At 39.1% G+C, this 144,179-nt stretch overlaps 1 pseudogene; it reads right to left on the bottom strand.

The window, feature by feature from the left end:
* Nucleotides 1-33,920: 33,920 nt before the first annotated feature.
* LOC149198278 (TMV resistance protein N-like) lies at nt 33,921-104,163 on the bottom strand (annotated as a pseudogene).
* Between the last annotated feature and the right edge of the window lie 40,016 nt (nt 104,164-144,179).

Below are 144,179 nucleotides of genomic sequence, written 5' to 3'. Positions count from 1 at the left end.
TTTGATGGCTGGCTGAGCAAATTCGCGGCAGCTGTTGGCAACGGATAGTTTCTCTCTTTTGCATGAAAATGACCGAAAACGGCTTATTTAGCCATTTAAAACGTTAATTTTGGTAAAAGTGTGCATTTGGCGCTTTTCCGCCGATGACGTCAGCATGACGTCATGGCGGGACCCAGGTACGGAGGTGACGTGGCAGCGGAGGTGTCTGCCAGGGTGGCAGGACATGGTGGCAGGCGGATGCGGTGGCAGGTGCGCGTGGAGGGCCACGGGACGCTGGGGAGGGCACGGTGAAGTGACGTCAGGGTGACGTGCCAATGACGCAGGAGGGAGGGCGGTAACAGGGGTGGCGGTAAGCGGGTTCCCCGCACCGCCTTTGGGCAAAGGCGGTAACGGGGAGGGGGGCTCCGAACAACCCCACTGCCTGCCACGCGTCCCCTGTACGGGACGGCCAAAACCACTTTCCCCGGACGCTAAAGGTCGGCAGGTCGGGGAGTGAAAATGACTGCCCACCGTTAGATCTGGGCGGCGGAGATCTGACGGCTGGCGGGTCCTCCGACAGATCGAGCAGGTTGGGGGGGGGCCCGCTGGCACAATATAATATTCAATTTAATATTTGGGGCGGAGGACCATAGGAAAATGGGTTTTGCGTAGTATTTTGGGTTTTCTGGGTTTTTTGCAAGGGTTTGTACAAGAAAAAGGGCTTTTGTGTTTTTTAGCAGAGGGATGGTGAGGGTTGAGGGGAAAGATTTCTGCTCATAACCAGAGGTTAGAGTACATCCAAGACAAGGTTGACCACAGTCCCAGATGGACTGGAGTCCCCTTAGACCTTTATTTGGCTATAATGCCAAAAGGTGAATATGTAGATAATGCTGGGATTTATACACCATGGTGTTAATATTAGTAGGGGAAAAGGTGATAGGGGAGTTATATAGTAGAATTAGATGTTAATATGGATGAGGAAGGGAAAATGAAGGGGATATCACCAAGTTTGTTTGAAACTCACTTGGTTTAGAGAGTAGATCAAAATGAAAAGAAGTTTACATAGGAAATGTGGCTTTCACAGTCATAAGACCACCATGAAATCATGAATTTTTCTGAGGATCCCAACTGGTGAGGGGATGTTAGTAAATGACATGAAAGGGAAAAGGGAAGTTAGACATGCTCCCTTGCTTGCTGCAACTTGATGCAGAAGAACACCTTGTCCATTGATTGCCTTTGCTTTGGTAAACACAGTTAATACATCTGCAATGGTAAAGATACCCTTTCTGCAACCCCAACTACTTACCCAGCTATTTTGCCTAGCATTTTTTTTTTTTTTCTTCTTGGAGGGTGCGCTTGGACTTGCAGACCCTCACTTGCCTTTTCTTTTCTTTGGCTTTTCTTTTGCTTTTGCTATCTACTTCTACCCTTATTTCTTCCAAGGTCCCAGATTAAGCTGTTGGGAGCCTTTTCTTCTCTACCTGAACTACTTATCTGCCAAGATTAAACAGTTTGGACAGACTTTCTTCTCTAATCTACAACTGCAAAATTTAAACCATGGAATGATCCAGATTAGACTGTTGGACCATCCATCAAAATTGGGATGCATTAATCTATTTACACACCTTGTACTTCCTTGGAAATATGTGATCTTTGTATGATCAAAGCAGAACATATTTGGACCTTCCCTAGCCAATCATGAAATATGAAACCTATTGGTATAGGTAGCTAACAATGACTACTTACAGTTAGTATGGCTCAAATCAATAGTCATGCTACCCTCTTAGGCAAGTCTTATGCCTCTGCTATCCATCTCAAACTCAAAGAAGAGAGAAAGTCTTGTAAAAAATATGTTTATCTCTGGGGTCGCAGGTTCTCTCTAGCCTTACCTGCGGGGACGCTCACCATGTTCACAAAAGCTGCGTCCATGGACGCTCTGTATGTTAAGGGACAGGTGCGTCCTTCTGTAAAAGGCAAAATGCGCGAGTTTCATCTAAAAAAAAGTTACTTGTGGTTACTTCTAGAACCTTCTAGAGGTCGGTTTGGTGAAATGGATGCACCTCCAGTTGGTTCATGTATCTCTATTAAGGGGGAACTTATCCCATCAATAAGGGAGCTATCCCACCCAAAAAGGGGGATTATCCCATTGATGGTGGACTCGAATAACCTCTTTACAGAACTATAAATAAAGACATTGAGCCAGAGGGAGGAGAGGTTAGAGCTATACATTTTCTTTGGGTAAACGCTGCAGGAATTAGGAATCCCATTTAGAACCTTGTGAGGAGAGATTGTCTTTGCTTGATTCTACTTGGAAGTGGGTGAGCTTTGTCAAAGTAGAGGAAAACCCTTGATGGACCCTGGGAGGAACTTGCACAACACCAAGGCCAGGTTGTAAGAGTTTCTTTGTTTCGTTATTAATACAAACTGGTTTATTTTTCTCAATAGCTTGTGTTAATGAGTTATTTCATGTGTTCCTTGGTCTGCATGTTGAATATATGTTCTATTATATGAAATGCAAGTGCTTGGTAATTGTTTGATTGTTTGTGGTTGCAGGAATTGACATGAAGGAGGAGCTCATCCGGATCGGCAAGGACGGACTACAACAACAGCGTTTTGGAATAAGGTAAGCCTAAACACTCGTAGTTTTCATGTTTTAAAAGGTATATTTAGAGAAAGATCATTCCATTTTGTCTTGTTTGTCGCTAGAGAGTCTAGACTCCTAGGGAGGTCAGTTGTGCCCGCACAAACAACTTTTTCCGCCACGACAAATTGGCAACTCTGCTGGGGAATCCATTAATGAGAGAGTCTTTTCCTTTGTGTGAAATTTGCTCTGAGAAAATCATTTTTATTTTCTGGTTTTGGACTGTGAGAATTAGTACTTGGGTGGCTTAGCTTTAGATTTAGTTAGATTTGGTTTTTCTTAATTTTTCCAGAAGGACGCACCCTCTGAGTACTGCACAGTGCGTCTTTGGACGCGCTGTTGCCGTTTGCACAGAGCGGGCCCGCACCTGTTATAATGGGTTGCCTGTGTCTTCCTGTAAAATTTAGGAAAATTCCATTTTTTTGTTTAATTGCTTTTAGATTTTGATTTTTCTTAGTGTTTTCTGCCCAGATCCTTTAGTACCCTGTCAAAAATTTTCACCTGAACTTGTTTTGTGAGCTTTGAGTGTTTTAGTGGATTTCAACGAAGTTTAGACCTAGGGTTTGATTTTTGCATAGGTCCTGTAGTGACTTTGACGCTAGAAAGTTGTCCAACCTTAGATCTCTCTGGTTAGTCAGCCTTCTTAGGAGTCGGGCCTGTCATAAAGTCTCCTTGTGTGAGCAGCTTGCCATTTAAGTTGTTTTGGGTCAAATTTCGAATTACTTGTTTATAAAGTGTTGATTTCCATTTTACAAAAGAACAAAAAGATTAGAGTTTTGTTTTGGCTAGTTTTTGGTTCTGCAATAAGCTAGTCCTTGATTTGATTGTGATCAAGTAAAACACCTTAGAATAATCATTGTTAGTTTTGGCCTCGTTAAGATTGCTTAGAGTAAATTTACCTTTTAGTTTGCTTATGAGTGAATTTTCGTAGATTTTAATAGTTGTTAAGATTGATTTTTGGTTATATTAGATTTATTTGCTTTATTAAAAGAAAAATACAAAAACATCTTCTTTAAAAGTCTTGTTTCAAGTAGCTTTTTGTTTTTGAAAGAGGAAAAGAGTTTTTTCGTGCATGTAAAGAGCGGTCGTGTTTTTATGCTTGGAAAAGACAAACGAATTGTTTCTCTGATTGTCTTCAATTAAGAAGTTGCTTTTATAAAGATTGCATTCTCTCAACTTTTTAGTTAAAGCAATTCATCGAAAAAGTAAAGTAGTGGGTAAATCATCCTAAGTGCATTTTGTAGTGGTTTCGAGTCGAGTCAACACACCACTGGTTTCACTTCCATCACCTTTTGACTTAAGAAACAACCTTAAAAGTAACGCTTAAATTAAAATCAATCTAGTAATTTTTAGTTTCTAGGGCTCTAAAGCACCAACATAGCTTAGGCTAGTGTCTTGGAATAGGTGAGTACTTAAACTCTCCAAGGCAGTAAAACAAACAAGTAGTCGATCTTGTGATAGAATCAAATCCAATTGTTACATTTACACTCTGGGAAAGCTCCTCTTAAAGGAGAAGCACGAGCTCGTGTCCAAACCAGTGAGGGGATCATTCCTCCCTCGTTGGGAACGACGCCAGACAGTACGTATTACAAATGGTAAACCTCGGATTAACCATTGTTGAGGAGCCAGGGGTCACTTATCGGTAAACCTTGGATTACTATCAAGGAGCCGGTAAGGGGATTGAGCTTGTTACTCTGCCCTTGCGTGCTGTCGGAGTTTAGACTGTTCCCCCAGGTGTACTTGTGGCCGTTGGTAACCTTAGTGACCATAATCTCTAGGATTCTACCCAAGGTGACGGTGGAGGGAAGGTCCCACTGTACCTGGAGCAGACGTCGGCTATACTCACTTGGATTTTCTGGGGGGTTCGCTTCACTTCGAGACGGTTTAAGTGGAGGAACTTGGTCCAGTCTATTCATTAAGCAGGTTGTCGGCGTAACTGTTCCACCCGCCATTTCTGTACTGAATCCTGCGAGGTTGGACCTAATCACCAACTAGCGCTTTTGGTCCGGAAGATACTGTTTGTGTTTGGTTTGACGCTCTAGATTCTTTAGGCGTGTGCTTCAAATTTGTTTGCTTCTTTAGAAGACTTTAGGTGGTTTGATTTGAAATTTTTACTTTGTTTTCGTGTGTTGTAGTTAAAAATCATTAATTGTGGCGGAATTACCGAGACAGTCCCGTCGACTTCGGGGCAAGTCTCCTGAGATTGTTACCGGAATAGATTTGTTAAGAAAACTCCGTAAATCGCGGGGTGAATCTCCTGAAGACATTCCGGGTCGGTACGAAGGGTTAAAGGTCCTTGTAACTCCTCCTAGTGACAGTAGAGTAGGTTCACCTGAAGAAGGAGAATCTTCCTTAGTAGTCCATCCAGATTACCAAAGTTTAGAAACAGGTTACAATCCCGAAACTGTTACAGTTTCCGAGCTTGCTGGTAATTTTTCATCTGCCAGTGAAACAGGCGAAGAACCTGAAATTTCCGAACCTGTTACTCCAACTCCTAGTGTTCCTGATTCACCAAGAATAGAAAGAATTATCACCGAAAATCTTCCTGTTGGTTTAATTGCTATAGAAGAACTTGTTCCAGAGGAAGAAATAGGCGTCTTTGATCCTGAAGATCAAATTACCCTTGATCTAAGGGAGCGTGAATCCATCTTTTATAGCCCTCCTAGAAGTACTTCTTGGTACCTTGCGTTAACCAATTTTTTAGACAACTCAGTAGGTTTTTCCACACCTCGAACTCCTTTTCCACCTAGAGGAATTCATACTCCTGTAAATATGTCTGGTCAGTCATCTGTGTTTACGCAAAGTCCTAAATCTTTTTTACATGGCGGTCCTTCTGTTCCTACTGGGTATCAATCTCTTTCTGGTACCTTTGCGGGAGCATCTCCTCAACCCATTGATCATGGGCTATTAGCTGGAAACAGTGGTAATGTACCATTGAGTATAGGTGACATTTACATGATGTCAGGTTCAATCCCCGTTACCCAACCTCAAGGTGGCCAATTACCGCCTGGGGGGCAACCTTCGTTAATGCCTGGGGGGAAACCTCAAGGTACTTCATTCGTGTCTGGGGGGAAACCTCAAGGTCAGTACGCTCCTATGGGGCAATACATACCTCAAGGTCAACCCCAGCCTCAATATGTACCCCAAATTCAACCTCAGTATCAATGGCAACCTCAAGGATGGCAACCTCAAGGATGGCAACCCCAAGGGTATCAACCCCAAGGGTATCAACCTCAAGGATACCAACCTCAAGGTCAAGGTCAACCCCAGTACCTGTATTTACCTCAAGGCTATCAACCTACGGGTCAATACTCTGGTCAAAGTTATCAACCACCTCAAGGGCAATCATATGGGACTGCACCTTACAATTATCAACCTTGTCCTCAATCCGGCTATGGATCTCAGTATGCTCAACCTGTTACGGGTCAATATCCTGGAATGTTAGTGTGGGATCCGTCACAGGGTCAACAGATGTCGCAACCAAGTATACAGTCGGTACCTCAAGCAGGACAACATGTAGTTTCTGGTCCACCCCAGCAACCGCAACCTGTCCAGTCAAGTGTTCAGACCCCTGTAACTTCGGTAGTTACTCAGCCGCAAGTTGCACCTGGTACTCCACCTCACACGGCTGCAGCAACTACCGCCACATCTACCATACTTACTTCTGGAGTATCGGCAGCTCCGGTTTCTACTGTCCCTGTAACCACTCCTTAGACATCTGTACCGTTGTCTGGATCTACGATTCAAACCACAGTCCAGATGCCTGTAGGCCAACCTGGTACAAGTACGGTTGTTACTACTCAACCTCAATTTGTTCAACCTCCGTACCAGGGACAGTATCAACCTGGGCAAGCTGCCCAACAACCGGTTTACCAGTATCAACCGTATCCTGGGTACACTTATCAACAACCTCAGCAACCCCAGTACGGTCCGGTTAATCCTGGTTTTCCAGGAGGATATAATATCCCAAATACGACTCCTGTTCCTAGTTATCCTGGATATCCTCCTCCTAGGGCTGGTATTGTGACCCAGAGTTTTAGAGATCCTAACCGGCAGTTACCGTTTATCGCAACTTTGGATTTACCAGACTTGACGCGCCTAACGAACGATCCAATTCAATATCTTCCGTTCTGGCCTTCAATGCCAAATAAGTTGCCCAGCGATATACCCAAGTTCGAAGGTAAGTCTGGAGAGGATCCGTCCAATCACGTGATGACTTACCACCTCTGGTGTGCTTCAAATTCCATCTCGGATGATTCGATCCGTTTACGTCTTTTTCAGCGTACGCTCATTGGTCTCGCGGCCAAGTGGTACATTGAGTTACCACGGGCCTCTTTTTACGATTTTAGCCAGTTAGCTACCTCGTTCTTAACTCATTTTCAGTTACCAGTCAGATACGATAACGGTACAGAGTTATTAACTTCACTAAAAAAATCGACCTCCACGTATATTTCAGATCACATCCATGAGTGGAGACGTCGAAGAAGACTAGTGAAAGTTTTTATCCCGGACCAAATCTTAGCTGAATGGTTTGTTAAATCACTATTACCAAGAATTACTGAAGATGTAGCTAAGGCCGGAGTAGTCACTGAGGAGCAAGTCATTGCTCAGGCACAATACCTTGACTTAGTTTACACGCAGTCGGGTACATTACACGAGAAGATTACGGATCTTCCAAAGTCGAACCAAATCGCTGCTGCTCCTTCGGGATCTCATGCCGCTGATGGTATGATTGGTATCGTGACTACAAAGAGCAAGAAGAAATCTTCCAAGGCTTCAACTACTCCTATTATCACTTTGCCTGATTCCCCGACAGGAGAGTCTTCTCCTAAACTTACCGCCGATATTCATGTTGTAGAATCATCTATGGCCAAGTCAAAAAACGGTGGGAAGAAGAAAGGAAAGAAGAAGGCTAAAGCAGACAAGGCTCCGAAGGAGAAAACTGAAAAGTCGGAAACCAATGACGAAAAACGCAAACCTCGATATCCTTGTCTTATTTGTGAAGAGGATAATTTTACGAGAGATTGCCCTCATCGGGCCGAGGTTGTAAAAATAGTCAAAGGTTCTCCCACTCCTGCTGTGTTAAAGAATCCATTTCCGGAGCAGGAAAATAAGATGATAGGTTCTTCCTCGAATGCCAGTGAAGAACCCATTTTGATGATGTCTCATGTGAGGATTGCGACTCGATCGCAAGATTATGGTAGTAAGGCTCCTGTTGATGGCAAGGAAGCAGAATCTTCTCACTCTAACCCATCAACCTCAGCTCCTGGTTCCGATCCACCACAGATCGAAAAACCTAACCCAGACTTAGTGATTAAGCCGCCCGCCAAGGGTGTACTTCGAAGGTCTGCTTTCAATCCACATGCGAGAGCAGCCCAGAACTACAACATTGTTGAGGACTTAGCTGTTTCACCTTCAGCAATGTCGGCACTCGAAGTGCTGCAATCATGCCCAGCACAACGGAAATTGCTTTTGTCGGCTATCGGAGCTGTCGATGTTCAAGACCCGAACCTAATGATCTTTGATCTAGAAAATAGTACGCCACGTCTCCCCCATCAAATGGCTTTCCAAATTCTAGTGAGAGTCAAAAACAGGCCTATTCATCGGACTGTGATTGATGAGGGAGCTTCTACGTGTATTATGTCGATTCAATGTTGGAGATCGCTTGGCTCTCCTTCGTTGAACCAATCCCCCACCATCCTTAAGGCCTTTGATGGCCGTGGGTTCCGTCCGTTTGGTATTCTACAAGAATTACCTATAGGGGTCGAAGGTAAAACCGTTAGTCTGGATGTGGAAGTGGTTGATGCCCCTCTAGACTACAACCTTCTTTTGGGTCGAAGTTGGTCATATGCTATGACAGCGGTCGTTTCATCGGTCTTCAGAGTAATTAAGTTTCCACATAACGGTAAGATCGTGACTATTGATCAGCTGACATACTTTTCATCCGACCCAGCCTCTTCAGAGAGTATCCAACATGTTGGTAAGACGACAATCCCTTATAAGGACGTTGGTGTAGGTTTAGTTAAGGATTCCGGTTTACTGGGAACTTTTCCTCTCCCTCCGCTCAGCGTAGAACCTTCGTTTGCAACAATTCATATGATCACGTCAGAAAACATTATTTATGATGATCCTTGGTATGTTCCATCTGACTCTGAGATAGACTCATTCGGTGATGTTATGCCGTTGAGTCCGTATGAAATTGCTTATGAAGCTATTATGTCTTTTACCGACTTTCATTCAACCGAAGTCGACCAAATGAATGTGGTCAGTGAAGAATCCCTTTTCACCTCACCCTTAGAACGGATAGCGTTTCCCGAAGTCGCGTCATCTGACGAACAGCTTCGCGAAATCCTAAGTGTAGACAATCTACCATGGGAGGATCTCCATCACAGATCTTTGTTTTTACCTAAGGATGATGCATTTGAAAATGATTTTTCATCTAGCTTTACCGCTGAATATGTCAAAGACGCTCAGGATCCAACGAAACATTCTGATTCGGAGTTGAATTTAGGGAATATTTCTCATACTATTCCCATTGATATTTCAGTGAGGCCCGGAATCGAGGAGAACATTCATATAGGTGCCGCATGTACTGAAGAAGAAATCAAAACTTACAAGGCCCTATTCCAAGAATTCCGCGACGTGTTTGCCTGGTCTTACGAGGAAATGCCAGGAATCGATCCTGCCATTGTTGTTCATGAAATAAAAACCTACCCGGATGCTAAACCCATTCGGCAACGGTTGCGTCAGATTCACCCTCGAAAAGCGGCTGCGATTAAAGCAGAAGTCGAAAAGCTGTTGAAAGCAGGTTTCATTTATCCGATCCCGTTAACGGATTGGGTATCGAATATTGTTCCCGTCAATAAAAAACAAGGAACAATAAGAATCGGTATCGACTATAGGGATGTCAATCGAGCTTGTCCAAAAGGCAACTATCCTACGCCTTATATCGATCAAATTATTGATGATTGTGCCGGAAGTGAAATGTTTTCCTTCATGGATGGTTTCTCGGGCTATAATCAAATCAATATTCTACCTGCCGACCAACCAAAAACGGCATTCATTTGTCCATGGGGGACATTTTCTTATTGCAAATTACCTTTTGGGCTTAAGAATGCCGGCGCTACTTTTCAACGGGCGATGTCTTATGCATTTCATGACATCAAGCACATTGTGCAACCCTATCTCGATGATTTGCCTGCTCATTCTTTACATCGAGCTGATCACCTTGTCCACCTACGAGCAATCTTTATGAGGTGTAGGCATTATCGAATTCGGTTGAATCCCCACAAGTGTGTTTTCTGTATAGAAACAGGTCGATTTCTGGGATTTGTTGTTTCAAAAGCCGGCATTCACGTCGATCCCTCGAAAGTCGAGGCTATCATCAAATTGCCTCCTCCTTCGAGTTTGCGCCAACTCCAAAGTTTGCAAGGGAAAGCAAACTTTTTACGCCGATTCATCCCAAACTACGCCGAGGTCACTAAAGGTTTTACACGGTTGTTGAAACAGAATGCACAATTCTTTTGGGACGAGATTGCCCAACAATCTTTTGATGCACTTAAACACGCGTTGACCCATGCACCGTTATTGCATCCTCCCAACTACAACCAAGACTACTTCTTATACCTCGCAGCTTCGCATTCTACCACTGGAATGGTGTTAGTTCAAGAAGATGAATTCAGAGCGGAGCATGTGATATATTATCTTAGTCGAACCTTGAATCCCACTGAGCTAAAATATTCGCATGTGGAGAAATTGGCCCTGGCAGCCGTTCAAGCTGTCCAGCGTTTCCGTCACTACATTCTTCTCCGTAAGACTACAGTTATTTCGGATTGCAACCCTATGATTTATATTTTGACAAAACAACTGCTAGGGGGCAAGTACTCTAAATGGATTGTCATCCTGCAAGAGTTCGACTTGGAGTTTGAGAAGTCCAAGTCTAAGAAATCCTTAGTCTTTGCGGAATTGATGTGTGATTTCCCGAGTGCTGACACAGAGACTGTGGCAGAAGAGTCCATTGCGGATGAATCTTTGTTTCTCATCAGTACTGTAGATCCGTGGTACGGGGATATAATCATTTATCTGCAAACCCAAACCTTTCGGCCTGAAGCTTCCAAAGCAGAACGTCGAAAAATTCGGTTTCAATCCCAGCCATACAAAATTATTGGAGATACACTTTATCGCCGGGGGGCAGACTTAGTTTTTCGACGTTGTTTAACTCATGAAGAGGCTGAGAGGGTTTTGAATGATTGTCACTCTGGAGCATGTGGCGGTCATATGTCTGGGTATGCCACAGCTCAGAAGGTGTTGCGCGCTGGCTATTTCTGGCCGTCTATGTTTAAGGATTGTATCATTGCAGTCAGGAAGTGCCACAACTGTCAAGTGTTTGATCGCAAGATGCGCGCTCCACCTGCTCCTCTCCACCCTATAATTGCCGTTGGTCCATTCGCCAAATGGGGTATCGACTTTATTACTTGTAACCCTCACTCGGCCGGGGGGCATGCGTATATCATCCTTGCGGTTGATTATTTTACTAAGTGGGCCGAGGCGATGCCTACATTCGACGCAAGCGGCAAAACAGCTGCAGTTTTCGTATTCAATCATATCATAACTAGGTTTGGTGTCCCACAAGCAATCATTACTGACCATGGGAGCCATTTTTGAAACGTCATGATGACTGAGCTTACAAGCCAGCTTGGTTTGCGCCACGATAGCTCTACTCCTTATTATCCGCAAGCCAATGGTTTGGTTAAGTCTATCAACAAAGTTCTAGTTATCATGATCCGACGAACTATTGGTGTTCATCGGTCCAATTGGCACAACATGTTATTTTCAGCGCTATGGGCATACCGAACCTCAGTGAAAAATTCAACAGGGTTCACTCCTTTCCAGCTAGTTTATGGCTTAGAAGCTGTGTTACCCATTGAATGCGAAATCCCATCACTTCAAATGGCTGTCGAATTACTTCCAGCTACTTCCGAAGAGGAGAAACGTTTATTATACTTGGCTAAATTAGATGAGACTCGACGTGACGCTACATTGGCAATCGAGACTCACGCGAAACGAATGAAAGCTCAGTATGATAGAAATGTAACCCCTCGAAGTTTTTCGGAAGGAGACCTAGTACTATTATATGATCAAGCTAACGATAAGCTAGGTGCCGGAAAGTTCGTTCCCATGTGGCATGGGCCCTACATTGTAAAGCGAAAGCTAGCAAAAGGGGCTTATGAGCTAGTTGATTTTGATGGGGACTATTTGGGTAAACCCAGAAATGGACTTTACCTAAAGAGGTATTATGCTTAAAATGATGGGTATGGAGAAATTTTTTAGATAGGTTAGATTTTCTTTCTAGCTAGCAAGTGTGTTAGTTTAGTCAGTGTGCTTAGCTTAGAGAGTGTGTTTTTTCGTCGTTATTCTGGCTTATCTTGGTTTTACTCTTGATATTGTAGATGTCGACGCCTCTCCAAACATACATTGGATTTGCTGATGGTGCTTGTCGTAGTACACGGAATATCTCTTCCGCAGCTTGGGTTATCTATTCGCCCTCTGACGAGTTAGTTTCTATGCATGGGGTAAGCCTCGGTCAAACAACGAATAACATTGCAGAATACAGTGCAGTGGTTGAATTATTATCCGAATCTATTTCATTTGGAATTCGACGTTTGATAGTGAGGTTAGATTCTGAACTTGTTGTATTACAGCTTAATAGAGTTTATGCCATTAGAAATCCTGTGTTATTAAGGTTGTTTTTGAGAGTGCGTCTCTTGGAACGTGAATTTGATTACATTGAATATCAACATATTCCAAGGTCCTTAAATACATTAGCAGATGCAATTGCTTCTCGAGTGTTGGACAGACATTTACAATAATCATGCAAGTAAATTTAAAAACATTTCATCATACATGTTAAACAGGATAAGCTGGTAATAATGATATATATAGATAGAAGTGTGTCAAAAATATATACATCGTCTTCGATCATAGGTTGAAAACACCTTATGATCGGCAAAATGATAGTACAAAAAGTCAAAAATGTCACATGTGACTACAAAAGTGACTAGTCAATCACTGGTGGTGCTCTCTGTATGACACCACTGTGCGGGCTACCTTACGCAAAAATCTCCTAAACGGTCCAGGGACCGCGACTACGAAACGCTCAAGCCTGATAGGAATGTCGTCCATAGTAGTCTCAGGTATATCTGCTGTGAGACGCTCTAGATCATGCTCCAACTTAGCTAGTACTTCTGCTGCCGCGTCCTGTGGGGCCGGTACCGGTGCAGCTGGATGTAGTCTATCAAAAGGCCGGAGGTTGGCTGGACGTTGTGGACCAACATCTGCATTTTAAAAGTTTTACTGTTAGTTTTGAGACGATATATATGAAAAATAAAAAAATACATAATTAGAAAACTTGTGAAAATAAAAGTACCTCTGTCGTCCCATTGTTCTCCCTGTGGAAGAACCATGTCCGGATCACCTCTAAAATCCATTCCGGCATATGGAAAGTCCTGTATCGAAAAAACCTGGTCCTCTAACCAGTGAAAGTAACTATCTGAGAATCGAACCACTGCCGCACCCTCGTCAGGATGCCGGGCCATCACCGCAACCCATCGTATCAGCTTTGGCTCCCGAGGACCCAAGATATCAACAGTGAGTTGCTGAGGGATCAGCATTGGAACTCTCTCCAAGGCAAAGCTCACGACTATAGGCCCATATCCAAAAGTCTTTAGTCGTCCGTTCTTTGCCTTGGTCAGTTGGTTCTTCATATGAGCCGACACAGCTTCACACCAGTTGAAAATGGTGCCTTGGTAACAGTCAATTGCCATCCGCATTTGGGATCCGGAAGCAATGTGTAAAGCGGCCGCGCCGCAAATTCTGGTAACCGTGAACGCTATGACTTTGAGTTCAGGCAGAGTGATGTGTTTTATCTCTATGTCTTTTGAATGGTGAGCCCCACGTGTGCACCAATCCTCGCGGAGACTATCAAGGGGTTGGCCACCCGGCCTAGTCCCCGCAAGATTGAGTTGCTCGCCTCTATTTGGCAAGCCAGTGAGAAAGTATACATCCGAGGGCTCTATCTCGAGCTAGTGCCCTCCTATGTAAAAGCATTGTTCTTGAACGTTCCATCGCTCAACCAGCCATTCCAAGAATCTTACCTGGCCCCTCATGCCCGGTATGGTCCAATATTTGTATAATCCGCATGCTCTTAGGGAAGGTTGATGATTTATTGCAGCTTCATCTTCCTCTACATGCTCTCTTTCTCTCCAGTCTAACATGATTAATGCCCTGCACATCAAAAATAGCAATTAGAAATTGATTTAGGAATTTTTGGTAGTTTTTTGAGGGAGTTGGGGTTTTGAAATGCGCACTTCTCGGAAGACGCACCCCGGCTTTGTAGCACAGGGCGCCCCGACGCGGCTGGCCTGAAGGCGGGCCGCGTCTTCCGACCATTTTCCCGTATGAGAAAAAGTCGGGGGACGCAGGTCACCCGAAGGGCACCTGCGTCCGCCGAGAGGCGCATTCCAAAACCAAAACCCCCCCAAAAAATGAAACTAAGACCTAAAAATTAATTCTAAACGGATAGAAATGCAGAGTAGGATGTGTAAAATACCTGGATGAGACGGCGTTCGATTCCGACGGTCAGATTTTCCGCAGCGACCACGGGAAGTTTCTTGTCAAAAGCTCCTTTTTCAACCTCCAAAGTCAAACGGTAAAAATGACATGGTAAAAGGTCTTTTTATAGGTTTTTTGGATGAATTAGTTCATTTTTTACCATGAAAAGATGTTTTTCGATGTATTTTTGCCTATTTTAAACAGGTATGACTAATGTGTTGCTTTTGTACAGGACAAAGGGATTTCGAGGGAAATTGTCATTTTTCACAAATAAAAATATCAGAGTCATCTTTTAAGCCCTTTTCTGACTCCTAAAACATGAAAAGATCGCCGAGCGTTTCTTTTACACTCGTTAAAACGGAATTAAAAGACGGTCCCCTTTTAGCTCTTTTCTGACCGTAAAATCAGGAAAAGATTGCCGGGTTTTTGTCGTTTCAAACTCGATAAGGAAATAAAACGACGTGTCCTTGATCACTTTTTACTTTTCAGGTCGACAACACTATTATGAAAGTACTCCTTGGTCACAAGATCAAGCGGTTCCCCCAGGTATTATTTTATACTTTTTCGGGCTTGAGGGACACAAATTTACGAAAAAGTTCAACGTGGAGTTTCCTTAAGTTTTTCAGACTCTCTAAAATTGAAAAACGCCGAGTTTCTCCTATACTGGGCTCGTTAAACTTTTACAGTAAAGGACCTGTTCAATTACAAACAGGAACGAACCACTCCTTCCTAGGGTTCGAATTTAAACTAGGTTGGACTCGTCCGAAGGATGAGCTTATAATCAAGCATATGTTATCCTCCTCAAGCTTGTTAAAAATAAAGAGGTACTTGCCAGAAATGGTGGGGGAAAAGAGAGAAGAATGGGCCTATTTGTTACCTTTTATCTCAAAAGAAACTTTATTACCGTTCTTGAACACGACACTTTTCGTTCACCTGGGTTGGGAAATCTTTTTACCTCACAATTGACCAAACCACTTTCAAAGTCTTTAACCGGGTTCCGGGGATTAACTTTGAGTTATTCGTCACCAAGCCATCTGTCGTGTCGTTATGTGTTCAAGAGGTCTGCAAGCAAAACTTTCATCTGCAAAATACTTGTCATCCATTTGACCATCCCTGAGTCAGTCCTTACAGCAACATTTCTTCAACTTGAACAATGATTTCGTGTTGCAGGCTTGCCTGCAACGGGTCGCTTTCTATCGACATCGACACATTATCTAGAAAGATGACTTAGGAATCGACAGTACCTTGAAGTCTGCATGCATTAATGGCAGGTTTCTCGCCTTTGACGTCAGTTTACATCATTGACTTTCGATCAAAGGATTCCGTGAAGTGTTCGACATCAAAACATCTATTCACATTTCACGGGTTGTGCTTGGTACTTTGAGAACCATTAACATTACTGGTGGTCTCTCTCACGCTTGTTAACAGTTTACATCATCGACTGGTAATCAAGTGGTTTCTAACATGTTCGACATCAAATCATTTAATCACATGGTTAGAATCGTACCAATTCGGGAAGCAGAAGTGAAGACCCTGGATCTAGTTTCTACCATCCAGGCTGCGAGGAGTTTTGTATTCATTATCTATGTAGACTAATCATAAACAGATGGCTGCGTCCATACTGTGTCTACGAAAGTCTATAAAAAATGATGTACTACAAGATCATTCCTATATCAGAATAGTTAGTCCATTAGTTAAAGTTTTGAATCTGAGTATGGGAATGCCTACCTCAGTGATGATATAATCTTATACATGTATTTTGTGTTGAAAATTGTAGGTTCCAACCAGGTCATCCACAAGACAATCCTTGAAATGATAAAGCGCTTCACCCTTCCTAGAATTACAAAACCCTAATCTATTCAAGGCTTCGCACTTTAGGGGGCAATCTGTTACACTAAAAAATGTCACCATGACTACTTACAGTTAGTATGGCTCAAATCAACAGTCATGCTACCCTCTTAGGCAAGTCTTATGCCTCTGCTATCCATCTCAAACTCAAAGAAGAGAGAAAGTCTTGTAAAAAATATGTTTATCTCTGGGGTCGCAGGTTCTCTCTAGCCTTACCTGCGGGGACGCTCACCATGTTCACAAAAGCTGCGTCCATGGACGCTCTGTATGTTAAGGGACAGGTGCGTCCTTCTGTAAAAGGCAAAATGCGCGAGTTTCATCTTAAAAAAGTTACTTGTGGTTACTTCTAGAACCTTCTAGAGGTCGGTTTGGTGAAATGGATGCGCCTCCAGTTGGTTCATGTATCTCTATTAAGGGGGAACTTATCCCATCAATAAGGGAGCTATCCCACCCAAAAAGGGGGATTATCCCATTGATGGTGGACTTGAATAACCTCTTTACAGCACTATAAATAAGGACATTGAGCCAGAGGGAGGAGAGGTTAGAGCTATACATTTTCTTTGGGTAAACGCTGCAGGAATTAGGACTCCCATTTAGAACCTTGTGAGGAGAGATTGTCTTTGCTTGATTCTACTTGGAAGTGGGTGAGCTTTGTCAAAGTAGAGGAAAACCCTTGATGGACCCTGGGAGGAACTTGCACAACACCAAGGCCAGGTTGTAAGAGTTTCTTTGTTTCGTTATTAATACAAACTGGTTTATTTTTCTCAATAGCTTGTGTTAATGAGTTATTTCATGTGTTCCTTGGTCTGCATATTGAATATATGTTTTATTATATGAAAATCAAGTGCTTGGTAATTGTTTGATTGTTTGTGGTTGCAGGAATTGACATGAAGGAGGAGCTCATCCGGATCGGCAAGGACGGACTACAACAACAGCGTTTTGGAATAAGGTAAGCCTAAACACTCGTAGTTTTCATGTTTTAAAAGGTATATTTAGAGAAAGATCATTCCATTTTGTCTTGTTTGTCGCTAGAGAGTCTAGACTCCTAGGTAGGTCAGTTGTGCCCGCACAAACGAATTTTTCTGCCGCGACAGCACGTAGTTTATTACTTGCACCAAGGCTTGGTAGGTCCTCAAATTCGCTATTCTCTTGTTGAGAAGTTAGCCTTGGCAGTTGTCCATGCTTTCCAGCAGCTCCACCATTATATCTTGCTACGCAAAACATTTGTCTTAGTGGCAGTCAATTTGTTCCAATTTTTCCTCAGTAGGCGAGTGATTGGGGGCAAATACAATCGATGGATTGTCATTTTACAAGAATTCGCTCTCGAGTTCTTGTTTGCCAAGTCTAAGAAATCTTTGGTTTTTGCAAAGTTAATTTCCGAGCTGCCTTGTGGGGAGGATACTATTTATGAGTAAAGTTTTCCCAACGAACATCTATTCCTCATCTCTTCACAAGACCCCTGGTATGGAGATATCATTGTCTATCTCTAGACTTCGAAGTTTCCCTCTACTTTTTCTAAGGATGAACGTCGAAAATTACGTCACCTGGCTAAGAACTATGTCATCATTGGTGATACTGTTACAGGGAAAAGTGTCTACATAGAACTGCTTATCCCACTAAGGTTCGTTAGCTACCTTAGAAACAAACAAAGTAAAGCTACTTTTGTTTTTCCTTTATGAAATATAGATGAGAGAAGAACAAAGGAGACCAACCTCTGTCTTGCGTTTATCTCCAAGTTCGATTCCTCTCTCTCCTGATAGTCCTTTGCTACTTGCTTCCTTGTACGCCCAGCTTCACAGAGTACCTGTAGGATCAAAGTAGCATAACACTATACAAGAACATGGATCTATAATCATAAACAACCTAGGATCAAATGTAAATTGACCATACAAATGCATAAAACATAAATGACACAAGAGTATGGAGGAAAACTTGAATAGCTTTTATTGATAGTCAAGAAAGAGCCAAGGGAGTTACAACCAGTTGTTCTGACCCAGCATCATCCTCTCAGCAAGTAAGCCCTTCTTCACTCATACAAAGCTTAGATCACTCAACACTATGATGTTGTCTCCAGAAACCAACAGCAATTCATTACAAGATGAAAAATTCCAGCCTCTGGATCTCTGGGATGAGGGATCCATATATAGATATCTATAAGGGAGATGAGTCAGCTTGTGATTTGATTAGTGTCTTCCCTCTGATAGTTCTTGCTTCCACTTGGAGATTGATGATCTCCTATTCATCCTTGGTCGAATTCAGAGAGGCAAGTGTCACAGGAGAAGTTTCTGGAAGATTCCATGCCTCTCCACCTCGCGGATTGACATTGCCATTTGTCACTTCTCGCCCATTGCACCCCATAGAAGGGCTTTTTGAAATGTAATGCACCCACAGAGTGTACTTAGGTGAGATGCAACGCACTTTGCCTATGGAGCAGCTGAAATGATCCTGTTTTGACCAGTTCTGAGCAGTTTTTCATGGAGAACTTCTGGGAGAAGCTGTAATCAGTTGACCTTGTTCCTTTAGGGGTTAGAACAACACTTTTAGGGACTTAGGAGTCCTTGGTTTATGGACATTTTATGCTTGGGGTTGTAGTGCCCAAAAATTTCTATAACAGTTGCCCCCTAAAGCATGAGGTCGTTAATCTTTTGATGTCGGGTGAAATGCTTTATTATGAGGATCTGAAGTTCTTTCAAGCTGGGAGGAGACCTGTAATAAGATACAATACAATACATTATCTTCATAATATTTTCATGATCTAGCTGAGGCGGGCATTCTCATGCTCAGCTTTATAAATTCATTTTCATGTACACAGGATAGACAATCGTCTGAGTGTAGACTGTTGATTCTGGTAGAGTCATCATCCCTTTGATCGGATGATTCTCTGTGCAGAAATGATGTACATTTGATGTCTTTATTTCCCTGAATATATATCGCAACCCGGATGGATGAAACTAGATCCCGGGTCTTCAATCTCTTTCGATCTTCACTCGAAGTACAAGTCTATCCATGTGAGATATGTTCTGGAGTCGAACATGGAAAGACATTGCCTAATTACCATCCAATGATGTAAGCTGTTAACAGGTGCGAGAGGAATCATCGATAATGATAATGACCCTCAAGGTACTGCAGTACAATTCACGTGGTGTGAATAAAGGACTTGGCGTCGAACACCACGCAAAATCTTTCGGTCGAAGGCCATTGATGTAAACCTGTCGCCGAAAGTGAGAAACTTGCCATTGAGGCATGCAAGCTTCAAAGTACTGAACGGGGTGTTCCTAGATTGACTTCTTGGATAATGAGCTGATGTCGACAAGAAGCGATCCGTCATAGGAGGGCCTTAATGAATCCCACATCAATGACACGGAATGGAGCAAATGATTTTAATGGAGGTGAAAATGATCTGGTGATATAAGGTTCAAGGTGGCGGTCATGAAAGAATGGAGTGTAAATGTATTGCAGCGGGTGAGACACAGGTGAATTCTCTAGATGACTTCTCTTGAACATATCGGCGACACTGACATGATGGATTGGTAGCATTAACCCCAAATGTGGATGGTGTGATGGGACCATGGTGATGTGATCGATGAATGAAACAACCCAACCTGACTTGGATGCGAAGTGAAAGTGTCATGTTCAAGAGCGACTTGCTACCAACAAAGTTTCTTCAAGTTTTCTTCCCAATTTTTCCCCAGTCGTTGCTGACCAGTACCTCTTTATTTTTGTCAAGCTTGAGGAGGATAACATATTCTTGTTCTATAATTTTCCCTTTGGGCAAACCCATCGCTATGTTTTAATGAGCCTAGCAATAGTGAAACTCGTTCTTGTCTGCTAAGGACAAGTTTGTCGCTATTAAGTTTTAATGAGTTTAACGACAAAGATAACTCGGTCCTTTTCAATTTTAGAGAGTCTGAAAAGGGACGTAAAGGAAACTCCAAAATTCCTTTTTCGTCATCTAATCCCTTAAGTTCGAAAAAGTATAAAATAATACAGAAGGGATGAATTTTCGATACTTTTAACGAGCCGAACAAAACAAGTGCTCGATCTTTTTGTGTAATAATCCCTCAGGTCCAAAAAGATTAAAATCTAAAGGAGGGATAGCACTTTCGGTCCCTTTAACGAGCTGGAGAGGCCAATGGCTCGGCAACCTTTTCATATTTTATGAGTCAGTTGAAAAGAGCTTAAAGAAGACTCGTTTTTTGAGGAACGAGTGATAAAATTGGGTAGCAGCTGATTCCAGGTAAGGTTTGGAATTTTCCAATCATGGTAGTGTTACAAGGATGGCTAGTGGGATCACTCTTCGCAGCTGTTCCTCAAAAGGGGTAAACAATCAAATGGAGGTGAATGATCGGCCAATACATAGTGGAGGTGATGATGAGAACACGACCAAGGCTTTAAAGGCTGAAGTACTACATTCACGATGATTATTTACCAGGAAATAGTTCATTTTTTAATGAGCTTAAATGCGGGGAGAAACATTTGCTCATGACTTATGTTTATTTTTTAACGAGCTTGAACTATGTGCTAAAAACTGCTCGATTAATCCAGTCGTAAAATACGAATGTCTCATATATGAAAACGGCAATTTTTTGAGTTTTGCTCCACATCCTTTCTTTATGCAAGTTAGGAAACGACCAATCCTACGAGTTTAAAGGGTTAGAGGACCTACAAATTTAAAAAATAAATGGTCGCTCTTCGCTTGCACACCAAAAGGTTTGCATGCCCCCAGGTATAAAATAAAGCTTCAAGGTCACCTTTCATTCTACCAACAAAACATTTGTTTTATTAGGAAAGGTCTACCTCTTTCAGGTTACCAAAGATTGTTCTATTCACACCGCAAACAAAACACTTCTTCGGCGATGTCTACCAAAATAGACAAAGGTGAGACAATCCACTCACATAACTTTGACGAGGGAATCTTATTCCAGTCTAACCCCATTTTCCAATCACGAACAGGAGTACAGACTAGTCATATGTCTCTCGCGGAAACCTACACTATACCTGAAGTTTTCCTGCCGAAGCAGACCAGGGTGCATGCCCCCTAGGTTTCAGTCATGTCCCCCGAATCACTCGCGCTCATCAGGTGGACGGACTGGAGATTGATGAGACATTCCTTGTGTGAAAATACCATTTAGGGATGGTATATGACTATTTGTTATGCGTGATCCGAGAAATGAAAGCTAGTCTACGAGCTTGACCACTCTTCCTTCGTGCGGAAAACACATTACTCTAAAGAGTGATGAGACAATAGCTCCCATGCAATAAATATAGTCTCGTCCAAGGAGTAGATTATAATCCAGGGGTCCTTGGACTACCATTACGTTCATATGAACGGTTTTCCCTCTCAATGTTATGGGCACATTGGGAAGGATCCCTAACGGTCGACTGGTTCCTTTGTCAAAGCCTGTTAGATTTCTCGTCTCAGGCAAAAGCGATGGCGAACCAAGCGCTTTCCAAGCAGTCGAGGAAAGGATACTCACTGAAGCCCCTTCATCTATGATGGTACCAGCCATAACCATTCTATATATTTGAGCAATAATTCGGAATGGTACACTAGCCGATAAACGAGGTCTGCCTAGTTGATTCCAGTCAAAGGAAACAACTAGGTTGCTTGGAGGTGGGACCGAATAGACGGCCGGGTACGACTCTGATGAACTTCCTTCCTACGGTAAGGGAATGGGTAAATTGCCCCCATGTTCATCGGAGTCTGTGCTTACGAAAAGAATTTGGACGGTGTCATCCTTATTCTCTTCTGTGACTGTATCATCTGAAGATGGAACCTCTGAAGGCAAGACCGGGTCAACTGCCACCTCGACCTTTTGAATTTCTTCTAGTATGGGTTCAGATGGTTTGTCTTCAATGATAGACGCTTCGGCTGACCACCTGGGCGGGTCAACCGGATTTTCAACTAGTGACGGACTCGGCAAGAGTTTTTTATATCCAGGAGGAAGTCGTAATGGTGAAACCAGACGATCGTCCAAAACTCTTTTAGCCTCGTCTAAGAAGGGACAACAGTGGACGGCATGATCACCTTCGCACAGTTTAAAAGGAAATCTATATTTTCCTTTTTGTCCTGGGGCTTCACTTTCATAGTCGACGGTGTGTTTTCAACATGATTACCAGAGGTTGACGACACCGGGTTGTGCAAACGAGGAGACCAGTCCCTTAAGATCCGAGGGATGCAGGGACAATCTCGATGATAGTGGTCTCCTTTGCAAATGACACATGGCGACTTAGGCCTGGTCGGTGCAGTGTGTGGATTTTCGCTAGACGACGCTTGGTTGCCCCCTTTCGCTTTTGGCTCCTTCTTCTTCTTCTCTTTCTTCTTCTTTTCCTTCTTCTTCTCAGGTACTTGATTTTTTTCTTTACCAGCCCCATCAAGCAAAGAGGAAGGAGGAGAGGAAGAATGGAGGAAGTAGAAGGTTGGTGGGTAACTCTGGATTCGTCTAGTTGCTGACTCGATTATTCAGGAATTGCGGTGTTCTGAACGATAGAGGTTGAGAAGAGCCATACGGGCAAGCCGATTATCAATCCTGGAAGCGACAATGTGGCCATATGGGGTGCACCAACATCTCCCCAAGAGGAGAAGGGACTAGGATTTCCTCCAAGGGGAATTCCTTGGTTGGTGGATTCCATTTTCTCAACCTAAGATCAACGTAGGAAAGGGTGATGATTATTCCATTTAAAATAAATTTTAGACACTTTGACATAACTTGTTTTTTCAATTTTAAAGAGTCGAGAAAAAACAAAAGATGACTCTAGTTGCCTTCGATTTTTAATGAGCTTGAAGTGACAAGTGCTCAGATGGACCTTTTCCGTTAAGGAGTTTGAAAAGGAACGAAAGGGACTGCTCTGGAAATCTAGGCAGAGGGATTACCAAACCAATTGCAAAACTGAAGAATACTTTTTATGGTACGGCAGTCAATCTTCCCAAATGTTGTGTTCAGTGCATTGCAATCGATAGGGCAGTAGACATGGCTTTCTATGGATAAAGGATCAAGCCTATTGTGGTCTCCCAAATATACTCGACGGTACGTGGGAGCACAAGTCCGTACTGGCACTTATCGTCTCAAAGTGGAGGAATCACCCAACCATCAGTGAGAACAACAATTACTAGGCTTTACGACGCCGGAATACGTCTCTAGCCTAGACTTCTAGATGTTGTGCGTTAGGTTCCAAAGCATTGTTAGATTCATTAAATTTATTTTATAGTTGATCTTGCTTAAGAAATTCGCCTTTCAGGTTTCACCGCGAGATGTAGATGTACACTTCCTAAAATGCAATCTAAGATGATAAATAGTCTTTTATCTTCTTTGTGCAATGAAAATCCTAGCTACTAAGGAAAGAGAGACAGTATTCTTTCACAAAGAGAAAAGAGCACACACTAAATGCAGTGTCCTAAATCAAACAAATCAAACAGTCTAAATTCAAATGCACATGCATGTATTTGTTTTCGGCTTTCTTAGTATGTGAATGATAAAAAGAAAGCTAATGCGCAAATCTGAATTACTTTTCAAGCAACAATTACTAACAAGTTTCTTTTCAAAATCAAAAATGAAGACAATCACAACACTTTACGATTCGGAAATGAATACTCACTTTCAACACTAGAAAAACTACAAATTCAGATGAAATACAATAGTAACCGGGTAATCGACTATCAAGAGCAACCAAACTCTCTCCTATGACTGAAAACGACACTTGCGACACTTTCAAATCAAGAAACGACAGTACAATTACGTTACTTTTTTCAAAGGAGAACTGAAAATGACTCAACAAATACACAAAAACATTTACAGCTATTTTGCACAATGGAGGCGGAATATCAGCAAGGAAAGGGGTTTCAAATAGAGATATACTGATTACAAACAACAAAACTCATGAATAGAACTGAAAAGAATGAACACAGAAACCAAAACTAAGGAACAATGCCTAGTCTAATCAGCGCACCTGTAACACAGTGAACTTGAAATGCAGCGCACCAACTACACTCAGGAAGTGCGTTGAATTTCAGATTCACAGAACAGAGCCTGCGCTGGGCCAGAGACGAGACTTTGCTTGGGTTCCGGGTCACAGTTTGCAGTTCAGTTCAGGGGTTTTGGCCGAGCAAATGGTAATCAGTAAATCAACAACAAGGGTAGATCTAAGGAGGTTCCAAGAGCTACCACGAGGGCAATTAGAAATTTTGTAAATCAGTTGTTTAATTCATAAACAAATCCCAGAGATTGACTGAAGCGGAATTTATCTACTTTGCATTTGCATAGCAAATGCAGTTCGAAAGCTACCTGGCTCGACTTCAGGCTCCATCTGTAAGTTTATAAAATAAACAACAAGGAAGATAAACAAACAACCTAGTCGCTCCCCAGTGGAGTCGCCATTTTGTTACAGGGAAAAGTGTCTACACAGAACTGCTTATCCCACTAAGGTGTGGTAGCTACCTTAGAAACAAACAAAGTAAAGCTGCTTTCGTTTTTCCTTTATGAAATATAGATGAGAGAAGAGCAAAGGAGACCAACCGCTGTCTTGTGTTTATCTCCAAATTCGATTCCTCTCTCTCCTGATAGTCCTTCGCTACTTGCTTCCTTGTACGCCCAGCTTCACAGAGTACCTGTAGGATCAAAGTAGCATAACACTATACAAGAACATGGATCTATAATCATAAACAATCTAGGATCAGATGTAAATTGACCATACAAATGCATAAAACATAAATGACACAAGAGTATGGAGGAAAACTTGAATAGCTTTTATTGATAATCAAGAAAGAGCTAAGGGAGTTACAACCAGTTGTTCTGACCCAACATCATCCTCTCAGCTCAGCAAGTAAGCCCTTCTTCACCTCATACAAAGCTTAGATCACTCAACATTATGATGTTGTCTCAAGAAACCAACAGCAATTCCTTACAAGATGCAAAATTACAGCCTCTGGATCTCTGGGATGAGGGATCCATATATAGATATCTATAAGGGAGATGAGTCAGCTTGTGATTTGATTAGTGTCTTCCCTCTGATAGTTCTTGCTTTCACTTGGAGATTGATGATCTCTTATTCATCCTTGGTCGAATTCAGAGAGGCAAGTGTCACAGGAGAAGTTTCTGGAAGATTCCATGCTTCTCCACCTCGCGGATTGACACTGCCATTTGTCACTTCTCGCCCATCGCACCCCATAGAAGGGCTTTTTGAAATGCAACACACCCACAGAGTGTACTTAGGTGAGATGCAATGCACTTTGCCTATGGAGCAGCTGAAGTGATCCTGTTTTGACTAGTTCTGAGCAGTTTTTCATGGAGAACTTCTGGGAGAAGTTGTAATCAGTTGACCTTGCTCCTTTAGGGGTTAGAACAACACTTTTAGGGACTTAGGAGCCCTTGGTTTATCGAAATTTTATGCTTGGGGTTGCAGTGCCCAAAAATGTCTATAACAGATACCCTATATTGTCGATGGGTTGATTCGATCCTTAGGCGTTGTTTAACCTTAGAGGAAGCAGAGTCTATGCTCAATGATTGCCATAGTGGAGCTTGTGGTGGTCATCTTTCAGGGCTTGCTACAGCCCAGCGTATCCTGTGTGCTGGCTACTTTTGGCCTTCTCTCTTCAAGGATTGTGTTGAAGCGGTCAAACTTTGCCACCCGTGTCAATTTTATACCTGCAAGATGTGCTCACATCCAGCTCCTCTCTTCCCTGTCATCACTGTAGGTCCTTTTACTAAGTGGGATATTGATTTTACTACTTGCAATCCGCCTTCAACAGTGAATCACAAGTACATTATAGTGGTCGTAGACTACTTCACGAAGTGGGCTGAGGCCATGCCCGCTTATAAAAATGATAGTGAAACAGCAACATTGTTCCTTTTCAATCAGATTATCTCAAGGTTCAGTATCCCGAGAGAGAGTGCCCCTGACCATGGCAGTCATTTCCAGAACCAACTAATGTCTGAATTAGATCTTAAATTGGGTTTCCGGCAGGAGAATTCATCTCTGTATTATCCTCAGGCCAATGGACAGGTTGAGGCTATGAACAAAACCCTTAAGACAATCCTGTAAAGGACGATCGACAAAAATCAATCCAATTGGAATCTTATGTTGTATCTGGCTCTTTGGGCATATCGGACCTCAGTAAAGGCTGCCACAGGTTTTACACCCTTTCAGTTAGTTTACGAATTGGAATCTATATTTCCCATTGAATGTGAAATTCCATCCCTTAAACTGGCTGTCGAGCTCCTCCCCGAGACTTCGAGTCTCGAAGAGTGCCTCCTTCATTTGGAACATCTCGATGAGCAGTGTCAAGATGCCGCCATAATTAATGAGGCTCATAAGAAAAGGGTTAAAACTCAATACGATAAAGTTTTCCATCCTCGAGTCTTTTCTGAAGGTGACCTTGTCTTGGTCTATGACCAAGATAAAGACACCTTGGGGGCAGGCAAGTTCAAGCCTATGTGGTACTGTCCCTTTATAGTTAAACGAGTCTTAGAAAAAGGGGCTTATGAGTTAGTCGATTTCGAAGGGAACAAGTTGGCAGAGCCCCAAAATGGGCTCTACCTTAAGAAGTACTTTGCTTAGGTAGCAGCTAGGCAATGGCTTCTTTGTATATTTTGTATTTTTGTACATATCTCATCGAGAGTTCTTTATATCAACACTTTTTGATCTGCTGTGGCGGGTGTTGATGGATGATTTGGTCTATTTTGGATTCATCGATGGTGCTAGTCGGCACACTCGGAACCTCGCTTCTGTAGCTTGCGTGATCTACTATCCAACTGGTCAGTTGATGGTGTCAAGGGGAGTATGCATTGGTCCTGCATCAAATAATATGGCTGAGTATACTGTTGTTATTAATCTACTATCCGAAGCTATTTCTTATGGAATTGATTCATTAGTAGTGTATCTTGATTCACAACTGATAGTGTCTAAATTAAATAACATTATCAGGTTAGGGATCCGTGTGTATATCGCCAATATTTAAGAGTGAGGTTGTTGCAAACATCATTTGTTTATATTACTTATTTGCACATTCCGAGATCTCATAATTTGTTAGCAGATTCTATTGCTAATCAAGCTTTAGATTGGCATATCATTAATTCATCAACACAAAATCAAACATCAAAAAGTTGAAACTGTATATATATATATATCATAAAACATCTCGAATGTAAATAAGTGTGTCCAAAATGATATACAAAAATTGGGACTAAAATGCCCATAATCATGTCCAGTATATCTAATGACCCAGCTCAGGATGAGCGGCTAAGTAGGTGACCACTGCTTTGGCCACATGCCGAAAAAGGCGAACCCAATCTCGTGGCACTCCAACCATGCGGCGCTACATATCCTTAGGGAGATCCTCTATTGCCACCATCGGTACTCGGTGAGTCAATCTCACCAAGTTCCGCTAAACTGCATATAGGACCTGCTCTGTATCAGCAGCCTCCTCTTTAGCACCTCGGCCGTGATGTCCATGTCGTGGGAATCCATCTGGTTGTACTGGCCCAATATCTGGAATATGATCATTACATTAGTCATTTGAATCCCATCAAAAATATTTTTAAGTTCATTTTCATAATTGAAAAAAATCATAAAAATCATAAATCATAAAATCAAAAATATTTGTTACCTATATCTCCCCATGTCGCGCCTAGTGGTAATGCCAAATCAGGATCTCCCCGGAAGTCCAAGCCAGCATAGGGGTAATCATCGACTTCGATGATTTGTTGTTCCCACTAGGAGAAGAAATCATCGTCAAAAACTGTCCGCAGTACATCCCCACCTCCAAGTCTTTTCATCAGATCGGCCCACCTGCCCATCCATGGATCTTGCGGGCTACTGATCGGAACTGGTACTCTAGGGCATAGCACCAGGAACCTTCTCAAAAAAGAAGGAGCACAAAATAGTCCCATACCCAAAGTTTTTGGTCTGGCCCTTTTTGATAGATGATAGCTGGCTCTTCAAGTTGGTGAGAAGAGGTGTACACCAATCAAATACTATGGTGAGACAGTCTACAGCCAAGCTCATTACGATTCATGAAGCATCGTGTAAGTAGGTTGATCCATTCACTCTGGCTATAGTGAACAAGATGATCCTCAATGAAAAACTCTCTACGTGCTTGATTGGAATTTGGCTTCCAATCTTTTATGGATGGCACGGGCAGTATATATGCACATAGTCCTCGATAGAAAGGCTACCTCATGAACGGCCCGTAGAATGTACTACCTCTCCCTTCCGAGAAAGGCCTGTGATGAAATAGATATCCTCAATCTCTATCCTCAGTGACATTTGATCAACCATGAATGAGTCATTCTCGGCGCTCCAGTAGTAAATGAGCATTTCGAGCAAGCGAGTATTTGCCTTCATATTTGGCATTTTGAAAAATTTTAGCAAACCGCATCCTTTTAAGGTATCCAATGCCTATTGATCATTCATAACCTCATCATCAACAGTGGCATGCTCCTTTTCCCTCTAGATGATTGTCATCCTGAGAAAAAAACAAGTTTGGACCATTAGTTTTTTGTTTTGAAATCAAAACGGTGTATACGTGGGTTTGTTTTATACACAGTCACGTCTAGGGCCTGTGTATACGTAGGTTGCATATAGGCAACCCGCGTATACGCTGCGACAAAATTTTTTGACATAAATTCAACGGTGAAACTTTAATTAAAATTATTAAGAACAATCACAAATTGATGCAAGTTAAATTTGGGGGTTACCTGGTGGTTTTGAGAAGATTTGAACGGTCGGATTTGGCAAAAGGAAAGCCTACTTCGTTTTCTCCACTCTTTGTGCTCTCAACTCAAATGGTAACAATGGTGAGTCAAAAAGTCATTTTATAGACTTTGAAAATGTCAAAATATTTTCAAAATTTGATTTTTTCCCTCTCATGTATCTTTTAACTTGGGAGCTCAGATTGTCGAGGATAGGTTATTTTTCAGGACTTTTTGATGCTTATTCGAAGATTTCAAGTCAATTCCATTATTGTTGACCCGTCATGGCAGGTATCATTTATTTACTGGCATATAGGTTAGGGAAGCCATTCTTCCATTGCATTTTGCATAACTAGCCTTCATCTACCGATGTACTTGCCATAGAGTCAATCCCATCGTGTCATTGTTAGTAAACCAACTTCATTCACTGATTTTTAAACTTTGACATGATGGTAGAGCCATCCTTTTCATGGGCATCGTAGTTAGCACCTCACTGACATTCGTTTCCCATGCTACTTCATTTGAGTAGGTTCGGGAGTCCTCTTTTGTCCCGCCATGACTTATGCACTGAAGACTCATTCCTCTTTGCATCTTTGCTTCATTCTGGCCGTATATCCTAGAGCCTCCTTCGTTTTGAGTTGTACTACTACATTGCATATTGGCTATTTGCACCTTTTGGCCTTTAGACGGCTTCACTTGTTCTCGTGTTTAAGCTAAATTTTTACCATGACGTCTGCAAAATCAAACTTGCATCCCCTTGACTTCTGCAACTTGACACACCTTGACCCGTGGAAGGAACACACCATTGAGTGTCTTTGACCAGTTTTCGCCTCCCTGCATTGAGCATAGGATTGTTCCAATCCCAGGAACTAGATCATCTGCTTCACTGACACTCGTTCTTTCCACTGTATTATAACATTCTTTTATTCTTTTTCAAGCTTAATGAAAAAGACAAAAAATTATATATTCCAAAAGAAGAGCGGGAACGGAACAATATTTTCATTTATTGTTGGCAACTAGAGTCGTGTCTCCCTTGAACAAAGCACTCAAACAAAGTCTCCTTCATTTGGGTGGGATTTAGTTTGGCTTAGGTATGCCTTAACCTTGTTATTGAGTCAATCCTCCTTTGATTGTTTATCTCTTCTAATCATATGGAGAGTTCGTTCATGCCTCCTACGTGGAGAACTTATAAAAAGTTATCATATGCTGCCACAAAGTCATCATCTGAGTCGTGCTTTTGTTCAAGGGAAGTAAGCCTGATTCAGCCTCTCTGCGGTGTCTCTTGACTCATTTTTCAGTCGGCCATCCCTGGTTGTCAGTGTCTTGTCTATCATCACATCAGTTATATTGGTCCTTTACATATGCCAGTTTGAGAAGGTCTCCGTTGACTTCTTGCTGGCAGGTCTTGTCCTTATCAACGATGACATCTTGCTCTGAGGACAGGCCTAGAGCCGCACCCTGGCTCCATTTTCATTATTGATAGGTCACCTTGTGCTCAGCATCGACCAGTATCATGGGTCTTTGACTGCGTGGTTTCCCTTGTGTTCGACGTCAGCTTACATTATCACACATTGGGATTCATGCAGTACCTTGGTTTCCATTTGACCCTATTGGTGGATTCCTCGCCTCTGTGTTAGCTTTCATTATTGGTTGGTGCAGAGGGTTTATTTCGTGCGCTAGATACATCTTGTGTATGCTGGAAATGTGCTTTGGTTGGGTTACTACATCTTTTTCATCTGATTCCTTCCACATTATTAGCTTGCGGGTTACACTCATGCTAGACTGATGAAGGATGCCTTAATGCCTTCCTTCTAGCGGATCTTTCCCTATCAACTACAACTCATTGCTCTGGGGCAAAGGTCTAGAGTCCATTTGACAGTACCTTGGGGTTTGCAGTCATTAGTGGTAGATCCTTCGCTATCGATAGTGGGAAACCATCATTGTCTCTTGATCGATAAATTCTTCTAGGTGTTTGACTTCAGATCATTTGTTCGCACTTGTTAGATTGTACTAGGGTACCTTGACTCTCATTATCATTATCGATGAGTAGTCTCACGTTTGTTAACAGTATACATCAATGACTGGTAATCAAACGATTTCTCACATGGTCGACTTCAACTCATTCATTCCCATTGTGTAGAAATGTACCACGGTGGTCGGTGAAGACCTCGGGTTGCATCAGCATTCATTGGTTCACTTGATAGTTTCTCCTATTACTGCTAGTTGATACCATTCCACCTTATATGTTGCAGTCATTCATGACGACATTCTATATGTTGGCACCCAAGTTTGTAGTGCAGTACCATCTTATTCCATCATGTTCACTTGGTACTATTGGGATCAGTTTTTGACATCAGTGATCAACTTCATTGATCTTCTTATCGTGATCAGATGATCCATTATGTATTTCCAGTCTTCTATACTTGTATACTTAGTGGATCTACTTGTACTTGATATGCGGACATGCTTTACTTTCTTTGAGCATGGGTATGCCCACCTTAGACATTGTTTCTTTCTGATCTCCTTTTATGGCTTGGCAGGCTGAAAGTACCCCTTCCTTTCCATGTACTTAATACATTTCGGCCATCATGTACCCCTTCTAACCTCATATATTAGGGGGCATCTGTTATAGCTCCAAATCTCACTCTTGATATTTTTTATGCTGCATTTATGGCCTAGGGAAACCCCTCCTTCCAAACTTGGTCCAAATACTTAAAAAACAATGTTTTATTCCCTATACGTGACATTTGCCTGAGATAAACGCATGTGTACGTGGGTCAATGTATACACAACCTGCGTATATGTCTTAAAACACTTAAAAAAAATAAATCTCCTTAATTTCGAGTGGAGATCACGGGTTTTACCTGTTGATTACCTATTAGTGCCCGTGGCCCCTGTTGTTCCCAATGAATTCCCAACTGAAAAAACTACTTTAGGAGAAGTATAAAAAGGCTTCAATGGGAAGGCCTTAAGGAGGAGAGAAGAGAGAGAGAATTACTCTGTTGAGATTATCCCTGATCAAGTCTGAAGATCCCTATGCTTCTAGCACTTCCTCCACTACAGGAAACCCTTGTTTCCTTGAGTTATGATGTCATTTCACTAGTTGAGATATTCTTGTGTGAGTCATGGAAGGAGCCTTTTGAAGACTTGGGATTGGACGGACCTGGAGGACGGTTCCGCTTGAAGCCAGCAAGAGGAAGATTCAGGTGATATCCTTCCTTGCTTTGTATTAGTTATCTGCAATAAAGAAACATTTTTCTTGTTCCCGAAATCAATCTTCTTTATGCATATGATGTTATTGTTATGGTTTACATATGAATAATTGTTTCAATGTATAACTAACCATCTTTCAATAAGTTATGAAGTTGATTTCTGTATGATACTTTGTCCATATATTGCTATGCTTCTTTGAATTGGCTGTTTTGCAGGTTCAAGGATCAAGAGGAACTCCAAGAGGGTTTGGACCCTGGCTGGATCTACCCGAATAAAGGACCACCGGGTACACATATCTTTGCATAGTTTGCTCGTTTAAGTATCATGTCTGTGTGGAATGCTTGTCTTTTATTGTAGATAACCCCTCGCTCTGCTAGGGTGTTGACCCAAAGCCCTAGGGGATTTAGTCCCTCAACAGCAAGCATGGTATTATGCATTCGATTATTCCTTTGATCGGGTATTACTTTGTTTTTTATCCAAAAAAATTGGAGCTCCTCCATAGTTTAACATTGTAAGTTGAGTTTGTCAATGCCAAGCTAATAGTGGTCAAGCAAACAAATTAATAGAGCCTTGCCTTGCCAAGGAGTAATAATAAAAAAAATGAAATCTTATTAACCATTAATTAATTAAAATGTAACTTAATTATTTTATAATATTTAAATTAATTTATAATAAATATTATTAATTAACAAGTTCAAAATTAATAAACATGGTTAGTTAGCAGGTTTAAAATTTTATTAGTCAAATTAAATAACTTTATTCATAAACAAATACAATGGGATAAACTCATTAATAATTAAGTGAAAATTGATTCAAACCATAAATTTTTATTTAATATATATTAAAAATAGTTAAACACTTTAAAAAATTAATATGTATTTATTTAATTATTATATAATTATTTTAAAAATAAAAACCACTTATTTATATTATCAAATATTTATTGGTTATTACAAAATTTGGTTTAAGCTCATGAAAATGAAATGAATTTTAACAAATTAATTAAATTATAGTAACAAACTGATATATATATTTTTAGTATGAATAAGAAATCATTAAAAAAATATTAATAATAAATTAAAATTGTTATCGAATTTAAACAACAAATAACTAAGTAAATAAAACAACTCCATTTCTAATATTTATATTTTTTTACGGAATATATTCAACCTATTTTTTTTTTATAGATATATCTACCCTTTCAAATATATTTATCTACACTTTACAGAGAAAATGTAAAACATTATAGATAACCTTCTCAACAAAAGCATTGTCATTATAATAGGACATTATTGTTGTCGTTGCTTAGGATTAGATTCTCGATAGACACAATACATAATTATAATTAAGAAAATGCCTCAATTTACCAATCAAACAGTAAAACCTAAATTACTAAATTATAAACCTTAATAATCACTTGAATTCATTGTTTTTAGCTTAATTTCAGTATATTGAAACTATGTTTTTAGTTTAATCTCACTATATTGAAACGATGTCCTTGAGTAATGTTTGTGACTCCAAACGTCCACTAATTTTCTGAATCAACACTAGTACTGTTTGTGACTCCAAACTTCCACTAATTTTCTAAATCAACACTCTTCAAACCCTAACCACAGAAATCTCCAAGCAACAATGTTTTGTAGTATTAATAATAATTTAAAATAAAGTTCTAATTTATTTAGTTTTTAAGATTTTTTAAATTTAACCAGTGAGATGTACCATATAGTAAATGTAAGTATTATAAATTAATGTCTATCAATTTTTCCAATCATTTAAATTATTCTAATTGTAAAAATATTTAAACATTTAAATCTACAAGTATTACATAAATAATATATATTATTTTTTATATTGCAAACACGGTCAATTTCAAATCAGGCAGGTTTTCAAATTCCGAGAGCTTAACTTCCTTACCCTGACATGGTGTCAATTACATTCATATCTCACAAGAAAGTGAGAAAAGGTGCAGGAAATAGTTCAAACTTGTTGAAATTAATGACACCTGAGCATTTAAACGTGCACATATTTTCAAAGCATTTGCAGGAGATTATCAAATAGTCAAACTTCTTCAAGTTGTATTAAGTTTCCAAACGAATGTGGAAGCACTTGCAGACTAAAGCAATCGCGCATGTCGATGGCTTGGAGATTCCTCAAGTTACCAAATGAATTTGGAAACATCTTTAGACTCCAACACCCTCTAAGGTTAATAGTTTGGAGATTTGTCAAGTTCCCAAACGAATTTGGAAGCACCTGCAAACTAGAGCAGTAGGAGACTTTAATAGTTTGGAGATTCATCAAGTTCCTAAACGAATCTGAAAGCACTCACAGAAGACAGCACCTGAACAGGTCAATAGTTTTGAGATTCGTCCAAGTTCCCAAACGAATTTGGAAGCACTTGGAGACTCCAGCACCAAGACAGATTAATAGATTAGAATTTGGAAGCACGTAGAGACTCTAGAACCAAGATAAGTTAATAGATTGGAGATTCGTCAAGTTCCCAAATGAATCTGGAAGCACCTGCAGATTCAAGTAGTGGTACATTGTAATAGTTTGGAGATTTTTCAAGTTCCCAAACGAATCTGGAAGCACCGGCAGACTAGAGCACCCAAACAGGTCAATAGTTTGGAGATTCGTCAAGTTCCCAAATGAATATGGAAGCATGCGTAGACTAGAGCACCCAACTAGGTCAATAGTTTGGAGATTCCTCGAGTTCCCAAACAAATCTAGAAGCACTTGCAAACTATTGCAGCAGGATAGGTGAATAGTTTGGAGATTCATAAAGTTGCCAAGTGAATCTGGAAGCACCTCGAGACTAGCACACTTGAACATGTGAATAGTTTGGAGATTCGTTAAGTTCCCAAACGAATCTGGAAGAACCTGCAAACTAAAACACTTGGACAAGTGAATAGTTTTGAGATTCATCAAGTTCCCAAACGAACCTGGAAGCACTTGCAGACTAGAGCACTTGGACGGATGAATAGTTTGGATATTCATCAAGTTCCCAAACGAATCTGGAAGCACCTTCAAACTAGAGCAGTAGGACAAGTTAATAGTTTGGAGATTCGTCAAGTTCCCAAATGAATCTGGAAGCACCTAAAAACTAGAGCACCCAAACATATCAATAGTTTGGAGATTCTTTAAGTTCCCAAACAAATCTGGAAGCATCTCTAGACTTGACCAGCTACAGAATGAAAGGTTTTCCAAGCTTATTAAGTTTCCAAACGAATCTACGAGCATGTTCAAACTGGAGCACCCCTCGAATTCAAACTACCCATAGGAATCTGCACGGTAAGATATTGGAAGTTCGTTAAGCTCCCAAAGGAATCTGGCAGGGACTCCATTTCAAAACAGGTCCTTAAGTTCGCAAAAAATATTGGTAGGCAGTCCATTTTTAGATAGGAATATAAAACAAGGAAATTGTACCTCCATAGGCCCATAATTCTAAGTGTTTCAATGACTGTAGATGGCAGAGTTCGTCTGGTAAAGTTACATGCCCAGAAAAAGAGACCACAATTTTCTCGAGATGCCTCAACTTCCCAGGAACCTCCACATATATAGCCTTGATATACAATTCCCTCAACTGCTCCGGTGCCTGCAATCTTTATATTTTCAAAATTGGGTTGACCCCTAGTATGCTAACAATACTAAAGATCAAAGCAATTTCTGAGATAAAAACATCTTATGTCAAGAACTTCAAATCACTACCTACGATTCATCCAACGACAGTGTTTCAAGTTCGCTCCCCTCTATTCGTAGAACTCTTAAATTCTTGAGTGGAATACAAGAAGGTAGTCTGGAGTACGAAAAGTTAATCCAGCAAAGCCATATGAGTGATATGGCACTACAGAATATGCTTTCAATTAATTGGATATCCGCAAAAGCACCTTCAGTCCTAATCAGCTGCAACCCCCTCACATAATTTGTGAAACGACTGCCTATGAACCACGCAAGATCTCTAAACACTAGCTAAGCCCTTCCACAACCATCTGAGTGAGCGGTGCTAATTCCACGCACTTAAATTGTTTTCTCAAAGATGTTAGAATCAAGAGCATGAAGCAAGGGTTAAGAATTCAAAACATAATGGATACAATTTTGAGAAAAGTACTAATTTAAATGTCGTTCTAAAGCTTAAAAATACATACGACATATTTGTCGTACAGATGAGCCTTAAGGTCGTGGATGGGGCACGAAAGGTGGAGCATCCATTCTGGAGGTTCAGTCTCTACAATATGTCTGCCCAAGTCTCTCATGTGGTTGTGCATTCTAATACAGTTTTCATCGTCTACTTCCACCAGAGACCTGCTCTCTAGGCTCCGAAGATGAAGCCATCCTCCCCACTCCATTCCATCCCAGATTCTTATAGCGGTATCTTTGTTTTCTCCTAAAAAGAAGCACACAATGTCTAAGAAAATATGCTTCTCTATTTTATCGAGACTGTCATAGCCTATTTTTAATGTACCGAGTATATCGTCAGGAAGAATTTTGGATATATCATGCAATTGGGCTTTTCCATACTCCAAGTCTTTTCCACAAAGAAGAGATCCAAGCACTTTAATGGATAATGGAAATCCAGCGCAAGCATCCACAAATGCACGAGCCACTTGTTCAAATTTTGTAGGAGAATATCGTTGGTTGAACGCATGCCAACAGAATAGCACTTGGGAATGATCTTGGTCGAGTCTTTTCAGTTTGAAAATGGAAGACTCTGCATGATAAAAATGCAATGTTGTATATTAAATGAAATGAAACCCACTGGTAAGTTCTACGAAAGAGAGTCTGAACCAGGAGAGTCTGGCTCTGCAAAATGCTCTACATTGCTCATGTACATTGCACAATTTATAGTAATCACAGATTTAGGGAAGTTAGAACCATAAACTAAAAAATAGAAACTAATCCCTATCCTGAGGTCTTGTGAACCAACTCACTATTCTAAGATATTCTCCATTATCTCTAACACTCCCCCTTAATGGAGAAGGGGTTCACAAATTCGCCTAACATCTCCCTAAACATTTCAAACTTGATTTTTCCAAGAGGCTTGGTGAAAATGTCTACAACATTATCACATGTATTACAATATACCAAATGGATTTCTTTTGATTGCACTTTCTCCCTGACAAAGTGGAACTGTGTATCAATGTGTTTAGTGTTTTTATGAAACACCGGATTATTGGCAAGTTTGGTTGAACTCTAATTGTCACACTTGATCATTTTTGCCTCTTTCTGTTCTTCCACAACATCTTGGAGAAGTCTCCACAACCAAACTGCCTCACATTTTGCTGCACACATATCTTGATACTCTACTTCCGTTGAGGACAAGGAAACTATGTTTTGTTTCTTGTTGCTCCATGTAATCACCCCGGATCCAATGTTGAATGCATATCCTATTATGGATATGCGATCGTTTACATTTCCAGCCCAGTCTGAATCTGTAAATCCTGTCAATCTAAAATCAGAGGAACCAGTACCAATAATACCATAATCTACAGTACCTTGTAGATACCTCAAAACATTTTTCGCTGCATTCCAATGACTTTCAAGTGGCTTGGACATATATTGACTTAGCACACTGACTGCATAAGCCAAATCTTGTCTAGTAGTGGTCAGGTAGATTAAGCTCCCAACTAGTTATCTGTAAAGTGTCGCATCTGCCTCTTTAGATCCATCCTCACTCTGTAGTTTGATGTTCTGTTGTAATGGTACTATTGTAGGCTTACATTGATCCATCCTAAATCTTTCTAATAGTCCTTTGACATACTTTCCCTAGGACAAAAATGTTTTTCCTGAATCTCTCCAGATTTCAAGACCCAAACAGTGTCTTAATTCACCAAGGTGTGTCATTTCGAATACCTGTGACATCTGTTGCTTGATTTCTTTGATCAAATATGTAGCATCACCTGTAATGATCAAATCGTCTACATACAAAGAAATAATCACTATGCGCCCTTGTTCATCTTGCATGGTGTAAAGATTAGGGTCATTTTTGCTTATGTTGTAGCCAAATTGTAGAAAACATCAATCAATCTTTTCATACCAAGACCTAGGTTCTTCATTTAGTCCATAAAGTGCTTTATTTAACCTACAGACTAAATGTTCTTTCCCTCTCTAGAAAAACCCTTCAGGTTGCTCTAAATAAACCTCTTCTTTCAATTCTCCTTTTAAAAATGCAGATTTTACATCTAGTTGGTGAATCATCCAATGTTTCTTGGTAGCTAAAGCAATCAACATTCTGATGGTATTAAGTTTAGCTACAGGGGCAAAGGTTTCTTCATAGTCAATGTCTTCTTTTTGTGAATACCCCTTTGTTACCAATCTAGCTTTTAATTTATCTGTAGTTCCCTCTGCATTAATCTTTGGTTTATACAGCCATTTACAAACTATGGTTTGTTTCCCTCTAGGAAGTTCAACCAATTCCCAAGTGTTGTTTCTGATTATAGATTCATATTCATGTTCCATAGTTGTTTTCCATTCGCTAAATTCATTTTATTCCTTATAACTAGAAGGTTCAACAATATTCGTCATACTAGTTATAAAATCATTTTCCCTATATCTTGCAAGCAATTGAGGTTTCCTACCTGATCTCCTAAGTGGTGGGGTAGCCTCAAACCTTATTTGATCATCATTCTCTTTTTCTTCCTGTTGTTGTTGCTGTTGTTGTTGATGTTGTTGTATCTGCTACTGTTGTTGCTGTTGTTCATCGTCTACCTTTGTCTGTTGTTGATCCTGATTGTTTCCTGTTTCTTCACTTTCTTCTTCCACCATGTACGAAATATTCCATTCCTCATTGTGCTTATTAGATTCTTCATGATCCTATTCATGGAATATGACATCTCTACTTACAAAAAATTTGTGAGTAGAGGGATTAAATAATCTATAGGCTTTATATTGTGAACAATACCCTATAAAGGTACATATGATGGCTTTTGAATCTAGTTTTCTTCTGTCTTCTTTTGGAATATGGGCAAATGCTTTAGACCCAAATACTCTTAAATGTTTTACTGCATGCTTAAATCCATATAGTGCTTCATAAGGAGTTTTAAACTCAAGACTCTTTGTAGGACTCCTATTTTTGAAGTAAATTGGAGTATTCAATGCTTCAACCCAAAAACCATTTGACAAATTCTTACCTTTTAACATGCTTCTAGCACATCCCACCGGCATTCTGTTCTTTCTTTATGTTACTCCATTCTGCTGAGGAGTATGGGGTACTGTAAATTATTGTAATATTCCATGATATTTACAATACTTGATAAGCTCATCCTTCCTGTATTCTCCCCCTTGATCGGAGCGGAGAATTTTTTTTGCTTCCCTATTTGCTTTTCAATCATATTCCTGAACTCCTTAAAGTATTCAAATGTGTGACTTTTCTTACTCAAGAAATATACCCAAGAAAACTTTGTGCAATCATCAATAAACTGTGAAAAATATAGTGCACCTCCTAATGACTTTGTTTGCATGGGTCCACAAAGATTTGTGTGCACTAATTCAAGTATATCTCTATGTTTCTTCTCTATTCAAACAATGAATTCTTCTCTATGCATCTTTCCTAATGTACAATCATCACAATCATTATGCACTTGTTTTAACATAGGAAGATCTCTTACCATTTCTTTTTTCTAAAGTAACAACAAATCATTGTAGTTGATATGACCAAATCTTTGATGCCACAGCTCTTCTGTAGTCAAACCCGCTACTATTAGAGCTCGAACTGGTGCTGGTCTTACATCCAATTTGTACAGACCTCCTGTTCGAATTCCTGTAGCAATTGTCTTCATGCCATCTAACAGATCTTTAATATAGTAGTTAGATTTTAAAAATTCAACTTTAAGATCTTGATCTGTAATCATGGATACATAAATCAAGTTCTTTGTTATACCGGGCACATACATAACATTATAAATTTTTCTTATATTACCATTAGGTAAAATGACAGAAATTTTCCCACATCCTTTGATCTGATGACTTCTATCATCACCTAGGTAGATTTGTGCTTTGTCGTTGATTTCTTTAAAATATTCAAACCATTGCTTGTTCCCTGTCATATGTGTTGATGCTCCCGAATCTACATACCAGATGTCTGCATCAACATTCTCATCACGATCTGCCATGAACAATCTGAAAATTTTCTCATGATTATCATTCGTGAGATGACCTGCATGTCTTTTATGCTTCTGTTTTTCTTCATGATATTTCTTCTTCCTGCACTCTCTAGCTATATGACCCAGTTTTCTGCAATAAAAACACTTAATTATAGAGTTGTTTCTATTCGGATTCATACCTTGGGTCAGATTTAGTATCTTCTATGAGCTTCCTCCATTTTGCTGTTGTGGATTTCCTCTTCCTTTGTACAAGTTCTTTTTGGCCATCAATGCAAGATCGGCACTCTGGAGCTTTAGATTCAATCTTCTTTCCTATTCTTGCATCAGTATTCCTGTTAGTTTTTCAAACTTTGGGATTTTCTCTCTCACATTTATCCCAGTGATGAACATTTGGTAGTCATCGGTCACACCATTCATGGTAATTGTTACAAGATCTGTATCATCAACTGTATGACCAATGTCTGCCAATTTGTTCTTTAGATCTTTGATCCTTGCTATGAAGGCAACAACTGTTTCATTCTCCTCCATCTTCGGGGATAAGGTCTTGCTCTTCAGAAACAGAAGACGATTTGTATTCCTAATCTCATATAGATCCTTCAAAATTCCCCAAATTTCGCTTGCTGATTTACATTCTCTGATATGTGGTATGATGCAGTCTTTCAGTGACAGATTTAGCAACATCCTTGCTTTACCCTCACGCTTCTCCCAATCTGGGACTATTGCAGATCCAGCTCCTGGCTTCTGTTCATCCCCATTTGCAATCGTCCAAGAACTCTACACTTCTAGCAGAGCCTGCATCTTGAATTTCCAATTTGCATCATTGTAGTCGTTGAGCTTGTTATGATCATTCAAGCATGCTTCAAACATCTGATTATTCATCTTGGCAATTAAAACAAATTTGACAAGTAAAAAAAAATGTTGGATTTACCCCAAATCTGTGTCAAAGATAGAGATCGTTAATCTCCAATGTTGTTTTCAACGGCCTCCTTCTAGTCTTCTTCTCGGTAGACCTTGGCCTCCACGCAACCTTCTCTTTTTGTTGTGATGTTGTTTGTTGTTTCTCGACCTCACAGCCTTCTCTCGGCTTCTCTCACCACGGTCATCGCGCTTCTCCACCACGAAGTTGCGACGATCGTCACAGATGTACACATGATATCTGTGACGATCCACAAAATGAAAATACGTAGAAGTTTCACAATGTGATTGTCACAGGTTTTCCTCAAAGACTTGCGACGATTTCGCATTAGGTGCAACTTGCAAGTTTCTTACTCGGTGAACAGGTTTTCTCAGCCCTATCGCTCTAATACCATGATAAAAATGCAATGTCATATATTAAATGAAATGAACCCCACTAGTCAGCTCTACGAAAGGGAGTCTGAACCAGGAGAGTCTGGCTTTGCAGAACGCTCTACATTGTTCATGTACATTACACAATATATAGTAATCACAATTTTAGGGAAGTTAGAACCATAACCTAAAAAATAGAAAATAATTCCTATCTTGAGGTCTTGTGAACCAACTCACTATTCTAAGATATTCTCCATTATCTCTAACACTGCAATCCCTGAGCTTGTAAGTACATCCTTATTTCGAGATGTGACTAGAATTAAGCTACTTTGTTGAACCACATCTTTCACCAGTAAAAGCAATGCTTCCACCTGCTGAAGATGGTCCACATCATCTAAAATTAGGAAAGCATGAGAAGATTTGAGATACCTATGGAGCTTCCCTATACCATCATCAGTGTTGTCTATTTGCACATTCACTTGAGCCAAGCCACTAAGAATCATACTTTGCAAATGTTTTAAAGAGTTTCTCGCTACGTTTTCTCTGACATCAAATTGAAAGTAAGTTTGCTTGTAATTTGATCTCCGATGGTTAAAGATCTCTTTTGCTATGGTGGTTTTGCCAGCACCACCAAGCCCGACAATTCCTATTAACTCTACTCTATTTGATGTTGTGAGGCTCCATCCAAGGGTCCTCTACATAACTAAAATTCTCAATTTTGAAATGCAATAAAAGGGAAATAATTTATTTTTTGACAAGACATTTAAACGATGATAATTTACCATTTAAAATCTAATTCCTACAATTTAAATAGTGAACATTTCATTTCAATCACTTACATGAGTAATCTATGCATAGAGAAATACCTCTACTGATAGCCCGATGGAGATGCCCTTGAGCTGATGCTCCTGCTGGAACGCTCATTCCATTTCAATCACTTACATGAGTAATCTATGCATAGAGAAATACTTGTACCGATAGCCCGGTGGAGATGCCCTTGAGTTGATGCTCCTGCTGGAACGCTCCTCTTGACTACCGACTGGATTTACCTCCTAGCCAACTAGGAAGTAATTCCTAGCCCAAGATACCTCCACAGGTTCCCTAGCCCTTCGAGCCCAAATCCAACCAGATGCAGTGTGTCCAAGATGAATAATACTCCCCTCCTCTCTCTCAAACAATTCCTCCAAAACCATCCAAACCAAAACCAAAAGAAAGACCAAGCATCCCCTTCCTCCCCTCATCCTTCCCCTTTTATGCCCCCTTCTCTTCTCTTCCTCAACCACCTCTCATTAATGTCATAACTTCTCCCTCATCTGTACATTTGACTTCTCTTCTCCCAAGTAAACATGAGAGGACATTTGGGAATGTGATATGAATATAAAATTGGGTAATTAATTGGAGAGGACCATGTATTCTCCCAAGTAAATATTTTGGGGATGAGAGATGAATATATAAATTAGTAATTAATTGGAGAGGACCATGCCTTCTCCCAAGTAAATGTGAGAGGACATTTTGGGAATGTGATATCAATATAAAATTGGGTAATTAATTGGAGAGGACCATGTCTTCTCCCAAGTAATTGTGAGAGGACATTATGGGGATGAGAGATGAATATATAAATTGGTAATTAATTGGAGAGCACCATATCTTCTCCCAAGCAAATCTGAGAGGACATTTTGGGAATGAGGTATGAATATATATATAATTTGGTAATGAATTTTAGAGGACTATGTCTTCTCAAAATTTAAAAATTTGGGGAGGTAAATAACAAAATTTATATCAGTACCAAATTTACAGTTTCACCAATGTAGGTATGTACCAATATTTATTGATAATTATAAGTCGATATTTTAAAGAAAGTTAAAAACTTAGTAAAATTTGCAAGATAAGATTAAATAGGGCATTACATGCACTCCTCCTTCAGAAAACTTTGTCTCGAAGTTAGAGTGTAAAAGATACAAGAGTTCAGAGAAGTTTGGCAATAAGGCATAACAAATGGAGAGAGAGTTATAGTAGTAAAATTTGATAAGTCAGACAATGACATTCCTTCCCATCAAGAGTTTCCAACTGATCTATATCCTCCTGTCTCTCCTTACCTACTTCTGTTCCCACCCTATATATCCTCTGCTGCTATATACAGTGGCATCCGCTATACCAATATAACCACTGGCAAAACCAACATGGTGGAAGCGCTGACTATATCGACCTAACTTCCCCAGCAGGAAATTGGCAATCGTCATCACAAGTCTAGGGGAGCGTGTCCACCACTGCCCTCCCACGATTCCAGTTTTGGAGGTTACACGCTGGGAAATTTCTCCACCCCTCCTCACAACTAGGGTCAACACCCTAATATGGACCACACTATAGCACTGGTTGGATACTTGTCATCGAATAATCCAGTCAGGTAGCCTTGTCACCTGTCATTCATATTTTACCCATGTCATAAGAGTGCATATCCAGTAGATACATAATGTAATAGAACAATATACATTATACCTTTCCTCATGAGATGTCTCGACCTTCCCCCAATGGAAGAGTAGATCTTGGCTATCATATAGTTCTTTCCAATCTGCGGGTTAGCTCTTATTCATGCATTTATATAACAACAATATATATATATATATATATATATATATATATATATATATATATATATATATATATATATATATATATATATATATATATAAGTGATCTTAAACATCATGTTATTAATTCTAGTACCCACGTGTTAATCTTGCAGTTCATACTGGAAATAAATCATAATTTCACTAAGTCATTCATTAAATAAATCATATCCACTTGAGCCATACATGAAACAACAATAATTCTGATAAGTCATGCACTAGATAATTCATCACCAAGTAAGTCATACATTAGGTCATACATCAAACATTTCCATCATCAATATCAAATCCATCTAATGATTTATGTAAGTAGTTTCACATATCCAACTAAATGAATCAAAATTACATAGTGTTCATAAATAAATAACATGGAACTGCAAATAGATCCTTAGCATAGGTAGCTATCTAAGTCAAGATGGACATCATAAATTGTCAAAAGTGAGTGGTAATTGTGATATATAGTATTTGCATCTTCCCAGGTAGCAGATATTGGTATAGACTTGTCCCATTGTATCTTAACTTGGTCCACCAAGTGATGCTTGAGCTCTCAAGCCCTGTGGTATAATATTCATATAGGTTTGATCATTATGGTTCCCACGTTTGAGACCTATAATTCCCTCCAATTGATTTTGTGGGATTCATCAGAAACATAATGTTATAGGACAGATACATAAAAACATCATGAGTTTTATGCAAGTGGGGTGGTAGTACAAGACAATAGGACACTGGTCTAATTTTCTCCTTGATTCTAAAAGGTCCTATAAATCAAGGTGGTAACTTCATACCTTTCTCAAACTGAATAGTTTTAAGAATAACTAAAAAAATAAAAACTCGATCCCCCAATTTAAAACTTCGATCAGTACTATGTGCATCAACATAACCCTTTTTCCCATCCTGTTTCTGTTAAACTTCGTTGAATCTATCTTACCTATTCCTCCATTTTGAAAGACTCCTATCATGACTATACTGTGTCTTCCATCCTTTCATCGACTCAATGGTATCCTACATGGCCTCCCATCTAGAGCTTGATAAGGAGGCATCTTAATTGAATTGTGGTAATTGTTGTTATATGAAAATTTTACCAATGGTAAGTACCTTTCCCACTGACTATAATTATCCATGACATACATTATAGGCATATATTCTATAACCTGATTTACTCTTTCAGTCTTTCCATCTATTTATAGATGATATGCAGTGCTAAAGTTTAACTAAGTCACTAACACTAACTACAAACTTGTCCAAATGTATATGTAAAGTGAGAGTCCCTATCAAAATGATCTTCGTGGGTAACCCATGTAGCTAGATAACTTCACCTATAAATACTCAAGTCAAAATGGGAGCAGTCTCTTAGACAAGGTAGTTAGCCACCATGAGATACCAAATGCATGGCAAAAATAGAATATGTTAAGGTTGTTTCTCCAAGAAGAGAGAAACTCATCCTTCAAGAGTAATCCAAAAAAAATATTTGCAAATAATGGTCATGACCACCTTTGCAATTGGAGTGAATTCAAAGAATATGCCAAGGTAATTAGAGTCTTGTAGACAAACAACATAACTCCTCCAAATGGAAATACTATAAATATGTTAGGGAATTATCTCCCAGGATCAACCAAATTGGCCATAAATAGTAATCCCATAGAAACATGTGCCACAATTGTCCATAAAGTTGTTATAACCTCCTCAAAGAAGTGGGACGTCCTCAATCTATGTGCCAAAGTGGTTAAATGCACATGTATCAACACCTCTCCCCAAGGAATATGATAAATAGTTCACCCTAAGAGATTGTGTAATGAGGCTAGGACACTCTCCAATATAGTAATAAAGGATCTTCCCAAACCAAGAGAAACTTTATGATATAATGTGAAAATAACATACCAAGTGACCAAAACCATGGGTGTCAATGTAGAAGACCACCCAAGCAAGGTCTGAATGCCTCCAAATGCATGAGAAGATGCCAAATAAGGGGAGTGATTTCCTCTAAAAAAAAATAACTCACAACATGCCACATCATAGCCAACCTATAAGTATCCATTGGCATTCTTCTAACAAACCCCAACCACTTTTCTATGTCATCAAGACATCCACCAAAATGGACATCAATTATGCAACAAAGGGTGGGTGTACTACTTCAAGGTTCACCAATCAAAATCATGAAACAATAATCCAAGTAAAACCCTATTAACACATGCAAACATGCTGAACCACTGATTCAAAGAGCAATAATTAACCAACAATATTTAAGGAAACTCTTAGTTGATGGATATCCCTCATCATAAATGTGCTAATGGTAATTCAAATGTTTGAGCAATGTTATGCAAGTCCCTCAATCACATTTCAAACACCATATGTGCTAGATGCAAGCCTCCAAAATGACTTGTAGAAAAGTAGTCTAAATCTTAAACCACTAAGTCTAATGTCATGTAGAAAACTAGGGAATTATAGAAGTGATTAACTATGAACTCCATGCACGAGAGGTGGTGTCAAAAGCCATCATTACAAGACCTACCAGTTGACATTTAACAATCTCCAAAATTAACTAACCCAAAATTTGCTTGGAAGAACGGCATACTCCAATTCAAGGGAAGTGTATATTCACTCAACCCTTATAGATTCAAAATCCAAGTCTTTTAAATAGTATTATATGCCTTGAATGAAAGCAGTTTTCTTGAGGGCCTGTCAAATCCTGTTCTGATGGGGATTGGTTGAAGCCACTGTAAAATCCATTAAAGGCTTAAAGAATTTTTTTTTTTTTTAAACCGAAAAAAAAAAAAATAATAAATAACTATATATATAAAATAAATAAATAAATAGAAATAAAAAAAAAAAAATCTAATCTCTGCAGTCCTACAATGGATAATAGCTCCTTGATCATGACGTTCAAAGAAGCAACTAAATCTAGATGGTCTCTGCAATCCAATGTCCATCCAATGTCCAGGTGCTAAAATGGCTGGAGGATTTTATGGAGGGGTTGCAAAAGAGGGCAAATAGCGTTACTAAGGAAATGCATAAACTGTTAGAGCAGACTGAAGCTGTTGAACAAGATCTGTATAATACATTCAATACATTCAATTCTTTCAAAGGGCTCTCAAATACTCATTTCATTGAAAATTGTGTATGTGAAGGTGATGAGATGATTGCCCAAAATTCAGATTCCAGCATCCAGCTTTCAGAAGTTTGTGTACCCACTCAAAGATATGAAGAGGATATAGTTCCAAGATACAAAGAAGCATTATTGAGTGGCTTGAATGGCTACAATCAATACATTCAGAGAAGTTATAGAAATACTTCCGAAGCGATTCCTCACAAAGTTGGGTGGAGCAATGGACAACTTCCTCGTATTATTGGCATAGAAGAATTTATGCGAGATAACAATTGTGGGCTAACAAAGGATATGATTTTTTGTATGGTTCCTCTGGAATTAGATGCTGAGGTGGAGGGGTAAGGGATACGTTTGGCTTCAGAAATGGTTGGGACCAAAAGTATTTTAGAGTCTGATTAGTTTGGAACAGAATCAGATAAAGACGACCAGGTTGGAATGGGGCCTGTAGTTTCAGCTGCTCTTGATTTCAAAGCTATGCGTGAGGTTACACTCCGTAGTCCATACATACCTTAAGATGATATTTTTTCCAAATCCAAGATCATTTCTGGTTATTACAACAACATTGGCATTGACGTTGCCACTTCATAGGTTGTTACCCTCGATAGTCTCAGGTATCGGAAGTTCCCAATTCCCAGTCCATCCTTGGTAATGAGGAACCTCAGTCACTCCTATAAATGCAAGCATAACTAGCAAATCAATGGAAGCAACTGCACACTAGGTTGTTTCAAGTAGTTTTAACAAAAAACTTCATCCATATACGGTTGCAGGAGGCCTCTTTAATAGTGAAGCTATGCTATCTACCTCTATAATAAATGAATACCTTAGTTTGCACTCACAGCCTGTGGATGGTTCTCACAATGTCAAAGGTGGTAGTTTCAATGAAAAAGCAAAACTAAAAATCTCAACACATCCTGAAGAAATAAACTCTTTTGTGGAAGGTCAACAAGATCCATGTCAATCTGGTTCAAATTACATGAGCAGCAAAGTCAATGTAACAAAAATTTCTCAAGCCTTTTGGATAATAAGGAAGTTTCAACTTCTTCTAGATTCAATAAATCTACTCCTATGTTGTCACTGCCTACTACTCAAATTTCTAAACAAAAAATTGATTATGAGAAAATGAACTCTCGAAGTATTGGCAGCAAGACAGAAGAAGCCATAGCTAGTCGGGAACCTGGTAAGGATCTTTTTGGTTCAAGCAATTTCATCAGGAAATTTGAAGGGGCATTATTTTTAGGTTGACTCTTTGATGATGAAGATGAATTAGTTTCCTCTAGTCCATTGGAATCTACCCATGTATGGTCACAACCATCTGTTCTAGAGAGATTATATGGTTCTAATTCAGATGAAAATAAAAATGAACTAAGTCCATCCAGTAGCATTAGCAGTACTCTGGATCAAACTACATCTAATTCATCAGAAAAATTAATCACAACTGATACTCAAGTCTCTACAGAAAGTAGATCCCAATTTTTAGGGACAAAACAATTTGAAAAGATATTGGGTTTAAATAATGAGTTTGCCACTGGTGCACCTCAATTTCCAAAAGCAAATAATGGTAAGCAATCTCTGAAGGAAAGGCTATCACTATTGCAGAAATGTCACTTTAACAGTGGAAAAAATGATGAAAATGATGATCCTAGTGATCCTTTTAAGGCACCATCTTCCATGGGGCAGAAACTAAGATTAAATAATAGGGCCCTTGACAGTGAAAGTAATATTCTGCAAGAGTCATCTAATGATGGAGTTGAGTTTAATATTCAAAATACAATGCTTACAGATTCTTCAGACCCACATAAGGTTGAGCAATTTCATAGTATAGGAGAATCTGGAAGAATTCAAGGTGCATTAACCATTGGCGATTATCATTCAAATATAAGTGGAGTAAAAAAAACAGGAGTTGAAGGAAGCAAATTTAATTCAGATGACAACAAAAGTTTGTAACACCTGTGAATTTGACTATTAAAGATGAATTGGATCCAAAAAAAAGGGTCCTCTTAGCTCACCTGTAACGCCATTCAGTAAAGAAGATCTGCTTAATCAATTTCTAACTGCAATGCCCAGAAAAGATCACTCGGATTGTGATGTAGATTCCTAGTCAAGCTCTAGTAGTGAGAAAACTATCAAAAGTTCTATTCTACATGTAAAATCCAACACAATCAATAGTAGTTCTCATGAAAAAGTAGTTTTAGAGGCCAAAGGCATCTCAGATCGAGCAAGAGACTCTACTTTTGTGCTACGGGAGGAAGGGTCTGTACATTCAACTCAAGATGGCTTACTTTTGGAACCTACTTATGGTGGCACAGAGTACTTTTCAACGAAACAAGAATATTCTAGGAAAGATGACTCCTCTCTTCCTGTTAGCCTAATGGAATTTGAACCTCTTCCAGTTGATCAGCATGTGGATGTAAGAAGGTTTGTGATACGAACTAAAGAAGCCTTTGCTATTCTTGTCACTGATGTTTCTAATTGATTTTGTGGTTCTCTCATTTTAGTTTTAAATCCTGGTCTAATATCCTTTTAAAGAGAATTTAGGTGATGTTTATTTCCAATTCATGATGTTTTCTGAATTATGATTCAGGCTATTTGGCTTCCAATAACTCTTTTAGCTGGCATACGTCTGGTATGGAAATAATGTTTCAGATATCCTCAAATCAAGACTAGATATGTTTTTAGCCCCACGGGGGTAGGCGAGTTGGTAATCACATTGCGGTGAAGTTCGTTAGAAAGGCAAGCTTCGTACTGAAGGTCACGAGTTCAAATCCCCCAGACTAACCTGAAAGCTGTGGAGAGGGGCGGGCGCAACGTCTCAGGGGTTATAGTGGTAGCGATCGAAATCGACGCCGTGTTACGCAAGTTGCGAGGCTGCTCCAGTTGTTGATTCCTCTGTAACAAAAAAAAAAAAACAAGACTAGATATGTTTTTCCATATGCCTATATTTTCTTGTCGAGTTGAGGATCTCTTCATCTATTAATAATTATGCAATAGCAGAAATTGAATTGACTGATGAATCATGATACTTTGTTTCATCTACTGACAATTTTAGATTCTTGTGAAAGGGAATTATAAATTTTAGATAGAAGTCGAACTATCTCATGACGTTCTAAACCCAACTCACATTCCACTTTCATCGTTGAACAACTAACCCTTGGGACCTTCTTCAACCCCAGGATGCGATGATTTGACATTGAGGTGCCAAACGAATCCATAAATAAGTGCTCTTGGGAGTCATCATGTTCAGATGCTAGAATATTAATACAAAGCCACTCGCCATTTAGTCTGTCCAAGAGTTGAGTCGAACATGTTTTTATATTGATGTTTAGGGAAGAAAACAATGCAGTAACAGAATAATGCATTCAAGTAATGAACAAATAAATTAACGTACATAATAATACATTCTCTTGCTTTGAATCATTGGCAAATAATAACTCTTTGCAAGAAAACAAGTGGGGAGACAATATGGCCAGGTCTCACCAACAATGGTTAAATCCTAACAAAATTGCCTCAATGTATTAGGAAAATCAAATCACTAACATACAAATCAATAGAAGAATATAAATTGTTAGGGCACGTTACTTCAAATCAAACATCAGGACACGTACACAATGATTGTAGCATCGATACCAACAGTTATTTGAATTTACCCGAATGACCCATCTCCCCCAAATTTCAACCGTAGCACCAACAATAAATAACCTGAATCATAGCAACTAACATTTACCTTATACTAGGATTCCTATAAATGCAAGTTGTGATGCTCTGATAATGGAACATATGAAACACCACTGCTATTGATTGCTAGTTCACCATAACAGTCAGCAATATACCAAGATTGCAGCTATGATGCCTGGGTGGGTCATGCAAGGCACTAATGCTGACATTTTAATTCAACATAATATAATCTAATCAAATGGCTAATCAAACCTCTAACAGAATCCAATAACAAAGGGTAGGGGTTACTTCCTGACCACCATATTAAGATAAGTAATATATGAACAATGATGTGTACACTGACTAATATGATCAATACTTACTAAAATTTAGGTCTAACAATGGAGCAAGTGGGAACCCTTGGGAATCCATAGGACTTGTAGTAATGCATGCTGCATACTGAAGTATAAAGGCAGAACGGTTAAACAGCCAACCTCTGCATGGCTATGGCCTACCTTTCATGTGGAGGTGAAGTAATGTATTGTTATCACCAGTCCGCTCCTTTTGGGGGGTAGCAATATAGAGACAGTTCTGGGTCATAGAAACACTATGAGCAAGTCATAAAGGGTGAATGTGGGTACCCAATAATGACAAAGTTGTGTTTGAGCCATCTCAAAATCAATTGTAAAACCCCAAAATCTTAAATCTTCAAGGATCGTTAATTTCTACTATTCAAAACAGAAGAACACCAACAAATCCTCCACAAGGGATTGACTCGTCAAGACCGGCTCTTTATTGGAAAAAGGTTGATCAGAAATTTATTGGGTTGAAGGAGATGAGGGGGAAAGGAAGGTAAGTACACACCTGATATCAACACCACCCTTGAATACCTATCTGGTTACATTGTCATGGACCCAACTCTTTGCAGCTACTTTGGACATGCTTAGGGTGTGCAACATCTTGTTTTGAACACCCACCATGACATGTATCCTGTTACCAGTGAGAGTCTGCACTACTTTGGGGTCTACATAAAATATCTTCACTTTACTGATATTGTTGGCCTTCAGCATATTCACAACAATCGGTAGATACAGTATATGTGAGGACAAGGTCCCCCAATTCACTCCCTGGTTGCTGCCTTCTACTATTGTGACTATTATTGGCAGCATAAAATGCAAAGATACTCATAAGCAAACTAAGCATCTAGACACCAAGACTATACATGATCCCATATCTGGGCTACTGTACAAAACTATGTTTGGATGAATGGAATGGAACTAAAAGGAATCACATGTAGAAAATGAAAGAAGCTTTAGAATCCGTCATGGGACATGGTGAAAACTTTCTGCCATGATTGACTCAGGGAACTGCATAATGCATCTGCCTAGGCTTGGCCACTAAGCAGGCTTGAGTCTCTAAACACTGATTTACAGCACTGAGAAATTAGTGGTTCTCCAAAGAATACTTTCCACCTTCCCCTTCTGATAAGCAGAGTATTCTAGTTTGATTGTCCACTCGTTGTGTGTAGAAGGGAACAATATGTGAACGTTCCTATCTCTTCCGCATAAAATACTATGGGAGTTCTAACAAGCCTTTGGGAAGGTTCTTAAGGGATGATTTATTTGACCGGAGTTATCAGTGTCATTCCTGTGATGCACCAATAGAAGATCATGTGCATTGCTATACTCGTACGCCAGTTAGCCTCCCAATATCTATCAAACGTCTCATTGAGACCGTTTTACCAAGTGAAAGGGAGGGAAAAATGGATGTGGCATCTATATCTAAAATGCACAAGAAAATGTAAAACTCCACAACCAACTCGAAGAGTAGTGATGTCGGATGCTGCATGGGGTTTATCCTTCCGAAAATTTCTGGAGCTTAGTTTCTCCAACCATGTTGTAGCAAGTAGAGTGGCCAGCTATGGCCATTTCTTACATAGAGACTGCCTTCACTTCTATGAGTTTGGAAAAAAATGGTAGCATGCTTCTGCTATGCTTCTATACATGTCTATTATGTGCATTTTCCACCTCCAAAATTAGAATTTAATGATCCAAACCAACAAGATTGGCTCAGAAATGAGGCAGCAGTGGTTGGGAGATAAAAATAACAAGAATAAATAAAATGTCAGAGAACTAAAATATGGGCTTCTGCTTGCAAACACCATTTTTTCTTCCTTGATGTCAATTATCCCTCGAAAACCAAAAACCTTTGCGATTTTCTAAGGGAGAATCTCTAGATTTGCGGGCTTGCATGCTTTTGAAGCTAGAAAGCAGAAACAACCAAAAGGAAAACTATGGCAATGGAGTAGGAGGAGGAGACAAATCCAAAGGAAAAAAAATGCCTTGGACTTGAATAAAACAATCGAAACGACACATGAGGAAAAGGCGTTGACACATTGTGAGTAAAGGAGGATTAGGACCAATATTGTATGGTAGCTACATTTTAATAAAGCTAAGATGTCAATAGGGCTGAGTTGATTGGTAAAGCAGGGTGTTGTTATTTGCTACACCACGGTTCAAATCACCCCAGTAGCATGTTTCCCCTTGTGAGCCAGTGCACCTGTGTAAACAGACCTGTTATTTTGGTTAGGGTAAGGTTCAGATCCTAAGAACTTGGAAAAATAGATACCCCTACTCACAGCTTCTTAGATGAAGGAGGGCCACTGTTAGGCCTCAGATTTGAAAATTTCTCCGATACCATGTGTGAGGCTCCATCCTAGGGTCCTCTATAGAACTAAAATTCTCAATTTCGAAATGAAATAAAAGGGCAATAATTTATTTTCTGACGGGACATTTAAACGATGATAATTTATCATTTAAAATGTAATTCCTACAATTTAAATAGTGAACATTTCATTTCAATCACTTACATGAGTAATCTATGCATAGATAAATACCTGTACCGATAGCCCGATGGAGATGCCCTTGAGTTGCTGCTCCTGCTGGAATGCTCCTCTTGACTACCGACTGGATTTACCTCCCAGCCAACTAGGAAGTGATTCCTAGCCCAAGAAACCTCCATAGGTTCCCTAGCCCTCCGAGCCCAAGTCCAACCAGATGTAGTGTGTCCAACATGAAGAATGCTCCCCTCCTCTCTCTCAAACAATTCCTCCGAAACCATAGCCAAACCAAAACCAAAAGCAAGACCAATCATCCCCTTCCTCCCCTCATCCTTCCCCTTTTATGCCCCCTTCTCTTCTCCACCTCAACCACCTCTCATTAATGTCATAACTTCTCCTTCATCCTTACATTTGACTTCTCTTCTCCCAAGTAAACATGAGAGGGCATTTGGGAATGTGATATGAATATAAAATTGGGTAATTAATTAGAGAGGACCATGTCTTCTCCCAAGTAAATATTTTGGGGATGAGAGATGAATATATAAATTGGTAATTAATTGGAGAGGACCATGTCTTCTCCCAAGTAAATGTGAGAGGACATTTTGGGAATGTGATATGAATATAAAATTGGGTAATTAATTGGAGAGGACCATGTCTTCTCCCAAGTAACTATGAGAGGACATTTTGGGGATGAGAGATGAATATATAAATTGGTAATTAATTGGATAGGACCATGTCTTCTCCCAATTAAATCTGAGAGGAAATTTTGGGAATGAGGTATGAATATATATATAATTTGGTAATGAATTGGAGAGGACTATGTCATCTCAAAATTTAAAAATTTTGGGAGGTAAATAACAAAATTTATATCAGTACCAAATTTACAGTTTCACCAATGTAGGTATGTACCAATATTTATTGATAATTATAAGTCCATATTTTAAGGAAATTTAAACACTTAATAAAATTTGCAGGATAAGATTAAATAGGGCATTACAACTGCTTTTTTGGTCAAGTAACATTGCCCCTTCAAATTCTACAACTTTTTCATCCAACCCAGTTGGATAACTAGACACATGTAATGGCCTTTTAACTTTTTTCAATACTCCTTCCACGACCTGTTGAAGGAGTTGTTGCCCATCGTTGAAATCAAATTACGAGTCAGAAATGCCTATAATTTGAAGTTTCTATCAATCCAACAAGTTAAAAGGTAGAGAGTAGGAGGGAGAGTTGGAGTACTGACCCGTTATACGTCTCCATATCGAAACCTTTTATTTTTGCAGCATTAGTGAGAGCCTTCCTCCATTTTTGGATGGTGCTAGGGTCGTATTGTGGTTCAGAATCAAACGTTCTCTTACTTTCGAGTGTTTGCAGGGCTCGACCATAGACTCCTTTTTTTACCCTGTGTTCCCCATCGAAGATCTACAAGCTTGAAAACATCATAGAAGACCGGAATAATAGTCGATCCCGATTCGAACATGAGCAAGAGCTCATCAAGACACAAATTTGACTCTACATTTCTGGGAGAGAAAATAGTGATATGCACTGAAGCTGTTCGAATGGAACTTCGGATTTGCGGAGTTATATACTCTCCTCCTTGAAATTAATCTTCATTGAGAAATACTCGCAATCCATGTTTGATAAGGCGGTCATAGAGATGTTTGATAAGGAAGTCAGGACCCCTGTGGTTAATGAAGATATCAAATACATAGTTGTTGGTGCTGGTGTTTGCATATGAGATGGATGCCATGGAAGACAAAGTAGCAATAACATCGATGTAACCTCAAGAGTCTCCTCCTCGTCTCACTGATCTCTCAAACGGCAAAGTGGCTACCCGTTGATCTCTCTTTCTCAATATTTGCAATTGAGATTTATGTTCAGCAGACTAAATTTGTTAATATAGAACAAAATTTTTTAATGGTCACGTAACAATGGGCGTCTGATATCCATTTTTACCTTTACATAATTTGTGTGAATGCAACGCATATCTAAAATAAAATAACCTTAAATTATTGCAAGTTGTCACAGTGCCATATACTTAGTCAAATAATTATTATTAAAATGATATAGTTTGTAAAATGATTCTTCTTAGGCGTTATTAGGCAACTCTTCTTTATCTAAATATTAAATTCAAAATATTAATTTAAGTTGTCGCTCAGTGATATACTTTGTCAATTAATTATTATTAAAATGGTATATTTTGTCAAATTATTATTATTAAAATGATTTTTTTTCGGAGTGCTATACATTTTATGGGACATATTGCTTTTTCATCTGCTTGATGTATTTGGCTTTTTTTTTAAAGGCTTTAAAATAAATACTCCCAATTTCTCAACAAACCCCTCGCTAAATAGATTAAATTGACTCTTTTTCAAACTACCTTCCTCAAATCATTATTATTAAAATAATTCTTCGAAGAAGTGCGATATACTTGTTCAAATAATTATTATTAAAATAATATACTTTGTCAAACCATTATTATTAAAATGATTCTTCTTCTGAGATATTCGACCACTCTTCTTTATCAAAATATTAATTTAAGTTGTCACTCAGTGTGATATACTTCGTGAAATAATTATTATTAAAATGATTCTTCTCCCGAGTTATTAGGCAACTCTTCTCTATCAAAATATTCAAACTTTCCTGTGAGTTTATCTCATTTACTTATGTCGGTTTAAGTTTCAAATTCAAATTACATAAATTATGTCGGTTTAAGTTTCAAATTCAAATTACATAAATTCCATAATGAAGGGTTTGAAATAAAGTATTTAAATTTTAATCAACATGGTTTCTTAATTATAATATTTATTATTGATTAATTTAAATTAATTTAAACCCCCAGATGCGGGTGACACTACAGTTCTTAATGCTCATCATGCAGCACATTAAAGCATGGTACTGCCAGCTGCAGAGCAGCGTGGCTTCCCAAGACTTCACCTTGCGCGAGAGGGAGGGAGATTTTAAGGCTGGATCTGGTAGGAGATTTGCATTAATGGCTCACTATAGGCTCTAGTGCCTCCTTCCCTCTCCTATTGTGTCATATTTGTAAATCCTTCAATCTTATCCCAAGTTGTTCTTAAGGGGGGATGTTAGGATATTCCGACACATAGGAAATAGTTAAGTACAACTTTGTCTAGTATAGAGTTAGGTAAAGTGTGTTTCTTTACCGTTGTACATTTTGTAACTTACAATCCAACGGTCACGATATGTAGTGATCCGACAGTTCATTCTCTCCTCGGTATTACCGACACTTGATCCGTGCTTGACACCCGATTGGTCCATGAATTCTATTTAAAACTCATGGAGGGTCATTTGTAGGGTAATCCATGCATGAGAGAAACATATGTAAAATTTCATTCTGTTATTAATAAATTGCCTGAAGTGGCCGCGTTGGCTCAGGCCGTGGACTGTTTCCCTCTTTGAGGGTTTTAAAAACGTCAAAATACTGGTGTATTGATCTGCGATCTGGTTGTGAGCGGTGTCCTTTTGGTGTTCTGTCTGAGGAACTTACCCTGTAAATTCCTACATGGTATCAGAGCTATTTGAGGGCCGCATCCGTTGGTGATCCAAATCTGAAGCCGGTAGAACTGCATCTGACTGCCGTTTCCTAGATCTGTTGTTTCTGACTGCTTTCGGGCGGAGAGGACTACTCTGTTGTGTTGGGAGCATATGTTCCAGTGAGGAACCCCTTTCGTTTCATGCGAAAAGGTTTCTGGTATCCCTAGCTGTGTCATTTTTAAGATCTGGAGGTATACAGTGTTTATTTGCAGTTTACTGTTATTTTCTCTCTGTTTATTTCGGTTTCAGTTTATTTAGATTTTTTTTATTACCGGATCTATACCTTTCATTTCTGCGTATGCTATTTTCCCTACGACTCTGTGCGATCTGGGCAAATCAGAAACAGAAAGGAAGGATTTTTCTCATGCGTATGCTCTTTTCCCTATGCCTTCGGGTGATCTCAGAAAATCAGAAACATTGAGGAAAATATTTAGTTTCCGGCCAAAGCTAACTTTGAGCCGCAAGGTTCATTTTTGAAAATATTTATTTTTTCAGCTAAAGCTAACTTCAAGCCATAAGGTTCGTTTTCTTTGCATGTCCGTGTTGGGTTTTCTGTTTTCTGTTTTGTAGGGAAAAAGAGCTTTCTCAAAGCAAGCACGCAACCCAAAGCACCCCCCCCCTCTCTCTCATTTCCGCACATTCCCACACTTCGTCGACAAATTCAACAACTTTTTTTCAAAAAGCCATAACTTCTTCATCCGGACGCCGTTTTCAGAGCCGTTTTTTTTAAACCAGCCTAATTTTTCGAGATCTATCCATTGGAACACTCATTTTCAGCATCTTTAGCTTCAGTTTACATTGAAATGGAAAGTCAATACCAAGTTACCCTTGACAGCACCAACTACTTCCAATGGTTGGCTTACATTGAGGATTTACTTAGAAGTAAAGGTCTCTACAGAATAGCCTCAGGCCAAGAAAAGAAACCGAAGGATGAAGATAAGGCTGCTAAATGGGAAAATAGGCAAGATCAAGCATGTGGATTGATAGGGATGTCTATTTCTCCATATCTTAGATTCCATATTGCAGAAATTGATACTCCTGATGAAGCAATGAAACAAATCAATAAAGTTTTTGGGATTAAAACTGAAATTAGAGCCCATCAACTTGAAAATGAGTTGCTTACTTTGGACCCTAATAATTTTTCTTTCATTGAAGATTTCTTGTCCAAGTTCAAGACCCTTAGATATCTTTTGGAAGGTGTTAAAGTTAAGAAAGAAGATAGTAACCTTATCTATTCCATTCTTACAAAGTTGGGACCAGCCTACTCTATGTTTGTTTCCACCTTCCATTCTACAAGAAAAGCCTTCATTTCTCAAGGAACAGACTACAAGCCCCCTTCCTTTGACTCTTTTTGTGATTCTTTAATAAGAGAACAAGAAAAACTCTTACACCTTGGTCTTCTTAATCTTGGAAACTCTTCCAAGAAAGCGTTAGCCGCCCAGCAGCAACCAAATTCAAAGAATCCTAAGAAGTCATATCCTAAAAAGAATGGTCCTAAACCAAACAAGGGTCCTAAGCAATTTCAGCCCCAAAATGAAAAATCATTTCAACAAAATGATAAGGGAAATAAAAACAAAGGGAAGAAGACTGATAGACATTGCAATTTTTGTAATCGAGATGGCCACTTAGAATCAAAATGCTTTAAGAAGATGGAAGCCTTGGAAGCAACAATGAAGAAGCATAACATCCATTTGGGGCAATCTTCAACTTCAACTTCATCTTCAGGAATGGTACTTTCTGCATGTGGTTGTCAAGCATCTCGGTCTAGCTATGCATTAAATGTATCTTCTTCTTCTCATTCTCATGAGTGGCTCATTGATTCTGGAGCTTCTTATCACATGGCCAAAAACAAAGCCATGTTTTCTTCTTTAAATGATTGTAACACCAAAAATATATATGTTGGTGATGATATATCTCTTAGTGTTGTAGGGACTGGAACTGTTCATCTAGACAATGGCCAGTTTAATGATGTATTATGTGTTCCAACCTTATCCTGCAACCTTCTATCTGTATATCAGATAACTCATTCAGGTGAAGGTAAAATCGTTGAATTTTCACCTCATGATGTTGTAATCAAGGACTTAAGAGATCCTAAACAGATTTTGGCTACTGGAATTGCTGATGATTCTACAAGGTTGTATAAGTTTCACAACTTTGGGTCATCAAATCTTCCCTCAGTATTTGTTGCTCATAATGATGAAGTGAGAAAACTTTGGCATGAACGATTTGGTCACTTAAACTATCGCTCCCTTCAGCATCTATGTAAAGAAAATATGGTGACAGGTCTTCCTATGGTATCTTGCAGAGATGGTGTTTGTTCCAGATGTGTACTCGGAAAACATCATCGGGACAGTTTTAAAAAACGTGCCTCTTGGCACGCCTCAGCCCCTTTACAGCTTGTGCATAGTGATTTATGTGGTCCACTTCCAGTTGTGTCATTCTATGGCTGTAAGTATTTCTTAACTTTCATTGATGATTTCTCCAGACGCACTTGGGTATACTTCTTAAAACTCAAGAGTGAAGTATTTAACACCTTTTTGGCCTTCAAGGCCTTTGTTGAAAAACAATCTGGACATCAAATTCTTAAGTTAAGATCTGATAATGGTGAAGAATATGTTAAAAACACATTCATCAACTATTGCACTGAGAATGGAATTCAAATGCAACATACTGTTCCATATACTCCACAACAAAATGGTGTAGCTGAAAGGAAGAATCGCACCTTAAAGGAAATGGCTAATTGTATGCTACAATCTAAAGGACTTGGTCTTAGTTTTTGGGCAGAAGCAATTAACTGTGCAAATTACATAATAAATCGCACTCCTACTAAGGCTTTAAAGAATATCACTCCAGAAGAAGCATGGAGCTCAATCAAACCAGATGTAAGTCACTTTCGTGTTTTTGGAAGTGAAGCGTGGGCCCATATTCCAGATGAAAAGCATAAAGCTTTAGAACCTAAGAGTGAAAAATGTACTTTTTTTGGATATTATGAAGATGTCAAAGGATATAGACTTATTCCATTTAAGTCCAAAAATGTTATCATTAGAAGAGATGTAAAATTTGATGAAAATATATCGGCCTGCGAGCCTAGTCCGGCGGTTGTGCCACCTCTCCCTATCTCTTCTACTTTTGAAAACATTTCTTCTTCAGATGATGAAAGTGAGGATGAAAATCCTCCCCCACCATCTTAGGATCTTCCTTCAGCTCCTCAGCTTCCAAAATGGTTTCGTGCTACTCGAGATGCAGCAGGTGATCTTGCCGGTGATCCTACAGATCAGCGACGTACACGTACTCAGTTCGAGAGAGCCTCTTCTTTACTGGCTCAAGCTCCAGTAAATTATGATCCTGACACCTTTGCAGAAGCTGTAGGCCATCCAGATTGGGAAGCAGCTATGAATGAAGAATATCATTCATTGTTGGAAAATGATACATGGGATCTTGTTCCTCTACCAAAGGGACGAAAACTTGTTAGATGCAAATGGGTTTACAGAACCAAGTATGGACCAGATGGGAAAGTTGATAAACATAAAGCTCATCTTGTTGCTAAGGGTTTTTCACAGGTTGAAGGCATTGAATACACTGAAACCTTCTCCCCTATTGCCAAAATGAACTCTATCTGCCTTGTTCTTTCCCTTGCTGCCTCTTTCAAATGGGAAGTCCATCAGATGGATGTTAAATCTGCTTTCTTGCATGGGGACTTGCATGAAGAAATCTATATGGAACAACCCATTAGCTTCATACAAATAGACTCCAACCTTGTATGTTGACTTAAGAAATCCCTTTATGGTCTCAAGCAAGCTCCTCAGGCTTGGTATGCCAAAATGGATAGCTTTCTTTTAGAATCTGGCTTTTCTAGGTGTCATTCTGACAATACTGTCTACACCAAGAAAGTGGGCAACTCTCTTATCATCCTTGTTCTTTATGTTGATGATCTTATCCTTACTGGTAGTGATCCCAACCTTATAAACCATGTGAAGTCTAGCCTTAAAAGGAAATTTGAAATGACAGACTTAGGACACTTACACTATTTTCTCGGTCTTCAAGTCTTGCAATCCAAGGAGGGTATTTCCCTTTCCCAGTCCAAGTATGATTGTGATATTCTACATCATTTTCACATGGAAGACTGTAAGCCAGCCCCTTCTCCCTTTCAGTCTGGAGTCAAACTTTCAGTCACTTGTACTTCTCCTGAAGTTGATGCTACCTTATACCGTCAACTTGTAGGAAAACTTTTGTATCTAACCCATACTCGTCTTGACCTTTCCTTTGTTGTTGGCCTTGTTGCTCAGTTCATGCAAAACCCCCGTGAAAGTCATTGGAAAGCAGCTAAAAGAATACTTCGTTATGTTCGAGGTACAATTCAGTTTGGGATTCATTACAGTGCCGAAGCATCTCCTCTATTGGTTGGTTTCACTGATTCCGATTGGGCTGGTGACCCTGATGATCGGAAGTCTACTGCCGGTTATGTGTTCACTCTTGGTTCAGGACCTATTACATGGGCTTGCAAGAAACAAGGTGCCATTTCTCTTTCATCCACAGAAGCAGAGTATCGTGGTGCCGTAGAAGCTAGTAAGGAAGCCTTGTGGCTTCGTCAGATCCTATCAGAGTTTGGCTTTGAGTAGCAGCATCCGATTACACTTTGGTGTGATAATCAAAGTGCCATTCAGCTATGCAAAGATCCAATCCAACATCAGCGCAGCAAACACATTGAACTGCACATGCACTTCATCAGAAAGCTCATTCACGACCATGTTCTTGAAGTGCAATATTGTTCAACAGATGATCAAGTTGCAGGAATCTTCACAAAGGCTCTCACAAAGGCGAAGTTCACTAAACTTCAATTTATGGTTGGAGTTCAGGAAGTTGTCACTAAAGGGGGATAGGCTCTAGTGCCTCCTATTGTGTCATATTTGTAAATCCTTCAATCCTATCCCAAGTTGTTCTTAAGGGGGGATGTTAGGATATTCCGACACATAGGAAATAGTTAAGTACAACTTGGTCTAGTATAGAGTTAGGTAAAGTGTGTTTCTTTACCGTTGTACATTTTGTAACTTACAATCCGATGGTCACGATATGTAGTGATCCGACGGTTCATTCTCTCCTCGGTATTACCGACACTTGATCTGTGGCTTGACACCCGATTGGTCCATGAATTCTATTTAAAGCGCATGGAGGGTCACTTGTAGGGGAATTCGTGCATGAGAGAAACATATGTAAAATTTCATTCTGTTATTAATAAATTGCCTGAGGTGGCCGCGTTGGCTCAGGCCGTGGACTGTTTCCCTCTTTAAGGGTTTTAACCACGTCAAAATACTGGTGTATTGATCTGTGATCTGGTTGTGAGCGGTGTCCTTTTGGTGTTCTGTCTGAGGAACTTACCTTGTAAATTCCTACACTCACACTGTTCAACACAACATTCCCTCTGTTATAATCTTGTCGATCCTTGGTGTCTTCCTCACACCTTGCGCTCAGTCTCACGACAACAGAACCTAGTTAGCAGGGGTAGATGGTGACGAGCTAATTCTTGCTCACAGACGTGAGCTCCAGGCTAACTTTTTCAAGGGTGAGCTCTCCTCTGTTCTGGACTTAAGCATTTGTTGTATTGCGTCTGCGTCTTGGGTGTTTTCTGTGCATTCAGTTTGGTATCTCTGTCGTTTCAACCAACCCTGTTTTGTAGTCTCTGGTATCTATAATCTCTCTGCGCCCTACCCTTCGTCGGTCATAATGGTTCGTTCAGGTAAAAGACATCGCACTAGGGGGCGTCGTGACAGTGGCTTGCATTCATCTGCCAGTCACTCTGTGGAACCTAAGCAGGCGCCCATCAATCCTCCCCCCCACCCATGAGGCTGTGCCACCTTTGAGCTCTGGGCGCAAGCCAGTTCCGAACAGTGCTTTTCAAACCACGCACTTTAAATTTCAAAGCAATTTGAACAGGCCTCTTATTACTGCTCACATCACCATTATCCTCTCGGAAGAGGAAAATCAAGTCTCCCCTCTAGCTTGCATTGCTCTTGATCCTTCCCAAAGTAGTAAGCATTCCATGGATAAAGATAGCTCGGAGAATTGGAAAGGTGAGAAGTATGGTCAGGAGGAATTTCTTAAAAGTATTCCGCCCCTTGAAGACATAGGCCCTGTTGTTGAGGAAGGGACTCATGGTGAAGCAAGTCACTCCATGGCAATCCCTATTAGCGAAATGGATGGCAATGAGAGTCTGAGGACCGGCAGTGCGTGTTTGGTTGAGGACAAGAATCATGGCAAGGTTAAGTAAGGGTAGCGCCACCTGGGACCGCTTTTTCCTTTCTGTTTTGGCTACTGCTCAAATAACCACCTACATGCATCCTCTCTCACAGTCAGGATTCAGCACTCATGACCTGTTGTTTTTGGCTTTCCGTTGGGGAATTGGTGATACACTTACTGCTGGTTTGCACTGATTTCGCGCTTCTGTTGCCAATGTCTCCTTCTCAGCTAAACATGTCACTCTCTGTGTTTTATATCTGGTTTTTTGCTATATGTAACTGGTCTCCCTAGCTTCTTTTTGTAAGGGAGCAGTTCTGCTCTGTTGAGTGTCCTCAAGCTATGATTTCTGAGGCCTCAACTCTATGTAAAAATATTCTTCTTTTCAGTTAATAGAATTTAGTATTTGCAGAGAAAAAAAAAAATTAATTTATAATTTTTTATATAAATGTATATATTAATTCTATCTATAAAGTATAAATTAGAGATTTAATTTTTATGAAGCTTTAATTTAATTTTTATTATAAAAAAAAAAGTGAAAGTCGAGTGCAAAAGATAAAAATAAAATAAAAATAAAAAATAAAATCATTAAACATAATTGAATTCAATATAATTTTAATAATAACATTTTACAATTAAATACCTTGATGGGATCGTAATTGAAGATAGTGGAGGTTGAGTCTATGTGCATGACATATAAGAGGTATGTGTCCATAAGCATGACATACAAGAGGTACGTGTGGTAGGGTACACCATAGTCGGTCCATGTGAACCAAGCTAGCCTGCTTGTGTGCACTTAAATGGAGGTCCACTGGAAATCCGTAGTCTACGAAATTAAATGAGAATTGTTATGATACTTTGTCAATGAGAATTCAGAGTGCAAGACTCGGAGCGATGGCATGATGATACGTTTTGGAGGGCGGATAAGGCAACTTGTTGCTCCTTAGATGATGTCGGAGGTGGTTTCTAGCTGCAGGAGGGAGTTGTCAGTCCTCTGTTCCTGTATATCTTCCAGCTTTCTCTGTGGCAGCTTCTTAATTAGGTGAGCTTTTGTAACCCAATTCACTAGCGACCCTCCTTTGGTATCTTGATTGATTTGTGGTCTATTGTTGGGTACATTCAAAGGGGATTTGGTGAAATTCTTACCCCAATTGCCTCTTGTTGTTCTAGGCCTATGGTGTTGGGTGGCTCGTCAGTTTAAGGGTGTAGCAATGCGATGTCTTTGGTGGGATAGCACACTTGAGCAACTCAACTCAAGAAGGTGTTCCTTACTAAGGTCGAACTGGGGCAGGGCAACCAGTACAAAGCAAGAAGAGGGTTTGGAGACGAAGGTCATTGGGCTTTGGGGGGAGCTTTTATTTCTGACGTGGACGTGTTGCGGTGTTGTTAGTGCTGCAGTGGTATTGGTGTTGGTGGTGTGGTGGTGGTGTTGGTGTTGTGGTGTTGCTAGTGCTGGACGTGTTGCGGTGGTGTAGTGGTGTTGTGGTGATGTTGCAGTGGTGTTGTGGTGTTGCTATTGTTGGACGTGTTTCAGTGTGGTGGTGTTGCGGTCTTGTTGGTGTTGCGGTGGTGAAAATGACCAGGAGCTCGAGAGGTTTTGTCTTGCGGTGTGCACATGGCACCACGATGTAGCTCACTCTTATGTGGAGGTGGAAGGGGGTCTGTCGTAGAGCCCAAACCTCAATGTCGATGCCAGAAGTGGGAAGAGATGGGGCAGAGCTTAATGGCAACCAGGTGCTTGCAGGGACCTTGTCGTGAATGCTAGCCACTGCCGAGGAAGAGGAACAATCCCTCTTGCGCCACCAAAGGTCAATCACACCAGTCTGTGAAAATGAAGTTGGAAGCCTATGAGAAAATTCATCAAGAGGAGCATGATGCAGTCATGGCAACCTTGGCTTAAATCCAATATTTCCAGTGTCAGCTTCAAGAGCGAGTGGTGGTGGTCTGACGGAGACATATGCACATTCTCGACAAGCTAGAGCAGTTGGAGGCTTGGCTGGCTCATCTGGAGCAACACATCAGCTACTCGTTCCGCCCCCCTCTTCCACCTAGGATGGGTCTAGACAACCCAGATTCTATCAACTCTGATGGTTGAGTATGTGTTTTTGTGTTCTATTCGTTTTGTGAGTCTTCTGGCATATTTTTCCCTTACGATTATGGTCGGTTAGCTTATGTCTTTTTTGAACTATTTATTTTGCACTGATGGCAATGGTCATCAAACTCGGTCAAAGTGAAACTGACATACCTTTTAACAATAACCTTGTATTAGATATCATTTTGGGATTCTCCATGAGAGGTAGTCGTAACTGACTAATTCCTCATGATTTTTGAATAGTTCACTTAGCACTCATTGCATCGGGTGATGCTCACAGGGGTGAAGAAGTGGGATTGAAACTAGTGAAATGAATCACATAGCATCAATCATCACTTCCGGGGCTTGCACCCGGTAACCAGGGCTTCCCAGGAGGTCACCCATCACAGAACTCCTCTGGCTCAAGCACGCTTAATTGTGGAGTTTTTCCCACAATCAAGCCCACTTAGCTTGCTACCCCATTTGCAAAACCTTAGCAAGTATTGTGCCTCATGAACCATTCAAGTAGAGATCCCTTGACTCTTTTTTGAATTTAAGTATGGGGGTTTACGCAGTGCATTATATTAGATATTTCCTTCTACCACTAATAAAATGTTCCTACTTAAAAAAACATTTTACAATTAAATAATTGTTTTTAATCCTAAATTTACCTAACTTCATTTGGAAAAACTAAAAAAAATACAAATAAAAGTTACATTTAAAAAAAATACCAAACAAATTAATGAATTGTATATAATATTTTTTATTTATTAATTTGAATTCGTATTTATAATTAAAAAAAAAAATTATATGAATATATATTAATTCAAGTATAAATTAATTATTAAATAATATTTATGAAATTTAATTCCATTTTTATTTAAAATAGTGAAATTTAATTGTGAAATATAAAAACTTTTTAAAAAACATTGAAATTTAATAGGTTCTACATAATAACATTTTATAATACAACTTCACTTGAAAATAAAATAAAATAAATTATATTTTAAAAGAATTACAAAGAAGTTAGAAGTTACATACCTTTACTGCTTATGGAATTATTGTCATAGACTGTTTATAGATTTATTAGTTCACACAAAGATCTTATGTGTTTTTTCCTAATTTAATATTATATATTTATTATTATTATATGTATTTTTTTTTTAATTTAATATTATGTATTTATTTATTATTATTATTTTTAAATGTTAAGATTTATTTAACTTTTAAGAATTGAAGTGCATTCTTATTTAAGAACCCTCACAAGTGTAATAAATTTTATATCTTTAAATGAATATTGGAGGAAGGTAAGTTGAAGCCAGGTCAGGGAAGCCAAAACGAACCGACGGGAGAGCTGATGCGGGACCGCCATTATTGAGTTAACCGCAAAAGAAAAAACGTGGAAACTGACAGACGCGCTGTAATTTCTGTGCACTAAATGTAAAAACATTATGGACTTGGTAGAAAAGTGTCAGTGGACTTGGTAGAAAAGTGTCAGTGGTGTACTTGGCTACACGGTTGAGTTGAGTTTAAAGGTTTATTTTACAATTTAGTAGGGGAGGGTCGCCAATACATGTGCGCCCTCCTCGCCACGTCGTAATACCACGCGTCAACCCACATGGCTCCGGTACGACACCTGTCCACCGTGGAGCTGGCCGTGTGGGCTATCACCTCCAACATTAAAACACGAACTTGGCGCCATTTACATGGTTCGTCTGGGCTCATTTCGACCATGTTCCATTTTCCTTGTGTCTTTCTGCTCGGGGCCGGTAGTTGGGCGAAGCCCCCCGCCGAAGATGGCGCGGGACGGCCCTGTAACCTGCGCGCATGGTGGTTAGAACCTGTGTTGGGGGAATGCTGTGTTCGGTTGACAGGGTTTGTATTGTTGCGCGCAGAGTCGTTTATTCGAGTGCTGGTTTGAAGGTTTGATGGAGTTTCTGTGTTTCTGGTTGGGACAGCGGTTCTGCTTTTCTTGTGCTTTTCCGCCTGGATTTCTTGGTCGTTCTGGAATGCAAGTTGTTTAACATGGAATGCCGGTTGTTTATCGTTTCTCTGGTGGTGGTCTTATTCGGCGGCATTGTTGTTTGGGGAGGAGTCGGTCGCCATTCTACTGAGCTTGAGGTAACATAACATTTTTAGGGTTTAGCTCTGCTGTTTTTGTTGTTTTTGTGATCTCTAATGGCTTCTAATGGCTTTTTTCTTCCTGTTGCAGGTGTTGCAGGTGTGGAAAAGGACGTTGCAGGTGTGGAGAAGGTCTGGCGAGCTGTGGGGAAGGTGGGGGAGGTTGGCGACCATCCATGGCCTGTAACCGGTAGGATTTTTAATCCTACCAGCTTTACTCTGTGTTTTTCAACACAAGCATATCTAACAGGATATTTTGTGAACTTTCTATGGCATTTTATGGCAGTATTTTGAGCAATTTTTTGAGGGTTTAGGGTTTTAGGCATTCTATGGCATTTTTGCTGTTTTAGGGTTTAGGGTTTTAGGCATTCTATGGCATTCTGTCTGTTTTGGCTGTTTTAGCTCTGTAGCTGCTCTCCCCTGACTTGCATAGCCGGCCTCGAGCAGAAAGACAAAGGGAAAATGGAACATAGATAAAAACGCTGCATTTTTATTGTCCCTGCTATTTTATCTTTTTCATTTGGGATATGAGGGTTTCTCTTTTCTTTCATAGAGTTCTGAGTGCTCTGCTTGAGTTCTGAGTGCTCTGCTTCGTGCTATTGTTTGTTTTATATTCGACTGCTCGGAGGGGAAGGCTCTTCTAAAGCCTCACTAAACCCTTATGAAGCTTCTTCGCAGACTTGCTACTCATGTTGCTCTCTGGGCTACAGTGTTGTATGGAAGCCGTGGACATTTGTATGGACTTTGTATGGAAGTCGTGGACATTTTACGACCTTAATCACAGTTATACTGTTAATTTATTTATGGTTTCTTGAAGTCATAACTATTATCTTGTTTCCTTCTATGAAAGTCTTATTCCGAATTTTACACACAAGTTGCATTCTCTATTATTTAAATTGACTTGGGCTACAGTGTTGTATGGAAGCCGTGGCCATTTGTATGGACTTTGTATGGAAGCCGTGGACATTTTACGACCTTAATCACAGTTATACTGTTAATTTATTTATGGTTTCTTGAAGTCATAACTGTTATCTTGTTTCCTTCTATGAAAGTCTTATTCCGAATTTTACACACAAGTTGCATTCTCTATTATTTAAATTGACTTGGGCTACAGTGTTGTATGGAAGCCGTGGACATTTGTATGGACATTTGTATGGAAGCCGTGGACATTTTACGACCTTAATCACAGTTATACTGTTAATTTATTTATGGTTTCTTGAAGTCATAGCTGTTAGCTTGTTTCCTTCTATGAAAGTCTTATTCCGAATTTTACACACAAGTTGCATTCTCTATTATTTAAATTGACTTCTCTGGATATTGTTTGAACGCTACTATTCTTGATTTACTCATTGTAGAATATTATGATTTCCTTATGCTGTAAAACCTTGCATAGTGCTAAGTTTTTGAGATCGTTTTCACTTGTGACGGTGCATCTCTATTTGGAGGTTATTTTGTTTTTACAGCTGATGAGTTTATATAGTCCAGAAATGGGTAGGGTTTACTGTTTTATGAACAAAGCTTCTACTCTTTTATTTCCTTTTAATATCGCTCAGCTTTTACTAGCAAACTTTATAGGATTAAATCCTTGTCAGGGTTTTGTTAGAGTTTTGTCAGGGTTTTGTTAGAGTTTCCTTGTCAGGGTTTTGTTATAGTTGAAATGCCCGATAATGCATGCAGAGAGATTGACCGTTCTTCATGAAGAAATAGGTTCGATATCTGCTTGAGTCAGAGTGTTGGTGTTTTCAACCTGTAACTCCAGTGTCTCTCAGTAGTTATGTCTTCGGTCAGGTCTTGAGTGGGCATATCAATTTGGAACAATTTCTGTTTTTTACACCTATGACCTGGAGCATATTTTTCATCACAATTATAGGAGAGTCCATTTCTTTGGTGGTCTGCCATTTGTGTTGGAGACAACCTTTGTACTTCCAAGGGATGTGTAGGAATTGTGCTAAGTTGGAATATTTGATTCTGCAAACAGATTTCTATGCACTTTTGAAACTTTTCTTCCTAGTTGCTTGGGGAACAGGGATATAAGGAGTGCAGAGCTATCGGGAGAGGAGAATGTGTTGATAATAGTGATATATTTGTAGGGTGCCGGTGTCCATTGTAGCTGTTGAATTGTCTAGATTGTGTACCTCTGAATGTAAATTTCTTGTAATATGTGAAAAGAATATTGAATCAAAACCCTCCTTGACCCGTATATAGCACATGACCTACTGAAATTTTAAATTTATGGAGTCGGTATAATCTCTATTCCAAAAAACATAATTATTGTTGCTTAGTTGCCATGCATTAGATACTGTGAACACTCTTATCAAGAGCCAATTCAATCCCTTTAAGAATGGCATGTGCTTCTGCCTGATTGTTGATCTTTCCTAAGGTTCATTCAAATTTTAAACATTATTTATCTCCAGCGTTGATGACAAGACCCACAATTGCAGTTACCCTGGATTTCCTTTCGGTACACTGATTTCCTTTGAATCTCTCTTATTTTTGCAATGCCTAGTTTTGTGCAGGGAAGTTTAAATTACAGGAAAGCTTAACATGCTGTAGATTTTGAGCTCTGAAGCAATTTTGTGGGATTTTTGTATACCTACTGCTTTGGAATTTCCTTCTTACATGTATTAGAGGCAATTCATAATTTTTCTGTACCGTAATACACTGTTATAGATCAATATTAACCCCAGAACTCATAAGTGTAAAAAGGGATCTAAAGAAACAGAGACATGATTCTCTTGATGCTTAAAAGATCCCATCTTAAGATGGGTCTACGCTGGTTTATATTTTGTAGATTTATAAATTATTGTAATTGTCAAACAATTGATCTACTCATGAAGGAAAATGAAAAAGGTGAATAGGTGCTTAGAAAAGAATTAATGACTAAGCCACAATTCGTCATATAGCTGATTAGGTTACTGTGCACCCAAATTTCTCAATTGCTTTTGGAAAGTTGATATAACAAGATGGAACAATATGATTCTCATAGTTGTTCATCAACTGATTTGATTAATTTAGATACTTCCATCATTTTTACTGACACATATAAAAACACATGCTCTTTATAAGTTGGGCATACTCCACGGTGGACAGGTGTCGTACCGGAGCCATGTGGGTTGATGCGTGGTATTATGACGTGGCGGGGAGGGCGCACATGTATTGGCGACCCTCCCCTAGGTGATTGATAAAAATCATAACTATGTTCTTTATTGTATTTCTAGTTTCTAGCAATGTAAAGTTCTTATTCATTCTAATTCAATCAATAACATGCTAAGTATAGAGTTCCTTACTACTAGTGCCTCGTACATTAGAAGCGAGCAGGAGGTGTTTCTAATTGTCAGTGTAGACTTCTATTCAGTGTTAAGTGATTGTAAACTTGCCCAGCACTGTCATCACATTATAACGGTCCACTTATTGGAGCCATAAGTGAGTTTAGAGCTTTGTACAGTGTGCACAGAATAACTTATAGAAATAGTTTTATCATAATTAATATTTTACAGAAAGACATATTCCATTGAAAATTTCTTATCAACACACAGTTAGGTTGCCACAAGAAATCACTACTAGGTTGTAAGCCAAAATGTTGCTGTGCCAAGAAAAAGATACAATCCATCCAAAATCCACATCATAATGTGGTTAGAACCGAAAACATATGACACCCCTATTCTTTATGGCCCTGAGAATCTTGAGTGCCAAAACTCCCTGAGTTACCTTCTTGAGCCAGGTAGGTTGGCCTACCAGTCAAGGGCTGATTAGGAAATGGTCGATTGTTGCCATATGATTGATTCCAATTTGCAGCTTCCAACCATGGAGGTATTGAGTACCCATACCTCACATTTGCACTACTGACCCCTGCATTAAGTGGAGGTGTGTAATGAGCATACAGAGAATTGACACCAGCTCTGGTAGGAACAAGGCAAGTGGGTAAACCCTCGGTTTGATAGTGGGGCACTTGAATGTTTATGAGATCTTGGAATAATGGTGTATTATCTGCAATGGAGTCCAATGAGTTTGAAATAATCCTAGTTTCATCAGCTATTCTTGTATCGTTGATCATCCCTTGTTCCTTTTCAAGCATTTGTTGTGCCTTTCGTTTTTCCTTTTCCTGTCTTGCCATTTGCTTTTGTTGGTCCTTAACTTGCCTTGCTTTATCTCTTTCAATCCTTTCTTCTGCTCACTGTTGTGCTGCAACAATCCTTGCTGCCTTCTTCTCCTTGACCATATCCTTCTTTTTCTGTTTTAATTCTTGCATTTCAAGTTTCTTTTTTTCTGACTCAACTAACAGGTTTATATAGTCCTCTGAGGTGAGTAGCTGTGAGCTTCGGCCCAGACGAAGACTACCCGGTGCACCTTGCGTTTTTCTCATTGATACTCTCTCTACTGGTAGCTTTAGGAACCGTCCAAGTGTCTTCTCCACCCCTTCCACCTGCATGTCATTGCTTGGTACTTCCCTTTCAGTATCTGTTGGAACTGATTGAACCATATCATTATCTTCATTTGATGCCTCATTATGTCCTTCATCTTCTTCCATTGATCTATTGTCCACAAAAAAATGAACAATTTCACTGTTCAATTCTGCTGGTTGTGAGGGCATGTTCATGCTTTCTTCATTGGTTGCTGAGACACTATGTGCATTCAAATTGATCATTGCTTCTGCTAGCCATGAAGGTGGGGTTACTTGGCTTGGCAATGTCAATTGGTCATTGTCAACTGCATGTTCAACAATATCATTAGCAATATCAGCGACAGGAATTTGATGTTCTTGAGTTGGTGGAACAATCTCCATGTTACTAGGAATTTGTTCATTGTTATATTGTGTTTCACACACAGTTTCATCATCTTCAGCATATAACTGTCCTTGAGACAGGGAAATCATATTACCAGCTGCAACAACATCATCTTGGTCATCTACTTCTTGCACTTCAACACATGTTTGGACATTCCCTTCTTCCTGACCATCCACATGAAACGCTTGGCTACAACCAGTGTCATGCATAAGAGCATCATAGTTCAGTGGCCAGATTCCTGTCCTCCTAAAGCCAGCCTTGATATTTGATGGTGTCGAAGCCCTTTTAAAAGCTTTACTTGCAAGCTCTGCTAGCTCAAACCTTTTCACCTCAACCCCTGGATTCTTTGCCATCCATGCAGCACGCTCCGACCTGAAATAGTTCTTGAAAGGGCCAAACACACTAACATCAAGGGGTTGCAGCCTATGAGTGGTATGAGCGGGCAATGTCAACAGGTCGATGCCTAAATTGTTTGCTTCCTCAATTGTTTGTACAGCCATGTGGCTCCCATGGCCATCTAATATCATAAGGTGTCTGTTATTAGGCGAGACGCCACCTGGTACCGATGCAGCAAAATGAAAAAGCCAACTTAGAAACAGTTCTTTAGTCATCCATGCATGGGGATGTGCAGCCATGCATGCACCTGGTTCACAGTTCTGTATATAGTTTTTCAGTTGATTTTTACCTTTGAATAGATAAAATCCTGGGATTGAAGTACCAATTGCATTAACACAACATAAAATAGTTATCCACTCCCTGCTCTTGGGCAAAATCTTTGGCACATTTCGGCTCCCTCTCTTGGCAATTACCCGCATGCCACAATTCCTCCCTGCCTGTAAACCTGTTTCATCACAGTTCCATATATGGTCTGCTCCATAAGAATGTTTATCATAAGCACTAGAAAGTGTGTCATAGAATTTTTGCACAACTGCAGGGCGCAAATTTAATGCTCTGTCTCTGTCAAGGCCCTCAGCAGTACGCAATACAAGTTCTGGATGCCTTGTTTTAAACCCAAACCACCATGATTTACCAGGAAACCCATCTTTGAATGGGTTTGGCCTCCCTTGACAGATTTGAGCAACTGTTGATTTGAGTTGTATCAACTCTAGCCCATGTCCCAGTTGGGCCATCTCTTTACACCACTCAACCACCTCGGCCTCCTCATCCTCAGTCATAACTGTAAGAGGCCCTCTACGTTTTGTATGAGTCAGTCCATTTATCCAATAATGTATTGACGAGGGAGGAATACCATGTTTTTTTGCAGATGCCCGAACTGAGTATCCATTAAACTCTATGTCGTCAATTGCAACTAACATTTGTTCTTTTGTCCATCCTCTTATAGCACTGATCTTTTTAGTTGAGCTTGCCCCTTGGACTGTTGTTGATGGTGGTTCTGTGGCTGATGGTGTGTTAACATCAGCGGCTGTCACATGGTCATCTTCAACAATGTTCCCTGGTGCATTGCTGGCATCGACATCAGCTGGCCTGTCATCATCAGACGATGTGCATCGCAGCTGCGCACCCCTTGTCACTCTCCTGCCACTTCTCCTTGTATGAGCAAAGTAACTTCCTTTTGCCATAGATGCAACAACCTGTAAAATTATTGCATGCATTTAGACATTAGAATATATGTTAAATTATGCTTTATTACTTCTGCAAAAATTACTTTTCCTCTATTACAGGAAATTATCAAAACATTTTGGATACAGAGCTTGTTACAGGAAATTATCAAATGTGAAGTAGATACGTGCTACTAAAATAGTTACACTTCCTCCATACAAATATGTTATTTTCCATTTTTATTAGGCTAAAAAGAAGTGTGGGTGGGGAACTGATTGTCAGTTTGCTCACTCAGAAGAAGAACTTCAAAAGGGTCAGCCCGAACTTTCTATTTTTGGTCAGAAACTAGAAACAATTTATGGCAATGCAATAAGTTCCAACATTTATGACGAGGTAAATAATTATAAAATCAAGTTGTCCATGCATTATGAGAAAAAGGGAACCTATTCAAATGGGTTGAAGTGCAAATTTTCCCATGGACACAATGAGCTTAGGCCTTTAGGTCACAGATTCATGCAACAATTTGTCCTAACAAAGCATTTTTTTTCAACGTTGTCAAAGAAAGACTCAATTTGTTGATTTTGTCCTGATAGAGCATTTGTTTTCAGCTGTCAAAGAAAGACTCAGTTTTTTGATATTTAACAAGGATCGAATTTGTAACTTTTTTGGCCATGAATATTTCACTGAGATTGTGTGTTGAATTTCAATTTGATAAGAGATGAAATATTTCAGAACAAATATTATTCTATAGTTGCTAACAATTTGAGGATATTTAATGCTATTCCTAATTTTCTCTACATTTTTGGAATTAAAAAATCTTGGTCTTTGATTCCTTCTACTTGTTTACCCATGATCAAATTCTATTACCAATTGAAAATTATGTTACCCACATTTTTCATTTTTTCAGTAAGGACAAAACATTTTGGATACAGAGCTTGTTACATTATGATTCTATGGTCTCCCAGGTGTCATAGGCAAATGGTTTTACTTCAGTTTAATTGAGTTTCATTGCAGTCATTTATTTTTTTATATTTTTTCATATAATTTATTTACTTATTTTGAATATTGTGAAGAACAATCTCTGCTCCAAGATTTCTCTCCATTATCTGTGACTTAATTTACAGTGCTGAATTATGTAAATCCCCATTCCTTTGGTCCAACTTTTACAACTCCGTATGGCTCGGGCTCTCCATACCCTAAGGTCTCGAGCTCAACGAGGTGAAAAGATATGAAGGCCAATAAGACTGTCATCTGATATGTTACTTATAATTGTGTTTTCTCATTATCTAAAATCTTACAGTCATCTAATCCAATAAAGAGAAATGGTCATCTGCTCGGGTTTCCATTCTAAGATACCATTCCCCAGTTCTATGGTCCATTCATCAGTAGTATAAATTCACTTATTTGCAGTCTTTCGACTCAATATCAAAATGTTTGCTTTCTCAATAGCTTCATGCTTCTGAAAATATGTGAAAAATATGTGAAAAATTACTAAGTTTATCAGAGTCATTAAAGTTACAATTCGTTTATGTTCTATGTTTTAACTCATCCATGTTCACTCGGATCTTGTCACTTCTGAATTGCCCAAAATCGGATGGTTCACACTAGGAGTACAGTTTGACATCGGCTGGCATTCTTTCTTTTACAATAACCTTTCCTTCTTTCTGACAGGAGGTCTTATAATAATATAGTTGTCGACCAGTAAAGTAAGTCAAGCAAGCCAGTTCGGTAGCTGTCCAACGAGCAAAGGCTTCTTTCTTTAGAGTGCTGCCCGCCCCCTTCTTCATTCATTCATTTAGGCCCGACTAGGAGTGGATCCAGGGAACCTGGCTCGGGAACAACTTCTTACTAGTAGGGGCTAATCAAAATAAGAGAGTCCAATCTCTGAAATAGAGCTTAGTCTCTCCCCATAGTAGTATACTAGTAAAAGGCGTAGATTATGACTTGATCCAATAGAGTCAGAACACCTTTATATCTAAAAGAAATGGTGCTCGATGAAACGATCCAGATTCCACACTATGTTGTGGGCTGGGGGAGAGCTGCTCTGCGAAGCTAGGCGTTCAGTGTTCTTATGGAGGAACCATAGAACCCAAGCCATAATAAAGGTTCAATTCCTGTAAGCTAAGGTTCAAGGTTCAATTCCTGTTAGGTAAACAAGCTATCGCTAAATTCCTGTAAGCTAAGGTTCAAGGTTCAATTCCTGTAAGCTAAGGTTGAAGGTTCAATTCCTGTTAGGTAAACAAGCTATGACTACAGTACTAGCACGACATACGTAACATTTGGACATACGTAACATTTGTGATATGTAAGTTGTAATCCCTATGAAGTTGATGATCGAATAATTCGTGTAAGCTAACCTTCAATTCCTGTAAGGTAAGCAACCTGTGACATTGATTAGATGGATACGACTGTATTCGATAGCTTAACTCTATAAGCTAGAACACATACATAAACTCTGTATAAAAAAAGTTAACTGTAACTGTATAGGTTAACTGTCACCACCCTATGGACAGAACTGTAATGTAAGAAATCTGATAAATGAATGGAAAGAACTGTAATGTAAGAAATTTGATAAATGAAAACAATAAAAACAGAACTGTAAGAAGAATGAGTTGTAATTCATATAACTGACTTGAATATATTGGCTACTGTTCTGTGATGTTGTCTTGAAGTTTGCTGAATAGTTTGAAAGCATAAGATGCAACTTCAACAGTGGGTGGACTTCTTTTATAGTTTTGGGGACTTGATTTTAATTGGTGGACATGGATGCACATGGATTGCAATGGCTTCATTTTGAATGTGTGGTATGGATTTAATTTGCTGTGATCTAATGGTTGGGAATTGTTTATTTGTTGATCCATGTGCTTTGATCTGTTTTAATGAGAAATAGAGTGAGTTGGGTGTCATTTATTGCAGTTATTGGGTCTGGGTGTCATTTATTGAACAAAGTGGATTTAATTGTTATTGGGTTGGGTGTCATTTATTGAACAAATTGGATTTAATTGTTGTTGGGTTGGGTGTCATTTATTGAACATAGGGTGTTTAGTTGTTGAACAACACAGCAGTTATGGCTGACATACATTCCTTTTGTTATGTGCAGGTAGGCATATTTATTTGGGATGCAAAGTTGCAGTTCTGATGAGTGGGGGTTGAAGTGACTGCTGTTTTGTACTTCTGGAATAGACCAGTTTGGAAGCCTTTATGGCTCTAGCTGTTTTCTACTTGGGTCAATATGTTTTGCAATATTAAATAGTTAAATACTATTTATGGACAGTTGTGGGCCCAGTCAATATATGGGTGATTTTTGGACATAATTTAAAACTTATTTAAACATAATGTTATTTATTTCTGTTTAAATATTGGTTTCAAAAGTCTTAATCACTGGTGGTTTGGTGGGACCAGTATTATATCAACTACTGGTCCCTGCACAAGAATAGGAATCTCTCCCCTATGTATGAGGTATAAGTTTGTCTGAAATTTTTATGGTGAAGTTAAAATTAAAAAATTAAAAATAAAAATAAAATTAAATAATTATACAAAATATTTAAATAATATTAAATTATTGATAAGAACATCAGAAATTAGAAATTTACAACAATAAAAAGTATTGCAAGTGTTAATGGTGGCTCCCACTTTTCTGTTCAGGAAATCGGGAATGCATTTTACAATGTGTGAGACAGCTGTTAGCACTTAACCGTCTCAGCATCAACTGGGTTCATAAAATTCATTTTTTATTTATTTATTTATTTATGAAATATATAAATTTAATATAAAATATTAAAAGTAAACGTCCGAAAAGCTCCAAAGAGACCCAAATAAAATTGTTAACAACATATGCACATTATCCAACATTTTTAAATTTCAACATCTTAATATTCTATTCTCCTTATAGAAGCAGGTCTTTCTTCTATTGAGAGCCTAGCTATGCTGGTTTCTGATGTACAAGCACAAGCTCAATAACATAGACAATCATAGACTTCCTAAGCTAGCTTTAAATTCCAGCCAAAATCACCTAAGGCTTAACCGAGGATGGCATAAGGACACAAGGGCCTGGTTAAACTATTAGGAGATCAATGAGAATGATGCTTTGCAAAACATAAATAACATTAAAGATATTGTTACTTCTAAGTTCAAAGAAAAATTGTGGTGTGAGAAAGATTTAGCGTCTAAAAGAAAATTAAGTTATTATAAGAAGGTCATCAACCCCACCCTTGAAGATCAAAAGTATCTCTCTATTCTAACTAGCTCAAAAAAGAAAATTAATATAGCAAAGATTAGAACGAATTCTCATGAGCTCCATAGTGAAACTGGCCGCTGGGCAGTTCCTAAAACGCCATGGATGGAAAGGATCTGCCATATTTGTGAGAATAGGAGCATCGAGGATGAAAACCACTTCCTCTTAGAGTGCCCTGCATACAACCACATTAGATCTCAATTTCACAACCTTTGTTACAATACTGACCTTCCTAGCCTTTTACAATGCCAAAATTATAGTGAACTCGGGAGGCTTCTCTCCAAGCTTTTTGAGCATAGGAATAAAATCTTAAATCAAAATAAATAATTTGTCTTTTTAGGTCCGATAGATCATTATTTGGTCTCAGCGGAAGTTAACCATCATCATCATCATTATCCACTTTCAAAAAATAATATAACCATTAATTAAAAAAACAATTAAAATGCTCCTATAGGTACTTGAAAACTGCAATTTCAGTTCATTAATTGATTAACTTTATAGTGACATTATACTATTCGGTATGAAAGTAGCAAAATCAATTGAGAATATAACGTGTCTTCCTCAAATAAATAAAAAACTTAACTCATTTACCCAATTGAATTGATGGAAAACTATAATAATGGATGAATGGAGAGATAATCTAACCCAATGAAATGGTTAGTTGTTTCATTTTAAAATATATTTTTAGTTATTTATTCATTAATTTTAGTTATAAATTGAATAATTTTAATTTATATAATTTCAAAAATAAAAAATTGCTAAATTTAATTAATTGTCAAATAATTATCTATAATAATGATAGAATCACTCTTAACTTGCTAATTTATTTAAAAAAAAAAAAATTAATCTATATTCATTTTAATCTCACATTCATTAAGTTTATAAGAAATATATTTCAATTTCAAAATTGTGAATCTTCAAATTAGCTACTTGCAATAACAGATGAAAAAATTGAGCATTTGAAGTTTTAATCATTATTCTGAAGTTTGATTATTATTTCAAAATTCTATATTTAGAATTAAATAAATCCTAAGATTTAGAGATTTTTAATTACAAATTTTGTGTGCATGTAAATTTTTAGTAAATGAATATTTTTTGTCATCATTAATTTGAATATAACTAAATTTATTGAGTTACTTGTATTTATTTGAATTTTATTATACAAACTTCCTATTTAGAAAAAAAAAAAATAAGCCAAAAAAATCTATTAAAGTTTAGACAAAATTTACCAAAAATATATATTCGAAAACATACAAAATATACACTCAAAACAATATCCTTGCATCAAGGATCTTACGTGGAGTGAGTGAACCAGGAGGTATTGCTAGCAAATGCAATTTTACATTAACATAAAAGAGAGAAATACTGGGAAACGATGTTTGATAAAAAGGTTGATAGTGTTACCCAATATTGAATCAACTAGAGGGGTAATTCTAATTTTTAGGCCATTCTCTACAAAATAGTTGAATTCAAAACCAAATGATGTCCATCATATGCAATAAATCCATGCCATTTGATTATGATTCATCAAAATCTTTGGCTTATGTCAAACTTTGGTTAAGTCAAGCTAACTGTGGTCATCGTTCCTTAAAATATGTTTGAGCACAATACGAGATCTTGGGACCTTATCATTTGCAATCATAGAGACAAATTACAATGCATTCAATCCATCTGCAATGTAGAAATATAATACATATAAAGAAAAGAACATACAAAATGATCCCATGGTTCAGAGTGCTTTGTCTATAAAACTAAAGGAAGGCAAAACGGAAATAAGTTATATATACATATTAATTTTCATACAATAAGCATTCATTAAAAAACAGTGAGAGTAGCTGAAAATTAGACGAAAGCCCTGTAGCATAAAAGCAACCATCACAATTTTAATAGAACAGTAACTGAATATTATTAATCAATTTAATTAAAATATGATATATAAAATACCACACTAGATGTTGTGTTACTATTCTAGTAAAAGTTTGGAAAATTTGTAAACAATCCATAAAATTTATTTAATGATAGAATTATATCCTAAAATGTTTGTTACCATAACTATTTTAATATCAGGTATTCTTACTAGTAATTTTGACTGTGTTGAATGACATATTTTATTATATTGGGAGATGGAAAAAAATTTACAATAGACAAGATAAATTTTTATAGCTTCATATTATGTTTAAATGTATTCTTTTAAGAATAAAAACTAATTATAAAATAGAAATTATAGCAACATATTTGTGTCTATTAGTATTATTTATTGTTTAATATTAATTTAAAGTTAAGTTGATCATGTTGCGCTCCCCGTTAATGGCGGTGTTAATCCAATGCTCCCATGTGTTTCGTCGCATGTGCTTAACACTAGCGATGTGTCTGTTTACTAACACCTGCGGGTTTTGGTGTAACGGCAATCGTGACTCCAACAAGTGGTATCAGAGCCAAAGGTCTCGAGTTCGAAACACACCTGACTCGTGTTGAGGGGGAGATTGTTGCGCTCCCCGTTAATGGCGGTGTTAATCCAACGCTCCCATGTGTTTCGTGGCATGTGCTTAAAACTAGCGATGTGTCTGTTTACTAACACCTGCGGGTTTTGGTGTAACGACAATCATGACTCCAACATATCAAGGCTTACATAACGAGTAATATTATGCAAAAAGAAAATTCACATATAAAATATAATGAAATTAATAATAATCAATGGTTGATACTATTATTAACCTAAATTTTAGTTATATTTTGATATTATGACAACTAATCTAGTTGTAAGTCTAGCAGATGACACACTTTTAGAGTGTTGGATATATAAAACTATTAAATGACATAATATCAATTTTGTGATTGTTATAATTTACAACAATTTCAATTATTGTTAAAGTAACTTATATTTTTATGTTGAGATTTAATGAAATGTATCCTAATAGCCTATCATCTTCATGGTAGAAGCATATATTTATCCCATTAAAGGCATGTCATCAATGTTTTATGTATAAGAAGATGTTAAACAACATGGAAGGCAAGGGTTTTCCTAAAATTGTTTGTAACTCTAACCAAAATCACCATAAACTCAAGTGGAGATTGCATAAGGATGAGCAACCTTGGCTAGACCATTGGGAGATAAAGCAAGAGATAATTTTGCAGAATAAAGATATTATTACATCAAAAATTAATTATTATTAAATAGTGGAGAAATAAAGAGTTAAAAGGTAAAACGAAACTAAGATATTATGTTAAGTAGGTGATCAACTCAAATATAAAAAACTAGAAGTATATAGACTTTGTTTTGAGTAGTGTAAAGAAAGTAAACATTTTTAAAATAAGAACAAACTCTCATGATCTCCATAGCAAATCTGGGTGTAACCGATACAATTCCAAAAACACCATGGGAGAAAAGTGTATGTCACATTTGTAACACTAAGAGCGTTGAATATGAAAAGCACTAAGTTCTCTTAGATTTTCTAGATCATACTCAAATTGGATCTAAATTTTAAAATGTTTGTGACACTACCAACCTTCTTGACCTTTTAACTAAAGAAAAATATGTTGATCTTGAAATGCTTCTCTTAATGCTTTTCATCCGTAGAAATAAAATTCTAAATAATTATGAGTAATCACTATATGCCCTAGAGAGGTCCAAGAGACCATATGCACTCTTGGTGGATGTTAATCATCATCATCATCATCACCATCACCATCACCATCACCATCATATACTATTATAGGAAATTTACACTACTTTATAGTTGACAACATAAAAGTAAATTATGAATTGGGTAACTTATTTTTATTATTTTTATTTTTGTGTTAAAAGCTAAATTGATTGAAGTTTACTTCATTAATAATAGTTTAATGTGCAAGAAATATCTTACTTATAAAATTTAATTACAATGGCATTAATAATGTCCAATATTTATAATTAACTATTTTAACAATCAAAATAAATTATGAATAAGAATAACAATATGGTAGTATAAATTGTTTTTTTAAAATACAAATGGAAGGAGGGTAAATTGATTAAACTAGTTGTTGCAAGTGTTTAATATTTAATCTTGAACTATTTAAATATATTATATTAAAGAGGACATATAATTGATATTCTTTTAAAACTTAGATTGCCTACATTATCTCTATTATAATTAATATTTATATTGTATTAAAACCAAGTTCATTGAGATTCAACTCATGAATAATAAATCACATAAGAAATTTCTTACCTTAAAGCTATTTAAGGATATATAAATATTGTGTTTGTTATTATTGTTAACTATTTTAATTTTGACATTGAGTAACTAATTTGTCTACCTTTAGTATAAAATATCATACTATTACAATGTTGGCACACCTTCAAAGTCTAGAAGAGAAAATATTTTGTAAGTCTACTTGTGTCATTTGATGATAAAAATTATTTTGTTATGAATTAGAACATAATAGAGTCGTACTATAATATTTATATCAAATATAACAAGAAATATTAAGGAAATCTCACTTCAAACTTTATTTTAATTGTTTAGCATTTATTCATCAAGTGTTTAAATGGTTTATATTAAAGTTAATTACTCCAATATTGTTTTAATATAATTGTAGGAATTTACTGCTCACAAACAGATCACAGATCAATACACCAGTATTTTTGATGGAGGGAAACAGTCCACGGCCTAAGCCAGCGCGGCCACTTCAGGCAATTTATTAATAAAAGAATGAAAATTGACATAAGCTTCTCTCATGAACAATTATCCTACAAATGACCCTCCATGCTCTTTAAATAGAGATCATGGACCAATCGGGTGTTAAGCCATGGATCAAGTGTCGGTAATACCGAGGAGAGAATGAACCATTGGATCACTACATATCATGACCGTCAGATTGTAAGTTACAAAAGTACATAGTAAAGAAACACACTTTACTTAATTCTACACTAGACCAAGTTATACTTAACTATTTCTTATGTGTCAGAATATCCTAACATCCCCCCTTAAGAACTTGGCATAGGATTGAAGGATGTACAAATATGACACAATAGGAGAAGGAAGGAGGCATTAGATCCTATCCACCCTTAGTGACAACTTCCTGAACTCCAACCATAAATCGAAATTTAGTAAACTTCGCCTCTGTGAGAGCCTCTGTAAAGATGTCTGCTACTTGATCATCTGTTGAACAATATTGCACTCCAAGAACATGGTCGTGAATGAGCTTTCTGATGAATTGCATGTGCAGTTCAATGTGTTTGCTGTGCTGATGTTGGACTAGATCTTTGCATAGTTGAAAGGCACTTTGATTATCACACCAAAGTGTAGTGGGATGTTGCTGCTGAAATCCAAACTCTGGCGGGATCTGATGAAGCAACAGGGTTTCCTTACGAGCTTTTATGGCACCACAATACTCTGCTTCTACTGAAGAAAGAGAAATGGCACTTTGTTTCTTGCAAGCCCATGTAATAGGTCCTCAACCAAGAGTGAACACATAACCTGCAGTAGACTTCTAATCATCAAGGTCACCATCCCAATCAAAATCAGTGAAACCAACCAATAGAGGAGATGCTTCTGCACTGTAATGAATCCCAAACTGAACTGTACCTCAAACATAATGAAGTATTCTTTTAGCTTATTTCCAATGACTTTCATGTGGGTTTTGCGTAAACCGAGCAATAAGGCCAACATCAAAGGAAATGTCAGGACGAGTATGGGTCAGATACAAAAGTTTTCCTACAAGTTGATGGTAAAAGGTAGCATCAACTTCAGGGGAAGTACAAGTGACTGAAAGTTTGGCTCCAAACTAAAAGGGGGAAGGGGCTGGCTGACAGTCTTCCATGTGAAAATGATGTAGAAGATCACAGGCATACTTGGACTGGGAAAGGGAAATACCTTCCTTGGATTACAAGACTTGAAGACCAAGAAAATAATGCAAGTGTCCTAAGTCTGTCATTTCAAACTTCTTTTCAAGACTGGACTTCACTGGTTTATAAGGTTGGGATCACTACCATTAAGGATAATATCATCAACATAAAGAACAAGAATGATAAGAGACTTTCCCACTTTCTTGGTGTAGACAGTATTGTCAGAATGACACCTAGAAAAGCCAGTTTCTAAAAGAAAGCTATCCATTTTGGCATACCAAGCCCGAGGAGCTTGCTTGAAACCATACAGTGATTTCTTAAGCCGACATACAAGGCTGGAGTTTTTTTGTATAAACCCAATCGGTTGTTCCATATAGATTTCTTCAGGCAAGTCCCCATGCAAGAAGGCAGATTTAACATCCATCTGATGGACTTCCCATTTGAAAGAGGCAGCAAGGGAAAGAACAAGGCAGATAGAGTTCATTTTGGCAACAGGGGATAAGGTTTCAGTATAGTCAATGCCTTCAACTTGTGAAAAACCCTTAGCAACAAGACGAGCTTTATGTTTATCAACTTTTCCATCTGGTCCATACTTGGTTCTGTAAACCCATTTGCATCTAACAAGTTTTCGTCCCTTTGGTAGAGGAACAAGATCCCATGTATCATTTTCCAATAATGAACAATATTCTTCATGCATAGTTGCGTCCCAATCTAGATGGCCTGAAGCTTCTGCAAAGGTGTTAGGATCATAATTCGCTGAAGCTTGAGCTAGTAAATAAGAGGCTCTATCAAACTGAGAACGTGTACGTCGTTGATCTGTAGGATCACCAGAAAGAGCGCTTGCTGCATCCCGAGTAGCACGGACCCATTTTGGAAGCTGAGGAGTTGAAGGAGGATCCTAAGAAGGTGGGGGAGGATTGTCATCCTTGCTTTCATCATCTGAAGAAGAAATATTTTCAAAATTAGAAGAGATAGAAAGAGGTGGCACATCCACCAAACTAGGCTCATAGGCCGATATATTTTTAGCAAACTTTACATCTTTTCTACTGATAACATTTTTGGACTTAAGTGGAATAAGTCTATATCCTTTGACATCTTCAGAATATCCAACAAAAATACATTTTTCACTCTTAGGTTCTAAAGCTTTATGTTTGTCATCTAGAATATGGGCCCATGCGTCACTTCCAAACACACAAAAGTGACTTACATCTGGTTTAATTGAGCTCCATGCTTCTTCTGGAGTGATATTCTTTAAAACCTTAGTAGGACTGCGATTTATTATGTAATTTGCACACTTAATTGCTTCTGCCAAAAATTAAGACTAAGTCCTTTAGATTGAAGAATACAATTAGCCATTTCCTTTAAGGTGTGATTCTTCCTTTCAGCTACACCATTTTGTTGTGGAGTATATGGAACAATATATTGCATTTGAATTCCATTCTCAGTGCAAAAGTTGATGAATTTGTTGTTAACATATTCTCCGTCATTATCAAATCTTAGCTTAAGAATTTGATGTCCATATTATTTTTCAACAAAGGCCTTAAAGGCCAAAAACATGTTAAATACTTCTCTCTTGAGTTTTAAGAAGTATACCCAAGTGCGTCTGGAGAAATCATCAATGAAAGTTAAGAAATACTTGTAGTCAGAGACTGAAACAACTGGAAGTGGACCACATAAATCACTATGCACAAGTTGTAAAGGGGCTAAGGCGTGCCAAGAGGCAAGTTTTTCAAAACTATCTCAATGATGTTTTTCGAGTGCACATCAAGAACAAACACCATCTCTGCAAGATACCATTGGAAGACCTGTCACCATATTTTCTTTACATAGATTCTGAAGGGAGTGATAGTTTAAGTGACCAAATCGCTCATGCCAAAGTTTTCTCACTTCATCATTATGAGCAACAAATACCGAGGGAAGATTTGATGACCCAAATTTGTTAAACTTATACAACCTTGTAGAATCATCAGCAATGCCAGTAGTTAAAATCTGTCTAGGATCTCTTAGGTCCTTAATTACAACATCGTGAGGTGAAAAGTCAACGATTTTACCTTCACCTGAATGAGTTAATTGATATATAGATAGAAGGTTGCAGGATAAGGTTGGAACAAATAATACATCATTAAATTGACCATTATTTATATGAATAGTTCCAGTCCCTACAACACTGAGAGATCTATCATCACCAACATATATATTTTTGGTGTTACAATCATTTAAAGAAGAAAACATGGATTCATTTTTGGCCACGTGATAAGAAGCTCCAGAATCAATGAGCCTCTCATGAGAATTAGAAGAAGAAGATACATTTAGTGCATATTTAGACCAAGATGTTTGAAAACCACATGCAGAAAGTGTTATTCCTGAAGATGAAGTTGAAGTTGAAGAGTGGTCAAAATGAATGTTATGCTTCTTCATTGCTGCTTCCAAGGCTTCCATCTTCTTAAATAATTTGGATTCTAAGTGGCCATCTCGATTACAAAAGTGGCAATGTCCATCAGTCTTCTTCCCTTTGTTTTTATTTGCGTTATCATTTTGTTGAAATGATTTTTCATTTTGAGGCTGAAATTGCTTAGGACCCTTGTTTGGTTTAGGACCATTCTTTTTAGGATACAACTTCTTAGGATTCTTTGCATTTGTTTGTTGTTGGGCGGCTAAGGCTTTCTTAGAAGAGCTTCCAAGATTAAGAAGACCAAGGTGTAAGAGTTTTTCTTGTTCTCTTATTAAATAATCACAAAAGGCATCAAAGGAAGGGGACTTGTAGTTTTGTCCTTAAGAAATGAAGGCTTATCTTGTAGAATGGAAGGTGGAAACAAACACAGAGTAGGCTGGTCCCAATTTAGTAAGAATGGAATAGATAGGGTTGCCATCTTCTTTCTTAACCTTAACACATTCCAAGAGAAGTCTAAGGGTCTTGAACTTGGACAGAAAATCTTCAATGGAAGAAAAATTATTGGGGTCCAATGTGAGCAACTCATTTTCGAGTTGATGGACTCTAACTTCACTTTTAATTCCAAAAACTTTAGTGATCTGTTTCATTGCTTCATTAGGAGTATCAAGTTCTGCGATATGGAATCTAAGGTCTAGAGAAATAGACATCCCTTTCAACCCACGTGCTTGATCTTTCCTATTTTCCCATTTGGCTGCCTTATCTTCATCTTTCAGTTTGGTTTCTTGGCCTGAGGCTATTCTGTAAAGACCTTTACTTCTAAGTAAATACACAATGTAGGACCACCATTGGAAGTAGTTGGTGCTGTCAAGAATAACTTGGCATGGACTTTCCATTTTAACATAAACTAAAGTTGTAGATGTTGAAAATAAGTGTTCCAATGGAAATATCTTGAAAAAATAGCCTGATTAAAAAAAAACGGCTCTGAAAACGGCTTCTGGATGAAGAAGTTATGGCTTTTTGAAGAAAAGTTGTTGAAGATGCCGACGAAGTGCGGGAATGTGCGAAAATGAACGATAATGTTATATTTAAAAAAAAATTCACCCCCTTTCCAAACTTAATCTAATTAGCTCAACAAAAAGAAAGACTTGAACTCAAGAACTCTATTCTCATAAAGTAGCTTTGGACCAAGTGAGCTAGATTAAAATGTTAGTAATTTTTGGAAAAGAGGAAGGATTTTTTTTTTGTAGTCACTGAAGCTTTGGGGTGCATGCTTACTTGAGAAAGCTCTTTTCGCCTACTAAACAAAAAAAACAAAACCCAACACAGACACACAAAAAAAAAAAAAAAAAAAAAACAAACAAACAAACCTTATGACTTGAAGTTAACTTTAGCCGGAAGGTAAATATTTCCCTCAAAGTTTCTGATTTTTTGAGATCACACTAAGGCACGGCGGAAAAGAGCATACGCATGAAAAAAATCCTTCCTTTCTGTTTCTGATTTGCCCAGATTTCACAGAGTTGCAAGGAAAATAGCATACACAGAAATGAAAGGTATAGATCCGGTAATAGAAAAACAAAGAGCTAAATAAACTGAAATAAACAGAGAGAAAATAACTAAAAACTGCAAATAGACATTGTATACCTCCAGATCTTAAAAATGACGTAGCTAGGGCTACTGGAAACCTTTTCGCATGAAACGAAAGGGCTTCCTCACTGGAACAGATGCTCCTAACACAATAGACCAGTCCTCTAGGCCTGAAAGCAGTCAGAAACAGTAGATCTAGGAAACGGCAGTCGGATGCAGTTCTACCGGCTTCAGATTTGGATCACCAACGAGTGCGGCCCTCAACTTGGCTCTGATACCATGTACGAATTTATAAGGTAAGTTCCTCAGATCGAACACCAAAAGACATTTCTCACAAAAAAATCACAAATCTATACACCAGTATTTTTGACTTGGTTAAAACCCTCAAAGAGGGAAACAGTCCATGGCCTGAGCCAACGCGGGCACTTCAGGAAATTTATTAATAAAAGAATGAAAATTTACATAAGCTTCTCTCATGAACGGTTACCCTACAAATGACCCTCCATGCTCTTTAAATAGAGATCATGGACCAATCGGGTGTTAAGCCATAGATCAAGTGTTGGTAATACCGAGGAGAGAATGAACCATTGGATCACTACATATCGTGACCATTGGATTGTAAGTTACAAAAGTAAATAGTAAAGAAACACACTTTACCTAACTCTACACTAGACCAAGTTATACTTAACTGTTTCCTATGTGTCGGAATATCCTAACAATAACAAGTCTAAAAGATATAGTTTTTAAGTGCATTATTGAATCTGACTATGCACATTTGATATAATGAGAATTAATGTTGATTTAAAAAAAAATTGAACTTAAAAGTTGAATGAAGGTGTCATTTAATTCACATAAAGTATCTCACATGATTACATTGAAGTTGAACCAAAATGTGCATATATGTACTTTAAATAATATAAAACTCTTCAAAAAATAGTATGAATAGAATATTTGATGTATAAAAAACATTGAAAATTGTTTCTGAAGTATATTAATCGGTACTTCAAAAGAAAAAATTACATTCATGAATCATCTCCACTTAACCTCAATATATTCTCACAAGTAGAACAAGAACAACTTCTACACCACATTTAGTTATCCTTCTCTTCTTGCAATGTTCTTTTGTTGACATCCATGCTCAAACTATGGTATTAATTAGAATAGAGCCAATTGAATTTGTGTCATCAGGATTTGGTACCCAACAATGTTCTAAAATTTTCTCATTGTATTTCCATGAAATAAGTTTCCACCAATCAACCTTTACATGAAGAGTGTCACTTCATTATCCTTGAAGCTATATGAGGTGGATTTTTCAATCCAAATCATCTCTCCTTTATCCTCATTTCTTAATCTAACTAGCAACATCATTCCTTTCTCAACATCAGTGATAAGATTGAATGTTTCCTTTAGATTGTTGCACTTGCATCCAACATTTACGAGTTGATCTGTCACATTATCAAAATATCCATCCATAACACTTGAGAGTACATGGAATGGATTATGGTCATCATACATAATTTTCCTTGTCTTGGGCCATAAATCCTTAGAAGATGAATCACTTCAATCCATTATTATATGATAATTATAAATTTCATCTAATGTATCAAGAACTCTTTTACAATACTATATTTTTCCATTCTATAACAATTGGTGAATCCTAATTATCAATAGTGTTTTTCCATAATTTTATATATCATCCTATTCCTTCCTTTAGTTCTTTTATGTAAACATCATCCTCTTTGGGATGGAAGAAAGACGTCCTCCCTGTGGGAAGTTTAGGCCAACCTTCATCATCTATATTCCACAAGCGAATTGGTTCTAACCAATAAATAACTTTGATGGATTCTACATATCTTAGTATTGGAACATCATTGAGTACAAAAAATTTGAAGTATTGGACATTAAGATGTTTAAATAGTGCATTTCCCCCCTCCTTGATGTATCCATTAAGGAAAATTTTGAAGTCATACACCTTTTCAATAAGTGTAGGTGGAAATAGTTGCCTTTCTTCAATTGTGCAATATATATCCACCATTCCTGGTAAAGAACATACATATTTAATTTTCAGGTTGGAAGAAATTTCTCCATGTGTTCCATTTATGTCTTCAGCCATCATTTCGAGTAAAGAATATACATATTTACTTTTCAGGTTGGAATAAATTATTCCATAAGTTCCATCTATGTCTTCATGGGTGTTCTCATGGGCAAGAACCCAACCTTAATAGTGATGAAGACACCAAACGCAGATAAAAGTGATAGAAACATGAAAATATAGCGATTATTATTATCACTTGCTACATTGTCCAACTATAACAACAAATGTGGAGGAAGAGGTTTAAAATCAATATTATAATTTTTTTTATCTTCCATGACAATGTTTAGACTTATCCCAAATCCTACATATTTGGAAATTTCTGTCTATCTAGACTTCCACAAAAACACCAAATTCCATTTCATGTAGTGTACTCTCAACCATGTCATCCTCATGGAAAATAACTACTGTTCCTTTCGAAATTCACATGGTTGTTCCTTTGCATTCATGTGCAAGAGGAACCTTCATACATATGATGGCAACCTTATGCTAGGGAAGATTTATGGCATGATGATGATAGTGAGGTTCCAATAGCCAAATCTCATAAGTTTCTGTCGTAGCGGCTATAACCACCCCCCAAAATTTTGCCTTAGCTTCGTTTTGGAGCCTCCCTTCCAATCATCGTATCATCTTGCCTTGCTTTATCAAGTTTACAAGCTTCAGTGTTTTGCTTGCACAAAGACAGCCTCTCGATCACAAGTTGATGCATTCTTCTCACATAAAGATGTAGTTCACCTGGACTTGGTCTAGCTGCAGGCTGAGTATCTTCCCCAAGAAAATTGCGCATTTCTGGAGGGCAACCAGCCTTCCCTCTAGAGATTGTGCAATCCTGTCTAGTAGCCTGTTGGGCTCCAAGATTACGCAATTCTGATAGTCAACACTCACAGTGTAAATTGCACAATTTTTCCCAGCAGGGCTGCTCAGCCTAGAATTTGTGAAAATATGGGCAGCAGTCAGCTGCTCTAACCAGAAATTGCGCAAATATCCTAGGCAGTTAGCCCAGCTCCTAGCCAGAAATGTGCATTTCCTCCAAGCAGTTGAACAGCCTCTTGCATGTGCAGTTGAGTTGACCGGTTCCCTCCAGGACCGAGCAAAATAGACTTGCATGCATGGGATGCTTCTCCCAAGGCAGCATGCAAACAGATCCCTTGTTTCAGGGATCTATGTTTAGCAGTTCAAGGTTACATGCAAGGATCATTTCAGAAACCTCCCACCAAGTGTCGCTTTCCTTAGATTTGTTGCATACGCATCGCAACCTCGATGTTATCAAAACTCATCAATTGGAAGCTGCAAAGCTCATTCCTCACATCAACCTTGCACCTCTGACATCCCACATCACATCTAGGAGCAGTCGGTGCATTCAGCTCAGTTGTTTTGGGGTAAGGCCGCTTCCCATGCCTTGTGTTTTATTTTTGCCGCTTTTTGTGTTTTCTCTTGTATAAGTATTGTTTGCTTCATTTCTTTGAATGCTTGCTGTCATTTCAATGTATATAAGCTTTTCCTAGCACCGTTTCAGTTTTCGTCAACATCTCACTACTATTACATGCATGAAACTGTTTTTTTGGAATGGTCGCCGATTCAACGACTCACCTCACCCACATGCATGTTGTTCCATTTTCTGAATCTGTCATTCACAATTTTCATGCATGATCATTCACCTATTCTTACACTTAGTATCAGCATTCATTTGCCCGTCGGCGACTCCGCCCAACCTTGGCCCAGACTCTGCCTCACTAGACAGCATTGCACAATCCTAAGAGGGAAGGCTCGCTTCCTCTCTAGAAATGGACATTTCTACCTAGCAGTTGTTCCCTAGGCCTGCTTTGCACAATCCTGAGGGACAATGACTGTTGGACAAGAAAATTGCACAATGCAATCACTGAGTCTGCAGCCATTTCCAGCTAAGATTACGCATTGCACAATGCCAACAGTCAACAGCCATACTAAACTATGCATTGCACAGTTCCAGTAGTCAATCAGTCTCCCAGCAGCCCAGACTGTGCCTTGTGCAGTCTTGGCATTCGATCTCATGACGTCCCGACCAAAATTGTGCAACCTTCATGATCAGTCACATAGGTATGTTGCAAGTCAATTCTTAAGTTCAATTTCGTTTTCAACTGACAGATTTCTTGCCATTAGTGTTGCCATGTCTCCAGGTATTTCAGGTGTTCATTTGCCTCTTAGCAGTGTAGGTACAATGGTTTCCAAGAGAGCGGAGTCGAAGACACCGTTCTGAGCACACTTGGAGATGTAGTCGATCAAATGTGTATGAGCTTACCTACTCATGAAGATATCAAGTTGTTCGTACACAAGAACATCAAGATATCACAAAAAGAAGAATCATGAACAACAGTTGAAGGCAGCATACTGAACGTAGCGAATGCAGCGAACACAGTGAAAGCAGCAGATACAATGAATGCAAGAGGAAGGTTGTTGACAACACAGAGGCAGAACAAAGTTGCAAGATCAAGCAGATCCACTGATAATGAAAGAAACTTTGGAGACTCGGGCTATGAGGTGATGGCGTGTCATGAATATCGCACGAAGATAGAGAATGGAACAAAGAAGGAGTTGCATGTGCTGAAGCAACAACTCAAGGAAGAACATGAAGTTACACAGATAGAAGAATGATTTGCAGCATGCACAAGAACAGTAGTGGGTGCAACATGCACTCACGAATGAAACTACACCCATATTAAAGATCCATCCCAGCAGCTCACACGGAGCAGACATGGTAAGCAGTGTTGTTGATCACATGCAAGGGATTCAACAGCATGAATGTCATTGTGCGCACGCATGCAATCCAATCCATTCAACATACTCACCAAGGCGAAGACAAGAAGCAAGTCCAACTAGAGCTGAACATGTACTTCAGCAAGTTGATGCGCATGACCACCAGCACACATTTGTAGATTAGCACGGACACTATGCATTAGTGTGTTGAGGGTTCAGCCACACCCAAGAATATCATGTGCATGTTAGAATATGAATTGTATGAAGGAGTCGAACCAATGCACCGGTTGTAATGGAGGCAAGAGTTCGCTTCAGCAAGATGTCACCATGGGGTGCATGCACACCATCACGGACGACCAAGCTTGGCATCATCTCACCACCTTCTCCATCACAAGCATGTCAAAGAGTTGGTCTCATCATAGTGGACCGAGTTTAAGTGATGTCTTACATGGCTTTCTCAAGCCATGTTGTCTCACATGAATACATGTGCATTGTAATGTAGCGTCATGTCAAGTGTAAGTCAAGTGTCAATAGTTGAATGTAACAGTCATAGAGTAGATGAAGAGTCATGAGGGTAGATGAACTGTCACAAAGGGGAATGTCAAGGGTCACCCCACCCTTTGCTATAAATAGAACCTCATAACTCATTTTATGGTCTTTTGGTCAGCCAAGCTTCTGATAAGACTATCTTGGAAAAAGCTTGGAAAATATTGTAATGCGCCTTAGCTTCTTCACTGCACGGAGCTATTACATCTCTTTGGAGGAGTGTGGCTATAACGTTCCACTTTTGTGGCTAGCAGGTTTACATGGATCTATTGTATGATTGGAACTTACACTTCTTTATATAATAAGAGCCAACATGTTTTCATGTATATGTTGTTATTGTAGTTGGGTTGTTCTGGTTGTTGTAGCGATGTATGTTGTTTAACTTACGTATTTTTGAATGAACTACTTTGTATACAATCATATGAATCTTGTTTCATATGTGTTGCTAGTTTAACCATCACTTTGGATTGTCAGCTGACTTGATTTCCAGCTTGTGATGCATCTTCGCTCGTGTGTTCCCTTCCCAGCTGAATACTGATACAGGTTGCCAAGGGGCACACTTGTCTCAACCACCATGTGTTAGAACCTCTCATACACCTTCCTTGACTCACTGCAGCGGTCACACCCTTGCGACTAACATAATTATATTACTTGCCCCAGTGTGACATCGCGGTCAAGGCTTTGCTTTACAGCCCACTGTTGGGACTCCTACACCAAATGGTCTGAGGTATAATTGGGACTTCTTACTAGGGATATCCCCTTACATGTTGGCGGGTCTAGCACCATCAACATTTTGGCACTAGAAGGAGGGCCAGATGAGAAGTTGAGTCCTCACATCTGTTTTGAATCTCTACAAATCTATCATGACTCACTACCAAGCTTCTCTTCTAGAATGTATGTCTTATGGAAATGATTTCATCATCTCGAAGAATCTGTCAAATAACTTGTCTCATAAAACATTTGGCGGTGGAGGCTATGTAGCCTTGGTTAGGCACGTGGTCGGTGTTGTAAGTTCATGTGAAAGACATGGATTCTTTGAAGAATACATGAGTTGTGTGTTGTTCATCTACACGCTTCGAGGACACCCGATGCACTGGTGTGCCACGCTGCCCAAAAAATCTATTCATTCTCTTGCTCATCTGGTCGTAGAGATAGACCATGCTTTCAATCAGTGCGACTGTAAAGCACTCAACATAGAAATTATGAGATTACGAAAAGCACCTGATGAATCCATGGAACAATTTTACACACCTTTTTGTAATCTTGCATACTGATTCCCAAAAGATGATATTGATTGGGAATTTCTTGATGGAAGATTTGATTATCTTCTTCATATATCTAAACCCCACTCAACACACTTCGATGATGGAGCTATACAATCATAGGCAGGCACAATTGTTGTCACAAGTGACTGTCCGCCTTCACCTCATTAAACAGCTCCACCACCGCGAGTGATGTGAGAGATCATGCATACACCTCTATTGAACTATCACATTCTCCCACCCCACCTGCTCTTGAGATTTGCACAGATTTGACTTGCAATCATGTTGGTTGTCACGTGGAATTTTCCCCTCAACCTCCATCCTCGCGTTTTGTTGATCCTCTGGATTGTACTGTCTTGTGTTCTTCCATTCCAGTCTCCTCACCTGTTGTGAACAAAGATCAAGCTGTCGACGGAGTTGGTGTTCTAAAGCCAACCTGTGCCATCATTCATGATGAGTGTGTGCGGGAATCTAAAGAAGAGCTCATGGTGAAGGATGAATCCCTTCCAGCCACGCCTCATTCGCTTCATCCTGACATCCCTTTTGATTCTGCCACTACTGATTTCCCCTATGAAAACTCATTCCTGAATGCTTCTACTTCTGATCATTCACAGGACACGTCAGATGTCAGTCTGTCATTACAGTGCAGAGAGGACACATCTTCCTCGAAAAATCCATCCAATATGTCATCTATCTTTCTTGAAAACACAGAGGGTGAAAATCTTTGATTCTCTTCTATCCCTCTGCCTGATTCATCAAATCATGAGGATGCCGACAAACATCCTGAATTTTCTAATCTTGTTTGTCGTGATCTATTCACTCCCTCAACCGATCACGATGTTGATTCAATCATTGTTAATCTATCCAAAGCACTGGTCTACAATGATATATCTGTAAATGAAGTGAAACCCCCCAGACTGTCGAGGCACTTCATCCCGAGTTGATGGTTATGTCAGGCCCTCGATGTCCTGAGGTTGGTTTCACTTTCGGTTAGGAAATTGTCGAAACACTCAAGGCTCCTCATCACTCTCTGCTTTGCTTTGAGGATCAACCAAACACCCAAATTTCACTTCCTCCCCTCAAACTACACAATCCCATCGCTCACAAATTGGAGGAATATTACACAGCAAGCACACATGCACAACACAAGTGGTCTACCTCTCTCACATTTTCTTACATGTCACAGTCAAGAGAATGCATACACTTAACATATGCACGCGATGTAGCACAACATCATGGTAGCACCACAAAATGACTATCATGCACTTTCACTCATCTTTGTTCTGTGGTCACTTGTAAGATCAAAGTGTGTTTGTCTTCACTGTTATATCTTTCTTGTTTGTTGGTTCACATAGATGTATTGTTCGTGAGCCATGCCTTCACCAACATGGGTCAACCAATGCATTGGTGGCTACATTGGAAGTATCACTTCAAGTGAGATGACCCATGCACTATTAGCTTAGGAGTAGGAGTAGTGTTTGCTTTTGAGTTCTTTGCTTGCATGCTCGTTTGCTTACTTGCTTTGTTTGTTTATTTGTCTGCTTTCTTGTTTACTTACTTGCTTTGTTTGTTTATTTGTCTACTTGCTTGTTTTCTTGCTTGCTTTTCTATCGCTTTTTCTTCTACTCATGCTTTGCTTTGTTGTTTGTTAGTTCGCTTGTTTCGTTTCATAGGATAGTTTCGCATGAAACCATGTATGTCTCTTGAAGAAAGTTGGGTAAAGTAAAAGAGGCTTTGTGCCGCTATCACTACTTGGTTATCTGTCATCTTTCCTCTGTATGAAGAACTTGTTACTTTTAGTCCATGATACGTCGATGGAAAATACGTACTGTTCGAAGTGAACCTTGGTGAAAACACAATGCTTGCGTGCTAACTAGTGTCACCTACTCTAGTCAGTTGTTTTTGGGTTAACCCTTGTCAGCTCAGTCAAGTAGAGTAAGGTGAGGGGGAAAACCTTAACACGCACATCAGAGGTATAATAAACTACTTCTCTGCTGGAACAACCTCTTCTGCTCTCAAAAAGTTGGGATCCCTTTTCCGCCTCTCAAATGAATAAGTGTTATGCATAGTTACAAAATAAATAAATAAAAGTGAAAAAGTTTGAAAAAAGGAAAAATGAATAAGGCGAAAGAAGATAAAGGCTTCCTGCGCAGAGAGGTGATGCAAGTAACTCCATTGGGGTACTGGCCAGGATCACTGGCAACAGATCCATGCTTGTCTTCCTATGTGACCGCATCGGGGTATTGCCCAGACCTGCTAGTACCAGAGCAACACCAAAGATGAAACTAAGACTCTGACAGCTATACTGCTTGTGCACCAATATACCCCTCAACCCCAATCGAAACAATTGTGTTTCCTTGGCTTGGAATGTGCATCAATCAATCAAGAGCTTGGAAAATGTTACATCTTACAATCAAGCTAATGTGGAAACCAAGAGGAGCTGAGAACCGAACAATACTACTGGAGGTGTTAGACTTTATTTTCACGAATAGGGTCCATTCAGAGAGCTGGAGTTCTACCAGTGTGTCGCCAAGTGTTATAGCAGCTACAACCACCGTCCAAAATTTTGCCTTAGATTCATTTTGGAGCCTCCCTTCCAACCTTCACAATAGCTTGCCTTACCTCGTCAATTTCACAAGATTCAATGTTTTGCTTGCACAAAGGCAGCTTGTCGATCACAGCTTGATGCATTCCTCTCATAGGTTGTTCACCCGGACTTGGTCCAGCTGTAGGCTTAGCAGCTTCCCCAAGAAAATTGCGCATTTTTGGAGGTCAACTAGCCTTCCCTCTAGAAATTGCGCAATCCTATCTCGCAACCTACTGGGCTCCAAGATTGTGCAATTCTTCCAATCAACACTCACAATGGAAATTGGTTAATTTTCCCCAGCAGGGCTACTCAGCCCAAAATTTGTGCAAATCTAGGAAGCGCTAGTTGCTTTGCCCAGAAATTGCTCAAATCTCCTAGGCAGTCAACCTAGCTCCCAGCTAGAAATGCCCATTTCCTTCAAGCAGTTGAATAACCTCTTACATGTGCATCTAAGTTGATTGGTTCCCTCTAGGACCACGAAAAACAGACTTACATGCATGGGCTACTTCTCCCAAGGCAGCATGCAAAAGCATCCCTTGTTTCAAGGATCTATGTTTAGCAATTCGAGGTTACATGCAAGGATCATTTCAGATCCTCCTAGCAAGTGTTGTTTTCCCTAGATTTGTGGCATTTGCGTCACAACCTCGATGTTATCAAAACTCATCAACCAAAAACCGCAGATCTCATTCCTCACATCAACCTAGTAGCTCTGACATGCCACATCACATCTAGGAGTAGTCGCCACATTCAACTCAACTATTTTTGGGTAAGCCCACTTCCTATGCCTTATGTTGCATTTTTGTAGCATTTTGTATTTTCTCTTGTATGAGTATTGTTTGCTTGATTTCTTTGAATGCTTGTTTTCGCTTACATGTATATTATCTTGTCCTAGGAGTGTTTCAGTTTTGTCAACATCTCACTGCTGTCGCATGAATGAAACTATTTTTCGATAACAGTCGTCAATTCGGTGACTCGCCTCACCCACATGCATGTTGGTCAATTTTCTAAATCTTTCATTCACGATTTGCATGCATGATCATTCACTTATTCTTACATTCAGTATCAACATGCATTCGCATTCAGTTTCCCGTCAGTGAAACCACCCAACCTTGGCCCAGACTCTACCTCACTAGACAACATTACGAAATCCTGAGAGGGAAGGCTCTACCTTCCTCTCCAGAAATGCGCATTTTTGCCCAGCAGTTGTTCCCAGGCCTGCTTTGTGTAATCTTGAGGGACAGTGACTGTTGGCCAAGAAAATTATGCAATGCAGTTAGTAGCTAGACTGAATTGTGCATTGCGTAGTTCCAGTAGTCAGTCAGTCTCCCAACAGCCCAGACTATGCCTTGTGCAGTCTTGGCAGTCAGTCTCCTGACCTCCCGGCCGAAATTGTGAAACCTTCATTATGAGTCACATAGGTATGTTTCACGTCAATTCTCAAGTTCATTTCGGCTTTTGACTAATAGATTGCTTGCCATGAGTGTTGCCATGTATCCAGGTATTGCAAGTGTTCATCTGCCTCTCAGCAGTGCAGGTACAATGGTTTCCAAGGGAGCAAAGTCAAAGACACCATTCAGAGCACACTTGCAGAGGTAGTCGATCAAATGTTTATGAGCTTACCTACTCACGAAGATAAAAAGTTGTTTGTAGACAAGAATGTCAAGATATCACAGCAAGCAACATCATGAACAATAGCTGAAGGCATCTTACCAAATGCAGCGAACGCAGAAAATGCAGTGGATACAATGAATACAAAAGGAAGGTTGTTGACAACACAGAGGTGGAACAAAGTTGCAAGATCAAGCAGATCCACTAATAATGAAAGAAACTTTTGAGACTCAGGCTATGAGGTGACGGCCCAACATGAAGATCGCGTGAAGACAGAGAATGGAACAAAGAAGGAGTTGCATGTGTTGAAGCAACAACTCAAGGAAGAACATGAAGTTGCACAGATAGATGAATGAGTTGTAGCAAGAACACGAATAGCAATGGGTGCAACATGAACTCATGAATGACACTGTGCCCGTACAAGTTAACGATCCATCCCAGCAGTTGACACAGAGCAGACATGGTGAGCACTGTTTTTGACCGCATGCAAGGGATTTAGCAACATGCATATCATTGTGCGTACGTATGCAATCTAACCCATTCAACACACTCACCAAGGTGAAGACAAGAAGCAAGTCCAATTGGAGCTAAACATGTACTTCGGCAAGTTGATGCGCATGACTACTAGCACACACTTGAAGATCAACACAGACATTATGCATCAGTGTGTTGTTGGTTGAACTGCACCCAAGAAGATCATGCACATGTTAGTAGACGAGTTGGATGAAGGAGCTAAACCAATGTACCTGTTGCAATGGAGGAAAGAGTTCGCTTTAGCAAGATGTCACCATGGAGTGTATGCACACCATCACGAACAACCAGCTTGGCATCAGCTCACCAACTTCGCCATCCCAAGCATGTCAAAGAGTTGGTCTCATCATAACAAACCAAATGTTAGTGATGTCTTGCATGGCTTTCTCAAGCCATGTTGTCTCACATGAATACATGTGCATTGTAATGTAATGTCATGTCAAGTGTAAATCAAGTGTCAATAGTTGGATGTAACAGTCATAGAGTAGATGAAGAGTCGTGAGGGTAGATGAACTGTCACAAAGGGGAATGTCAAGGGTCACCCCACCCTTTGCTATAAATAAAACCTCATAACTCATTGTATGTGCTTTTGGTCAGCCAAGCTTCTGATAAGACTATCTTGGAAAGAGCTTGGAAAGTATTGTAATGCGCCTTGACTTCTCCACTGCATGGAGCTAGTACATCTCTTTGGAAGAGAAGGTGGATGTGGCTGTAATGTTCCACTGTTGGGGCTAGCAGGTTTACATGGATGCATTGTATGATTGGAACTTACACCTATTTATATAATAAAAGGCAACACGTTTTCATGCATATGTTGTTATTGTAGTTGGACTGTTCCAGTTGCTGTAGCAATGTATGTAGTTTAACTTACGTAGTTGTCTATGAATTGCTTTATATGCAATTATATGAATCTTGTTGCGGATGTGTTATTGGTTTAACCATCACTCTGGATTGTCGCCTGACCTTCTATCTAGCTTGTGATGCATCTTTGCTCGTGTGTTCCCTTCCTAGTTGAGTATTGATATAGGCTACCAAGGGTGTCACACGTCTCCACCCCCATGTGTTAGAAACTCTCATACACCTTCCTTGACTCACTGCAACAGTCACACCAAGTTGCTACTGATAGAGTTATCTTACTTGCCTTTGTGCGACATCGCGGTCAAGGCATTGCTTTATGACCCACTGCTGGGACTCCTACACCAAACGGTCTAAGGTCTAATTAGGACTTTTTACCAGGGAGATCCCCTTACATTTTGGTGGGTCCATCATCGTCAACATTTTGGCACTAGAAGGAGGGCTAGATGACAAGATGAGTCCTCACATCTGTTTTGAATCTCTACACATCTATCATGACTCACTACCGAGATGTTCTTCCGGAATGTATGTCTTATGGAAATGATTTCATCATCTCGAAAAACCTCTCGGATAACTTGTCTCATAAAACATTTGATGGTGGAGGCTACATAGCCTTGGTTAGGCACGCGGTCGGCATTGTAGGCTCATGTGAAAGACATGGATTCTTTGAAGAATACATGAGTTCCACATTCATCTACACGCTTCGAGGGCATCCGATGCACTGGTGTGTCATGTTGCCCATAAAATCTATTCATTCTCTTGCTCATATGGTCGTAGAGATAAATCGTGCTTTCAATCACTACGACCGTAAAGCACTCAACAAAGAAATTCTGAAATTACGAAAAGCACCCGATGAATCCGTGGAACAGTTTTACACACATTTTTGTAACCTGGCTTACCAATTCCTGGAATATGATATTGATTGGGAATTTCTTGATGGAAGATTTGAGTATCTTCTTCACATATTGAACCTCTCTCAGCACACTTCAGTGATGGAGCTGTGCAATCACAGGTAGGAATAGTCGTTGTCACAAGTGATTGTCCGCCTTCACCTCATCAAACAGCTACACCACTGCATAGTGGTGTGGGAGATCATGCACACACCTCTGTTGAACTGTCACACTCTCCCACCCCACATGCTCTTGAAATTTGCACAGATTTGGCTTGCAAGCCTATTGGCTATCACATGGACTTTTCCCCTCAACCTTCGTCCTCGTGTTTTGTTGATCCTCCAGATTGTACTATCTTGTGTTATCCCATTTCCGACTCCTCACCTATTGTGAACGAGGATCAAGCTGTCGATGGAGTTGGTGTTATGCAACCAACCTGCACCATCATTCATGATGAGTGTGTACAGGAATCTAAAGAATCGCCCGTGGTGAAGGATAACTCTCTTCCAGCCACGCTTCATCCACTTCATCCTAACATCCCTTGTGATTCTGCCACTACTGATTTCCCCTGTGAAAACTCATTTCCAGATGCTTCTACTTCCGATCATTCACAGGACACGTCGGATGTCAGTCTGTCATTACAGTGCGGAGAGGACACATCTTCCTCGTAAAATCCTTCCAATTTGTCATTTATCTTTCTTGAAAACATAGAGGGTGAACATCTTTGCTTCTCATCTACCCCTCTACCCAATTCATAAAATCATGAGGATGCCGACAAACATCCTAAATTTTCTGATCTTGGTTGTCGTGATCTATTCACTCCCTCATCTGATCATGATGTTGATTCAACCGTTGTTAATCTGTCCAAGGCACTGGTCTACAATGATCTATCTATCAATGAAGTTGAAACCCCCAGACTGTCGAGGCACTTCAGCTCGAGCTGATGGTTATGTCAGGCCCTCGTTGTCCTGAGGTTGGTTTCACCTATGCTCAAGACATTGTTGAAACACTCAAGGCTCCTCATCACTCTCTGCTTTGCATTAAGGATCAACCAAACACCAAAATTTTGCTTCCTCCACTCGAACTACATGATACCATCGCTCATGCATTGGAGGAATCTGTTGTATCTCTGAGATGATAATGCTCAGTTATCATGCCAGGGCATCTAAGATGTTTGTTTTGGGGGTTTTGTTTTAATTTGGAGGACCAATGAATGAGATAGATTTAAAACAGTGATGCCTAACCTTTTGAATAGTATTAATATTTAAACAGAGGGCTGCTATTAAAATTCACACTGTGATATAGCTTGCATGGTGGTGAGCAGAAATAGAGAGATGCTATGACTATCACAGTCTTCAAATTGAAAATTAATAATCATAAGTAAGAAAACCTTTAAACTATGTTCAGAAGGTTTAACGAAATATGTTTAAGCTTACAAAAGATGTAGAAGAGGAGGAATGAACTGTTATAGAGTTTTGTGAACCCAACGTTTCGGACTACCAAGTGAGTCCATCATCAGGGGATGTGTCAATAGATATTCTCCAGATCTTACAAAAGATGTTGATGATTTTATGATTTAGAGGGAATTAATAAAACTAACAGTTTATATAATTCATTCTCTTTATAGATGATCACTTCATAAGCTTATAAGAATATATGAAACACAATTACTCCTACCTGGTTATCTTTGTAAAACATAAGAATATGAAGAAAACATTATGAAATAAAACTGGAAAAGCTTATAGTAAAAACAAAACTGCATGAATCAGAATTCAAAATCCTTTGCTTTTGTATTAATGATTCAAAAAAGTCATGTACATTTAATGTTTTGAAATGCTTCTTCAAGGGTGCAACCCTTAATAACTCATGAAAGATAGTTATTTATACAATCTTAGAACTGAGAAAATATCTTAAACTATTTTACAAAAATAGATAAATAAAAAATCAGGAATATAAACTGATAGTTGATCTGTCACTATTTTGGTTCTAAGTTGTTGATAACTGTTGCTTGAAAAACTCATAACTATTGAGCTGGTGATGACTGTTGCTAGAAAAAATGAGAATTGTTGAGCTAGAGATGACTATTCCTGAAAATACTAAATACTATTTAATCACACTTTAGTCAAGTAAATCAATTAATTCTTCCCAACGTTTCTTATCTGGGATAGATAACTTAGTTACCCTTCTATAAACTTCATCCATCTCTGTATATTTAGTAAAGGTGGTTTTTACTGGAAATATGTGTCTAATTTCATTCAGAATGAAAAAGGAATCTCTAAGTGCATTCAGCACAACCCTTGGTGTTGTTGCACCTCTTATGTTTGAAACTGAAGTTGGATCGGTACCCACCTCTGTAAGCTTTCGAACATAATCTTCAATGGGCATTAATTTGTCATTTATCACTAACATAGAGGGCAAACCTTGGTTGGTCAAGGGTTCTAACCTACTGAAAAATATTTGAACTATAGTACTCACACTGCTACACTTTTCCTCCAACTGAAGGATGAGGTTTTTCTTGGTAATGATCTTATTTACTTCCAGTATAGTTGTTGTCTTGTCATTTATACCCAATTCTTCAAGCTCATAGTTGTCTTTAGAATTGAGGAACTTGATTATTTCAAAAGAAATTTCTGGCATGTCCTCAAGCTCTTTAGAAATAATTTCAACAGCTTCCTGAGCTTTCTCCAACAGGTATTTTTGATCAAAGATTATCTTGATATAGGACCAAATATCCTTGACTGATTCAATAATTTCTTGCCATAGAATTTCCTTTGCCAAACCTAGTTTGTTTCCAAGGTAGGACTCTTTGATTTCCTCATGCAAAACTTCAATTTGACTTTTTTTCCTCTGCAACTCGGTTGCATGTGAACTATCTGCAACTGTCTTCGTATGTCTTAATTCCTTGAGTTCATCCTGCAACTTCTTCATTTCAACTGTCTGAATGGACAGATTTTGAACAGCTTCTACAAGTTGGTCAGCTCCTTCTGTTGTACCTGTAGTTGATGTTGTTCCTGAAGTAGAAACTCTGGTTATTGAGACTACTGAAAGAGGAACTACATCCATTGGAATTTGAGCCTTCTTGACAACGTCTTCTTTCTCTTTGACCAATTTTTCCATTTTCTCCTCCATCTTTTTTATTTGCAGATTTTGTTCCATGATGAGCTTCATCATGTCAGATTTCTGAGTCTCAATTTCTTCAATCTCCTTGGTCATTGGATCCTCAGAAGCTGGCAGTTTAAGCTACTTCCTTAATGCTGAGAGCTCAGCATTTTTCTTCTTAACAAGTTCTTCTGCTGCATTTATGTTTGATGGATCATGTCCCATCTTTAGCACCAAATCTTCCAAGGATTTTCTCTTGGTGTCCTTTTCCAATGAGGAAACTTTTTCCAACTTGAGTTGTGACTGTGTATTGGCCAAGGTGACCTGCAACTTTGACAAACTCATGGTAGTATGAGTTAAAGTGGAAGAAATCATATGTCTAGTTTGTTTGTGCATCTCAATTTGATCATTTGAATACACATATTTTACATTAAACTGAAATGAGGATTGCTTATGATAATGTGCATGAGTCCTGGGCTGTGGAATTTGAGCTTGCAGGAAAGCCATCTGCATTTTTCCCTTCTCAGAGTCAAAGACTGAAATAAGTCTATCTTGAGAGCTGGAGGAATGTTTCTAGAATTGGGTATAGGTGTTCAATTTCAATTCTCCATTATTCTTTTTAATCTCACTGAAAACATGAAATATGTCCTCCTCCTTGTCATTCTAAATACTTCCACTAGTCTAAATTACCTCTTGTTCATGAGAAGTAGTGGAATGAGTTGGGGACTGGGTAGACTGTCCACTAGATTGTGTATAGATCACAGTCTCTCCAAGTCCATCAAATGTTGTTTTTTGAGACTCATTTGTTGCTCCAACAATCACAAAGATCCTAGGTATCTTCTTTATATGCAGAATCTTAAAGCCCTGGCTTGCTGCTTTAGTTGTAGGGGATGACTGTTCTTCCCTTCCTCTTTTAGCTGTATTTTCTCATCCAAGTGGAGTTTGCACATTTGAAGTAGAAACTACCTGCCCTTCAGCTTCTTGAAGGGTGTTCTGTTTCCATTCCAACTGATTTTTGTACTGCTCTATTTCAGGTTTGGTTGTGTGGTGATATGTAGTAAACTTATTTTCAACCTTGAGTTTAGAAATCACTCCCACTAGGTCATAAGACCAAGTGAAACTGAGACCAAACTTCATTTCCTTTAATAACCTGTCTGCTTCTTCTCCTGCTACTCTAGTGTTGCAGATGAATGGACTGACCTGAGCTTTTAGCTTGAATTGTGATTTCTTCTTTGCTGCCACAAAGTGTACTTCATCTGCACTTAACTTTTGCCTAATATATTCCAATGCAAAGATTCTGATGGAGAGGTACTTGGGAAGTTTGTAGGGTGGAAGCTCACAACCATTAACCCCTATATCTATAAAGTTTTGGTAAAGATACCAATCTCCTATTGTGGCTTGATCAACTGGATGCAACACTTTCACAATTTCATCACTGATTCTTGGCATTGGAGTGTTGCTCATAAGACTAATATCTGGATGAATAAACAATTCTACGAACTGTTTATATGTAAATTCTTCTTTCTCATTCATTCCCATTGAAGCCCAAAAGATCAATGATTGTTGGTTGCCTTCCTCATCTAGCTTCTGTAAGGTGAATGGAAATTTGTCTCCCTGAAAATATATAAAAAGGTATACAAATATTGAATCATACTTGAAATACTTCTTCAGTGTTAAACTGGACAAATTTCTCATGTATGGTTTTAGCTAGGAATTGGCTAAAGCTATAGAGAATAATGAGTTTGGAATCAACATAAAATATTGACAAGAAACCTACAATAGCTTCATTAACATATTGATCATAATTTTAACCAAGTAGATAGGACAAAATAGTGGTGATTTGCTTGGTTCTGTCAGGAAATATGGATGAATCATAGGGAGGTTTTCTTTTAGGCATAGTACTATCTATTGCTAGGAAACGTTTAAGAGTCTGGGACCTTTAGTAAAATCTTGTTTTTGATAAGCTTCTATCAGGCTTCCATGAGAAAAGGATGGGTTGGTGTAATAGCTGGAGCTTACAACATCTTTTCAATGGACTCAACATTGATGAAACAGAGGATTTCTCCTGTGGTGAAATTATTTCTCCTTGAGTGGGATCATAGGACTCACGGAATTTCCTGAAAAATTCAGGTGCTCTATGTATCTGAGAGAAAATGTAGTGAGGAAGGAGGGAATCCCATAGTCCTATTTCATTTGTATGTTCAATTAATTGATCCTCCATCCAGCAGTAAATTTCATATAAATCAAATTGAGAAGAAGTCTCAATGATTTTACAATCTCTGTCGACCAGGGGAGTATGATGGAAGTTAACTTGCGGATGAATAAGAGGATTTGGGATTTTTGCAATTTCTTTTCCCTTAGGAGGCATCTTATCAAATGAATTGTAGACTGAAAGTGATGGAAATGGAAAAAATCGGTCTAAAACTGAGTGGTAACAGTAAAAATAGTATGACTGAAAAGAGACAAGTGGACCTGGATGTCAGCTTTCTTCTGAATAGGACAAAGTAATTGCTTAAGTGTTGAACTGTTGCTGAGCTGTAAGGAGGAAATCTTCAGTGATCAATTTAGTTATAGAAATGCACTGTGTAACAATTTTCATGAAGGAAAAGGGCTTATAATGGAAAAAATGGAGCGGGATTGTTTAATGAACGGCTAAATATTAATTAATTATCCAACGGGATTAATAAATGGGTCTATGGGGCATAAATTCACAGGAGTGAGAATTGAATGAATAACGGATAGGTGGCAGCTAATTGGACAGAGGAAGTGACATGGAGCGAATGAGGACAGTGACGTTGGAGCGGTGGTAAACAGTCAAATGTAAACTGCGTTCGGGAGCAACTTGAGATGGTAAGTTGTTTCGGGATTTTAAGTCCCAAAAGACTAGGATGGGGAAATGCAGTTTTGGAGGGCGGTTTCAGAAACTACCCACTTCATACCCCCCCCCCCCCCCCCCCCCACCGATAAAGCTAGGATGACAAATGCGGGTCGAGGAGTGATGTGGGCCATTTAATCTCAGGGGAGTGTGCGGGATGTAAGGAAAGATGAAAAGGATTTAATATTGTGAAGCGGAAAGTGATGGTGGGGTCAAGATTTATGGCGGATGTGACAATTTGGTATTGTGGGTGAATGAATGAACGAAGTTAGGATATTCATAAAATTACATTGATACTTAGGCTTATGGTTAATTAAAGCCCATACCATATGCACATTTTTGCAATGTTATAACTTAGGATAAAATACTTCGATGCTCCAATTGTATTCCATTTGTCTACCGACCCATATCTTTCCTAACATTTTCTCACTTAGTTCTCCGAATGCATTTAAACTAGCAACTCAATATTTTCCTTTTAATGACTAATTTACTTCTATCCCTTATTTCCTCCATTGGCTCAGATTAAACTGTTGAGCCAATTTTATTTGCTACCTATTGACAAACAATTTAAATCAAATACAGTCATGATTAAACTGTACAATTGGATTGTATGAACTAGTGTGTCATTTAAACAACCTGCACACAAACTTTATTTGCAAAAATAAAATTGACTAAGAGTAGTGGCATTTGGATTTGCAACACTTTCAGAGTTTATTATCTTAGCTTTTCTTTCTAGCCTAACATTTTATTTTTGCCTCCGTTTTTAGGGCATCTATTCTAACATTTTATTTGTTAAATCTTCTCTGTTGAATCTCTATTGAACGGTCACCCCCTATTTGGTATCAGAGCCACACCCTGGTCCTTGGAAGAAATACATTCTATAGACAGAGCCTGAAGTTAGCCAGGTAGCCTTTGAAAAGCATCTTGTTTACTAGTGCTGAGTAAATAAAAGCTGCTTCAATCAATCTCTGGAATAGAATTGTAAAAGTTCAACATGGCCAACTTTCTGAGATCCTTCTATACAATTGATAAAAATTTTGTATCTGAAGTAGAAAATAGATCTCTTGAGTCAGAAATAGATGAACATGAGAAAGTCGAAGACCCGGAGAACTGGAACCCTCCTAAATTAAACACAAAAGAAATTTATCCAGTCCCAATTATGTTCAAATGAACAAAGAAGGCCTATTTCAAAGAAGTTGAACTGAAAGTCAGAATAAAAGGTCCATCTGTACAAATCATAGGTTTAAATTTGTTTTCCGAAGAAGAAATTAGAAAATTCATAAAATGGGCGGCTGAAAAGAAATTTTTTTATTTGCACTTTGGGGGAATTAGAATCGGATTAGCCCCATTGTTTCGCCATGGTCTAAACACTCCATGTATAGCAGAACTTTTTGATACAAGGCACAATCTGTATGATCATGCCCATATAGGAAACATACAAGGAAACCTTTCCTTGGGATGTCAACATGGAACAATCTACCCTGATTATGCAATCAGTTTAACAGATGTCCATCTCAAAGATTGTTGGAAAGCCTTGATAGGAGTGCAAGGTCTGTCTATGGTTGATGATAATGAATATTTGTCGGTAATAATCCAGATCTCTTTTCAGTTAACAAATACTATACATATTAAGTTAAAGCAGCCCGTGTTGAAGGATTGTGTGGCAGTAGGAGTAGGCAATGCACAGATTGAAGGAGTTCATTATGATAAGGAAGCCTTGCCTAATGACTGGTACATTCAATACAAGTCTCTGGCCGCAGAAACCTCAAACAATATGAGCAGAAGAATGCATGTCTCTGATGGTTGTGTTAAAATCATACCTAACCAGCCCAGAATACCATGACCCATAGTCTTGCCAGAAAAACATGTGTTACCAGCCGTCTCAGAAAATGAACCAATTCCTGTTAGTGGAAGAAGATCTTTCTATCGCCATATCCCCATACCAGAAGAACCTAGTTCTTCCACCAGTACACTGCTGTCTACCAATTAGTTGTATATACCAGAAGAAAAGCCATTTTTTGCCGTGAATAAGATGTTTAGAACTTATGTAAATACTTTCCCGCCAGTAGAGGAATTTCATTATGCAAATCATAGATATGTAAAAGGAGGAAAATGGCCACCCAAAACAAAGTTTTGTGCCTCTTCATCCAATACCAGACAACCACCCACAAGAGCTGACTGTGCCCCATTGCTAGAACATAATTCACAAAATCCAAATGACTTGGACCAAGTATATCAGATAGGGAACTATCTAACCACTTGGTGTGCTCATGCCGAAGATGTTCTAGATGATCTAGGAAAACAAGCTGATCTGATAAATGCAAATCTAAAATTTTTATATGATAAGCAACAATCAGAGAAGCAAGAAAATGAAGAGAGGAGAAAAAGGAGACAAAAAAAAAAGGCCAAAGAAATCCCAAAACTTCATATAGATATGTCTGCTCCCAATTATTGGGATCTAGAGGAAGAAGAAGAGGAAGAAAAGGGAGAAACAACTGCAAACAGTGCAGGAGAAGGTACTTCCCAAAACACTGGAAAATTAACCAGTGAGTCAAGGACATTTAAAGCTGATAAACCTTTTGAGTCCAAGAAGGAAGTCATGACTCTTGAGAAAGCTGCCTCTAAATTCCCATCTTTCATTCTGTCATCTATACATAATCAGAATAAGGCACATATTTTGAAAGAAGTAAATAAATATCCTCGAGTTGAAGAAGACCTGTATGCAGCTAATACTAGTGGCTATATCCTAGATCTAGATAATTCTTCAAACCCTGGAGAATCAATCCGGATTTGGATAGGAGAATTATATCAAATGCAGGTTACTACAAAATTGGATAATATGTCCATCATGGTCCTAGCAGAGAAAAGAATGACTGGAATAGTCTATGATTGGTGGATGGGACCATCAGAAGAAAAAAGAAGAGCCGTCATGGATGTCGGACTGAGCACACTGGAACTTTTGTTGAAAACACAGTTCGTGCCAGAACCAGTAGATGAGAAAAAGCAAATCATAACTGATCTTAGCCGAATGGAATTAAAAGATCTGAAATAGCTTGATCAATTCAGTAAGGATTTCATGGCCAAGGTATTTAAAGCTAATCTCTCAAATGATGTAGCTCAGAAAATTTCATTTTTGTCAAAATTACCAGGCAATCTAGGAGACCTCGTTATGAAAGATCTAGATGTATAAAGAAAAATACTAGATCAGATTTATTGGGTTAATCTTCTGTTCAGGGTTACAGAAAAAGTTAAATACTTATGTTGGCAGAAGAAAGTGCACGACATCACACCCAGTTTTGATGTTTGCAAAATAATGCTACCATGGACACCTTTCAGGAAAAAGAAGAAAAAAAAAAAGGTATGGTAGATTCAAACCCAAGAGAGTGTCAAATCCAAGAAAGCCTTTTAGAAAATATAAATTTTTGAAGAAAAGAACAAAACCCAGAAACAACAACTGTTGTTTCATTTGTAAAAAAGAAGGGCATTTTGCAAGAAAGTGTCCCCAGAATTCATCCAGTAAATTAAAAGCATGTATAGATATAGAAGAATTTCAGGATGATTGGTCAGTTGTAGATTCGGAAGATGATGTTTCAGATGTATATATATTAACTGAAATATCAGATGCAGAAGAAGAAGAAAATGTACAGAAAATGAATTTTTGTCCGTCATGTTCTGATGATGAATTCTCAGAAGAAAATCATTACAGTGAAGAGGAGAGTGACACTGATTATGAAGTCACAAGTGAGACATCAGAAGACTCAGATGATGAATCTGCAAATGTAGTATCATTATCAGTCAAACAAGGTAAGCAACCTGTGCCACCTTTGCCAAAAATAAATGCTTTTTGTCCATTTGAAAAAAGAACAATAGTGTCAACAAGTCTTCCACAACCAGAGATTAAAAGAACAGAAGAGAATACATTGTTGAAAAAGATAGTCAAAACCAATAGCCTTATCTATATCCCGGTACAGGTACAGGTAAAGAATGAATGGATATCTGTAGATGCATTTGTAGATACCAGTGGTTCAAATAATTTGGCTAGACCATCTTTATTCAAATCTCTGTGGAAACCACTAAAAAATATTTTGGTTTCAGAAACAATTGGAGGATCTGTTAGCTTAACCCATTATGTAGACAACATTTCTTTGAAATTTGGGGGGAGTATTGTGAAGATTTCTGCAATTCAGCATTTTGATCCCTCAACTAGTTTAATGTTGGGAATGCCATTTCTAAATTTTGTGCTTCCAGTAACAATCAGCCAGGATAAGCTGATTATCAATTTGAAAAAGAAAGCTATTTTTGTTCCTAGATTATTTATTGCAAATTCAGAAGCTAGGCATGAAAATAGCCAGAAAAGGATAGGAGCCAAAAAACCACAGAAGGATTCTAATGATTGGCAGGAAGTCTTGTAATTTTATGAAAAAAGAGCAGAATCGAAAACAAAACAATTGGCATGTATTGATCCCAATTGGTCTACAGAACAAGGTGATATCCATCAAAGACTTCTAAAGAGTTGCTCAAAAATCCCACGGTAGTTTTGGGAAACAGAGAGCCCAATGCAAGAAATCATAACCTTGCATGACAATGGAGTAAAAGGTAAAATGATTCCCTGCACCCCTTCAGATGAGCAGGAAATTAAGAAGCAGATACAAGAACTGCTACAGATGCAGTTCATTGAGTCGAGTGAGTCTCATTATGCTTGCTCAACCTTCCTTTTTAGGAATCACTCTGAGATAGTCAGGGGTAAACCAAGAATGGTGATAAACTATAAACCCCTTAATGCCATCACTCAGAGATTTAATTATCCATTGCCAAGGCCTGAGACCATCATGTAAAAAATCCAGCATAGCAAGGTGTTCAGTAAGTTTGATATGAAGTCAGGGTATTATCAGATTCAGATCCAGCCTTAAGACCGGCATAAAACCGCTTTCATTTTTCCAGCCAGGTTTTACCAGTGGAAGGTCGTTCCTTTCGGTTTGAAAAACACCCCTGCATTCTTCCAGCGAAGAATGGATTTTATTTTTGCAAAATATGATTTCATTGTAACATACATAGATGATATTCTTATTCATAGTCCAGATGTACATACTCATCTAGAACACTTAGAAATCTTTCTGAAAGAAGTTCAACAACACGGTATAGTCCTGTCAGAAAGAAAAATGTCTCTATTTCAAGATAGTATTGATTTTCTGGGAATTAATGTTGTCAATGGTGCAATCCAGATGCAACCTCATGTTTTAACAAAATTGACACAGTTTCCTGATGAATTGAAGGACACCAAGACGATTCAAGGATTCTTGGGAGTTTTGAATTATCTTCACAAGTATATTCCAAATTTGACAGAGAAGACAATGTCGATCAGAAGAAATCTCAAACAGGGATGGTCATAAGAAGCAACAGAAGTTGTTAAACGACTAAAAGAAAAATGTCAACACCTGCCAAAGCTTCAACCACCAGGTGATGGTTTACTCATTCTTCAAACTGACGCTTCTTTAGATTTTTGGGCAGTTGTTCTATTAGAACAAAGAAAGAACAGTGAAGGTAAAATTGAAGAAAACCTTTGTGCATATGCTTCTGGTGAATTCACACCTAGCCAGAAGAATTATTTCATAGCCGAGAAGGAAACATTGGCTATATTCAACGGGATACAGCGATTTGAGGTATATCTTGCTCCCGTAAAAAATTTAATCAGAACAGATTCCAGGAATTTCAAATATTTTCTATCTGCCAAAATATCAAGACAAATTGCTAAAGGAAGAATCCTAGCTTGGCAGATCTGGTTCCAACAATTTGGATTTGAAGTCGAGTGGATCCCTGGAAATTCTAATTTTTTGACAGACTCACTAACCAGAGACATGAATAAGGCATTCATAACTTGTACAGGTTCATGCTTTGATATTCCAGGAAAAAGTTCAAAAGATGATAATTTTGCTACTTTTGTAGATAGATTTAGAATTTTTTAAAGTCATGCAGTTCATCTTGCAGAAGAAATAAAAAAGGTGGTAGGAATGAGGTTGAGAAGAAATACTTGGATAAGAAAATGTCAAGCATGGCAGTCCAAGAATATAGGTGTCTCTCTGGGCCTAGATGACACATTGGTAAAAGTATTTCCTTTGCCAAATATGAAGGTAAAACTCTTTTTCAGGAGTTTATCTGATTTATGGTCTAGTGTATACACTGATGAAATGATATGGACACTCAAAGTTCTAAATTATTATCAGATCATTGGAGGAATTGATTTTTCTCTTAGTATTTATACAGGAGCAAATCTCTTGGACCTTGAAGATATTCCTATCAAATCCGAATTGGAAAAATTTATTGTGTCTTTAAATATTCCTGATATCTTTGAAGAATTGGAAGCCTCTTTCTTGCAGAGATATGATGAGAATTATGCAGTTAGCGACACTTTCCCTCAATATGAAATATTTGAAGGATTTGCTGATTAGGAAATCAGAGGAGGTTTATGCAGAAAAACGCTAACGACCAGCGTATCCCAGTGCATTCAAAGGACATTGCAGTATCTCAGAACTTTCTCATATCCTTGGGATTTTCACAGTTTAAGATTGAGAGAAAGCATTGATCCTAATCCATTCGCACAGGTATTTAGCCATGAAAGAATCAGAGAAATAGAAACCAGTAACAATCAAGAAATGATCAAGCAGCATGCCGACTGGTTTCATGAATTCGGCAACCTAAAGTTGATAGAAAAACTCCAGATTCTAAACAAAATGGATGACTTACAAGGAGAACCTAAAGCTTTAAAATTTGTAATTAATCAAAAGGCTTTAGTCACCATAATTGCTAGATCTCCTAATTGGAATAATAATGTCATTCATATTATCAACCTAATGATCTCAAAAAGAATCTTCACTTCAATCATTTTTGAACAAGGATGGCAGCATAAAGACTTTATGAGTGACAATTGCAGATCATGGGTTCAACATGCCATAGAAAGTTCCACAAACATGTTTCAGATTTTTAAGTGGGAACTATTAGACGGCATCGAGCTGGCAGTTCAGATATCACCAGTCAGGAATGTCTATAAAGATTCTTTTCTAGACATAGAGATAAGTGCTTTACCTTTTCTTAACAAGTGGGAGAAACAAGAAGCCATGTAGACGCCTCAGAAACCGGGCCTCCACAAGATAAATACGAATACGGAAAAGGGAGAATCTTCAAAAGCAGCATCTCGAAGGACAATAATGTTAGATAAAGATGATAAAAGAAAAGATGAGCTGACAGATGCCCAGGACCTAGAAGCCGATGTCGACGAAGAATATAATCGATTGATGGACCGCCACTATCAAAGAATACTCGATGAGTACAAGCCATCTCCAGATTATTCAGATCATGACGATTCGGATAGAAGTCCGATGGGACCGTGGTAGAATCTTTTGCTAGCAATGTGATAATATGGTCACATGTTGTAGCAGGAATCTTTGTACTGGAAAGATTGAGTAGACATTGTCGGTGAAAGAAATACCGACAAGACCCTCAATAATTTCCTTTTTACGTCATTTCTTAGATAGGATTAGATTCGTTAGAACTCTATATAAGAAAGGGTCTGCAAATATTCAAGGCATCGCTTGACGGAGAATTGCTTGACAGAGAATTTCTTGAGAGAACTCTAAGACTTCTTGTAATAAGATTTATGTATTATAATTGTTTTTATTAATATCGAAGCCTACTGGGCCACCTGTCTGAGGTCAGTTCCTGTATCCAAAAGAACCTTGAGTTGTAAGGCATTGGAGTTTTGAAGACCCGTGGAGAGAGGTCGTGTTGCTCACGCATGATTGGTTGAGGATGGTTGCTAGACTCAGATCTGCTGTTTAGAAAGCTTCGACCTTAATTAAAAGTAAGTTCGAATACACCAAAGCTTCATCTGAATATATGTATGTCTTGTTAAATCTTCTCTGTTGAACGGTCACCCCCTATTTATATGGAGCTATCCATCAAAATATCCCTAACATTATTTTATTTTAAATTCTTTTTGTCCATGTCCTAACTTAACATTTTTTTGAAATATATTTTCATTTTTTGACTAATTGATACTAACTTACCAAAACCAAAAAATGCTACAACAGAATCTTACACAGCAAGCACACATGCACAACATAAGTGGTCTACCTTTCTCACGTTTGCTTTCATGTCGCGGTCAAGAGAACGCATACACTTAACATCTGCATGCGATGTAGTACAACATCATGGTAGCACCACAAAATGCATGTCATGCACTTTCACTCATCTTTGTTCTGTGGTCACTTGTAAGCTTAGAGTGTGTTTGTCTTCACTGTTATACCTTTCTTGTTTTCTGGTTCGCACAACTATCATGTTCGCGAACCATGCCTTCACCAACAAGGGTCAACCAATGCGTCAGTAACTATATTGGAAGTATCACTTCACGTGAGATGACCCATGCACTGTTAACTTTAGAGGAGTAGTGTTTGCTTTTGAGTTCTTTGCTTGCATGCTTGTTTGCTTACTTGCTTTGTTTGTTTGTTTGTTTTCTTTCTTGTTTGCTTACTTGCTTTGCTTTCACTTTTACTTCTGCTCTTGCTTTGCTTTGTTGTTTGTTAGTTTGCTTGTTTCGTTTCATAGGATAGTTTCACATGAAACCATGTATGACTCTTGAAGCAAATTTAGGAAAGTACAAGAGGCCGTGTTCTACTATCACTACTTGGTTATCTGTCATCCTGCCTCTATATGAAGAACTTGTTACTTTCAGTCCATGATACGTCGATGGAAAGTACATACTGTTTGAAGTGAACCTTGGTGAAAACACCATGCTTGCGCACTAACTAGTGTCACCTACTCTAGACGGTTGTTTTTGGGTTAACCCTTGTTAGCTCAATCAAGTAGAATAAGGTGAGGGGGGAAACCTTAACAGGCACGTCAAAGGTATAATAAACTACTTCTCTGCTAGAACAACATCTTCTTCTCTCAATAAGTCGGGATCCATTTTCTACCTCTGAAATGAATAAGTGCTATGCACAGTTACAAAATAAATAAATAAAAGTGAAAAAATTTGAAAAAATGAAAAATGAATAACGCAAAAGAAGAGAAAGGCTTCCTGTGCAAAGAGGAGATGCAAGTAACTCCGCCAGGGTACTAACCAGTCTCACTGGAAGTAGATCCATGCTTGTGTTCCTTTGTGACTCCATTGAGGTACTGTCCAAGCCTGCTGACAGTGGATCAACACGAGAGATGAAACTAAGACTCTGACGGCTATACTCCTTGTGCACCAATATACCCCTCAACCCCAATCGAAACAACTGTGTTGCCTTGGCTTGGAATATGTGTCAATTGATCAAGAGCTTGGCAAATGCTACATCTTACAATCAAGCTAGTGTGGAAACTATTGTTCCTCTGAGATAGTAGTAGGTCAGCTACCAATGCCAGAGCATCTAAAATAATTGTTTTGGGGTTTTTGGTTTTAGTTTTTGGAAGACCAATGAAAGAAGACAGATTTAGAATTGAAATACTTAATCCTTTGGATAATATTAAAATATCAGCAAAGCGCTGCTATAAAGCTTTACACAGTGATATAGATCAAATAGTGGTGAGTGGAAAACAAAAATTAATATGATTATCACAGTTTCCAGACTGTAAAACAGAACAATCATAAGTATGAAAACCTTCTAAACTACGTTCAAAAGATTCAAGGCAGTATACTTAAGCTTACAAAAGATGCTGATGACTTATTGATTAGAGGGGATTAGCTAAATAGACAGTCCATCAATCCATTCTCTTAATAGATGATCACTTCAGGAGCTTATAGGAATAAATTGTGACATAATTGTTCCTACCTAGATATCTCTATAAGTCATAAGCATATGAAGAAAACATAATGATGATAACTGGAAAAACCTACAGGATAACACAAATTGTGTAAGATCAAATTCAGTATCCTCTACTTTGTATTAAGGTTCCAGAAAAGCTGAGTACATCAAGTGTCCAGAAAAGCTTCCTTCAAAGGTGCAACCAGGTTCAAAATGGAATGAACAGACATGACTTAACAAGCAGTGAGCAATAAACCACAAACAATGAACCCTTTTACAACTCGAGAAACGAATTATTTATACAATAATTAAACTATGAAAATATCCCTAAATTGATTAAGATTTATTCTAGGAAATGAAAGATCTTTATTGCAAGAAGATAGGTGCAGTTGTTTGAACTGCTTCTTGCTGTGCCCTTTATTCAGGTTGTGCTAGCTTTGTTGTATGATATTTTTCCTTTTATGCTGCTTTGATCGTTTGTATCCTCCACGCTAGCCTATTGCTTCATTTAATCTTTTATCTGATATTGTTTAAACTCTGTTTAATATGCTTTGACCCGACTGAGTAACCTTTACTGTGCTTCAGGTTTTTACTGTGCTTTTCAACAGTAAAATCTTCATATTTGTCTTCAAACTGTTATGCAAGATTTTTCTTTATAAGCCTGGAACTGGAGTTTCTCCTCCAAAACACAGAAATCGTTAAGAAAATACAGGTGACAGAGAAGGTCATCAATGGCTTTATTTGGCTTGAAAGGATGTTGGAAGGAGTCCAGGGCATATCAGAAGGAAAAACGATGGTTTTATTTGGTCGAAGAGGCTTATGGAGGCTCGACTGTGTAAAAGGGCGAAACATAGTCAAAATGGTGTTTTTTGCATTAAAACGGCAAAACAGTTTATTTTTGAAATATGGCGCAAAAATGAACAGTGGTCATTTTGTCATTATGTGGGATTATGAGTTAAAACTGATATTTATCGGGATTTTTCGTTTAAATCATGGTTTGGGTTAATTCTTCATTTAAAATGTAAAAATGATTTAACAAAAAAATCCTTCGCAGATCAATATATGGCGGACTTGAAAAATATGAATTCGGGCGGATAATGACATTGGGTCCGGGTTCAAACCGCATATCACAATCGGAGTTAGGCGAGGGTAGGCCCATCGCAAAGGAATGTGATAGGGGCCGGATGTGATGTGAAAATAAACCATAGATAATATTGCGTCGAGTCCGGGCTCCCATCGGATATCAGCGATCGCAATGGCAGAGGTTGTATGAGTTAGACAGGACTTGCGATGAGGACAGATGTGATATGGTGATAGATTATGGCATATATTGCGTCGGGTCAAAGCCTCCCATCGCATATCGCAATCGGAGTTCGCAACGCGGGGTGTAATGCTTTAGCTGGGACTTGCAATGGGGGCAGATGCGAAATGAGTATGAATTATGATATATATCTGCGTTGGGTTTGGGTTCCCATCACAATCTCTTATCGCAATGCGGAGGGTGTAGGCATGTTAAAAGGCTTACGATCTTGCCGATGTGATGTTTTATAAAATACATAGTTTTATTATAAAACTTATGGTTTTGGGGTATTTTAATAAAGGAATTAATATATACAGGAAAGGGACTTTTTAAGGTTTTAATACTATAATTTAGTATTAATATGAAATATAAGCGGAAGGGGAAATAACACTAAGTATAATGTTTTTTCATGTGTTATTTTCTTTGGCATATATATATTAATACTTATGTTAAAATATATTTTGTGGGTTTTTGGGTAAAAGGGAATTTAACATGGGGTTTTCACTTTTCCTAGGTAAAAAAGATTTTAACCTTAGGAAAAGGGATTTTTTATGGAAAATGAGAGAATATGAACTGTATGAAGGTGGGAAGGATAAAATATTAAATATAAGGATGAATGGGGATGAATTTTTTATGAGGGGGAATCTAGTACTTGTTGTCCTTAAGTTATTAAATCGAGGGTCCGGTCCCTCTAGAAGTCAAAGAAATGCTCTAAGCCTTTTGACTTAAAGGATTTAAGTATGGGAAATTAGTAAAGTAAAGGGGTGAAATGAATGGGGGAAGTTAACTAACTGACTTTGTAAACCTTCATTTGCTTTTTGTAATTGCCTCATGGACATAGAACATATGGTAAAACATGATAAATTTACATTTTGTCCAATCAATCATCATACTTCTGCAACCTTTCTTCTACTTACCCTTTGCTTACCCTATCATTTTTTCTTCACTTAATGGGTGATTTAAGCTAACAAACCCTTATCCATTTTCTTTTAAAGAAAAAAACTATCTACTTCTAACCTTATATCATCCAAGGGCTTAGATTAAACTTAATGAGCACCTTATTATTCTCTACCTAACTACTGATCTACCAAGAATAAACAGTTTGGCCAGATCTTTATTCTCTAACTATAACATCAAATTTAAAGCATGAAGCAGTCAAGATTAAACTGTTTGACTATCATGGGTTGTGGCATTTACGATAAGCTGCACACAACCATTATTTTGTGGAAAAAGGTAGTGGCATTTAGACTTGCCCACTTTCAGAGTTTATTTGTTTTCTTTTCTCTCTAACCTAACATTTTCGTTTTTTCTTGATTTTTTAGGACATCTAACCTAACATTTTCTTTGATATGGACATCATCATCAAGGTATATATTTTTTTTAAAAACATTTTTTTAATATTTTTATGTCCATATCCTAACTTAACATTTTTTTAAATATTCTATCTTATCAAAATCAAAAAATGATACAACATTAGCATCATCTGGGGACTGCTTTCTCCTATAGAATGCAAAGAACCTACAGATCCATGTGCCTTCTCCTCGGACTACGGAGTCCTTGCTGTAAGAAAAATCACACTGACATCTTGAAAAGTAAAAGGAAACTGGAGTATTTACAATGAAAACTATTTCAACTTCTTAATATTGAATGTAATGTTTGAGAAACCTTCCATTTACAGGATAAGTGGAATATAGCCCCTTAAGATTCTGCAGCACAAAAGTGTTGTTACCCTTTACTCTAACAATTGCTAAAGGTCCCCCTGGATGTGGGTGAATAGGCAGGTGATCAATGTGATGGGACAGGGGTGGGGGGAGGCGGCTCGACACCTGCCCACCCTGTATGTGAAGAGGTATGTAAAGCGGGGGAAGGCAGCCTGGCATGTAGGCTTTCACATACTCCCATTAAGTGCCACAGGTTCAGGTTTTAATGCGTCGGCTCTCGCATGCTGTGAGTTGCAAGTGATGGCGGTCTTCATCAATGAGGCAGTTATGGTGTGGGTTAATCGAGGGAGGGAATACAACTATAAGGAAGAGCAAGGTAATGCAAGCGTGAGGCAGATAGGTGAGGTGTTAGGCTGGGTCCTCTCTGTCAATTCTGCGCCTAAAGCGGAGTTGGTGTGTATGGTTTATGCTATTTCTCTCTGGGACACTGGCCGGAGTTCGAGCTCTGAGCAGTGGCCTCTGTCTTCGAGTCTCGGGTGCATTAGTCCTATTTCGAGCAAAGGTTTTGGAAAGGAGGGAGGGGACTTCGTAGGAAACGGACTCTCCGCTCCCGCGGGCTCAAAGGGTTTCAGTCTAAAGGTGGGCGACATTGCCTTTGTTATGTTATATTCCTCCCCCAGCTCGAACCTCCGGGACATTGACTCTGTTCAGTGTGCGATCGTTCAGTCTTCTCCTGCTATGGTGGGCTTTCGAGGATACAGTGTAGTGTCTGGTGTATATCCGTCTGAGGCCTTTCCTATTATGGCCCGCCTTCGACATAGAATGGGATGTCGTCGTGGCCAACCCAGGTGTGCCCCCAATGAATCCAATTCGGACTCGCCGGCCACGAGCGAGCTGTTCACTGGGCGCTATCCGAACAGCCATAGCGGACGAGGAAGGCGCCGAGCAACCAATTTGCCTCCTGGGCCACCCTCGACAACTGGGTCTGCCATTCTTACCTTCGACAATTCACTTCATCGGCCACGAGTCACTGCTCACATCACGGTGATGTTTTATGAAACCATGCAATTGGGAGGCACTGCTGATCATATCAGAGGTTTGGGAGCTGCTAATGGTCCTCCCCCTGCATTCTAGCTTGGCATTGGTATGGTGCCACAGCCTACACAAGCGGGACCAGGAAGAACTATTCAGGACACGGAGATGCAACCTGTCGATTCTAGTCCCTCTGCTCAGTTCAACACTCCTACTGAAGATGAACAACAATTCGGACGGTTTCGAATTGTGGAGGAAAAAACTGATGAGTAGCATGCTTCTACTGGAGGTAATCCTCCTTCTTTTTGTTCCAGTTTTGGATAGCCTCGACTGCTTCTTAGTTATTCTAGTTCCGGGTCTCTTCCGGCTGCTGATGAACAGGTCTCCTGGTTTTGATTAGGATGTATGGGTCTCTATGGGTGGTTTTGTTTTCAGTTATGGGTTTCTTCACCTCTAGAGGGAGGCTTTTGTTGGTTTTTCTTGGAATGATGGCTCTTCTTTAGAGCATTGTACTGACTTTGGTCACTCTGTAAATACTTTCTCTTCTACTTAATAGAATTAATTTTACATAGATATAGAAAAAAACAATTGCTAAAGGTCCAAACCACAGATTGTCATATTTGCCATGCTTTCCTTTCTCTTCTCTCCTGGCATCCCATCTTAGAACTAGATCACCTTCCTTAAAGTCCCTTTCCCTGGCTCTCCTGTCAAACGTGACTTTCATCTTATTCTGATATTTATTCAATTTGTATTGAACTTCATCTCTATTTTCATTAAGTTCAATAATCTGATTTATTCTTCTGGAAAAATCATCAGGTTCATCTGTTGCATCCTACAGAAATTTTAAAACAGGGAAGGCCAAATTGGTAGGGAATATTGCATCTTTCCCATAAACTAATTGAAATGGAGATTTACCAATTGATCTCTTTGGAGTAATTCTGTTTGCCCATACTGCAGAAATCAAATGTGAATCCCAACTCTTCTTATGATCAGCTAGAGTCTTTTTTATTACTTTTACCAGACTCTTGTTTGATGACTCTACAAGCCCATTACCTTGAGGGTAGTATGGAGTTGAATTATGTAACAGAATCTGATATTTGTGGCAAAATTTAATCATTTTAATACCAGAAAAAGTTGTTGCATTATCAGTTAAATTTGAGTTAGACAACCAAATATAGATAAGATATTCTCCTCAATAAACTTAATTACTACTGAATCAGTAGCATTTCTGAGTGGAATTGCTTCTACCCATTCATTAAAGTAATTTGTTGCAGTAAGGATCCATCTATGCTGATTAGTTGAAGTGGGGTGAATCTCTGCAAGAAAATCTAATCCCCATTGAGAAAAAGGTGTTGAAGCTATTGATGGAACAAGTGGAAGAGCTGCTAATTTTTGTTTACCAGCAAACATTTGACAAGGAACACAGCCTCTGACTTTTTCCCCTACTTGTAAGAACAATGTGGGCCAATAAAATCCCCCCCTCAGAATCTTGTATGTTGTTGTTCTTCAAGCATAATGTCCCCACAAAATCTTGTGTGAAACTAATCAATGATTCCTTCAGTTTTTGATTTTGTTAAACATAATAACAAGATATTGAGTGGATCTTTCCAGTATAAATTTGCATTTATAATGCAGTACTTGACTGATTTTAACTTAAGGGTTTTACAATGGTTTTTGGAGAATGATGTTGGACACTCAAAATTGATCAAGAAATTTACAATATCTTGATACCAGTTTGACAACAAGAATTTTTCATCAATGTGTATAGGATTGATCTGCTCTGAAGGTAGAGGTTCTTGTGGATTATCCCCTCTAGGATGAAGGGAAGTTTCTTGTGGATTCTCCCCTTCTGCAAGGACAGAAGGTTCTTGTGTATTCTTCCCTTGTATTTCTAAAATAGAATTGATTCCAAGTACCTCGCAATTGGATTCAGCTTAGCTAATCCTTGACCTTTTACTAGCTTGGTAGTCTTGATAGTTAGATCAAACCCCAGAATTTGAGTGATCCATCTACTTCTTTTCCCACCAGTGTCTAGTTGGGTTAAGACAATTTTCACAACACTATTAGGGTCATAAGCAGTATTAGGTGAATGTAGGACATACATTCTGAATGATTTTAGGGCTTGAATAAGGGCATAGGCTTGCTTCTCAATGATGTCATACTTAAGCTCAACATCTCTCATAACCTTGCTGAAAAAGGCTATGGGTTGGTCATGGGAATCTTCATTTTTCTGTAATAAAACAACAGCAAGGGTCGTTTCAGAGGCAAAAGAGAAAATACTGAATGGCTTAGTATAATCAGGGTTGGCTAAGGTGGGAGCTTCAGAGATAGCCCTTTTTTATTTGCTCAAATGCATGCCTAAAAGAGGGAGTCCATTTGTCTTCATGGTTCTTTCAGAGCATGTCAGTTATATCTTTTACAATATCTACATAATTTGGAATAAACTTTCTTAAAAAATTAATCTTGCCTAGAAAATCTTGAATCTCCTTCTTGTTTCTAGGTAAAGTCAATGTTTCAATGGCAGATACTCGTTTGGGGTCAATTACTACTCCTTCCTTTGAAATTATATGGCCCAACAATTTTCCTTCTTTGACAGCAAACAAGGACTTCTTAGGGTTCAATGATATTCCAAATTTTCTACACCTGTCAAAAACCTTCATCAAGTGCTTTAGATGTTTTTGATCAGATTTAGAAAAAACAATTATGTCATCAAGATAAATAACCACAAATTTGTTTACCTGACCCATAAATGCTATGTCCATAGCTCTTTGAAATGTCACTCCAACATTGGTTAAGCCAAATGGAATCGTAGCATACATAAATGTACCCCATGGTGTAGTAAAGGTTGTCTTTTCTCTGTCTGTTGTATCAACGTTCAACTTATTATAACCTAAAAAACCATCAAGCATAGAAATTCTTTGTGCTCCTGAAACCATTTGAATTAACTGACCCATTTTGGGCAAAGGATAATTATCTTTTAATGATGCCTTGTTCAAATTTCTAAAATCCACGCAGAGTCTTATTTCTCCATTTTTCTTTCTAACAGCAACTAGATTTGCAACCCAATTAGAATATCTAAGAGGGAGAATGATCAAGGAATCTAGCATTTTCTTAATCTCCCTTTCTGTAGTTGGTAGAAGGGCAGGATTTATCCTTCTAAGTCTTTGTTGATAAGGTTTTGCCTCTGGCTTCAAAGGAATCTTATGTTGTATTAATGAAGTATCGTAGGTCTTTAAATCAGCGTAAGTCCAAGAAAAAACGTCCTTATAATTTTGCAATAACTTAAGATACTGAGTTTTGATTTCAGGGTCTATAGATGCACATATTTTGATGTTTTTGATATCTTCATCAGTTCCAACGTTAATCTCTTCTATGTCATCTTTTGAAGAAATAGGCTGCAGGTTTCGGAAAACATCATTTTGATCAAATAATTTTTATAAAGGAATGATTCCTTTTGGAATAAAATTATTAAATAATTGAATAATGTCGTGATTAGCAATTTTGGTTTTAAAATCTGATGTATCATTTCCTTCTGCATTTTCATTCATTTCAATTCTATCATCATCAATTTGCAGGAATGAAAAATCATCTATTACCTAGAGAAATAATTTTAATTGTTCATCATCTTCGTATATTTGCCAATGTTTCATATTATCTAGGATAGATGGCCTATATTTGACTTGTATTTAATAGAGCACATCAGTGTGATCAGGAATTTTAAAAGCACTATCAGAGACAGCTAAGGCGTGAATATTCTGATCTCTGGGAATATGAGTCAAATTAAAAGCGTCAAAGAGGTCTTCAACTGAATCCCATATTTCATTTCGGTAAGACCTAAGTCTTGGGTGCTTGGTTTGGCAAACATTTTTTACTTGCTTAACAATAAGTTCTGAATCAGTAAAAACACTTAAGTTTTAAACTTTTATGCTTTTGGCTAATTGCAATCCTAAAAGGAAAGCTTCATACTCAGCCACATTATTTGTAACTTCGAAGTCTAATTTACATCATTTGGTTATATTTTCTTTTTCAGGTGAAATTAACACTACCCCAGCTCCTGCCCCATCTTTCGTGCAATAGCCATCAAAGAACAGTTTCCAAATATCAGTTTGGTTTGGTTCAGGATTTTCAACTACCTCTTCAATTTTGACTTGATTTTTATGTTGGCCTGAAGTGAGTTGAAAACAATCAAAGTCTTGATCTATTACATAAATTGGATGGTTCCTAGGCTAGTAAGTTTTACAAACAGTATGTACAGATCTTACCTCTCTATATAATCTTAATTTCTCTCCTCCATAAATAGGAATAGTAGCATATGACATATCCATCTATAGAGTTCCCCCTAATTTGGCACAACAATACCTAGAAAGTATCATTCCAAACTTGGGAGGGATATGTGTGACAACAATATCAAGTACTATGCTTTTCACTGGAATTTGGGCAAGGGTAACCACTAGATCCTTGATCAATCCCAAACAAAGCACCCTTTTAGAATCAAAGGTGTATAGGTCATGGTAGGATTTAGTGATGTCAAGTTTCAAATGGTCCATGATATATTTTGGCATAAGGTTGTGTGATGCTCCTGAATCGAGCATACAACTATACAACATGGAGTCATTTGTTTTAAGAGTTACATAGAAAGGAGGCACTATCTAATCTATCATGTCTGAATTAGGACCGAAAACTACTGTTGATTTTTCATCTTGCAGACTTATGACATCACCTTCAACATCGACCGAGGTATTTTGAATCCATTTTGTGACTTGGGTTTTGTAACTAGGATTTTTAGAAAGTTCTGATAGTGGAATTGCGATCTTAACCCTCTCTAATTATTTTTCAACATTAAATGTGGTCAAAATGTTTTTACCTGCTTGGGTAGTATCAATTGACTGAACTAAGGGTTGAATAAGAGTTGTTTGATTTTCATCAGTTTTAGTATGTGGTATTGGAGTTTCCTTTGGAGGTTTCCCGGGACTAGGCCTAGGCCTAAGATCATACCTTTTGTTTAATTCTGCAATTAAAAATTCAGAGAAAGCATGATATTTAGACACTTATGAAGTTTCTTAATCTTCTTGAATATGATTTTGTTGTGAGAGAGGAACGATGACTGTTTGATTGGAATAAGAGTCCATACTATCAATGTCTTTAGTAATTATCATATTATTATCATCAAGTTTTTGGTCATTTATCAATAGAGGAGTAGGTACCTGTTGATCATTGCTAGGTCTCTGAAGAATTTGTAGTGGTGGATTTCTTTTATACTGACCTTGATTTTGGTTTTGGGGTCTAGTAATTGTTTGTTGTATTGTTCTAGGTTAGGTCTCAATCTTTGAAATCCTATTTGATAGGTTTCTACGAAGAGATGTTATTTCATCTATTTTTGAGTCTTCTGATTTAGTCTTAGAGGAACTAGAGGTTTCTTGAACAGTTTTGAGTTTTCTTTGGGCCTTTTCTTCCTTAAGTTTTAAAGAAGTTGAGGCTGCCCTATTTGCTTCTACTTCTACAGCATTTGTTTGCATATCTCCAAGAGTTCTTGAAGTTCTCTCTCATAGCATAACAACGAAGTCATCATCGAAAGCTTTAGAAAATCTAGACTTAGTTGCTGCTACAGGGGGCTTACAATCAGCAGGCATTTTGTGATAAAGTTTATTGAATCTTTTGATAAAGTCTGATACTGGTTCATCGAAGTTCCTTTTAAGCTCTTCAAATTCTATTAGAAAGTAAAGAGGATCATTTTTCACACCCCATTGATTTTTGAATATGGTTGCAAGCTCTTCCCAATTCCTAATGGAAGCTTTTGGTAACTGCCTAAACCAAATCCTCACATTTCCTTCAAGTGACTATACAAACAATCTCATATAAACACTTTCTTGTTCAATATTCATGTTGTCTACAAATTCAAGGAAAGCTTGAAGATGGTCTTCAGTTGAGGGGCCAATTTCTCCATTGTACTTGGGAAGGTATTTTAAGTATCCAGTTGGGAATGCATCAAGGTTATTAGGTAAGACTAAGGCAGCATATCTAGCCTATACAATAGGTCAGAAAGCCATGACAGTAGGTGGTGTATGAGGTGCTTGAGGTGTATGAGGTTTTCCAGGTGGAGTATGAAGTGTTTTTGTGGATGTAGAGGATGAAGAAGGAATAGAGGAAGAAGATGGTGATTTAGGGATTGATGAACTAGTTGGAGGTGAAGGAAGAGGAGGAGATCTCCTAAAATACTTCAAAGGAGTCTTAAGAACTAACTTTGGGACTTGCAAAGGAATACCTTCTTTTGTTTCAAAGAGAGCATTGGTATATATAGAAAAGGTCCCCTCAGGTTGTTCAGAAGCTCCGGATTGGTCAAAAGTGGAAGGAAATGGATAGGTGGTAGGGGATATAAAATCTGTGGGTTTATATTTTGGTAGATCAACACCCAAATCAGATTTAGTTTTAGGTGATCCTGGTGGTAATGTGGGTATCAGATGAGATTCTAATGAGTGAATAAGGTAGGCTGATTTAAAATCAACTCCTCCATCTAGAAGTTCAGAAACCCTAGGTGATAAATGGGAACAATCAGGATTAGATGGGATATTACTATAGGGATCGAATAATTCTAATTCCTTAGACCGTAGGACTGAAGAGGAAGAAGAAGATGGTTTGTGTCCCCTTTTATAACTGGCCTTTCTCAGAAGCCTTTTAGGATCTGGCAAAGGACTAACTATGTCAGCTTCTGAACGAGATCTGGTACGTTTAAAAGGTGCCAGCTTGGGAATGTGGAGTTGCCTCGGTGAATGATTTTAACCTTTCTAAACCCTTTAATCACCTTTAAAGGAATAGAATGAATGAATATCGTTGTCTCAAGGGAAACTTTAAAGAAATTCGAATCCCCGGTGTTGGATACCTATAGTAATAGGTTTCATATTTCATGATTGGCAAGAGAAAAGCCAAATATGCTCTGCTTTGGTATCCCAAAGATCCCATATTTCCTAGAAAGCAAGAGCTGGGTAAGTGTTTCAAGTATTGAGGACCTTATTTCAATTTTTGTGGATGATTCAACAGTTTAATCTGGATCATGCCATGTTTCAATTTTGAGTTGTAGAATAGAGAAAGAGGTCTGTCCAAACAGCTTAATCTTGGCAGACAAGTAGCTCAGGTAGAGAAGCAAAGGTTCCCAAAAGTTTAATCTGGGACCTTGGAGGACATCAGGGTAGAAGTAGATAGAGAAAAAGAGGAAAAAGCCAAAGAAAAGAAAAGGCAATTGAGGGTTGCAAGTTCAAGTGCCCCTCCAAGAAGAAACAAAAAATGCTAGGCAAAATAGTTGGGTAGGCAGTTGTGGTTGCAGAAAGAATATGATCACCATTACACAAGTATCAATAGGTCTCTTGCCAAGGCAATTGATCTATCAGCAAACAAAGTGGTGAATTCCATGAAATTACAGCAAAGAGCATCACTAACTTCTTCCTTTTCCCTCTCTACTCCATCACTAACACTCCCTTTCTAAATCCCCCTCCTTCATTCATATTAACTCCTAATTCTACTATATAACATCCCTTATCTTACCCCTACCCCTAATAGTATTAACACTAAGGTGTATAAAACCCCAAATCTTATGTATATTCCCTCCCCTAGGCATAATAGCCGTGTATTTTTCAAAAAAGGGGACCAAATGGCATCTGGCCACTTTGGTGAACCTATTCCACCCATTTCCCTTTTGCTGCAAGACAATTTGCCTTCAAATCACCTCTGCATTGCTAAAACCCACTTTCCGAACCCATTTTGCCTATAAAACCTTTGCAAAGGTCAAATGCCCGCCTCTGGCACGTTTCCCAATCCTACCGCATTGTGGTTTAATCAAAACATTTGAAAAAACCCACATAAAACCCACAAATTTTGATTTTTCCGCCCATAATATCAAAGGCGCATGTTACCCCTCCGCCAGCCGTCGGATCAAGCCCACCAGATCCGACGGCCTACAGCAATATCGGAGCGCCTCCCGTGACTGCACGTTAACTTCCGGGGAAGTGACGTTGCGCCTTGTCACGCCTCCTCCACGCGTCGGGCGTTAAACCATCTCGGAGCCCGCTCTGACATCCTCCGCGCCGTACCTTAACCGCCCCGGGAGACGGCGACGGTTAAGGCCTTAACCGTGACCGTTGCACGTTAACCGCCACCTACCCGCCGCTAATTCACCGCCACGTCGTTGCCTGCCCGTACCCGCTTATGTTATTGGCCCACCTCACTGCTGACTGGGTTTCCACCTCGCCTCACCTTTGACCAGTCGCCCACTGCCACGTCACCCGATGACGTCAGCTGACGTCACCTCACCATGACCCACCAATGACGTCATGATGACGTCAGCAGAAAAAAGCGCCAAATGGTAAAATGACCCATATTTACCAAATTTTCCCGTGTTTTTACCATTTTCACTGTGTTTTTACTGAGCGCTCTGCTTCACCGTTTGAGCTCGAATTTTCGCCAACCAGTCGATTAGCCCGGGCGACCTCCTCAGAAAGCACCTGTGCACCTGTGTCTCAACCTCCGCTCGTCGAATTACAGGTATTTAGACCATTTCGCCCTCCATACGACCTTCATTAAGCTCAAAATTGCTCACAGGGATAATAGAACCATAAAGACTAGATTTACACCGTTCATTCCCCTTCATTCATCCAGCATTGTCACTGTGAGGTCCAAGAAACACTGGCAGAACCCAAAAAACCTGCAATTCCCATTAAACCTCTGTAATTCTGCGTTTTCCCGGCAGAATTGCTAATAGACATATTTCACCCTGTTAGAGAGTTCAGTCACACCACAGAGAGGTTCTGTCACTAGAATCCAGTAGTATTTCAATTGCTACTGAGAGAATTCTCCTTCAAACATTCAAAACCTCAAACTGTATCCACAGAAGACTGCCTCCAGACTGTGTTTTCACCATTCCACTTGTCTATTTGCAATTTTGGTACCCTGAACAGCTATGGAGACCCCTATTGCACTAAACATTAAGCCCATCAATGCACCTCACCAAGAACTAGCATGGAAAGCCCTGGGAGACATGGACTACCAAATGCTGGATTGGTTTCCCATGGGAACCAAGTATAATGTGTTAATGCTGAATGAACTAAGAGCCCAGCACCTCAGTGGAGCAGATATCTTGGGGATTTGGGAGTCAAATTTGCCCATATACAACCTTCCCCAAGTCAATCCAATGCCAGAGCTCATTTACAGCTGCCAGGAATGCTATGACCCCAGCCAAAGGGCAGTCATAAGCCCCACAGGCCTAGTCCTGTTCCAGATCACCCCAGAGAGCATAAACCAGATGCTGCACTTCAATACAGCCAAGAAATTGACCCCTCTGTCCATGCAGAATCTGATTAACACAGGGATCAAGCTGTCCAGTGACCAGATTATCAAAATCAACCAACTGTTTGTCATATCAGGCTCTGAAACAGTCAGAACCCCTCCTATTGGGTACCATTGTCTGAATGAGTTGGGCAGAATGCTGGTGGACCTAATTAGCTATGTCCTAGGGTTCAGGGGGCTGGAAGATGTAGATGAAAGTATAATGGCAATGCTGTCCATGTTTGCCCCTGGTAAGCCTCCAGCTGTGCAGTATGATTATGCAACTTACATAGCAGAGAAAATCCATGATCAGTTCATGAATCTGAAGAGGGAGAGACTGTTCAGGTACTCCTCATATATCTATCATTTATTCCTTTTCTATCAGCCAGCTACCTTCTCAGTTCCTTTGAGGCCACTCAATGCCCAAGGAAGCCCAAGATCAGTTGTTTTCTGGACCTCTGTGTTTCATTTTACCTCAGTATCACCCTATACATACTGTGAGTTCATCGATTTATTCGTTTATCCGGCCCTAACAGTTCTGCAAGGTACTCCTCCTCCTAGATTAACCGATGAAATGAGGAGGATTCTACATCTGAACAAATCCTACAACATTGGCAACTGGTACTTTTACCAGAACCACACAGTCATTAGGATATATGGCTGTGAATTGAACCCATTTAGATTGCCAAGGTATGTCCCCATGAGGCTTTTTGCCCTGGAGTATTTCAGGCAGTTTGGGAACTCAGATTACCTTCACTTTCAGAGTAGAAACAAGAAGTCACAATTGAAGGTAAGAAGTCAGCTAGGTTCCTTCCTGTATAACAAGAAAGAGGAAGGATGGAAAGAGGCACACAGCATGCTGGAAGGCCTCAGATTGCAGACCAGTTTTGAGTGGATTCCTTATGACCCCAATCATAGTATTTCCCTCAGGAGAATTAGATACAGACTGGGCAACTATGCACATAAAAGACAACCGGAAATAGAAAAGTATGCCAATGCACTAGATTGGGAAGAGGGTACACTAATAGAACAACTCACTGAGGTAGAATTGCTTGAGAAAGAAGCCAGGAATGTACAAAAGGAAACTGACTTGGAAACTTGTGCACAGGTGCCCCACTCCTACAGAAAGCAAAGTGGAACAGCTGCTGGATCTTCAGCAGCACAGCAGCAAACCACTGAGAAGACATCCCAGGCAGCAAGCAAAGAAAAAGGTAAACAGGTGGAACAGCCACCTGTATTGACAGAGGAACAAGTGGACACCTTGCTACAGCAGCAAGAAGAAATGGAACAGCAGGAACTGGGGCAGCAACAAGAAAAGGCACAGTCCAGTGAACAGCCCTTGCAGCAGGAGAAGGGGACAGATCAACCTGGCAATACTGAGCAGCAGTCTCAAACAAATGTGCCTCCCAGGACAGACACCAATATAGACACATCAGTCCTCCAAACACCACAAAAGGAGGATGTGACAAGGAAAAGAGAGAGAGAGACCCCCCACACCTCATCTTTCATCAGGGGTGAGAAGAGACAGAGACTGAATGACTCCCAAGAGGAGGACATAGCAGTAAGGCAAGCCATGGGCATGGGCCCACCCAGTGGAGAACTTTCGGCCAGCTCATCCCAGCGAGGACATGACATGACAATGGGAGGAGAGGTCAGCTCCTCCGGTCAAACAAGAAAGGGGCAGTCAAGTATAAAACAGCAATTCATTGACATCAAGAGGAGGAGTGATCCAATAAAAGTGCAGCTGTACGATCACTTGCTGAACCTAGCTCCTAGCAACCAGCAAAGACTCATGTCTGCTTTCGATGTGAGCGAAGGCAAAATGATAATGAGCCACTTCATGCCTACAACTTTGCAGCCTCAGTCCACCTCAGACTATCTAAGAACCAACATGGAGGTTCTTGCCAAAGACATACACCCCATGGACAAGATTGAACTACATAAGCAGACTGGTGAAATGGTGTATGCCTCCCTGGCAGATGAGACATTGGAGAATTATAAATTAAAGAGCAGCCTGGACAACACAGCTTCTCAGCTGGAGTTAGAAAGAGCTTCATCACAAGCCAAGGACAATAGGATCAAGTCCTTGGAAGAGGTAATCATAGAGATAGGGCATGACCCTAAAGATGTCAAAGGCATCCAAGAGCTCCTGAAGATAAGGGATGCAGACATGGCAGCCCTAAGAAAGAAAATCAAACTCCCGGCCACCATCCACCCACAGACAGATGAAGTTGCCCAGCAAAGGCAAGAGAAAGATGCTACAGATCTGCTGGTATCCCTATACAAAGAGCTGGTTAGGACTCAAGACCAGCTGGGACAAACTGAAGCTGCAAAGGCAGCACTACAGGAAACACTGAAGCAAAGAGAAGAGGGCCAACCCTCCCAGCCTCCTCCTGTCATAATAAATCTTGAGGAAATCCCTCCAAAGACCACTCCTCCTCCTCAGCAAACAGAAGCTACAGCACCATCCACAGCAGCAACAACTACAACATCAGAACAGGCTGCTAGCTTAGACATGCAAAAGCTGCAAGCTGAGATCCAAGCCATGGAATCTCAAATCAAAGAGCTGGATGAGCTTAAGAAAACCTTGACTAAGGTAAATGAAAGGTTTGACAAGAGCAAACAGAATGAGGCAGCCAAGGACAGAGAGGTAAAAGCTCTTAAGAGAAGAATTGCTGAACTAGAGAAGGAGCTTGCACTAGAAAAGGTGACAGCTGAAATGAAAGCAGTGCTATGGAGCAACATTGGAAGGTCCATTGCCAAACAGTGGCAATATATTGAGACCATGGATGAGCAAATGGTGCTCATCACTAAAGCAAACAAAGAAATACAGAGAGCCAGGGCGAGCCTTGGACACATGCCAGAAGCTGCTACAAGGATAATCAACACTCTGAACTATAAGACTAGCTCTCAATTAGCTGTCATGGGAATCACTAACAGGACAGAAGCAATTGCTGTAGCAAAGAGAGTCGTTACATTGAGGAACTTGGTTGGAACACTGGAGAGGAGGACACAGGATATGCAAACTGAAATCAACAGATTCCTGGAGAAATTCGTGGCACTACAGAACAGAGGCCTCCCCAGCATTTTAAGCAGTGTAGGAAGATTGCTCACCCTAGAGAATTACAACAAGAGAATTGATGCCCAGGCAGTAGCAGAGATTGCACAACCGCCCAGCACTTCAGCAGAACCAGGGCCAGCCACCGGGCAGAGTATGTATGACAGAGTGGAGAACCTGTTTTTCCTCATGAATGAAGTTGACCATCTGTTTGACACACCACCTAACTTCTTCAAATTCACAGAAGCAGATGAAACTCTAGGGGCAATCTTAGCACACCAACTGCCCACACAGGATGCCTGGAGAAATTTGACACAGACAGTTTTGTCAGGCCAGAATCAGTAGCGCTATTTCTACAGCTAAATAAGCACACATGCGCAGGCACAGTGTTGAGGAAAATATCTACAGGGAAGAGGCAGAGGCTGAGCCAACTCAGCAGGACCATTGACTCACCACAAGCAAGAGTCACAATCACGGGTGACAAGTCCAAGACACAGCGTACAAAGCATTGAAGACAGATTTTCCAGCATTTACTCAGAAAATCTCGACCGACTTAGCTGTCTCCAAAGGCTAAAATATCTTCTGACAGAGCATTAAAATGCCTGTACTCTGTAATCAATGCTGCATTAAATTTTGGCCATAACATCTTAAGTAGTTGGTAAGAAAGTAAAATCTGAGATAACTGAGGACTCAGATATTTTGTAAATAACCGCAAGTATATATTCACCCTTCACAGCAGTGAAAAGGGTTGTTGTTATTTTCTTTGGAAAAGCTCTAGCTCATTGTAATATTTTCAGAGAATTAATACAAAGGAAGAATGGAATTTCCAAGGCTTGGTTTTCTTTGATGTATGGTGGTGAAAGATGAATGTTACAGGATTCCAGGGTGTTGCATAAAACAGCAAGTATTCTCAAATCTCTTTGTTATGTGTTTTTGAGTCTTTTGTTCTCTTTTGTTGTTCAAATGTTTTTACACTTGATAGCAAGGTGAAAGGATAGTCCCAGGATTTAACAATGTTTACCCTGGACTCAAACTGAGCTATTATACATGTTTTCCTCGGATACAGTGACAGAATTGTAATTCTTAATTGCTGCATTTCAAAACTGTGTCTTTTACTGTGACAGTCATTCTCAGGGATTCAATTTTGCCCCTAAGACCTCTGTTTTCTCCTCTTAAAGCTGTCTGTTGGGAACATATAGATAACAAGTGAAAATTCTTAAATGCTTTCACTGTTGTATTACCTGTTTCCAGTAATTTAATCAAAAAACCTGTTCTATTAAGCACTCAAATGGCCCTGTAAGTTCCATCTTTCATCTCAAAGTTTCAAAAACATATAGCCACAGACTCCATTGCCCAATGGTACTCAATCTCTCAGAAAACTACTTCACTAGAACCTAAAAGGAGTTTCATCAACCAAAACATAAACAAAAAATCAGTACATAATAGCTAGCCTAAAACCCTATTACAAACAGTTGCAAATCATAAAGAGAGAGCCCTCTCTGATCACAGTTTGGCTAGGGACAGTGATCCAAAGATTGGTTAGTGGTTACCCCGGCCGTATTCCCTTGGGAGTCATAGGGAACAACCTGGGTGTTAACATAAATGGCGACTCCACTGGGGACTTTAAGATTTCTTCAATTACTATCTTTTTCCAAAAGCTACCATCAAGCCTGAAACTAGCCAAGAGGCCTCAGGACTGTTTCTGTAAGCACAGGGACAGCTTTAGGGAAGAGCTAACTAGGGAAACTTCATCCTAGCTTTGAGACCTATATAGTCATTCCAGAATTCTTACCTAGTCCTTGTACATACAAAACCTTCTGTATAAAGTTTTAATAGAATACTTAGAAGCTGGCTCCCAAAAGAAACCCAAGGCACACTAGGGCAAACCCTGACCCTAATCAACCCATCATCGTCGATAACCCAAATATCATACCAAAGAACATAAGGAGACAGCAAAAGCAGGAGAAGCTTGCTGATTCAGATATAAGTTTAGACCAACCTATCCTCATTCCAACTCCTTGTAAAGTCCTTTTCCGTTCCACACCTAATTCCCCTAGCTCATCATCAACACCTCACAGCCCTTCTCTCCCATCTTCACCATCTGCACACACTCCCTCAACCAGTTCCCCACTTATTACCCATCCTCTTAACCCGGTTACACCTGTAATCCCTGTTGTCCCATTTGTTCCTATTAACCCTATAAATCCCATAAACGTGGCTAACAGATATGCACCGCTGCAGATACCAGCCAATGCTCCAGCTCTACCCCAAGACTACCAAACTAGACTCTCATTTTTTGACTCCCATGGCCCTTTGACGGCCATCCAGCATGCTAAAAAGATGCAAGACCACTTTGAGACCTATGAAATAGATGATGACAGTGTTAGGATGAGAATTTTTGTTCAAAGCTTAACTGGGGATGTTAGAACTTGGTTTAGATCCTTAAATGCAAATTCCATTGCAACCCCTGAAGTTCTATACCAGGAATTCACCAACAGATGGGAGAAAAAGAGAGATCCGCACCATATACTTGGTGAATATAACACTATTAAAAGAGGTCCCCAAGAAACGGTGTTGGAGTATTGTGCTAGGTTTAACAACATATACAATGCTATTCCCCAGAACTTAAGGCCCCCACCTGATTTGGCCCTTTATAACTTCCCTGATGGTTTTGATTCTGATATGGCCTATCAGTTGAGAGAAAGAGACCCTCCAACCCTTGCAGAAGCCCAAAGAGTTGCAGTCACAGTAGAGGCCAACCTAATTGCCAAAAGAAACAGGGCAAAGCTGGAAAAGAAGGTTGGTTTCAAAGAAGAGCCCTCAGGTTTTGATCAAAAGTTGGATGCAATACTAAACAGCATGAAGAGACTAGGTGAAAGAGTGGAATCAGTTGAAAGAAAGTCATCATGGGAGGCACCACAAAACAATCCTCCTAGAAACCCAAATTTTAGGAGAACACAGAACCCCAATATAGGGAAGACAGGTGCTGACCAAGATATCAGACCCCCTTTTCAAGAAAATTATGCAGAAACTTCTTCAGCTAATCAGCTCAATGAAGATCCTGACATCAACTTAATAGGTCTGGATGGTAAAAGCCATGTTTTCTTAACACAAGAAGACCATGAGGAGTATGAAAACAAAACATTCCAAACACAATCAGGAGAGTCTTTTGACTTTAAACAAGGGTATGATACTGCTGTCTATGAAGTCCATAAACAATACAAACTAAGAAGTCGGACTGTAAATGCAAATCAGCCTGAGAAGGTAAAGGAGAAACAGCAATCTAAAGAAACCTTAGTCACTGAACCTAATGACAAAACAAACTTACCTACAAAAGAAGTAGTGGTTGAGGAGGTCACTGAAATACTGTCCACACCACAACAACCCTTGGCAACCTCATCATCCCACCCAAGTCCGAACATTACCCCTCAAGACATCAACATGAGGGGCAGGCTCCAAAATCAAGATGAAATCCAACAAGAAGATTCAATGAACAGAGAAAGGACTGCTATCCGTGACTCTAAAATTCAGGTGGATAAACCCTTTGACCTAGGAACAGAAATTGGAAAGTTAAAGATAGCAATTCCCCTTTCAGAGCTAGCCAAGCATGACATATATAAGCAACAGATCAAAAAATCCCTTCAGCTCACCAACAACAAAGATGATGTAAATGTGCTAGATGACACTCCAGAATTACTGTTTGGCCCAGAGGTAGATGGAAAAACAGTAGTCACAGGAGTTTTGCCTTTTTATGTCAGCTTGCATGTTCATGATAAAATACTGCATAATGCAATGTTTGACTCAGGTGCATCTCACAACCTTATGCCAAAAGCAGTCATGGAAAGATTAAACTTGGATATAACAAGACCATACAAAGACCTGTTTTCTTTTGATTCTAGTCAAGTCAAATGCTTGGGGCTAATTAAGGATTTATGTGTGTCCCTGGTTCAATTCCCCAACAAAACCATTCTAATGGATGTTGTTGTTGCTGATATCCCACCCAAATATGGAATGCTCCTATCAAGATCATGGGGAGCCAAGCTCCAAGGCTCCCTGCAATTAGACATGTCATATGCAACCATCTCTGTCTTTGGACAACCCAAGAGACTTTATAGGGAAACACTCATGAAATATATGGTCAGCAGTGAAGAAAAGCCTCAAAATTTTCCAATATATGCTGTCCACTCGGACATAGACTCCTTCATCCTTTTCAATGACAGCACAAATTCCTTAAGCAACGACATTAAGACCGAAACACCCATACAAGAACAAAACATCGATCAAACAAGTGGCACCTGCCAAAATTTAATCAGCCCAACAATACCCATTCACCCTCCTTTAGTTGTCAAAAATTGTCAAACAAATGATGAAATTATCCTAGGAGACAAATGGGAAAAGAAACCTCAACTCATGCTCACATGGCCATCCCATGAAAAGAATTTAAAATCTCCTGACCAGCAAGATAGTCTGTGGGTCCTAGAGTTTGATGGCTCAGTTAACAAGTTAGGGGCAGGAGCTGGAGTATGGATACATAACAAAGAGAAAGCCTGTGCACAAGGCCGGGCTTATAGATTGAACTTTAAATGCACTAACAATATGGCAGAATATGAAGCTCTGCTACTAGGCCTCAAGATTGCAAAATCATTACAAGCACATAGCCTCTCAATCATGGGGGACTCTGATCTAGTAATTCAACAAGTAAAAGGGGATTTTGTCACCAATGACAAAAGATTAAGGTCCTATAGGTCTGCTGTAATTGAAATACTAGAAACTTTCTCCGAGTTTGTTCTCGCAAAGATTCCAAGGGGCCGCAATCTCCATGCTCACAGCTTGGCAACATTTGCCAGCACCTTCAAATTCCCACTACAACCCAACAATTGTTTCACAGCAGAGGTCAAATATAGGCCTTCTATTCCAAACAATGTCAAAGAGTGGCAAGTATTTGAGAATGATAGGCAAATAAACAACTTTTTAACTTTGCAACAAGAGTTTACAGGATTAAATATTGACCTTGAGACAGCAAGTCAATCTCAAACAGTTGATGGAGCAAGTCAATCACAATTACAGTTTCAACAGTCTGCCCACCCAATGTCACCTAGGACAGCAAAACAACTACTCAGTCCAACCATTTTCAACAAAGAAAACATTCAGCAAATTCACCAAATTGACTGTGAAGAGCTGAGCAACGCTGAAGATGAAATCATACAACTCAAAGACAATCTTCTTCCAGCAGGCCTTACCCCACTAGAGGACATTTTTGACTCAAATGATGTCCCCAGGAAACCAAAGATGCAGCCATTAGATGCAACAATTGAAGAATGTAACATTGGTACCACTGACAAGCCTAAAATAATAAAGCTATCTGCTGCTTTGCCCCCTGATCAAAAACCCAAATATGTTGATCTCTTTAAAGAGTTCCAAGATGTCTTTGCCTGGGGTTATGAAGACTTGAAGTCTTATGATACCTCTGTTATCCAGCACACCATTCCCCTCAAGCCTGATCAAAAACCATTCAAACAGAAATTGAGAAGAATCAATCCTGTGCTTCTTCCTTCCATTGAAAAGGAATTACAAAAAATGTTCAAAGCTGGGATCATAGCACCAATCAGGTTTTCTGAGTGGATTTCAAATTTGGTCCCTACAAGAAAGAAAACTGGTGAGATTAGACTTTGTGTAGACTTAAGGAATTTGAACCTAGTGTCACTCAAAGACAATTATCCCTTACCCAAAATGGACCACATCCTTCAAAGAGTAGTAGGAGCCTCAAGAATATCATTGTTGGATGGCTTCTCAGGTTTCAATCAAATCCTGGTACACCCTGATGATCAAGACAAGACTGCATTTACTACCCCATGGGGTACTTTCAAGTATGTGAAGATGCCCTTTGGATTGAAAAATGCAGGGGCAACATTTCAGAGAGCAATGGACATTGCTTTTGCAAAGGAAATTCATGATTTCTTGGTCATTTACTTAGATGATCTTACACCCTTTTCAAAATCTGACCAAGAACACTTGAAACATCTGAGACAAATCTTCATAACATGCAGGAAATATGGTATTTCCTTAAACCCCAAGAAGTCTTTATTTGGCTTAGAAGAAGGGAAACTTCTAGGACACATCATTTCGAAAGATGGCATAAGAATTGATCCAGATAGGATACAAGCTATCCTACAAATGCCTCACCCAAGGAATGTCAAAGAGCTGCAAGGATTCTTGGGAAAAATCAACTTTTTGAGAAGGTTTATCCCAAATTTAGCAGAATTAATCAGATTATTAAACAATATGCTAAAGAAAGATTCAAAGGTCAAATGGACTGTTGAAGCAAAACAAGCTTTTGAAAGTATAAAATTGGCCTTGACTCAAACCCCAGTGTTAACTAACCCTCAGTTTGACAGAGACTTCATCATTTTCTCCTTTGCCTCCCAACACACTATTGCTGCTGTTTTATTACAGAAAGATGACCAAGGGAATGAAAAGCCCATTGCTTTTTTCAGCAGAGCTCTTAGGGATGCCCCCCTAAAGTACCAAATAATGGAGAAACAAGCCTATGCCTTGATCAAAGCCATCAAAGACTTTAGGATTTACATCCTTTACTCCCATGTTGTAGCTTATGTACCAAGTCCTATTGTCAAAAACATTCTCACACGAGAAAACTTAGAGGGAAGGAGAGGAAAATGGATTGCAAACATACTTGAATTTGACATTGAAATAAAGCCTACAAAGCTGATAAAAGGGCAAGGTTTGGCCAAGTTAATGACAGAAGCAAATTTCCAAGCTTTAGATATCAACCAAATGGACAGTGAAACCGAGCTGGCGACTCCAAAGATCAATGTAGCCTTTGAACAATCTCCCTGGTACTCTGATATCTGTTATGTGTTACAAAACCTGTGTGCTCCCCCAGGACTGTCCAGAACCAAGTCTAGGTTCCTAAAAATGAAAACATCTAAATTTTGTGTGATAGATGAGAATCTACTCTGGAAAAACCATGAAGGTATTTTGCTGCACTGTCTTCTTGAGAGTGAAACTGACAATATTATGCAAGAATTCCATGCTGGAGACTGTGGTGGACATTTGTACTGGAAGTCCACTGTGGACAAGATATTAAGGGCTGGTTATTACTGGCCCACTATGTTCTCAGATATGAAGAAATTCACAACATCATGCCACAAGTGCCAACTGTTTGAAGGCAAAAGACAATTGCTGCCACTCCCTTTGAGGCCCATTGCAACAGAGAGACCTTTTCAACAATGGGGCTTGGATTTCATTGGAGAAATTCACCCCTCATCTTCAGGACAACACCGATGGATTCTAACAGCAACAGACTACTTCACCAAGTGGATTGAAGCTGCCCCATGCAGACAAGCAAATGATTCAGTAATCATTCAATTTTTGGAGAACAATATACTGGCTAGATTTGGCTGCCCAGACAAGATAATAACAGACAATGCTGCCGCCTTCAGATCCAAGAAGATGGTAAACTTTTGCCATAAATTTCACATTACTTTGGGCCATTCTACAGCTTACTATCCTCAAGGAAATGGTCTCGCTGAATCATCAAACAAAAGCCTGATAAACATCATAAAGAAAGTGCTGGAAGAGAACAAAAAGAACTGGCATAAGAAACTAGTAAATGCTTTATGGGCGGACAGATTAACCACCAAAAGATCAATTGGGACCAGCCCATATGAGTTAGTCTATGGATTAGAGGCCAGATTTCCTTCATCACTAGGAGTGCCAGTTATGAAACTTCTACAAGAAAGCCAAGCAGAGCCTAATGACATGCAAAGAAGGATTAACCAGATAATTTGTCTACAGCAGACCAGAGAACAAGTTTTCAGCAGAGTGCAGATACTACAAGAGAAACTGAAAAAGGCCTTTGACAGAAGAACTAAAGCTGAAGATTTCAATGTGGGGGACAAAGTTTTAAAGTGGGATGCAAGAAGAGAAGAGAAAGGAAAACATGGGAAGTTTGATTCTTTATGGAAAGGACCATTTGCTGTCCAAGCAGTACAAGGTAATAACACCTACTTCCTAAAAAGCTTGACTATAACTGAGCTGGATGAAGGTCCTGTCAATGGCAGGATGCTGAAGCACTATTTTGACTGTTCACTATGATAGAAATTCAGAGGTTCATTGTATATATGCAATTGTACATATTCTCTTGTGATTAAATTGAATAAAGAGGTTTTCCCAAATGCTGCACCTAGCAGCAACAGGCAGATAGAATCAGAGGTTCTCCAAGAAAGAAGCACACTATTTTGACAGATTATATGCAGCAAATTTTAAAGACAAAGATGGGCAGTCAAGCAACAAGGCAATCTGACCTGCTGTTCTTGGTCTTTCAAAAGAAAAACCATCCCCATGTGGAGCCACTGTTGGATACCTATAGTAATAGGTTTCATATTTCATGATTGGCAAGAGAAAAGCCAAATATGCTCTGCTTTGGTATCCCAAAGATCCCATATTTCCTAGAAAGCAAGAGCTGGGTAAGTGTTTCAAGTATTGAGGACCTTATTTCAATTTTTGTGGATGATTCAACAGTTTAATCTGGATCATGCCATGTTTCAATTTTGAGTTGTAGAATAGAGAAAGAGGTCTGTCCAAACAGCTTAATCTTGGCAGACAAGTAGCTCAGGTAGAGAAGCAAAGGTTCCCAAAAGTTTAATCTGGGACCTTGGAGGACATCAGGGTAGAAGTAGATAGAGAAAAAGAGGAAAAAGCCAAAGAAAAGAAAAGGCAATTGAGGGTTGCAAGTTCAAGTGCCCCTCCAAGAAGAAACAAAAAATGCTAGGCAAAATAGTTGGGTAGGCAGTTGTGGTTGCAGAAAGAATATGATCACCATTACACAAGTATCAATAGGTCTCTTGCCAAGGCAATTGATCTATCAGCAAACAAAGTGGTGAATTCCATGAAATTACAGCAAAGAGCATCACTAACTTCTTCCTTTTCCCTCTCTACTCCATCACTAACACTCCCTTTCTAAATCCCCCTCCTTCATTCATATTAACTCCTAATTCTACTATATAACATCCCTTATCTTACCCCTACCCCTAATAGTATTAACACTAAGGTGTATAAAACCCCAAATCTTATGTATATTCCCTCCCCTAGGCATAATAGCCGTGTATTTTTCAAAAAAGGGGACCAAATGGCATCTGGCCACTTTGGTGAACCTATTCCACCCATTTCCCTTTTGCTGCAAGACAATTTGCCTTCAAATCACCTCTGCATTGCTAAAACCCACTTTCCGAACCCATTTTGCCTATAAAACCTTTGCAAAGGTCAAATGCCCGCCTCTGGCACGTTTCCCAATCCTACCGCATTGTGGTTTAATCAAAACATTTGAAAAAACCCACATAAAACCCACAAATTTTGATTTTTCCGCCCATAATATCAAAGGCGCATGTTACCCCTCCACCAGCCGTCGGATCAAGCCCACCAGATCCGACGGCCTACAGCAATATCGGAGCGCCTCCCGTGACTGCACGTTAACTTTCGGGGAAGTGACGTTGCACCTTGTCACGCCTCCTCCACGCGTCGGGCGTTAAACCATCTCGGAGCCCGCTCTGACATCCTCCGCGCCGTACCTTAACCGCCCCGGGAGACGGCGACGGTTAAGGCCTTAACCGTGACCGTTGCACGTTAACCGCCACCTACCCGCCGCTAATTCACCGCCACGTCGTTGCCTGCCCGTACCCGCTTATGTTATTGGCCCACCTCACTGCTGACTGGGTTTCCACCTCGCCTCACCTTTGACCAGTCGCCCACTGCCACGTCGCCCGATGACGTCAGCTGACGTCACCTCACCATGACCCACCAATGACGTCATGATGACGTCAGCAGAAAAAAGCGCCAAATGGTAAAATGACCCATATTTACCAAATTTTCCCGTGTTTTTACCATTTTCACTGTGTTTTTACTGAGCGCTCTGCTTCACCGTTTGAGCTCGAATTTTCGCCAACCAGTCGATTAGCCCGGGCGACCTCCTCAGAAAGCACCTGTGCACCTGTGTCTCAACCTCCGCTCGTCGAATTACAGGTATTTAGACCATTTCGCCCTCCATACGACCTTCATTAAGCTCAAAATTGCTCACAGGGATAATAGAACCATAAAGACTAGATTTACACCGTTCATTCCCCTTCATTCATCCAGCATTGTCACTGTGAGGTCCAAGAAACACTGGCAGAACCCAAAAAACCTGCAATTCCCATTAAACCTCTGTAATTCTGCGTTTTCCCGGCAGAATTGCTAATAGACATATTTCACCCTGTTAGAGAGTTCAGTCACACCACAGAGAGGTTCTGTCACTAGAATCCAGTAGTATTTCAATTGCTACTGAGAGAATTCTCCTTCAAACATTCAAAACCTCAAACTGTATCCACAGAAGACTGCCTCCAGACTGTGTTTTCACCATTCCACTTGTCTATTTGCAATTTTGGTACCCTGAACAGCTATGGAGACCCCTATTGCACTAAACATTAAGCCCATCAATGCACCTCACCAAGAACTAGCATGGAAAGCCCTGGGAGACATGGACTACCAAATGCTGGATTGGTTTCCCATGGGAACCAAGTATAATGTGTTAATGCTGAATGAACTAAGAGCCCAGCACCTCAGTGGAGCAGATATCTTGGGGATTTGGGAGTCAAATTTGCCCATATACAACCTTCCCCAAGTCAATCCAATGCCAGAGCTCATTTACAGCTGCCAGGAATGCTATGACCCCAGCCAAAGGGCAGTCATAAGCCCCACAGGCCTAGTCCTGTTCCAGATCACCCCAGAGAGCATAAACCAGATGCTGCACTTCAATACAGCCAAGAAATTGACCCCTCTGTCCATGCAGAATCTGATTAACACAGGGATCAAGCTGTCCAGTGACCAGATTATCAAAATCAACCAACTGTTTGTCATATCAGGCTCTGAAACAGTCAGAACCCCTCCTATTGGGTACCATTGTCTGAATGAGTTGGGCAGAATGCTGGTGGACCTAATTAGCTATGTCCTAGGGTTCAGGGGG

Source organism: Pinus tabuliformis, chromosome 2_2, assembly GCF_031772625.1.
Source record: "Pinus tabuliformis cultivar Carrire ecotype Pingquan chromosome 2_2, CPIR1, whole genome shotgun sequence".
NCBI lineage: Eukaryota > Viridiplantae > Streptophyta > Pinopsida > Pinales > Pinaceae > Pinus > Pinus tabuliformis.
This window is presented reverse-complemented; position numbering and strand designations above follow the sequence as displayed.